Here is a 129,672-nt window from a genome sequence, read left to right on the forward strand (position 1 = left end):
TCGTCCTTTCACCCGTCCCCAGACGCCCCTTCAGCAGTGCCCTCTCCGCTCTCCTGCATCGTTGCCATATACGTGCTAGGATCTCTCTTATCTTAGGAGCTGACCTCATGCCCCTCTTCAGCTGCCACCCCATTTCTCTCCTCCCTTTTCAGCAGAACTCCTTCAAAAACTTTTAGTTCCATCTCCTGTACTCACCTGAGCCCATTCCACCTAGGCTGCCACCCCAGCATGTCACCAAAATTGCTCTTGTCAAGTTCTCTAACAATCCACATGGCTAATTCTCCGTCCTTATCTACTTAATCTTTCACTAGCATCTGGCAGCTGATCTCTCCCTTCTTGAAAACCTGTTTTCTCTTGGTTTCCAGAACACAGCTGATTTTGCTTCCATCTTACTGGCAACTTTTCTTGCATATCCTTTGCTGGCCCTTTCCTGTCGTCCCAAGCTTGGAGTGTGCCAGGTCTCATTCCTTATGCTTTTGTCTCTGCTCACTCTTAGTGATGTCACCATTTTCACACTACCTATTAAATTTACATACCAACTCTAGAATAGTCTCTGAAAGTTCAAAATCACAGTGGATTTCCTTTCACCACGTCTGCCCCTCCTGCATTTATCTCTAAATGGCACCTGTATCCTTTCAGTTGCTCACAACAAAAACCTTAGCCTCAACCTTGACTCTACGTGCCACATGCAGTAAGTCAGCAAATCCTACCAGCTGTGTCTTCAAACTGTGACGTCACATGCTCTCCAACGTTACTCTCCTGGGCCAAATCACCATAGGCTCTATAAAACCCTAGGATATTGCAGTAGCATCTAAACTGGTCTGGAAACCACCCTGGCCCCTGGCCCCACCTGTTAGTCCATGTTCAACACAGCAGCCAGAGTGAATAAGGCATTCTTCCACTTCCAACTCAAGCTTTTGAGCTTGGTAGAACAAAAAAATACAAACTCCTTACAGTGGCTCGTGAGGTCCTACATGACATGAACCTACGTGATGTGAAACCCCACTACTGCCTCCTTGAATTCATCTATTACTTCCCCATGCTCCCTCCACCCCAACCACACCAGTTTCTGCTGTTGCTCAGTCACCCAGTCAGGGGTCTTCTCAGGGCCTTTGCATGGGCTGTTCCATCTGCTTGGAAAACTCCCACATATCTGTATAACTTACACCGTCATCACAATCAGGCCTTTGCTCAAATATTTCCTTCTTAGTGAGGCTTTCCCTGACCACCCTACTCAATGGTGGAAAACTGCCGTCCCTAAGCACATTTCCTATCCCCTTGGCTACTTGTTTGCTTTTTTTTTTTTTTTTTTGCATAGCACTAGACACCAGCATAATGATATACTTTATTTTCTGACACATGACACTAGAACATACGCTCTGTAGTGCAGGGATTCTGTCTTTTTCTTTTTTTAATTGCTGTATCTGCAGAGCCTACAATACCTGATAGTAGGCACCTTAATTTGTTGTATTAATGTTATCCTTTTCCTTATGTATGTACCTGTTGATCTTCTAGCTTTTTTTTTTAATATACCTATGCCTCTTTTTTGTCATAAGCCAAATATCGTGCTTGCCTTGAGCATTTGTGTTCTGTTGTTTTCTCTACCTAGAATACTCTTCCTTCTCTGTGTGCCTTCTCTAGAATTACTTCCCTGCTCTCTCCTCCCATCTCTCCCTTCCTCTCATCTAGATGTGACCTTGATCCACAGCACTGTATCTCTTAAGAACATTTACCTCTTCCTTCTTTATGGGGTTTTGTATGTGTGTAGTTCAGTTACTGGATTGTAGACTCCTTCAGAGCCAAATTCAGGACCCCTTCTCATCTGTTTTTCCTTTATTTCATCAAACTAAAAACAATCAGAGCTGAGTCGCTTGTTCAGCTGCTATACTTAACTTTGTTTATCCTCATTTTCTGGTGGTCAGGGACATCTACAGCAAAATATATTTCACAGTGTGAGACACCCACACAAGATAATGACTTTAAGTATTAAATGAAAGTAACATTAGGGGTGCCTGGGTGGGTCAGTTAAGCATCTGACTCTTGTTCTTGCCTCAGGTCATGATGTCATTCTCATAGTTCATGGGATCAAGCCTGTGTTGAGCTCTGCACTGACAGCGTGGAGCCTGCTTATAATTCTCTCTCCCTCTCTTTCTGCCTCTCTTTCTCTCTCAATATAAATAAACGCTAAAAACAACAACAACAACAACAACAAAACATTAGGGGCACCTGGGTGGTTCAGTCGGTTAAGCGTCCAACTCTTGGTTTTGGCTCAGGTCATGCTCTCACAGTTTGTGAGTTTGAGCCCTACATCGGGCTCTGCACTGATAGTGAAGAACCTGCTTGGGATTCTGTCTCCCCCTCTTTCTCTACCCATCCTCCACTTGCATGCACACACTCTCTCTCTCTCTCTCTCAAAATAAGCAAACATTTTTTAAAAAGTAACATTAGGGGCGCCTAGGTGGCTCAGTTGGGCGTCCAACTTCGGCTCAGGTCATGATCTCGCAGTTTGTGAGTTCAAACCCTATGTCAGACTTTGTGCTGACAGCTTGCTCAGAGCCTGGAGGCTGCTCCAGATTTTGTCTCCCTTTCTCTCTGCCCCTCCCCTGCTCACATTCTGTCTCTGTCTCTCTCATAAATAAACATTAAAAAAATAAAAAAATAAAAAGGTAACATTTAATAGAGAATCAACCAGTGAAAAAATATTTTCCTCATGTTTTTATCCCTATCCTTCTGGTTAAATCAAGGAAAAAGTATCAATACTCATGTTTGTAACATCTAAACACTTCCTCTTCTTTTTTAAACCTAGGCTTCTAGTTCAGAGTCTGGCAGACAACAGTAGCTACTTACTAAAAAAAAGGCTGTTTCATTTTCATTCTATTTGTTTTTAAGGCTGCATCTAAATATGTGATACTATTTTCCATTTACAGAAGTGATAGAAAGTTTCCTCTTAAACTATATTTTGAAATGAAATCACTCAGGAGTGAAATCACTTCTGCCCATGATACGGGTATCTGGAAAGAGTGTCACCCCCCGCCCCCACTCAAAAAAGAAAAGGTGGATAGATGAGAAAGTCATAAATTTTACTGGATCTATCAGAGAGCTGATGTGGCAAAGCAGCCAAATAGCTTGAATTTCAAGGGGTGGGGGGGCGGCGGCGGGGGGAGCGGGGAGGGACAGACCCCTCCAAGGAGAGATCAGACATGCACAGCATGGGAGGAAGAAGTGTTGGCCATTATAAGCAGGTAAGAGGAAATCAACAAAAATCTTAAAGAATTGTTTGAACGGTCATATTTGGGCTAACAAAACAGTACAAAATCCCTGGGAGCCTAAGACACTCAGGGAGCTTGCATGCATTCACAAGCTCTTTCCAGAATCTCCACCAGGTATTCATGAGAAAGACCTGCAGGGAGGGAGAGTGCTGGAGCTCTACAGGGCCTCCTTGGTTTGGAGGCCACAGAAGAGATCTGCTGCTTCTGTAGGAAAGGCCTGAGAGCCTGCCTCCTCCTGCCCAGGCCCCTCCCTCATAAGGAGAAAAAGGCCACTGGGGGAGGAACAGAAAATCATGTCTCCCCAGGGCACAGGTAAAGACCCACTGCTGCTGGGGCACAGTAAGAAAAAGCTTCTACTCTTGGGGGCAGAGGACAAGATTCAGTCCTGAGCCCCAAAAATCTATAGCAACCAATACCATTCAAGTTCTACCACTGCAGGAAGGGCAGGAAACTCTCCCTGACAAGGCCGGCTACAGGCACAAGTCACAGTTTGGCTGTCATAGACAGCAGGGGCAGGAATGTTAAGAAAAAAAATCACTCGTGAGGCCTGGCCACAAAGGACCCACTAAAGACGGAAGTTGAACTGGAACAAAGAACCTCCAACAAATTCTCAACTACCGACCTAGCAAGGAACTAATAACAGCTGCTGGGGGAAAAGCAAGGCCAGAGAGACTCACCACTAAGGTTTGGGTGTGCAGGACAGCTGAACGCTAAGGATAAAATATGAACACTTGAGAAAAGTTCTTCAACCCCATCCTAAAGCACAAAATAATGCTAGAGGATACGAAATCTGTAATGCATGGAAGGCAACCATAGCAACAACAAAACCCAACCCCAGTTCAATTTCTGACTAGATTGACCAAACCCCACACACGTGGCCTGACAGATCTGCCCACTTCCCAGCATCTACCTCAGTCTACTGCTACATAAGCAATGACTGGCATTCAATTAAAAAAAAATTGAGTTACACAAAGAAGTAAGGAAGAAACAACTCATTTTTCACAGACAAAACAATAAGACCATATACAGATATGACCCAGATGTTGGAACTATCAAGGATTCAAACTCTGATTGATATGTTGAAAAAAGTAGTTGAAAATATGGATAATATGTATGGACATGTTTCAGCAGAGAGGTGGAAACTGTAAGAGACAAATTGAAATAAAAAACAGGATCAGAGAGGAAGAATATCTTTTACAGGCTTATCAGTAGAATTGTCATAGCTAAGGAAATAATCAGGAAACTTGGAGATCGGTCAACAGAAATTATCCATATTGAACCGCCTCCTCCTAAAAAGGGAGGAAATAACACCACAGTTTTCAAGAGCTATGGGACAGTATCGCGTGGTCTGATGTGTGTAATTGGAGTCCCGGATAGAGAAGAAACTAGGCAGAAGAGTAAAGAAATGATGTCTAAGAATTTGCCAAACAGCAAACGATAACAAACCATAGGGGCACCTGGCTGGTTCAGTCGTTACAGCACACGACTCTTGATCTCTGGGTTGTGGTTTTGAGCCCCATGCTGGGCATAGAGTTTTCTATACAAAAAAATTGTTTTTAAATCTTAAAAAAAAAAAAAAAAAGATAACAAACCATAAAGAACCTCAGCTAAATCCAAGCACTTTGCCTTACAGGAAAATATACACTTACCATATGATCAAGTAATCCCACTCCTTGGTATTTACAAGTGAAAACCTATGTCCATGCAATAACATGTATGTGAATGTTTATAACGGCTTTATTTATATTCACTGAAATCTGGAACAACTCAGATGACCATCAACTGGCATATGGATTTTTTTTTAACCCACCCGGTACATCCAAGAATCTCAGCAATGAAAAGAACAAATATGGAAGACTCTCAAATACTATATTGGAAGAAAAAGAAATCAGACCCAAAAGGCTATAATAGGACTCCACTTATGATTTTCTGGAAACAGCAAAACTATAGGGACAGAACAGATCAGTGCTTGTCAGGACTGTGTGTGGGGAGAGGGGAATTTACTTGGTCACGAGGAAACTTTTTGGAGTGATGAAACTATTCTATATTTGTAGTGAATATATGTAAAAATTCATAACTATACAACTAAAAGGTAAACTTTTACTGTATGTAAGTTCAACCTGATTTTTTAAAAACTGTGGTGACTTAGGGGCTCCTGGGTGGCTCAGTCGATTAAACATCTGACTTCAGCTCAGGTCATGATCTCACAGCTTGTGGGTTCGAGCCCCGCGTCGGGCTCTGTGCTGACAGCTTGGAGCCTGGAGCCTGCTTTGGATTCTGTGTCTCCTCTCCCTCTCTGCCCCTCCCCTGCTCGTGCTGTGTGTGTGTGTGTCTCTCTCAAAAATGAATAAACATTAAAAAAAAAAAAACAACTGTGGTGACTTGAACATAATAGGTATTTTAATGATACACTGTAAGTGTACAGAATGCTTGAATTCCTAAAATATTGGCAGTGCAGTAATGAGTTGTTCAAAAAACGATGTAACGATGCATGTTGCATAAGACCCTTTAAATTTCAAGAGGGAAAACACTACTGTTGTCTTTGGATTTGTGGCTTCACCATTTATTAGCTACACTACCAGAAGAAGCAAGTTAATTACTGGCTCTAAGCCTCACTCTCCTTTTCTGTAAAACAGGGACAATCACACTTGCCTAGAGGGTAGTGGTTTGCCAGATACAATAAGGATATCCAGCTAAATTTGACTTTCAGATAAACGAGTCATTATTTTAGTATAAATCTATTTGGGACAAATTTATACTAAAATATGGTTTGTTGTTGATCTGAAATTCAACTTTAGACGTTCTGTGTTTTTGCTTGTTAAAACCGGCAACTTTACAGAGTTTATTGTGAGAAATAAGACACTGGCACGTCAAGACGTTCGCCCAACGTTTGGCATAATAAACGCTCCACGGGAGCTAACGCTGTTTGAATCCCATCCCCTCATTCCTTGCTTGTTCCTCTATTCTTTCGCTCAATTTTAAAATAAACCTATTGTACTTCGGCTCTTCTTCCTAAGCACGGACCAACTCAAAGAAAGGACCAGGGAAACCCCACAAGGCCGCCGAATTGTTAAGCGAAGAAATTCCGGGCGACGTCATGACGCACGAGGCCCGCCCCCAAGGGCGCCCAAGACGCAGAAATAAGACGTCAACGGGCCGGGAACCAGCCTCGGGGCCTGACGGGATTGTGGCGGTCCTCTCTCCCAACTCGGAAGCCGCCACTGCCTCCAGACGCTCTCAAGATGGCGACTTCTCTGGGTTCCAACACCTACAACAGGCAGAACTGGGAGGATGCGGTGAGTATGCCTGCCGGAGGAGGACGGAGAGAGGCGGCGAAGCCGGGCCTCTTTGGGGCGGGCAGGGCCGTGGCTGTGGATCGGCCGAAGGAATTCCGGGAAGGAGCCAGCGCTGCGGCCTAGCTCGGCCAAAGCGGGAGGCTGGAGGGCGGCCCTCCTTCGGGCTTGGAGGGAGGGGGCTTAGCCAGGGTCCGGGACCTGCCCCCTTCCCACCCGTGCCCTCTCCTCTCATTTCGAGCTGGTCTTTTTTTCCCGCCGCTTGCCGGAAGTGCAGACAGCGCCCCCTCCCGCGACCGGGCCCGTGCAGAACCTCGGGTTCCTGCCCTACCCTGTCCCCGACCCTCGCTCCTCGCCTCCCCTCCCTCCCCCTTCCCCACGAGTGTGGCTGAGATGGCAGGGTCTTCCGAGCCTGGCTTTCAACCAGATTTCCCACTTTCACCAGGACTTCCCCATTTTGTGCCAGACATGTCTTGGAGAAAACCCATATATTCGAATGGTGAGTAATCGCGTGTGAAACGAGAGTTATTCAGGTTCTGTCATTGTTGTGTTACCTACACGCTGTCCGTGAAATGCTTCTCCTAGCCAAGCCAAAGCAATGATGCTCCTTTACTAACCCAAAGCACAGGACGATTTGCAAAGGACTGTCATGCTTATTCTGTCTTTGGAACTCAGCGGCATTCCTGAGATCCAGGAGTCAAAACAACAGCTAATATTTGTTGAGCATTTATCTAAGAGTGAGATGTATTAACCAGGCAAATACGGTTTATGTTTTTTCGGTATGGCAAGCAAGGAGCAGAGCTTGGTTATAAATTCAGATAGGCTGACCCCAGGGACCTTAGCAAGGAAGGAGGAGAAACTCGGTGTCCTGATTCCTAATCCAATACCTTTTGGCCACTGCACCTTGTAATCTGTTTAGTGTAAGGTAACCCCATCCTTATAAATAAGGGTAAAATCACCAGCAGTTAACGTTTAATAATTAGAATAGGGCTGTGTTGTGATCCGTCTCAGAGATCTTGATTGACTGTATACAGGCTGTCTGCACAGGAGGGTATAGTAGGTACCTCTGACTAAACTTTGTAAAATGGGCTAGCCATAGCTACGTCCTCCATGATTTGGGGACTGTGGACACTATTAGGAATTTTAGTTCTTAAATGAGAACTTGGGAGCCAGAAGTGAGCAGAAGAGTTGTGGCAGTGGAAACATACATATTTACCCAGTATTAGGTCCATAAGATTCTTAAGAGAGTATAATTCATAGCAGGTAGTTAGAATATATATCTGTCATCCCCTGCCCGCCCCCCCCCCCCCCCCGCCCCCCAAAAGAGGTGGTCCCCACACACACATACACACCTCATTAGGATGCCGGGGATCTCCAGACACATTTCTTAGATTGTATTTAGGGAAGGAGCAGACATCCAGATTTTTTCTTTCTGTAACCTGCTGTTTTCTATTTTTTTCTGTTTCAGACCAAAGAAAAGTATGGGAAGGAATGCAAAGTAAGCATGTCTGTTAAAGAGTAATCATTTGATTTGATTTTCCTTTTCTTTTCAATTTGCTGGGCTTTGAGCTTCTCCAGTAAAAGTCAGTGCTTCACAGACTTTCATATATCATTTATGTACTCACTGACTGTTAACTGTTTAGTGTGAGAGGTAAGAAAGTGAGGTCTTTAATGTAAAGGTTCTTAACCTGGCGTCTGTGAATGGGCTTTGAACCCTCAGAGATGGTATACTGAGTGTTGTTGTCTGACCGTGCACATGAGGATTTAAAATTTTTTTTGACATTAATTTATATTTGAGAGACAGAGCACAAGCTGGGGAGGAGCAGAGAGAGAGGAAGACACAGAATCCGAAGTGGGCTCCAGGCTCTGAGCTGTCAGCACAGAGCTTGAGACAGGGCTCAAACTCACGAACTGTGAGATCATGACCTGAGCCGAGGTCAGATGCTTAACCGACTGAGCCACCCAGGAGCTGCCAAGTGAGGATTTTAGCAGAGGAGGAAGGTCATAGCTGTCATAAGATTCTTAAAGGAGTATATGGCATTCCCCACTGTCCCCCCAAAAGATTAAGGGTCATATGTTAATGGTGGTTACCTCTAGTGTGGGGAGGACTTTGACTTTTGAGTATTTCATTTCTGTACTGTGTTAAGTTTTTAACTCCTGGGGATGGGTGTTCTAAATGGAATCGAAATGTCAGATGGTGTTTAGACTACATGATTGCTAAGATCTCTTCTAAACCCTAGAGTCAAGGATCCTTTCTTTAAATCCCCTGTTGTTATTAAATCCCCTAGCTTGATTGGCCAGACCAGCATCAGGGCTCTTATTTTGTTTTCCAGATCTGTGCCAGGCCATTCACAGTATTTCGCTGGTGCCCCGGTGTCCGCATGCGTTTCAAGAAGACTGAAGTGTGCCAAACCTGCAGTAAATTGAAGAATGTCTGTCAGACCTGCCTCTTGGACCTAGAATATGGTATGTTTGCCCTGTCTAACAGATCTAAAACCATGCAGATGCAGGTGCCCTAGATGACAAATTAGTCTTTGTTTCCTACTTCTCACCCCATCTCCAGTTCTGATCCCCCTTTGGAGCGCCTTTTGTGCTCTGCTTTTCCTAGGAAGAGGAGAATCGTGCCAGGCCATCCTAGAGCCCTTCCGGACAAGGGGAGGAACTTAACTTAAGGAAAAGTTGGGAGTTAATCAGGACTGGCCCAAACCTCTCTGTACATCCGTGTAGCCAAAGTGAGGCAAAGGCATTGTTCCTATGGTAGATAATCTCTTTGCCTTGGGCTTCTTTCAAAATCCAAAGCTCTTTCCCACAATCCCTACCAGAAGCATAGGCTAATTATGCTTTAGATTTCTATGTTTTGGGGACTGATGTGCTATAACTGCTCCTATTTTAAAAGTAATTTGGGAGTGATTTTTTTTTTTTTAACTACAAGTGATTTTTTGTTTATGAGAAAAATACTTTTTCAATAAGAGTTTCTACTATACAATAAAATAAAAGGGAAAATATAAGTTTATGTATGTTAAGAAAGTTAGCTGCTAATCAGAGTCCTGATCATATATTGTTTAATATTATTTACTTACATGTTTGTTAAAAGAAGTGTTCTGGTTCTGGAATATAGTGACTCTTACTGACTATGACTATCCAAAGGATCTAGAACACCAGCCTAAAAATAACCCATTTTTTATGTTTATTTAAATAAATCCTGTTCCAATAAAAGCTAGGTACTTCATTAATTACAGGTCAAATCTGACCATAACCAAAGTTTGTTCATCTAAAAGATTTTCTAAAACCTTCATTTCAAATTTCATGACAGCTTAGGAATTTCGACAGTTGCATAGAATACTCTTTGGTAGTTTTGGCCTGATGGTAATAAAGATTTCAAATAAAAATAAAGCCTCTGGGGACGCGTGGGTGGCTCAGTCGGTTGAGCATTGGACTCTTAATTTTAGCTCAGGTCACGGTCTCATGGTTCATGGGATTGAGCCCTGCATGGGAGAGGTTGGGATTTTCCCTCTCCCCTCTCTCTACTCCTCCCCGCTCACGCTCTCTGTCTCTCAAAATAAATAAACATTAAAAAAATAATAAAGCCTCTGATACCTAGAAAGCTGGAGGAGGGAACAACGATGTTGTATTCCATGTGCGTGTTCAATATGGATTTGTTTTAAAATGTATCTTGAGGTTTTTTCCTCCTTTCCTTTGTACCAGGCCTGCCCATCCAGGTTCGGGATGCAGGATTGTCTTTTAAGGATGATATGCCAAAGTCAGATGTCAACAAAGAATACTACACACAAAATATGGAGAGAGAGGTGTGCTGCCACTTTCTTGATGTAATTTTATATTTGGTAGAATCCTAGTGGATTGATACAGTCTGTGTAATTTATCTTTTGAACTTGTCATCCCTCTGTAGATTTCTAACTCTGACGGAACACGGCCAGTTGGCATGTTGGGGAAAGCCACATCCACCAGTGACATGCTACTCAAACTAGCCCGGACCACACCCTACTACAAAAGGAATCGACCCCACATTTGCTCCTTCTGGGTAAAAGGAGAATGTAAGAGAGGAGAGGAGTGTCCATACAGGCAAGAGCTGAATTCCATTTTCATTATTTGCTTTTAGATAATTAGTCATCTAAGAAATGGGAGATGCTAGCTTAAACTATTTCTGCTTTAAAATCTACAAGTTTAGGGGCACCTGGGTGGTTCAGTCGGTTAAGCCTCTGACTTTGGTCATGATCTCACAATTCGTGAGTTTGAGTCCCATGTCGAGCTCTGTGCTGACAGCTCAGAACCTGGAGCCTGCTTTGGATTCTGTGTCTCCCTCTCTCTCTTTGCCCCTCCCCTGCTTGCACACACTCTGTCTCTCTCTCTCAAAAATAAATATTAAAAAAATTTGGGGCGCCTGGGTGGCTCGGTCGGTTGGGCAACTGACTTCACTCGGGTCATGATCTGACAGATTGTGAGTTCGAGCCCCATGTCAGGCTCTGTGCTGATATCTCAGAGCCTGGAGTCTGCTTTGGATTCTGTGTCTCCCTCTCTCTGCCCCTCTCCCACTCACGTTCTGTCTCTGTCCTTCAAAAATAAACATTAAAAAAAATTTTTTTTAATAAATATTTTAAAAATGTGATAAACAAGTTTATGCAATTAGTGTCATATATCTCATGTCTTAGGACTATTAAATTTAGAAGAGCTTGATTAAATTGTTTTTACTTGTAATGGGACTTTTACTCGTAACCAAGCCTTGGGAAACTAAGTTATTTTGCCATATAATACGATGTTGACTCTAAAAGTTTCTGCCTGAGAAGTATGTCATGGTTTAAATCTCAGTGTGTAGTTGAAATCAAAGGAAGGCCAGGCCTCTCGGGTATGTGAGTATGTTTCAGTCAAGACCGCCAAGCGTCTGGATCAGAAGTTCTTGATTGGGTATTGGTTAACCCCACACCCACCAAAAAAAAAAAAAAAAAAATTATCTATACTTTTTTCTGGGGCTGGTCCACAGCCTTAATGAGACTCTCCATGGAATGCAGGACTTCAGGTTCGTTAAGGACCATTGCCCTAGAGAAGGGTAACCATGTTTTGATTACTTTTTGTTTTGAAGCAGAGTGTGCCAAAAGCATTTCTTTATAAGGAAACTCTGTTACCATAGATGGTCATTTAAATGGCTTTTAGGAGGCTGGCAAGTGTTTGTGTGATACAGTAAATCCTTTTGGTGTTAGCTTTGTTGTGTTACTTATGTTTTGGTATGGCCATGGTTTCTAGTTCAGAAGGCATTTCAGGGTACATGTACGTAGCTACTATTGGGTGATAACCTGTAAATTCTTTTCCTTTGTTTTACCTTCCTGTGTTGTTCTGTCTTGAACCATAGGCATGAGAAGCCAACAGATCCGGATGACCCCCTTGCTGATCAGAACATTAAAGACCGATATTATGGGATCAATGACCCTGTGGCAGATAAGCTTCTAAAGCGGGCTTCAACAATGCCTCGTCTGGACCCACCAGAGGACAAGACTATCACCACGCTGTATGTTGGTGGTCTAGGCGATACCATTACTGAGACTGATCTAAGGTTTGTAGATAAAATTTTATGAGCTCTCTGCTTTTAACTGCCCTGAAATACTTTTTTGGGCAAAAACACAGGCAACAGGATAATTCTGTACAAAGTACATTTTTCTTTAGCCTCTCTATAGTTACGCTAATTAGTCATGCTAACAAGAATTTTTATAAACGTGTCCTTTCTCTTGCCAGAATAGTAATGTTCATCAGCAGTGCTTATAGTGCTTACCTGATCCTTCCACGTGATAATAATCACATGAGATTCTATTTGACCTAATAGCCAAATAGGGTCTTTTAAATATGGCACATATCCAAGAATGATTAATTATGTCAAGGAGGGAGAACTTGGCAGTTATAAAACTCTCATGGTTTAAATTGTTGGCTTTTTAAAGAGATTTCTGTTTGCTATGTTTATATTATTCTTGGCTTGTATTTTGCTTGGCCAACGGGACATCTAGACAGATAGTGATGGAAATTACCCCTTCCAATTACCCACTTATCTCCTGTAAGTGTATAACCGGCCCTTGGTAGCCTGTCTCCATTAAACCCGGTCTAAGTGAGCTAGACAGTCCCTACTGCTGGCTGACGCTTTCCCTGCCCCTCCCTTTTGTTTCATTGTTGTTGTTGTTACATAGCCTTAAAAAACTTTTTTAGAGGTGCCTGGGTGGCTCAGTCAGTTAAACGTCTGACTTTAGCTCAGGTCATGATCTCGCGGTTCATGAGTTGGAGCCCCGCATTGGGCTCTGTGCTGACAGCTTGGAGCCTGGATCCTGCTTCGGATTCTGTGTCTCCCTCTCTCTCTGCCCCTCCCCCACTCACACTCTGTCTCTCTGTCTCTCAAAAATAAATGTTTAGAAAGATTAAAAAACGGGGCGCCTGGGTAGCTCAGTCGGTTAAGCGTCTGACTTCAGCTCAGGTCATGATCTCATGGTTTGTGGGTTCAAGCCCCGCGTCGGGCTCTGTGCTGACAGCTCAGAGCCTGGAGCCTGCTTAGGATTCTGTGTCTCCCTCTCTCTCTCTCTGTCCCCCCCTGCTCATGCTCTGTCTCTCTCTGTCTTTCAATAATAAATAAACGTTTAAAAATTTTTTTTTTTTTTTTTTTTTTTTTTTTAATTAAAAAACAAACTTTTTACAATGTTCTTGGCTCATGAGCTGCGGGGCTGAGTTTGCCAGCCCTTTATGGAGGGTTTAGGGTCCCTACAAAACCTGGATACTGGAGCCTCTTTTCCTCCATGGAACAATCCCTGAGATGTTTGTAAACCTTTATTTACTCACTATTTTTCTTATATTCTCTCTCAGTAAGTAGTACCCACAGTAGGGCAGGGTACTGGGGGAATTACCTGCAGGTAGTTAGGCAGATGGCCAGGGGGCCACCTGCCTTGTGTGTGAGTGAGTGCAAGAGTGAATAATCCACTGCAACCTCCTGGGAGTGTCATTAACTCTCCTGTTTCTCTGTCTGTATCCCTTCAGAAATCACTTCTACCAGTTTGGGGAGATCCGGACGATCACCGTCGTACAGAGACAGCAGTGTGCATTCATCCAGTTTGCCACGAGGCAGGCTGCAGAGGTGGCTGCAGAGAAGTCCTTTAATAAGTTGATTGTCAATGGCCGTAGACTCAACGTGAAATGGGGAAGGTGAGAATTGGGCTATTTTACGGTGTCTTTATTGAGATTTTCAAGGAAGCGTTTCATTATCTGGGGGCTAGTATGCTTTTGGTGAATGGGTTTAAGTCAATAGGACCGTTAAAAACAATGTTTCATTCTCTGACACTTCTCTAACACTGTGGACATTGGGAGGATCCTGCTTTGGAAATTTATTCAGGGCTTTGCCGTTGTAATCTACTCCTTTGAAGGTTCTTACCTTTTGTGACCAGCTGTTATAGGCCAAATATAACATCAGGGCAAGAAAGATTGGATTTGAGAGTTTACAAATGCATTAGACCTAGTTTCTGCCCTCTAGGGGCTGGTTGTCCAATGGAGAATAGCTAATTGAAGTTTGAAAGTGATGATTGCATAAGAGAGACTCAAGTGAAATATGCTGAAGGTTCAAAGGGAGAACATGTTTCCAGCTTGGAACTAGGAAGGAGCGCCCCTTGTGGGTGCTTCCTGTGTACTGATTAAGCACTGCGCCAAACACACATAGGTCGCTGCTTCTTGTCCTTAACAGCATTTCCAGCAGAGTTTGAATCCAGGTCTTTCTGGCTTTAAAACATTTGCTTCTGTCTACTCTGCACTGTGGCATTTAGGGGAAAAGAGTATTCTCTGAAAAGGAGGCAAGGAGCAAAGGAACTCTATTTGACTGGGAAACATGAGAAGCAGAGGTGTGAGAGAAGGTGGGACAGAGTGCTGACATTGTGTGTGTGTGTGTGTGTGTGTGTGTGTGTGTGTGTGTGTGTCTGTCGCCCAGGTCCCAAGCAGCCAGAGGAAAAGAAAAAGAGAAGGATGGAACCACAGACTCTGGGATCAAGCTAGAGCCCGTTCCAGGACTGCCAGGAGGTGAGTGCAAACTTCCTGCCTACTGGGTAGCTTGCTGACTTCAAATGCTCACACCGCCCTGCTGTTCCTCAGTGTCAGGAGAGACCCAGGAAGGTCTCTGGCTACACTAGCAACTCTTTTCCCCCAGCAGGAGCCCCGGGCTTAAAGGAGGTAGAAACATTGTTGCACGGTCATCTTCCCTTTGACCGTTGGCTGTTTTCTCTTCTCCAGCTCTTCCGCCTCCTCCTGCAGCCGAAGAAGAAGCCTCTGCCAACTACTTCAACCTACCCCCAAGTGGTCCTCCAGCCGTGGTGAACATAGCCCTGCCGCCACCCCCTGGTATTGCCCCGCCCCCACCCCCAGGTAACATCCATCTTCTTTCTTAGTAAATAGGTCTCATTTAGCCCAGAAAAATCTTTGTGAGAGTCCTGTCTCCACACCTCATTATCGTGGCTAAATCCTCTGAGTTTGCCCCGTAGAGGTCTGCAAGTAAGCCTGATTTGTTAGGATCCCTGATCTTTCATTTTTTTCCCTGGCCTGCCAAGGAGGAGAAGGTTGCCAGTTTTCTAAAGATCTGAGTGTGTATGATCAGAATGGGAGTTACTGGATTATAGTGATCGCTCCTCAGTTTGTCCCCTGTTTGGCTCAAGTTACATTTGACTTTATCTTGGGGTGGCGGGGGCAGTAATAAGCAGTTCCAGGACCAGCACTTTGTGTAGCGCTGCTCTAGAAAATGTCAGTGGCCATCTGAACAGTGTAGGTAAGTCACAAATAGCCGGTTCTCCTGTGGCAGAGTTCCCATACTCTGTAACAAAGTCCTGGTTTCTGAACACCTTCCATTCTAGTATAAAGCATTGAGGTTGGTGGTGACAGAGTCTGGCATCAGCCTGGTTCCTTCCTCACTTCCCAAATCCTGATTGCATCCTGTCTGGTAGGCTTGGTGTGTTAGGCACCAAAGGCTCAGATGACATACTACCAGATCCCTTTGGGTCCTGTGGAGTTTTCTTTTAACCTGGTCTGAGGGGAAAGCTTTCTAAAGCCGAGGAAGTACTACAGGTAGACATGCCTAAGCAAGTGTGTGAACTGACATTTTCTGAAGCCCCTTGTCAATTTGACTTACGGCTAGGTGGTTTTGACCTTAGAAAGATTCACAGGTTTGAAAGGTTGTCCAGGAAACGGCAAGCCTAACAAATTTGTCCTCTCCCATCTGCAGGTTTTGGGCCACACATGTTCCACCCAATGGGACCACCCCCTCCTTTCATGAGGGCTCCAGGACCAATCCACTATCCTTCTCAGGACCCTCAGAGGATGGGAGCTCATGCTGGGAAACACAGCAGTCCCTAGCACACTATCAGCACGCCAGGGCTTTACGGAAGAAAGGGCGCTCAAAAATCCCAGTAAATGAATCTTGGAATAAATATATTTTTTCCTTCCTTTGTAGTTTCCGTGGTAGCTGAATGTGTTCAGATGTGGGCAGTCGGAGAACGACAGCCATGCTTTCCTACACGTGTTCCAAGGATTGATGGACCTCAAATAAGCTGCCATTAACACATCTGGTTACTGCTATAACATTGCTAATAAAACTCAATGCCTGTTCTCCTTACTTGTATGGCGAACAAGCGACTGGGTGAATTGGAATGTCTAACGGAGTTACCATCCCAATTATATGTTCATTTTGTATCTTTTTTGGGGGGGAAAAATTGACCTGCGCTAAGATCTTTTTGACCATTTTTATGTCCATTGGGTACTTTTCCTTTTTATCATCTGAGAAAAGATTACTAGTATTAATCATTGTAGTGGCATGAGTGTGATTTAACACTTCGGAAGTCACGTTCTCAAGGAGACAAGTAGAAGCCAGCACCCAGCACAGCCCAGATCCTTCCTTACCTCTCCTCTCCTCATTTATTACTAAAGGCATCTGGCGGCTAGTTTCACTTCTCTGCCCTGCTAAAACAAGATGAAAACAAAAACCGCTTTCTAGTCCTATCAGTCGGATGGAAACACCGATGTGGAGCTCTGTGTTGTTGAAGAAATCTGGCGTCTGGGATGAAATGATTTTAAAGAGCTTCCCGTAAACCATGTGAACAAACTGTGAAGTGAAAGTGGCAGCGTGCGTCGGGCTGGAAGGCTGTGGCCCGCGGCTGGGACTGTCCTCTAGCATTCACCCTCGTGTGTCTTCAGCGTCTCTCCTCTTAGTCCCCTGCTGCTGGGCAGAGGACTCTGTTTGGTCTTAGAATGTTTGGATATAACTGAATTGTAGACGGCAAGAATAATTTGATGTTGTGTGTTTTTGTTTTTAAAAAATTAAAACGGGTCAATTTTCCAAACGTTGTCATAGGCTTATTTCTAGATTTTTGTGCTTTGTCCTTCGGTAGCTCACCTTGAGGTCAGTAGCAGTTAGAATCAAATTATGTATAAATGTAAGTTTTTGGCTTTAGACTGTTCCGATTTTTATCTCTGTCTCCATTCTAGGATGGGAAAACGGCCCAGGCCTTTTTCGTAAGTGCTTGTGGTTAGTTGTGAGGTTGGAATAAGAATGCACAGAAGGCAATTGGCACGGAGCTGCCGGGAGGTGGTTGAAAAATGGGAGCTTTAAAAAGTCACTGCCATATTATCCAAGTCACTTTAAAGAGAAACAAGCAAAAATTACCCGAAAGTCTATTTTTCCTGAAGCCAATTCCATGTCACTTGGGTAAACTACGTATTTCTGGGATGGACATAACCCACAGGACCCTTTTTTAACTTCTCTGGAGAAAATTGTTTTTTCCTCTAGAGAGCTTCCTCTGGGTTGCTTGCTTTTTTTTACTTTTATTTTTGTTTTTTAAAGATTTCAAAATTAGAAGGACTTAGAAAATTTGATTTAATTTCTAATAATGCCAAATGTGAATCGGTGAGGGTACTTCCAAGTATTTTGACACCGTTTGGGGTAGGGTTTGTTTCTGTTTTGGGCCTACTTTTGAACCTGTAAAAGATTTTTAGCCAATTTGTGAATAAGATGTGGATTGCGTGTAGTGCTTTAATAATGCCAAGTTTGATTATATCTGTACATATATATGTATGTAAATATATGACTCCAATTGTATATTCTTTTCGAGAAGGAGGGGATTCTAAATTTTCTGCACTCTCTGGCTGTGGATATATATTTTTTTGAAAAGCATAATATGCCAGCATAAGTTGAAGTGTAGAAGCGATGCTGTCTTTCTTGAGTAAATCAGAATTAAGAGCAATTGGATTTTGACAAAAACTCTTAGGTACTTAACCAACTCCGTTTCCTTTTCCTCTAGGGCACACAGCTGGGGGTGCACTTGGTGACAAGCAACCTTTGCCATTCCCAGACCAGGTCTGTAGAAACATCTCACCCAATGCCATGAATTCTTTTCCCATCTGGCTAAAGACACAGGAGGATGATCCCTCCTCTGGAGGGAGGAAGATGGCAGAGTCACAATGGAAGGAGCCTGGGTTCCTTATCACTGCTTCGAGGAGGAGAGCATTATGATGGGGGGAATTTTTGTTATAGTGAAGTGTTGAGACCTGGGGATTTATCTGTTACAGCAGCTAGTGTTACTCGAGTAACAGAGATGTAGTTGAATCTCCTCACAAAGAAAAACCCCATTTTTGTTGATAACGAGTAATGGTTTAAACAGACTCGAGCCAGGTGATCTGCATTGAGACCCTCACTTCAGCACCTCCCAGCTGTGTGCCCTTGGGCACATCACTTAACCTCTGTCTCCTGGTCATAATGCCTCCCCTCCCAACCCTTCTCGTTGCCTGTGGTATTTTGGGCTGCTCCCCTCATGGAGGAGGCTCAGAAGGCACTGCATCATGACAACTAAATTAAGGCAGTGACTGCCCATGGGGCAAAGAGTGATGTGACAGATGTTTTAGACAAGTCAGCGAGCCACCACTGTAACCTGAAATAAATGGAAATAGAAGAGTCAAGGATGACACCCCGCCCCCCCCCCCAGGTCCCTGGGTTGGTCAGATGGGTGGAAGGGTGCCTCTTCCTGACCGAGAATGATGGTTAGGGGAGGACAGTGAGGTTGGGATGTAGGGGTAGGAAAATGAGTCCAATGTGGGGGTTGGTAAGTTTAACTGGAAGACCTATGGAACTTCCCAGCCCAAAGGGAATTGGAGCTAAAGAAAGACCCCAAGATTTGGGAGTTGGCAATGAAGTAGCATTTGAAGCTGTGTGTGTGGAGTGAGATCCTGCAGGATAGGGATGTAGAACACTAGTTTTTAAACTTCAGTATTTAAGTTCCTTCAGTGGGTCTACACAAGTTGGTGAGGCAAAGACCACCCTCCAAGAAACACTAATATGAGATGAAATGGTTTTCTAAGATTAGAAGAAGCTACCCTCCTCAGAGATCCTGAAGTCTTTGTATTCTCCCTAACATTTTATTATAAAAATTTTCTAACATACAGAAACGTTGAATTTTACAGTGAGCAGTCACATATCTACTAACCAGATCTACAATTAACATTTGGCCATATTTGCTTCAACACATACCTGTCTATTCATCAATCTGTTTTTTATGCATTTCAGAGTAGACTGAAAACAGCAGCATACTTCACCTTGAAGCACTTAAGCATTTATATAATGAACTTGAGTTCAATATTTGTAGATTTTCTAGGTAAAATTTATACAGATCGAAATGCACATATCTTGAATATGCTACTCGAGAATTTTGACATTGTAGCCATCTATGTGACCCAAATCCCTGTCAAGACGTAGAACATTACTATCATTCCAGAAAAATATCCCCTGTTCTCCCTAGTCAATACCCTGCCCCCATCAATCTCCAGAGGCAACTACTGTTCTGATTTTTTTCACCATAAATTAGTTTTACTTATTTTAGAACTTTACATAAATGGAATCATGCATTGTGAACTCCTTGTATTTGGCTTCTTAACAACATGATGTTTTGGAGGGTCATCCAGGATGTGTATAATTCCTTCTTATTGTTGAGTAGCATTCCACTGTATGATTATACCATCACCTTCCATTGTATGATTATACCATCACTTACCTTCCATTGTATGATTATACCATCACTTACCTATCAACTTTTTGCTATCATGAATTAAAGCTGCTTTGGATATCCTTGTACACTTTTTTTTTTTTCTTGGTGAATATATGTTTTTATTTCTCTTGAAATAAATAGAGTGGACTTCCTGGATCACAATGCTGGTGCCCATTTAGTTTTAAAGGAAACCGTTGGAACTTTTCCCAAGATGGTAGTACCATTTTACATTCCCACCAACAAGAGTTCCAGTTGCTCCAAAACATCACCAAAGTTTCATATAAAAAGTCTTTTGACTTTTAGCCATTCTGATGGGCATATTGTAGTATTTCATTGTGGTTTCAGTTTGCATTTCCTTTTTCAGTAGTTGTTGGTTGTTTATATATCTTCTTTTGTGAAGTGTCTGTTCAAATATTTTGGCCATTCTTACTGGGTGTCTGTCTTTTTATTAACTAGTTATAGGAGTTTTTAAAATATATGTATGTTCTAGATGTTAGTCCTCTGTCAGATATATGTTTGCAAATACTTTCTTCACATTTGTGGCTTGCCTATTCACTTTCCTATTGGAAAGATGATAAGCAATTTTCTTGATGAGCAGAGATTTTTTATTTAATGAAGTCTCATTTATTGTCTAGCATACAAAAATATGTATTAGTTTGCCAAAGCTGCTGTAACAAAGTATTATCAAGTTGGTGGCTGAGCCAACAGAAATTTATTGTCTCACCTTTCTGGAGGTTAGACATCCAAGATCAAGGTGTTGGTAGAGTTGATTCTTTATAAGGCTGTGAGAATGTGTTCCAGGCCCCTCTTCTAGCTTCTGGTGTTTGTTGGCAAGCTTTGGCATTTGTTGGCTTATGGAACTATCACTCCCTGTATCTGCCTCCGTTTTCACATGGTTTTCTCCCTGTGTATACATCTACTGTTTCCAAATTTCTCCCTTTACATAAGGACACCAGTCAGATTGGATTCAAACCCACCCCACTGACTTCATTTCTTCTTTGTTGAAAAGCTTTTCCTTTGTTAGGTCTTTTACGTTTCCGTATACATTCTAAGATCAGTTTGTTAATTTCTACAAAAACATAGGGCTATGATTGGGATTGTGTTGAATTTGTAGATCAATTTGAGAAGAATCGACATCTTAACAGTACTGAGTCTTCCAGTGCAGAGCACGGCACGTGTCCCCATCGCGTGAAGTCTGCTGTAAGTTCTCTCAGCAGTATTTTACATCATCAGCGCACAGGTCTGATGCAATATTTGTTACATTTATCACTAAGAATTTTGCGATTTGCTCCTATTGCAGCTGGAATTTTAAAAAACGTACTTTCTAATGATTTCAGCTAATATATAAAACTGAATTGGTTTTTGTATATCAACCCTGTATCCCGTGACCTTGCTTAACTTCACTCAGTAGTTCTAGTACTTGCTTTATAGATTCCTGTGATGATCTATGTAAGAATAATATCTGCAAATATAGACCAGTTTACTTATTTGTTCCCAATCTTCATGCCTTTTATTTCTTTTTCTTTTCTTTTTTTTTTTTTTTTTTTTTTTACTGAACTGGCTAGCACCTTGAGTAATATATTAAATAGAACTGGTGAGAGTGGACATCTTTATCTTGTTCCCAATACTGAAATACTTCAGCATGTTACCATTAAGTATGATATTAGATGTAGATTTTCTTTTGTAGCTGCCTTTTATCAGACTGAAGAAGTTACCCTCCAAATTCTCTGAGAATTTTCACTGTAAACAGCTGTTGAATTTTGTCAGTCCTTTTTTTATGCCTCGTATGGTTTTCTCTTTCACTATGCTAGTGTGGTGAATTACATTGATTTTTACATCTTTTAGATTAAGTTTGTTTATTTATTTATTTTGAGAGAACAAGCAAGCTAGGGAGGGGCAGAGAGAGAGGGAGAGAATCCTAAGCAGGTTCCGTGCTGCCAGAGTGGAGCCCAACACAGGGCTCGAACCCATGAACCATGCGATCATGACCCGAGCCAAAACCAATTAAGTCACTCAGGCGCCCTGACATTGATCAATTTTTAAATGTTAAAGCAACCTTGAATTTCTGGGATAGACCTAACTTCGTCATAATTTATTTCTTTTAAAAATTTATTTTATTTTTTCTACTCTTACTGAGACACAGTTGGCATTGTATTAGCTTAAGGTGTACAATGTGATTTGATACTTGTATTTATAGCAAAATAATTATCAAAGTCAGTCCAGTTTATATCCATTACCTCACATAGTTACATTTTTTCTTGTGATGAGAACTTTTAAGATCTATTCTCTTAACAACTTTCAAATATGCTATATTGTACCATTAACTATAATCGCCATGCTGTACATTACATCCTTAGAACTTACTTAATTTGTAACAAGAAATTTGTACCTTTTGAGAAAGAATGAAAACCTGCCATTTGCAACAATGTGGATGGAACCGGAGGGTATTATGCTAAGTGAAGTAAGTCAGTCAGAGGAAGAGATATCCTATGTTTTCACTCATACGTGGAATTTGAGAAACTTAACTGAAGACCATGGGGGAAGGGAAGGGGGAAAAATAGTTTCAGAGAGGGAGGCAAGGCATAAGAGGCTCTTAAATACAGAGAACAAACCGAGGGCTGATGGGGGGGAGGCGGGGTAGGGGTGCAGGGGAGGGGAAAATAGGGTGATGGGCATTGAGGAGGGCACTTGTTGGAATGAGCACTGGGTGTTGTATATAAGCTATGAATCATGGGAATCTACTCCTGAGGTCAAGAGCACACTGTATGCACTGTATGTTAGCTAACTTGACAATAAATTATATTTAAAAAAAAGAAAAAGAGATTTGTACCTTTTGACCACCATCACCATTTGAAGCCCTATGACCCAACATAGACATAATGTATCATAACATATATCTATATATGATATCTATCTATCTATCTGTATCTATATAACTACATATAGATATATATCTATATCTATCTGTCTATATACTGTTTTTTTGTGTTTATGTTCATGAGAAGTATCGGTCTTGAGTTTTTTGTAATGTCTTTGTCAAGTTTCTTCTGGCCTTGTAAAATATGTTTGGAAATGTTACCTCTTCCTCTATATTTTCAAAAAGTTTATGTAACATTGCTATTAGTTTTGTCTTAAATATTTGATACAATTCACCAGTGAAACCATCTGGGTCTGGAGTTTTCTTTTGGGGATTTTTTTTCTTTAGTTTTAAAACTTTATTTTGGAATAACTTGAGATTTACCGAACAGGTGCAAAGATGTACAGAGAGTTGTTATTCTTCACCTAGCTTCCCCTAATGTTAATGTCTTACATAGCCGTGGTATCTTTGTCAAAAGCAAGAAATAAACATTCGTATAGTACTATTAACTAGACTAAGTCTTTATCTGAATTTCACCATTTTTCCCTCTAATATCCTTTTTTCTGTTCCAGAATCCAACCCAGTCTACCACATTACAGAAAAGTACTGGTGAGCTATTTTGCAGCCTGTCTCTTGACTTGAATTTGTCTGATGTTTTGTCGTGATTAGCCTGGGGTTATAGATCTGGGGGAAAATATCTCAAGGAGAAGTGCCCTTATCATGTTATATCATTGATGATGTTAACCTTGATTACTCGGTTAAGGTGATGTCTTCCAGGTTTCTCCTTTGTAAATTTACTGTTTTTCCCTTCCTATGCTCTATTTTTTGGAAGCAAGTCAATAAGTCCAATCTATAATCAATAGGATGGGATTTACATTCCACCTCCTGAAGGACAGGTTTCTACATACATTATTTGGAAGTCTTTTGTGGGGAAGAAAGAAGACTTGTCTTTTCTCTCCCCATTTATTTATTTATTCAATAATTTATTGTGGATGCATGGATATTTATTTTTTCTTTGAGTTTATAACTGTTTATTCTGTAGATTGTCTTTTCACCATCTTGATAGTGTCCTTTGATGCATGGAAGTTTTGAATTTTGTGTATTCATTTTATAAAGTGTTTCATAGTAGTTAAAAATAGTGAGTATTCTCTAATTTGGCAGTGCAGTATTCTACATTTTTATTTTATTGTACAAATTTCCTATATTCCCTACTCTGTCTGATAACCAATCAATAATTAAAAGAACTGTGTTAAATCTTCCACTATGACTTTGGTTATATCCTTATGTAAGGATCCTCTTTATCACAATAATGCTCTTTGAAAGTCTCCTTGTCTGATGTCAATATGGCTGGAACACATTTCTTTGGGGTAGTATTTAACTGGTTTATCCTTTTCCATTTCTTTATTTTACTACTGTGTCGTAGTTTTAGGAGTGCTGTTTGTGAAAAGCATAGAGCTGGAATTACTTTTGACTTAAACTGTTATCTTTAAATTGGTGAATTTTACACATTTACATTTATTGTGATAACTGATATATTTGAATGTATTTATACTATCTTATTTCATGTCCCTTTAATTGCTGGTTTGTTTGTTTGTTTGTTTGTTTGTTTTTCATCCTTCCTGCTGTCTATTGAATTGATTTCTCTGCTCACCATTGCTTCTTAGACTCTATACTTTTATTCTGGATCCTTCCTAAAGCATGTTCTTTTGCTCTTTCAGAGGTTAGTGGGAAATTCTCTCACTACTTATTTGTCTAAAAATGAATTTGTTTTGCTCTCACTTCTTGAAGATGTTTTTCTATTATGGCTGTCATTTTAAATAGTCTTTTGTAGGTAACCTAGCTTTTGTGTTGGGTAATTTGTAGGCAATATCAACTTTTTTGAAATTTCTCTGTGACTTTGGAGTTCTGCAGTTTCACTACAATGTTCTTTAAAAATTTTTTTTAAGATTTTATTTTTAAGTAATCTTTACACCCAACATGGGGCTCAAATTCATGACCCTGAGATCAAGAGTCATATACTCTACCAACTGAGCCAACCATGTGCCCCTCACTGCAATGGTTCTTTTTTTTTTTTTTTTTTTTTTTTTGAGAGAGAGAGAGTGGGGAGGGATAAAGGGAAAGAGAGAGAGAATCTTAAGCAGGCTCCATGCCCAGTGCAAAGCTCAACATAGGGCTCGATCCCACGATCATGAGATCATGATGTGAGCCAAAATTAAGAGTTGGATGCTTAATCGACTGGGCCACCCAGGTGCCCCATAATGGTTCTTAAGTGTGGATTTAATATCCTTTCTCATGATAGGGTGAGAATTGTGTGAATTTATGTCCTTTTATCAAATTTGAGAAAACCCCAGCCATTTTAAAACATTCTGGAATTCCTGTCAGTATTGTTGGACATTTTCATTTTGTTCTCCATGTCTTTTAATTTCTCTCTCATACTTTCTAACTCTTTACCTCTCTATGAAGCATTATGGGCACATCTGGTTCACTAATTCTTCCTTCAGTACATCTGATCTACCATTGATTTGTCCATTAACTATTTTTTCTTTTTCTTTTAGAGAGAGAGAGACAGAATGAGTGAGGGAGAGGGGAAGAGAGAGAGAATCTCAAGCCGGCTCCATGCTCAGCACAGAGCCTGATATGGGGCTTGATCTCAACTGTGAGATGATGACCTGAACGGAAATCAAGTGTCAGATGCTCAACCAACTGAGCTACCCATGCACCCTTGCTCATTACCTTTTTAAAAGGAGGGACTGTTTTGGTAAAACCTAACACATGTACAGAAAAAGTACATAAAACACAGACATACAACTAAATATTCTAAAGTGAACACCTATGTAACAATCACCCAAATTGTAGCAGAAATTGCCCAACTGTCCCCAGAAGCATTTTATGTGTCTCTTTCTGATCACCACCCTCTCTTTCATCCCGAAGTTAACACCATCCTGACTTTTACATTAACACCTCCTTGCATCAGCAAACATCTATGTTTGTATCTTCCTTCCTTTGCTTTTGCTATTTTGTTTCCAAGGTGCATCAGTCTCTGGATGTTACCTGTGGCTGCAGCTCACCTACCTTCACAGCTGCAGGATCTAATGGCTGCTTTCCCGACGTTGTGGCTATGCTCCGTCTGTGCCATTTCTATATCGCTGTGCGATTTTATTTATGTAAGGAACAAAACAGCCAAAATCACAGAATTTTATGTGAATGAGCAAAGAATAGGATTTTATATGAAGGGCTTCCTAGGCCCACAAATTACATGAAAGGCTAAATGGCCTGCTTTTTCAGGATCCAAATTTTACTTACTGTTGAATAAAGGTGCAAAATACAGAATAATGCACATAGTATGATCCCATTAAAGACATATTTTTGTACCTATGCATCTATGTACACATCCATGTTTACCGGTTCAAGTAATTCTAGAATTCTACAAGGTCCACACTGTTACCAGTGGTTACCTCCAGTATGTGGGAATCAGGCAGAATGCAGGAGGCTGGGAAAGTCTCTCTGTGCGCATGGGAGGAGCTATGTGGGCAAATCTTTTCACATTTTATTTATTTATTTATTTATTTATTTATTTATTTATTTATTTAAAAAGCTTTCTTTCTTTCTTTCTTTCCTTCTTTCTCTTTCTTTCCTTCTTTCTTTCTCTTCTTTCTTTCTTTCTTTCCTTCTTTCTTTCTCTTTCTTCCTTCCTTCTTCTTTCTTTCTCTTTCTTTCTTATCTTTCTTTTTTAAACAACATCAGTGAAAGTCATATTACCAGAAGAAGAAAGAGTGAGGATTTGCTTTTGGGAGCCGCCGGCTCCGCTAGGCTCTTCTCTCCTGGAGCTGGTGGTGGCCATCACCCTCCAGGACACAACAGAGGCAGACACTTTAATGGTTGGTTTTCAGCTGGTGCAAACATGGCTTTAAACAGCAGCCCCCAAACTCAAGACAACACGTTAATTGCAAGCAAGTCTAATGGGCTGCTGGCCCCTTGAGAATGTGTGGGGTGAAGTAGAAGTCCAGAACAAAATGCAACCACTATCCCATGCACCCTGGGAATTAGCTGGATTTCTCACCTTCTCATCTCCCCAAGAGAGGGAGTCAGGGAAGAGGCAGAAGGAGGCGGGGTGGTGGGGAGTTGGGGGGCAGTGAGGAGGTAATTCATGTCCAGAGGGAGCCCTGCAGTGATCAGAGGCTTTCCTTCAAGCTTAAGCTTTACCGATCCCAATGGTCTCTCGCAGACAACTGCTCAAGCTGCATCTGCTACAAGAACATCTCTTCCAGTCAAAAGCAGGGGCTGCACGGAATCTAAGAATGACTGAGAGCTTCTTAGGTATGTGGCCATCACTGTGCTCGCAACAACCCTACACAGGGCTTCTGGTCTTGCCCTCGTGTTACGGGGGGGAGAGACAGGCCCACCAATGAGAAATGGCTTGTTCAAGTTCACACAGCTAACAGTAGCAGTTCATCTGCTCTGACTACCCAGCGTGCACTTTTTACCTCTAAACCCTAAGGCGGGACACCATGCTTAGATGATTCCAGAGTGAGTGGGCCTTGGCCTGGCCACCCAGTGGAGTGAAAAGGGAGAGCCACTAGAATTAGACAGATTCCCATTTTAGCTCTGTCCCTGAACAAGCCGCTTCTTTTGAGCCTGGATATCCACATCTGTAAAATGGGACCATACCTTTTCCTCAGGGTTGTACTGAAAATAAGAAATAAGACATGTGAAGAGTCTACTACCAGCCCAAGCACGGAGGCACCCAATAAAAAGCAGCCACCAGCACCATCGTCATCATTGTCCTCCCCATCATCACTTGAACTGAGAGGCACTCCTTTCTTTCCTTTTCCGAATGAGCTAGAGCACAGCCCTTGAACTACCCCTGCTGGGAACTAGGACATGATTTACCCTGAGGCTTGCTCAGGATGGTGAGCAGGAGAAAAGAAAGAAGGAGTCCTTATAGGTGCCCCACATTGCACCTGTCTTAGAAGGTGGCCAGAGGCGTGCCCCTTCTTTCCATCCCCGTGGCCACCTGCCTAGTCCAGACCTTGTTCTCTGTAGGCGTCCTGGCTCCCGGCCTCAGTCCTCTCCAATCTTTGCCCCACTTAGCAAGACCCATCACTCCCCAGCTTAAAAACCGCCCCCATCTCCTTAGCAGAGTACGCCCCACGGTGGCCCTCACCCCTCCAACACAGCCCTCTCCTTTCTCCAGAACACCTCCACCTGTGCACAATTCTGCACTTCGCACATGCTGGTCTACTCGGCAGGAATGCCCTCCCCATCACTCCCTCTTCCCGTGACGGCTCTCACTCCTCCTCTGGGGTCCCACTCAAAGTCTCTGAGAAGCGGCCCAGAACCCCACCCCACACCCAGGGGTAGGGACCCCCTCCTCTGCCTCACGGCACTTTATTCCCCAGTTAGTGTGCTGTAGGGAAAATTAACACGATTTACTGCTTTCCAAAGCTGTCTTCCCTACTGTCCTCTCTTCCTCTAGGCCATGGCCTGGGCTTATTCGCCACACACTCTCCCTGGGGCTGGCAGGGTGTCCAGTGCATAGTAGGTAAGTAGCAAATGTTTAGCACATGAATGAAGGCCAACTGCATCTCAATAAAAGGAAAAGCTTTCTAGTTATCAGAGTTATCCACAGGTAAACAGGTGCTAGTGAGCTCCCTGTCACCGGAGGAGTGTAAGCTGGAGTACACGAGCAGGGAGGGGTGGTGGCATGGATGTGAATTCATTGGTGGCTTGGATTCCTAAAGACGCAAACCATGGACGAGTTTCACTGGAGTCTCCTGGGAGTGTTGGTTACTAATAGAGAGTCCCCGACTCAGGAGATTCTGATGCTGCAAGTCTGGGGCAGGCCAGAAATCTGTGTTCAAAACATCGTCCCCAGGAAATTTGGAAGCACACCCTATTTAGGGACTGTCCCCAAGTCTTGGCTCCAAGATGTCACCCGGACACCAAGATAAGGGAATTGAATAGTCAGGCTGGGGCTACAGGTCCTCAGATTCGGGGAGGTTGCGGACCCAGCCCTGGGCCACTCTGTTGAAGCTGGGTCTGAGACGGAGGAGTTCTAAGCCACTGATGAGCTCCGGGACGAAGGGGGTGCCTGCCCTGGGAACATTCTCCCCAACCAGGGGTCCTCCAAAGGGCACCGGGGTCCTGGGGAGAGAACAGCAGCAGAAGAGGTGGGCTGTGTGGGAGAGGGATGGCAGAGCACTGACATGCAGGTCACGATGTGGGGCCCCCTCCGTGCCTCCCTCTGGGCCTCCGTTTCCCCACCTATACCAGGCTTTGTACTGTCTTTAACAGGTTTCTCTGGCTCTGCCCATTCCCCAGTCTCCTTCTAGTGCGGATGGCTTGTTGCTTGGGAATGGGAATGAAATTTTCAAAGCTAGAATTGGCTGGTCCCAGACAAAACTCTAGGTACCCCTTAAGTATTAAGCTCCAGAAGCCAAAAGAGCTGGAATGGGGTTTTCTTTGCCCTGCTCATCTCCCCTTAGAACAGGGGAGAATTAGAGAGGGAAGAGAGGATTAGAAAGAGCACTGAGAAGGGCCCCTGGTTGGCTCAGTTGGTTAAGCAACCGGCTCTTGATTTCAGCTCAGGTCATGATCTCATGGTTTGTGAGTTCGAATCCCAACTGCCGGTGCAGAGCCTGCTTGGAGTTTATAAAGGAGACGCACCATTTGTCACCCATAAGACTGGTAAGAAGAAATAATTTGATAAGGGGGCAAAGTTGATGAGGTGGTGGGGGCAAAGTTTCACTTAGATACTGCTGGTTGGAGGTAAATTGGTGCTGCTCCCTTGGAGGACAACTTGGCAGGATCTTTTTCACCTAAACATGTGCAAACTCTGTCAACCAGCAGTCGCACCTGTGAGCATACGGCTTAGGAAAGCACGTGCACAGACAAACGGATACAAGCAGCGATTGGTGACAAACCAGAAACAGCCCCTATGTCCACGGCAGAGAAATGGACAAGACAAATGTATAGTCACATAGTGGAATACCATACAGCAGCTTAAAAGGCATGAAAAGATCTGTTTGTATTATGTAGATTTCAAAAGCATACTGTTGAGTCAAAAAGGCAAGCAAGTTACATGATGAAATACAAAGTATTAAAATGCCCACTATCCATAAAACAATCCCATCCCCTATCAGAATGTAGCTGCTGGTAGAAAATGATCTGAAAACACACACCAACCTGACAACGGTATTCCATTTGGGAAGGGAACTGGGATTGGAGGATGGTGAACAAAGGGCCCTCTCTTTATTTGTAGTGTGTGTGTGTGTGTGTGTGTGTGTGTGTGTGTGTGTCTTTATTTAAGAGAATATAAGTATTATTTTTAAACTTTTTTCATTTTAAGACAAGTTAAAAAGCATTGCTTGTGTAGTGTTTTCCTCGAAGCCCGGGACCAATGGGAATGGGAGAGTGTTTGCCCCCCAGGGGTAGAAAGGCAGACCGCAGGCCCGGGCCTGGGTTCCAGCCAGTATAGCATTTCTGCCCGGACCACCCCGGCTGTGGCGGCAACAGCCAGGCCCTGTGGGAACAGGCTGGGCAGTTTCCAAGCTGCACAGGCCTCACGATTCGGCCCTTGACTAGAAGCCCAGAGCCCTGGATCCTGAGCACAGCTTGGCCACCAACACTGCTGTTCCCCCCCTTCTTAGCCTCAGTTGGCCCTTCTGTCTCAGACGGAGCCTGGGCTCGGGGCCCCCGAAGGTCCTCCTTCTGCTGATGGGAAGGTGCTTCAGCCTGTCATAGCTGCAGTGTGAGATAGATGGGGCTATGACTCGACTTGGCCAGCCTGGAAGCCGGCACCCGGGACTGAATGTCTGCTGAGGGTTTTAAATAGCTGGGCAGGCAGGAGCTGAGGGCCCCCGGAGGAGGGAGAACACAGTCTCGCCTGGCAGAAACCCCAGAACGTCTGCCAATGGCTCGTGGCTCACACGGTGCCTGTTGGGCACAATTCTTCCTGTAGGGGCCCTCCTGGCTATCAGCTGTTTGAGGGCAAGCACCTCCCTTCTGAGCAGTCTCTTTTCAGTGCTGGTCACCCCCAGTTGTCAGACAGTCTCCGCATGTGGTCTGAGCCAGAAGAGCTGGACCTTGGCCTCCTCGGGTGGACCCTCCCCTTTCTCACTTTAATGCAGCCAAAGCCAGAGGAGCATTTTTCAGAAATAGCATCAGACTGAAGAAGCTGACTGCAGTTGAAATGCATCCCCCAGCCCAAGGCCTTCTTCCAGTGCCAGACTCCTGTCTTGACTCCTATGATTTGTCTTTGGGCCCCTAGGTCAGCACACTAAGTTTATCCCTTTCAGTTCTCCCTAGTAGCTTTTCCAACCATCATTTCAGCCTGTAACTACTACTCCTAATACCAATAGCTACTGTTTATCAACAGCTATTCCTTGCCAGAAACTTTGCCTATGACTTCTCATGCCAGCCTCACAACAAACTTATGAAGAGATTCTGTAATGATGCAGACGGGGAAATGGAGGCTCAGAGAAGTTAAGTCACTTGCCCAAGGTCACACAGCTAAGCAAGGAGTCTGCATTTAAGCCCACGTTGAGGCCCCATGCTCTGAATAGTACAAGCCACTCTTCTGTGGCTCTCACCTCTGCTGTCCAACGTTTCACTGCCATCCCCCACTCTGATAGAGCCTCAAGCCATTTCTAGACCTCTTCCAGACCATTGATGAACATGAGGAAAAGGCTGAGCTGATCTAGGAGTAATGAGATCCAGGGCCCCCACCTAGGGAGGATATCCATCAAAAGGGTGGCACCAGGAGTGCGGGAGAATAAGACCCTGGGCTCTGGAGTCAGACTAACCCAGACTTGGATCCCAGCCCTGCTCCTTGCCTCGTGGCTGTGGGCAGGTTGTCAGTGTTCCTGAGTGGGTCTCTTCACTGGTGACATAGAAAACATTGAGGCACGTCCCCACCCTGTTGCGTGCAGAAACTGAGATGTGTGGCACATTCACCCATTCACTCCCTGTACATTTACTGCGGACCTACTATGTGCTGAGGCAAGAGTTCTACCGAGTTCTAGCAAGAGCTCGATCAACGTGCAAGTGTTCAGATAGAGCTTGGCATGTCCAAGGGCTTGGGAAATGCAGCCACTACTGTGTTGTGCCAGGCACCTGCACCCCCTAGGGACCTCTCCCCAAGCTGCCCACCCATCCTTACTTGTTGAAATTTCGAAACTCGGCAGGGCTGGGGGTGTGACTTCTGCCATCGCTCTGGTAGTCCCGGTAGCTGATGAACTCCTGCCAAGGACAGCGGTAGCCCTTGGGGATGGCCGTGTGGTTGAACTTCTCCGGCGGGACGCCCTTCAGCGGCTGGGCATAGCCTGGAGGTGGAGCAGGGCGTGTGGGAGGCAGGCAGGCTGGGGCACCCGGGGGGCTTTTCTCCCTCTGCCCCCACGCCCGCCCACCTGGTGGATATGGTTGGGGGAGGGAAGTCTGGAGTTGGGATAGAGGAGTGGGAGGGATGTAATGCCAAAGTTGTGCCAGCAAAGGGGACTGAGGCTTCCCCACCCCTGGAAGCAAGGAGGACCGGCATCTCGGGTCAGGGCGTAGACTCTGACCTTGGGGACATTGCTGTGCCTCTCTGGGCTTGTGCTAGATCTGTGGAGGGGCGTGGGGGGTCAGGGAGGTGGACTAGACAGCCCTCTGGGCGCTGTCCCTGCCCCACCCTGGAGCACTGCCACGCTTGGGTCCCCCAGCCCTGGTCCCAGGACCCGGAGCTGAACTCACCTGGCGCCAGGGCGCTGGGGCTGCGGGGGCGCTCCGCAGGGAAGGCTGAGTGCTGGGCCACCTCGGGGCCCCCGGGCGTGGCCCGGAAGATGTGGAGCTCGGAGCTGCAGCTCTGCCCCTCGGGGCCGTTGGCAACCTGGGCACAGGAGTGGGCGCTCAGAGGCCGCAGACTGGCCCGAGCTGCCTGGCTCCTTCCCCCGAACTCCCCCATTCTCCCAGGGCTCCCTCCACGCTCACCTTCCCCTGGGCATGAAGGGGGCCGGCCTCCGCTGTTCCCGCTGTTCCCATCACCTTCCCCTTGGCGCTTCGGTCCACCAGCTGTGGGCACAAATAGACCACAGGGAGGCTCAGTGGGGCAAGGATCCAGGGTTGTCCCAACACCGAAAAAGGGAGGGACGCATAATCTTAGTGCCCACATCCCAGGGATGCGGGGTAGGGGGGATGAGTTAATAGCATAGAACGCTAAACTCGGTGCCAGGGACAGGGAGATGGGCTCTATATGTTAGTTGCTATTCTAATATTGACCCTGGCCAGATAACCTTCCTGAGTCTGTTTCCTTGTCTGTGAGATGGAAACACTGATGATGATAATATCAGCTCACAGGGCCTATGAGCATGAAACGAGATGATACATGTGAAGTGCGTGGCTAGCGCTGTCTCAGGCACCTCGCGAAGGTAGGTGTTTTGTCGTCTTTACTCCTGTGCATCCTGCCACATCGTCCCCTCTCAGTCACCCCCTGTCTAGTCCAGAAATGGAGTGGCGTATGAGTGGAATGCCCCTGAGTGACTGAAACTACCTGCGGACCCTTTGAAGCCTGAGGATAAGCCGTTCTTGTCTCTACCAGCAGACCGTTTTCTGGCCTTTTCCTTCTTCTAGAGGCAGGAAGAGAAGGCGTTCTCTCTCTTAGGTTCTCTCTCCGTTCTCTCTCTCTGTGTTCTCTCTCTGAGGTCAAGCCCGAGTCTCATCTAAATCCTGCTCACTGCCAATTCAGCCCAGAGCACTTTTTGTAGGAGCCAGAGTGCCCTCCTCACCCCACAGCTCGCCTTGCCCGGTCCGCTCTCCGTTTTGCGTCTACGGAGAGGCGCCTAAAGAGGTAACGCTTTTTTCTAGGATCACACGGCAAGTCAGGGAACGTTACAGCCTTTCCAGCTGGAGCTGGAGGGGCTCCCCGGGGGCCAGAGGTCTTCATCTGACTCGCTGCTTGGCTCTAGGCTAACCGAGCCTCAGTTCCCCGGTAAGCACGGTGGGGGCTAACTCACCGCCCTCTGGCTGGCTGGAAATTCAAAGGTGAACCTCTGTACCCGGCGCTGTCTCTTCTGGAAGAGGAGGGATCCTCTGTTGTTGCGTAGCGAGAGCTCCTCCATCATCAAGTCCTGGGGCACGCTCAGCTTCTTGCCCAGGTCCAGCAAAGGGACTGCTCAGAGAGGCCAGAGGGAGCTCTTACCACCAAACCCTCAGGGCACTCGGGGCTGCCAGCCTCCAAGTGACCTCCTCTGAGCAGCTCCAGTACCATGCTGCGGAGTCTTAGCCCGCCTGGGGGGCAGAAATGAGCTCGCAGAGTTTAATGTGCATGTGTTTGACGCTCAGTGAAACTGAGTTCTTCCAGATGTTCTCTGGCCATTTGTATTTTTTCCACGAACGTCCTCGGCAGCTCTTTGCCCACAGTGGTGGGAGCCGTGAGACATGGTCAGATTGTAGATATCTCCTAACGGTAAGCCATGGGTGTGAGCCATGCGAGGGGAGGAGGGGGACTTTCTGGCCTGAGCCACTGGCAGGAAGGCACAGCCGCTCACTGAGGCGGGGAGGGCAGGAGGAGGGTGAGAGGGGGCAAGATCAGGAGTTCAGTGTTAGACGTCTGTTCTTTCAGTTTTAAAATAGCCTTTTATTATTATAAAAATAGCATATATGTGCATTGAAGAAAGTTAGGAAATACAGATATAAAGGGGAAAGAGAAAAATGCCATTTCTATCACCTGGAGATGTCCACTTTTAACACCTTAGTGTGTGTCCGTTCATATCTTTTTTTAAAGACTACCTATTCATGTATGAGTTTTCAGCCAAAATGAAGTCATAGTTATACAAGCTTTGTGACTTGGTTTTATCAGTTGAAGATCTCCACCTGTACACACATGAAAAGATACTCAGCCTCACTCATGATCAGGGGAACACAAATCAAAACCGTAATGAGATATCACCTCACACCTGTCAGAATGGCTCACATGAACAATCCAGGCAACAACAGATGTTGGCGAGGATGCGGAGAGAGAGGATCTCTTTTGCATTGTTAGTGGGAATGCAAGCTGGTGCAGCCACTCTGGAAAACAGGATGGAGGTTCCTCAAAAAACTAAAAAGAGAACTACCCTACGACCCAGCAATTGCGCTACTAGGCATTTATCCAAAGGATACAAAAATGCTGATTCGAAGGGGCACATGCACCCCCATGTTTATAGCAGCACTCTCGACAATAGCCAAAGTATGGAAAGAGTCCTAATGTCCATCAACTAATGAATGGACAAAGAAGATGTGGTATATTGGAATACAATGAAATATTACTCAGCGATCAAAAAGAAAGAAATCTTGCCATTTGCAACGGTGTGGATAGAACTAGAATGTATTATGCTAAACGAAATAGGTCAGAGGGACATAAATATCATGATTTCACTCATATGTGGAATTTAAGAAACACAACAGATGAACATAGGGGAAGGGAAGCAAACATAAGATAAAAACAGAGAGGGAGGCAAACCATAAGAGACCCTTAAATACAGAGAACAAACTGAAGTTGCAGGAGGGGAGGGGGGAGGGGGATGGCTTAAATGGGTGATGGGCATTAAGGAGGGCACTTTTTGGGGTTAGCGTTGGGTGTCACATGTTAGAGATGAGTCACTGGGTTCTACTCCCGAAACCAAGACTGTATGTTAACTAACTTGAATTTAAATAATAGTAAGAGATCTCCACCTGTGCGAGTGAACACATTTTTATTTCATACAATCCCTAATCCATATTTAAGTCCCCTTAATTGCCTGCAGAATTGGGCATATAAGGTTTGAAGAACCTCGACAACACCCAAACGGAGAAGCCGAGGAGGGCACCAGATATGTGAGCCTAGTGCTCACGGGACAAACTGACCTGAGATACACATTGGGGCATCGTGGGCCTACAAACGGTATTTGTCATTGTCTTTGTTGTTTGATGAAGACTATTACATTTACTTCTTTTCTCAAAGTTAGGACGAGTCGTCGTAGCCATGGAGAGGGTTTCCAGGCTATCCTTAATGGTTTCAGAGCCCAACACATACTGTGACACACTTCCCAACAAGGGAAGGCTTTTGGAGGCAAGGAGTGACGGAGTGGTGAGGGCACTGGCAGGAAAGGGATACGGGGGGGGGGGACAGCGTGGCCAGAGTTGTTCATCTCTAAAACCCGATACACGGAGGTTCGTGTTCCAGCTCTATAAATGGTATGTAGAGCCGGAAGGCTGGATGAGATCACTGGGGATGTGAGAATGGGTAAAAAGATCCCAAGCCTGAGTTCCAGGCCTGCCGCTTTCAGACGCAGGAGGTGAGGAACCAGCCACGGAGCCTGGGAAGGGGGGCCCGGTGAAGCAGGAGGAAATCCAGAGTGTGGGGCCCTGGAAACCAAGTGATGAAAGTGTTTCGGGGAAGATGGGTTGATCACGAAGCCACATGCTTCTGCTTAGTGAGGAGGAGGAAGGCCGAATACTGGCTGTTCTCTTTACTGTCATGGGGTTATTATTGGTCACCCTCACAAGAGTAGTTTCAGTTTCCATGGAGTATTTGGGTGTGAAAACCTTATTGGAAAGTGTTACGAGAAAATGGACAGGGGAACATTTTAGCCACACCACGAGCAAGCAATGAACCAAATCTAGGATGTGGGACATTTTATAGGGCAGCTGGCCTGGGTTCCTCAAAGGAGTGAATGACATGGAAAAAAAAAAAAAGAAGACAGGGCCGGAAGGGCGGGGGGGTAGGGTGTAGATTAAAAGAGATTTAAGAGACGCAGCCACCAAATAAACAGTGGTCCTTCTTTGGATGCTCATTAAAACAAACTAGGAAACTGAAGAAAGTTGATGGTGGCACTGGTTATCAAGCCAAAGTTGCTAACAACTTGAGAGAGAGAGACAGAGAGAGAGGGAGAATCTCAAGCAGGCTCTACACTCAGCACAAAGCCCAATGTGGGGCTCAATCCCACCACCCTGGGATCATGACCTGAGCTGAAATCAAGAGTCAGACGCTCAACTAAGGCACCCAGACCCCCCTCTTTTCATTATTTTGGATGCCTCCTGAGCCTGATGAAATGACAGGCTCTTTGGGTTTTGCTTTGGACTCCAGGAATGAAAGGAGGGCCACGGGGATTTGCACTCTCTATTTTTGTGTGTTTGGAAATGAGCTTAATAAAATGTTGAAGACAGCGAGCGAGGAGGGGAGAAAGTATAGACAACAACGTTGAGGAGTTATGCTCTACAGGACCCGAGGCATCTGTAGAGTCAAGAGGTGTCTGTTTTTAAGAGGGAGAAGTACAAGCATGCTTTTTGGCTGATGGGAAATTTTGACAATGCAGTAGAGAGAGGGCAGAATGGAAGAACGTCCTTGGGCAGGAGAGGGGGGCAGGGAGGGTATCTGGTGCCCAACTGGAAGGGGTAGCTTCAGACACATGCACGGAGAGGTCAGCCACCACGTGGGGAAGAAACACAGGGAACGCCAAACAGAGGTTCCCTTTTGGTTCCGTAATTCTCAGTGCAATAGGAAGCAAGGTCATCAGCTGGGAACGAGGATAGGGGAGGAGGCATTGGGAGTTTGGGGAGAGAGGTTGCCAACGTTGTGTAAGAGAATAGTACGGGACGGGGAGACAGGACTGATGTGGCCACCAGGCGGCATCGAGGCCCAGGCAGGTGCTGTGATTCATTCCACTCGATGGGATCCAAACAGCCTTTTTAAAAAAGGAGGCTGATGATTTTTTTCATTCTTTCAGCACATAAAGAGAGCGCACCTTTTACATGTTAGGAACAGAAAGAGATCCATTGTAGGGTAAGAGGGGGAAAAAAGCAAGTTTCAGAAGAATCTGTATTCTAGGATTGCACTCATATTTTAAAAAATAAGTACTATCTGTTTATGCACACATTGAAAAATCTGCATGGAGACGTGCCAAATATTAGTAGTGACTACATACAGGACATAGGAAGAGGAGGGCTGGAAATCACACTAATTTTTAACGGGAAAAGGTACTGCATACTTAAAAGCATGAAAGACTATTTATACCGAAATATATAATAAAAAGTCCCCTGGCATCATACTGTCAAATATTATCCAGATGAATTGACCTCGACAGTAAAAAGAAAAAAAAAAAGAGTTACAGATAAAATCTATTTAAGGAAACAATTCTATTTCTAGGCTTTCATTCTTAGGGAGAAAAGTTGAATAAGCATGCCTGAAGTTATGTATACAAGGATGTTTACGGCAGTGAGGGTTCAGATTGTGAAAACCGGGCATCAGTGTTGTGGGGGTGCTGCCCAGATGTCCTTTATCAGTGGCGCCGTGTCACAACTGGCCCCTTCTGCAGAGAGCTGCCTGGCTGAGCAGAAGTGCTCACGGCCCCCTTGCTGAAGGCAGGGTGAATTCTGTGGACTCTGGGGGCCTTGAGCCCCCACAAGGTCAGACTGAACCTGGGTTACAGATGAGCCCATATCCTGGCTTGGCAATTTCCCCCACCCTATCCCGCTCCCGTCATTTCCCTCCTCCTGAGAGTCCAACCTCAGTAAGTCACTTGCTTGAGAATCTTCAACTCTGTTCCTAAGGGTCCAACCTGAGATGAGCCTTCACGACTGCCAGTAAGGTGTGTGTGTATCAATATGCTGAATATATTACGTGCTGGGTGAGCAGGGGGAGGGGGTGGAGAGAAATCATAGCAGGAGGGAAAGAAGTCTCTGGTACGCTGCTAGTGGAAAAAAAAAAGCAAGCTAAAGAACCCAGCGTATAGTACTTAGCCCACATGTATTTGCGTTTATATAAATACGTTTGTATATGAACGGAAAATGGATTTACACAATTATGCTAACAGTGGTTATCTCCAGATGGTCCCATTACGAGGAACTTTCACTTTCAAAGTCATTCATGTCTGTTTTGTCTGAATATCTTATAAAATGGATGTATTATTTGTACAACCGTGTAGTAAGGAAGAGGGCTCTGGAGACAGAGATCTGGAGTGAAATCTCAGCTCTACTGACTACTACATCCATGATCACCTAGCTCCTCTGAACCTCGGTTTTCTCATCTACAAAACAGGGACAATAATATCTAACTTACAGAGTTGTTGTTTATGTGTATAACATAGAGCATAAAAGCCCTTAGCACTGGATCTGATGCAGAGTAAGTACATAATAATGGTAAGTTTTTCATCATCATCACCTTACAGTGCTGTCTTCTGATGGTGAGACTATGAGATTTTTTTTTCTTTCTTTCTACTTTTCTTTAGTTTCAGAATTGTCTTGCGTTAATACCCTAGCGATAGTCAACAACGTATACATTTCCAGTCTGGCATAAATGATATGTGTCCACATTTGGGGGGGCGGCAACTAATTACTTAGACAAAGGGAAAGATAAAGCATTGCCTGGTTCTTCTAGTTAGAGCATCAACACCTCACCAAGTTGGCATATTTTAGCACTGGAAATCATGAGGTTAAAAAAAAGAAAAACTTGATGCCAACAAAAGGAGGCAAGAACACACAAAACAGGTTAGGACCACTCACATATAAAGTCATACGACATGGTTAGGGGAGCCGGGGTGGCTCAGTTGGTTAAGCGTTTGACTTCAGCTCAGGTCATGATCTCACAGTTTGTGAGTTCGAGCCCTGTGGCGGGCTCTGTGCTGACAGCTCAGAGCCTGGAACCTGTGTCTCCCTCCGTCTGCCCCTCCCCTGCTTGCGCTCTGTCTCCCTGTGTCTCTCAAAAATAAGTAGAACGTTAAAAAAAAAAAAGTCATTTGACATGATTAAATACTTCTTAGAACCCTTCATGGGGCAAAACCGCAGTGCTGTCCATTGGGACAGGGTTTACCGGAGCTCGGTTCACTGTCCACGTGCACCAGGACACTTGCCTGAAAGGTGAATGTGTGGCCCCCCTCCAGGTCCACTGAATCAGAATCCCTGGGGGTAGGGGCTGGGACTCTGCCTTTTGAACCCGCAACACCACTTCACTGTCATTCACACTAAAGCCTGAGAGCTAGGACTTGGCTGAATTCATTTTTTTTTTAAATACTTGAAATGCCCTGACGTAGGCCAAATGAACAGACTCCAGAATTAGGCGGAGAGTTCCAGAAGGGGTCTTCTATGGGGATACACATGTGTTTTAGATGATTTCTTCATTGAGTGAGCTGGCTTTTAAGTGAAATGGTCTGAGTCACCCTGGGGAGCCTGCTCTTGCAGCCTGCCTTACTCTCCCCGCCACCTTGTCTCTTGCCACAGGGGCTCGGTGAGACCCACAGTTACAGGAAGCAAGGGCAAGTGTACGGGGAGCTTGGGGGCCACGGTGAGGCTGGATCTGGGACCAGAGCCCTCAGTGCTCAACTTGGGGCTGAGGTAAGGACTTAGTTGGGCCCAGGGCCCAGTCTAGGGCATTCGGTCTCAGCTCCTGGGTGTGTGGGTGTCAGGGCAAGGCCCCTCCCAATGCTTCGGGAAACTTCCCAGCCCAAGTGGCAGATTCCACAGGCACTCCCTCAGGGCTGGCCTGGAACTCACACCTGTTTGCCCGGGCCTCGGGCCAATAGGCCTGCGTGGCTGCACTTTGGGACCAGGAAAGGATGGGGTCGGAGGAACCCACAAGGGCTGAGTCTACCTTACCTGGTCCAGTGAGGTCCCCCATGGCAGCCATCACGGACCCCTTCTGCTCCTTAGGGATCATCCTGTGGAAGAGAGATGCCTGCAAATGGGCCATGCCTCCTCCATCCACCCCCAGACCTCCTCTTAGTCCCTGCCAGACCTCCTCTCAGTCCCTGGTCCACCCAGCCTCAGCCCTGAACCGCCTTGGTCCACCCTAGTCTCAAGGAAGGGCTGTCTGAGCTGGAAAGGGCTTTGGGGCCTCTGTGTACAGAGGAGGAGACTGAGGTCCAGGGAAGGCAAGGGAGGTGTGAGAGGCCACACAATGTGCTTCACAGGTTGTCAGGGAGGCAGGCACTCTTTCTTTAGGGGCTGATCTCTGGGACATGAGGGGTAGGGGAGGTGGGGGTCTCAGACCACTGTCATCCACTCAGATGAGCTTCTAATCAGAGGCTGAAAGAAGATGGAAGTTTAAGTCAGGGAGAGGGGGGTATGGATGGGTTGTCAGTCTGGGGTCTACAAGGCTGATCCTGTCCTTTTATCCCCAATACTTGGCTCGGAGGCTTGAGGGCACAGGCTGGTCCAAGGAAGCTGAGAGACCCATCGCCCCCCTTCCCTATGCCCCATCCCTCAGCTGACTTACAGGGGGCTCTCTTCTGCCTCACCCCTTCTCTTTTTCCTCCTCCATCCCACCCACCCCCCAATTTGCATCTCATGGCACTTTCCAGGGATCTTGGAGGAGATTTACAAACAAAAAGAGATCTAGAGCCCCAGAGGATCCCTGCAGGCTCCAAGTCCAGATTCCCTGATTTGCCCCCAGGAGAGAAGGCAGAGCCCTTGAGGCCCCTGACAGACTACCCACCCCTGTGCTTTGCTTCCAGGTTTTTCTACACTCCTTCCTTTGGAAAAAAGTCTGCCTCTATCTATATCCCACACCCACACATGGCCCCTGGTCAGTGGGCACTGAACTGGGCAACCTGGAGTCCAATCCGTGCCCCTGACTTCCTCTGTAACTGTGTGCAGGTAGCTCTCCAACTCTGTGCCTCAGTTCCTCTTATGTGCCCTTATTACATAAGGAGGGTGGGCTAGATCATGGGATCCACAGATAGACTTTGGGGCATCCACAAACCCCCCCCCCCTGCTGCTCCATAAACTGTATCAGACATGAGCATGTCTATAGGCTTTTGGGGGGAGGGCCATGAGTTAGGGGAGAGTGCTCTGACCGTGACCACTCAGGAGTCTACAGTGCATGGGTCTGTTTCTTGATAAACACTCCCCTTACAGACAGGCACGGACATTGGGAAGGGCTCTCATCTTACAGACACGGACGCTGCTCCCTTCCACAGCCTAAAGATCTTGAAATGCTGTGCAGAGCCATCACCAATGCCCAACTCGAATCCCAGCCACCCTTCCTCATTCAACCTAAAGTGACCTAGAGCTTAGAATCCCTCTGCTCCCAACTCAGGCACTGAGCTTCCTTGAGGCCCCTGGTTCCCCAGCCCCTCCGCAGGGCCCTTCCTCTGCTTGGGGGCCGGGGCTCATGCTCTCTGCCCACGCCCCGAAGCTCCTCGAGCTCCCCTAAGATCCTGGTACCTGAGAGATGGAACCGAAGTGTGCAGGAGGGAGGGTCAGACCCTCAAGATTAGCACCTCTGTCGGGAAGCTGAGAGCTGAGTAGTCATGTAGGTGTTAGTGGTCCTCGGTCCAGTCTGAGCCGGGTGTGCCCTTGCAGCCGGCTCTGGCCTCAGCTGAGAAGAATCAAGAATCGTTCCTGCCTTGTCGTGGCTCACAGCCTTATTTCGGGCTGCAACAGGATCCAGGGACAGATGCTAAAAGCACCAGGCCCCAGGGAAGACAGGTGCCCCGGCAGCAGGCCCTTGCAGACAGAAGGGCTTGTATACACACACACACACACACACACACACACACACATATGCACACACCAAAGTCACCTGGAAATGCTGAGAGTCAGTTGCCAGTCACCTGAGCTTGCGAATTGTATCCTTAGTGCCTAGAACAGAGCCTGATAGGAATTCAATAGATATTTGTTGAATCAATGAATGGATGGATGGATGCTTGAATGAATGAATTCTCCCCTGGTATCTTTGCTTGACTTGTTCATTTCTTCTTTCCTTTTTTCTTTCCTGACTTTCTTTCCTCCTTCTGCTCCCTCCCTCCCTTCTCTCCCTCCCTCCACCTTCTCACATTCTCTAAGTCTCTCTCTATGGAGTGCAGATAAATATGGCAGGGCTCTGTCCTCAAGGAGCTCAGCCAGGCCCAAGTCAGACCCGTAAACAAGCCTTTGCACTGCATGATGGGAAGTGCTCTGGGAGTACCCAGGGGAGGGTGCCACCAGCTTGGCCTGGGGGTGGAGGGGTGGGGAAGGCGCTTCCCAGAGGAGACATTTGATCTGGGCCTGGAAGGCCAGTGGGAGTTCAGGGGGCAGAGGGGCACGGGCATTGCAGGCGGAGGCCACATTGTGTATAACAGTGTCAGGGGTCCTCAAGCAGAGCCAGAACTTGCCCCCAGCGTTGAGAGATGGGTAGGGTGGGGCAGAGAGATGAGGCGGACAGGTGGGCCAGATCACAGCAGGCTTTTCAAAAGGAAGATGTGCTTTATAAAGGGCTGTTGAAGAATTTGAAGCAGTGGAATGCCGCGGTCAGATTGGCATTTTCCAAATATATCTCTGGCTACCAGGTGGGCAGGGGGCCAGACTGGAGGCGGGAAAATTTTACTGCGCTCAGGTGGGAGATGGGGAGGCTGCACAGGGGTAGGAATAGAGCCCACGGAGAGGAGAAGGACCTGAGGGGTATCTGGGGAATCATCAGGTCCTGCTAAGAGACTGGATGTGGGGAGCGAGGAAAACGCCACTCTGGCTTGAGTGACTCGGAAAGGTAAAAGGGGAACAGATTGGGGTGGGGACAGATGCTCAGCTCAGTTTGGGATAAACTTGATTTGAGGTGTCAGGAATGGGAATCACCAGTAGGATACTGCACCCAGGAGGGGCTCCAGCTGAAGATAAAGATTGGGTCACTTGCAGGGAAAGGTGGGACCAGCAAGGACGTGCTGGGCCCCGGGGTGGCCAGCACCTGTACCCATGTGCTGGGACAGACTGTCCAAGGGTGCGTTTTTTTTTTAAAATGTATTTCTGATAGAGAGAGACAGGGCACAAGTTGGGGAGGGGCAGAGAGAGAAGGAGACACAGAATCTGAAGCGACTCCAGGCTCCGAGCTGTCAGCACAGAGCCTGACGCAGGGCTCGAACTCACAAACCGCGAGATCATGACCTGAGCCAAAGTCGGATGCTTAACTGACTGAGCCACCCAGAGGGTATATTTCTGACACACTCATAGGAAGAAGCCTGGGCTCTGCTGTGGCCCGCAGGAGGTCCACGTTCTGCCCCTTAGGATCCTGCGTCCAGCCTCTGCTGGGAGCTCCTAGAGAGGAAGGAGAGGGATGTTCCCAGGGCAGGCTCGGCCTCACCTGGGAGTGGGGCCACAATCCCCTTCTCTAGACAAAGGACACCCCCCTCAGGTGAGGAGCACTCCAGATAATCTGGGTCTTGAGCTCACTAGGGTTATCTGGACTCACATGGGATCTCTTGTAGGGGCTTCTCCTCCTGCATGGAGCCCCAACCTGCCATGAAGAAACAGCCCCAGAGCACTGGCCCCTGACCCGGCTTGGCCCTGCCTGCTTCAGTGACAGTGTCTTGTGGTGAGGGCCTGGGAAATACCACCCTGAAACATCACCTAGCCCAGCTCATTCTGCACACACAGGGAAGCTGAGGCTGGATAAGGAGTGGCCTTATTCAGGGTCACCCAGCTAGTAGATGACAGGATCAAGATTTCAACCCCGGGACTTCATCTATGGCCTGGAGTTTTTCCATTGTTCCCCATCTCTCTTCATGGCCGCTACTCCCTGAGCTCCCGTCCCACCTGTATCAAACATTCTCATCCACCCAGAGCCCCTTGGACTGTTCCATGGAGAGAAGGGAGGGGCTTTAGACACAGCCGAAAATGACACAGGAGGCAGAAGCATACAGGAAGCATTTATTGAGGGCCAGAGATGAATTCTAAGGAGGCAAGAGGCAGAACACAGGCAGTCTCTAGTGGGTTAGAGAGGATAGGGGCGGGGAGAAGGCAGTGACAGGGAGAGAACAGCCAGGAGAACTGCAGCTTCTCAAGGCTGCCTCCTGCTGGTTCTTTGGGGGAAATGCAGGCAGAAGTGGATTTGCTATGCTTTGGCATCAGCCAGGGGCCCAATAGTGTCTTTTCTCTGAAAGAGGCCCTTAGCCCCAGTCTCCCATGCTACAAGGAACCCTGAAACAGATGGGGACTTTGGTAAATGTGGTCACTCATCATTGACCAAGCAGGAGCACCCTTTTACCTTCCCACTGTCAGGGCCTATGTTCCCAATCCTTAGGCCCTAGGCACCCTCTGGGATCACTCCTTTATTCCAAAGCCCCCCTCCCAACTCTCTCCCACTGTGGCCCAGCTTTCCCTAGCCTCACTTAGGGGTTCCAGGTCTAACATCATCTGATGCGTGGGTAAGTCTACCTCTAACCCCAAATCACACTCGCTCCCTCACCTTTAGCCACATCCTGGTGTCCTTTCACCTGCATCTCTTTGATCCTCAGCCCATTCCAAGCCCCACCCCCCATGCTCCCCTGCTCTTAGTATCCTGAGGCTGAAACTATAGAATTCAGCCACATTTCTCCCATGCCCTGTCCCTCCTGGGGATTGGAATGAGAACCACCAAGGTTTGAGGGTCAGGCCAGGGCCTGCCTGCAGCCAGGCTTCTCGAGGTCACTGGGCATCGGGCACTAGCTAGGCCAGAGTGTAGTGGGAAAGAGATGGGGCAAAGCGGTGCCCATCATCTGGGCAGGATATGCGTACTGGGGCCTAAAACTGAAGCATGCGGTATTTCCTAAGGAGCCAGAAACACAGGCAGACTCTAGTCTAACCCTTCACTCACCCACCCGTTCTCATCTGCCCCCAAATTCTGCCTACCCAATCCTCTGCCGCCAATCTCCTTCCTTTTCTAACACCACGGAATGCATTTCAGGACTGGGAGAGCCCTCAGAGGTCATCTGAGCCAATCCCCTTCCTACTAGAATCTCCTCTATGCATCCTGGCTCCTGCTTGAATACCTCCTATAACAAGGAACTCTTGCCTCCCTCTTTCCAAGTGGGCAACCTCAAACTCAGGGCCATCAGGTAAAACCACAAAAACCACAGGGTAGCAGATAGCTCTGTATCAACTCTTCTCTCCCCAGCTCAGATTTTAGCCCAGAACTTGCCATGGAAGGGCCCAGAAAAGACAGATGGGCTGGAGGCACCTGTAGCATGCCTGGACGCCCAAGTCCTGGGGCTGGGGATAGAAGTCATCCCCTTACAGCTCTCCTCTCTGGCAGCAGGTAAGATGCCCAGGCAGTCTGAGCTGAGGTGGGGAAAGCATGAGAGGGATCTGGGAGGAGGGATCTTCCCATCTCTTGTCTCCAGAGGGGCCCGGCCGGGCACCTTGAGCTGGCCTGGGAGACCTCTCTAAAGGTCACCATGGTAAAAATAGAGCTTGTCTGGGAAGGGATGGAAAACAGCTGCTCCTGCCTGGGACTTGGTGCCAGGGAGGCGGATGGTCAAGCCAGGGCCTGGACAGGGAACTTAGGCCTAGGATCTTCTGAACACACCCCTCGTTTGCCAGACTCCAGAGAGCAGAGGCAGGAAGGGAGGGAGGAATAGGGAGCCCCAGACTGCATGCAGCAAGCCCAGGGGTCCGCATGCACAACACCCTACCTCTTCCAAGGCACGTGTGTGTCTGTGTGTGTGTGCTGATGGGAGGGGAGGGGGAATCTAGACCTGTGAAGATTGCCTTGGCCAAAGGCCCACTAAACAGATGGGAAAGCCCAGGATCGGACAGAGCAAGGGTCTTGCCCAGGGTCACACAATGACTGATTCGAATAAGGGCCAGAACCCAAACTTGGATCACTACCCCAGCCCCAGGCCCAGAGCTCTACTCCCCTGACCTCTTGTCCAAAGAGGCCAGGCCTCCTGGGGATGTGGTGCCAGGAGCTACCAAGCCCCACAACTCTTCTTCTGGCTCAGCCCTCCCGGGGTGGGGATGGAGCGGGAGCGGGGGAGGCTTTAGGTGGTGCAGGAGGCCTCGGAGGGGAGGCTGCCACGCTTGAGCCTCAGGCTGCCAGTCCACCCGCGGGGACAGATGTTGTAGCCGAGGATGCCGGGCGACTTAGCGCCGGAGTCCTCGGAGTCGAGGGACACATCGGAGTCTGTGGGCGAGCGGCGGGAGGGAAAGGGCCTGGGCGGCGCCGGCAACGGGCTCCGGGGGCTGGCACACGGCGAGGGCCCGGCGGACAGCGGGCTCCGCGGGATCGGGGAGAACGTGGCCCCGGGGCCGGCGACGGGGCCGGGCCGGGCGGGCTTCGGCGAGCGCAGGCGCGGCGGCGGCGGCGGTGGCGGCGGTGGCGGCGGCGGCGGCGGCTGCGCCCCGGTCGGGGAAAAGGGCCGCAGGCTCTCGGCTCCCGCCGGCCGCGGGGAGGCGCTCTTGCGCCGGGCCGCGTTGATGATGTTTCGCGCCAGGAGGGCCTGCAGCTGGCGGCTGGGAGGCCGCGCCTCTGTCTCAGGTCGCAGCGGGGACACCGAGCGCTCGCTCCACGAGGGAGACATGGGCGGCGGCGGCGGGAGCGGCGGGGGGCTGCTCATGCTGCTCCCGCGGCCCGGCTCCCACGGCCCCGGGCTCACCCAGCCGTCCAGGCTGCTGGGGGGCCGGGAGGCGCCCGGCGTCCAGGGCGGGGAGGTGGGCAGGCTCTCCCGGCGGTCCTGGGGAGAGAGCAGAGAGGGCGGGGGCAGGCGTTAGTGCTGGGGTTCTCTTGACCGGGGTTTCGGGAGGGACCGAGTCTGGGTTGTCCACTGCACAAAGTCAGGAAGCCAGGCCCCCAAGTCAGGGGAATAGCGCCTGCAGTAAAACGCAGGGGTCCCGGCTCTCAGCCCATGCTGCCTGTCCCTGCGCTCAACGGGGAGGCAGGTGAGCGGTGGTGAAGAACGCTCGCTCTGGAGACAGACCCCTTTACTTACCACTGAATGAACCTGGGCAAGTTATTTCAGCCGCGGAAGCAACTGGAAGCCTTCGGGCTTCGGTTTCCTCCTCTGTAAAATGGGGGTATAATACCAGCACTAGACTTAGGGGGGTTGTTGTGAGGGTTACATGAGATAACTCGTGTAAAAGAATGTTACATGTATTGGAGGATGCCCTGGAGGAGAGGAAGGGCTCAGGAGGTGTTAGTTACCGGAAAGAAATACTGGAAGGATACACCGGAAACTCACCAAAGTGGGTCTCTGTTAGGAAGTGGGGCCACCGGGGTGGGGTACACAGCCACGGGGGTGGGAGTAAAGCTCTCGCGTATTACTTTCTATGTAAGATTAGGTTTCTGAAACATATGGTTGTATTATCTATTTTAAAATGTTAAGACAAAAATACTGATCATTATTAAGGGCTTGGGGAAAGACCCTCTTAGTCCCAACCCCCTTGCCAGGTTGCCATGGTCACCTCCGAAGTTTTCCCTGGATGCCCCGAGCAGGGAGGAAGTTCCCAGTGACAGATGGGGACACCAAAGGGAGTTGGCTCATTCTGCCCTAGACGGCACACTCCCCCGACTGGACTTCTTGTCAGCATGGGGTAGGGAGTGTGCATTTGGTGGGGCCGAGTTGGTGAACATCTCTGAGGTGATAAAGCACGGCTCTGCTATATACTACTGTACCAGTTTCCCACCTATTTAAGGACCTTCCAGCCTACAAGTTTCAGTCTCATCCTGTATCTCTCCTTGGATCCTCACAACATACTGATGAGGTGGCTGGCATTATCACACCCATTGTACAAGGATGAAGATGAAATTCAGAGGTGTAAAAAACTGCCTGCTGTGTTCTGTCCCACCAGGAAATGTGTGGGGGTGACCACCTCCTATCCAAAGGCTACACCATGCTTAGGCGGTCGGAAGCACTGGTTTGGGCTTCGGAATCCATGCCCAGCTTGTATCTGCTAAATCATCCAACTCTTCGATCAGATTGCAGCAGTAAACCAGTCCACTCAGCCTTCAATCCAACCCAGATTCACCAGCAGTCATTCCTCAGAGTCCAGACTTAGCCAGTCCATTCAGTGTCTTCCACTCAATCAAAATCCAGACTCATTCAAAAGATCCAGTCTTTCACCCAATCAGTAACCAGCCACAGCCAAGCCAGTCAGCCTCTCATCCAATCAGAATCCGATTTCTCCCAATCAAAAGGAAGTAATAAACTATGTTTTCTCCATCCAATGCGGCAGCTACTAGATGGGCTGACTCAGAAGGGGGTCCCTTAAACCTAAAGAAAAATGTTGTACAGCCGTCCGAATAGGAGATTTCTCATGGGATAGTAATGCTGGAGGGGCCCTTAGGGACCTCCTGGGGACATCCAAGACCCCAATCATCAACTTGGGAAGTTAAAGCTCAGCGTGGGATCCACCCCTTTCACTCCCAGGGTCAGAGTTGTGTCTATGTGAGCCAGAGACGCTGGGAGCTGTTCTGGCTGTGATATATCCCAGGAAGCTTTCAGTCAGCCCAGCTGTGGGAAGTGGGGCCAGGAGTTCATGATCCCAGCCCATCAACAAGCATCCAGGGCTCTGCAGCCAGGAGAAAGGCGGGCTAGGGCAGGTAGACTTATCACACCTGTCTGAAATCTCTAGGGGTTATGTCTGCCTTTGGTGGCCACAAGGGGAAGGCTTGGGCCAGCAAGTGGCCCTAGGCTGACTTCCCAAGCCTGGGTTGGAATGTGGGGCAGTGGTAAGCAACTCCTCACCATTTGGAAGAAGGCCAGAGCCTGACCTCATCGGAACTGCCATGTCTGGGTACTGACTCTCTGTGCGGGGGGCGGAGGGGGGAGGTGGGGTGCACAATACAAAAAAGCTGTGAGAAATCAGGACTGTTCACTTTCTGACAAAGCTCTCAATGCATTACATAAGCCAGAACTCCCTGGAAATGCACATGGGTGAAGATTCAGAAAGAAGCGCCCACTTAACCCAGCCCCAGCCCCATCGCAGGGCATGTGTGTGGGGTGAAGGCTTGAACAGAGTCGTCAGGAACCATCAGAGACCAAGCAGAGCTAGCTCCCCGATTGCCTTCTGCAATCCTTTCATTGGACGCAAGGCAGACTCAGGCCCAGCCAGAGGTGGGAGGGGTTGTCTAAGGTCACACAAGGAGTCAGGTATAGATCTGGGACTGCAACCCACTTCTGACTCTTGATGGCAGTTTGCTCCTCTCCACCAGGGGCAGAAACTCTGTTTTCAGGAGCTAGGAGGTGACAAATATGGGACATTGCCAGATTAGATAACAGGGAGAGGAGGAGGGGGCCTGAGGGAACCAGAAAGTATATGCTCTGGCTCAAGGCATTTAAATCCCACTTTTAGGGGCTCCTGGGTGGCTCAGTTGGTTAAGTGTCCGACTTCACCTCAGGTCATGATCTTGCAGTTCATGAATTCGAGCCCCACATCGGGCCCTGTGCTGACAGCTCAGAGCCTGGAGCCTGCTTTGGATTCTGTCTCCCTTGCTCTCTGCCCCTCCCCTGCTCAGGCTGTCTCTGTCTGTCTCTCTCTCTCAAAAATCAATAAACATTAAAAAAAAAATTTTTTTTTAATTCCACTGTTAAAGAACTCAAACAAACATGGACTGTAAGGGGCTGTGGGTCTTCCCTATGCTCCACAGCCTTTTTGGCCAAACTCTGAAGGAAGGAGAAAACAGAAGAATGTGATTTCCACAGGACTATGGTTCCCTAAGTGCTGACCCAGGGACGAGAGAGAGGCAGCCCTTGCCTCCAAGCCGGCACACATCTATACACACGGCAGATCCAGACACGCAGCGGATTCAAACAGTACTCGGAGACACGCCACACGGTAACTCGGTCGTCCCACCCCACCTCCCAAGCCAGAATCGGGAAGGAGAGAGTCCTGACCACCAGCCAGGGAGTGCGGAAGAAAGAAAGAAGCAAGACAGATTTGAGGCCGAGTGTATTGAGAACAGGAGAGAAAACAAAGTTGGGGGAAGAGCTCGGCCAGCCTGGCCGCAGGAGCTGCAGGATGGAGGGTGGCCTCTTCCACTGCTGGCCCTGGGGGGGGGGGGGGCGGGTAGAAGGGAGCAGGGGTCCAGGGTAGGGGCTTTGCTCTGTCCTGGGAGGGGCCCGGCACGAAGAAGCTGAGCTCACTTACGACTCCCCCACGCATGCCCCCAAAGTTCTGGGCAGAATGAACTCACTAGGAAGGCACCCCCTGTTCCCATGGAGACGAGCCCAGAGCTCACGAAAACTGCAGGCTCAGCCCAGCATGGGCACCGCCTCCACCACCCCTCACCCCGCTGGGAGCCCAGAAATAGGGCTGGGGAAGAGAAAGTGGGTGGTGCTCGGCCCCCAGCCTTGGGAAGCTTCCACCCAAATTCTGCCTCTTGCGTCTGTATTCTCTCCCTGCCCACAAAGCCTGGTTTGGGGGCTGCATCACATCAAAGGTGTCAGAGGTGGTGAGCATCTCACACTACCTGACTCAGCACCCTCATGATACGGGGAAACTGAGACCCAAAGATACACATGGAATTAATCTGGTAGAATCCAGATCTCTTAAGTGCCGGCCCTATCCTCAAAGCCTTAAGGTCTCTTCCTCTGTCCCACTCAGCTGCTAGGCCCCTGCCCAAGCCCCTGCCATGCTTCTACTGTCTCTAGGTCACCCTGAGCCTGTGCTGTCCCAGCCGAGGCTTCTGATCCCCTGGCTTCCTGAAGCAGCTCGTTCCAGCCACGCCCTCCCCAGGACACCCTTACAGACCTCTCATCTCCAACGGTTCTATGGCAACAGCCCATTCCCTCCCCTTCTCTTTCCAGGGGACTGTCTTATCACTTACAAGGCCTTTCTCTCGAAGCACCAGCCTATCCCCTCAATCCTCAAAGACTGTCACAGCTGGAAGGGCCCTGACTATATAAATAAGAAAACTGAGGCCCAGAAAGGGAAAGTGACTTGGCTAGACTCACATAGTGAAGGGGAGGCTGAGATGGGCCCAGACCCTCCTCTCCAGCCTCTCTCCCTGGGGCCCCTTCCACTGCGCGGAGATAGCTGCTTTTAGCTGGGCAGCTCTCGGCTGCGGTTGAAGCCAAACTAGCCAATGGATACATTGCCCGGGCGGGGAGCAGGGTGGGGTGGGGGGCTCTCTCACTGCACACTCACATCTGCACATCTTCTACAGGGTTCCCCTTCTCTCAGGGATCCCCCGGGACTTCGCACGCCCTAGCACACTGAGGGCCAGCCAGATGGGGTCTGGGATGAACTGCTCTAGCTATCCCCAAAGTGGAGCCAGGTGTTTGGAGAGGGCACGGAGGCGGGTTGAGCAGAGGGGCAGGAAGAAAAGCATCAGACAGCAGTGGCAGGCTAAGTCCTCGTCCAGCAGAAGAACCCACGAGAGGAGAACACGTGGCAGCCGAGGCAAAGCTCTCTGAAGCGGCGGAGAGGAATCGGTGTCCAGAAGGCAGAGATGGAAGAGAGACCTGTGCAGGTAAGAAGCCAGCGACAGGCAGAAAGACGCCGGGAGCTGGGGCAGCTGAGGAGGCAGACCCTTGGCTGGCTGGTTGCACAGAGGCACTGGCAGGCTGTTTGCTCCAGAAGCCTGTGTTAGGGTCCCCTTCTAGGCCATTCCCCAGCAAGACGCTGGCATCCCTAAGGCTCACAAAGGCCAGAGGAAGCCCCCCAGCCTCATTTCGGCCTGCCAAGGGAGTTCTCTCTCCGTGACCCTCCCTGCTATCCGGTATCGGACTGCAGATCCTTCAGACTTGGAGTCTCATGACCCTTGTGGCAGGGAAGGAGCAGCTGCAGCCCAGAGAGGGCTTGCCCAAAGTCACAAAGCTAGCTGGTGGCAGCATCAGCCTTTGAGCCCTGGGTCCCCATCCTCCTGACCCTCAGCTCTGTGCCACTTCCAGCCACATCTGCTCTCCATCCAGCCCTCGGAGAGGGGACCCTGCCAGGCAGTGGGATCCCTGCAGGGTCCGTTACTTGAAGCAGAAGGAAGGCTTCCACACCTGAGCCTCGATCCCAGCATTCCGGGTAGAGAAGGAGGGCCTGGGGGCCTGCTTGGCTCGGGGAGACCACGCCCTGGAGGGCGACACAGGGGAGATATCACTGCTGTAGGTAGGGCTCACGGCCGTGGGCTGGAGGCCATCCTGGCCGGGGGAGGTGTAGAGGCCCGGTGAGGAGCGGGAGGGCCGAGGCAGGGCCGGGGATGCCGGGAGAGCGGCCTTGGGCAGGCTGGGCACCAGGTCCAGGGAGCTCGGCTTGGCGGGCGAGGCGGCTCTCGGAGAGACCTTGACGGGCTCCTTGATGGGTGAGAGGACGAAGAGAGACTGCCGCATCTGGTAGGCCGGCTGCTTGGTGGGCTCGGGGCGCAGGACCCCATTCTCGGGCAGGTAGCCGTGGTAGAGGGAGGCAGGCGGGGTGCGAGCCGGGCTCCGGGAGGCCACCCGGAAGCCACCAGGAGCATTGGTGGAATATTTCCAGGACGAAGGCAGGGACATGGTGGGTGAAGGGCAGCGGGCCAGTTCGGTGTGGCCGGAGGACTCGATGACATACTTCTCCATCCGGGACTGGCGGCGGGCGTAGAGCTCGGCCCCTTTCCCAGAGGCCTCGGACAGGTTCTGGTTGGGTTTGGGCTTCGGCTTGGCCTGGACGCGTGGGGACTTGAGGCACGAGGCCCACTCCGGGAGGACTTCCTCGGCTGCCCCAGGGCTGACCCTGTCCCGGGGTGCGGGCTCCTGCTGGAAGTTGGAGGCCTCGGCCCCCAGGGCAAAGGGCTCCTCCTCCACGCCCGCCTCCCCCTGGTCCCTCTGCCTCCGCTTCTCATCGGCCGTCTGTACCAGATCCAGCAGGTCTGGGTTCGGGGTCACCTTGGGCTTCTCTACGAAGGTGAACATGGACTTCCGGCTGCCCCTGCGGGCCATGGACTCCTCCAAAATGCCCGTCTTGCTGGCCGGAGCTGCCTGGCCCTTCAGGTGAGAAGGCTTGGGGTCAGAGCTGGGGTAGAGGGCAGAGTAGGATGGGGGAGACCTGCCCCGGGAAGCCAGGGGAGCCGTGGACAAGGTTTCGGCGTAGGTGGGGGGTGGGGTGAAGTTCCCCAAGGGGCGTCTCTCCAAGGCAGGGCTGCGCTGTGCCACGGGCCTCCTCTCCACCATGGGGCTGTGGGACATCACATGTCTCTGTGGCCGAGGGCTCCTATCTACCACGCTTGGGGGCTGGGGAGCCCGGGCCTTCTCCCCGAGATGTCGTCTCTCTACCATGGGGCTCCGTTCCACCTGGCTGGTGCTCCCTGGAGCCTGGATCCCGAAGGGCCTGGCGGTCCTGTTGACCACCGACGGGGGCTTGGCCAGTGTGAAGTGGACCTCACTGTATAGCTTGGTGGGCGTGGGCGTGGCTGCCCATCCAGACGGCTCAGGTTCCGCTGACACCTCTGGGACGCCCGGCTGCACATCGATGAGCAGGCAGCTGGACGCGAAATCTGGGGCTGGGATCCCAGAGCTGGAGACGGGAGTAGTTTCTCTGGAGAAGGTGTTGGTGCTGGTAGGTGGAGCTGACACCTTATCGATGAGGAGGGTGCTGGATTTGACCTCCGCAGCCGGCTCGGGGGGCTGCCCGCTGGCACACGGGGTGCTGGGTTTGGAATCTGACACCGTGCCATTGGGAGGGGGCTGGCTTTCTGAGGGCTGCTGGCTCTGCGGGGCGACAGTGGCCGGGGGGTTCTGGTTGACGTCTGCGTGGTCTGCGTCTGGCAGGCTGTGGTTGCTGTTAGAGGCTGGCGTGATAAGGGTGGTGCTGAGTGAGGAAACGTTTTGGTTGACGTCTACAGCTGGGCTGTGGGCCTCAGCCGCGGGCGGGCTTGGCGGGGTCTGCTGGGTTTCTCGGTTCTGGGACAGGTGCAGTCCATTGGCTGTCAGCAGGGCCGCGTTCTCCTTCAAGTAAACCACCAGCGGTACCTCCTCCTCCTCGCTGGCCACCTTCTCCAGGTGCCGCAGCAAGCTGGCTTTCTCTGAGCACCCCTCCATGCTGTGAGCGGGGACCCCTGTGTCAGGGCTCTGGCGGTCGCTGTTCCTTGGAGGGCCTGGCTCAGGGGGTGAGGTGGGACTCAGGCCGAGCCCCGAGGCGTAGCCCGCAGGGCCGGCAGGGGCCACTCTGAGGGACTCCTGGCTGGGCTTCCGTTCCCGTTCCCGTTCCCGTTCCCTCGGGCCGGGGTTCTCCAAGGTGAACTGGTTCACTCTCTGCCGGCGCCTGTTGAAGAGCTGGACGCCTCGGGAGTTGGAGCTGGGCGGGGTGGTCAGCTGTGCCGCGATCTGCTGGCTCCGGGCCTTGGCCTCTTTCAGATCTTTCTCAGTGAGGCTGGTGCTGTGGGCCAATGCTGTCGAGAGGGACAGAGGTCCAGTTAGCAAATGGGAATGCAGAACCACGGGAGCAGAGACAGACAGACAGATGGCCACCATGCCCCTCCTACAGATGCTCTTTTCCTCTGGGATTTGCTCTTTACTCACTAGTCCCTGGAATCCCCTCTCCTCAGAAAGATCCCTGACCCAACAACCATCATGGCCCAACTCAAAGGCCACCTACCTGTGGGAAAACCTCCCCTGACTACCCTTTCAGGGTGAACCGGCCCCTTCTTTGGCTTCTCCCTGAAGGTTATTGATACTGTACTTTATTAAATTCTGCAAGAACACCTCACCCTAGCAGGAGAGGCCACACTACATCCCTGACCCATTCTCTACCACCCTCTCCACTCACTGGGCTCGGCCCTGCTGGCATTCTTTCAATTCCTTGGAAATGCCAAGGTCGTTCCTGCCCCGGGACCTTTGCACTTGCTCTTTTCTCTGCTTGGAATGATCTTATCCCAGATGGAATACCATGTCGGTTCCTTCTTGCCATGCAGGACTCACCTGAATGTTCCCTCTCTGGAGGGGTTTTCCTCTCTAATCAACTCTCCCCTCCCCTATCCTACCCCTTTGTCTCATTTCCTTCATGGCATTCACCATCATTTGCGATTATCTTCTTTACACATTTCCTGGTTTATCATCAGTCTCCCCACCTAGAACATCGGCTCTCAGGGGGCTATGTATGACCTTGCTTGACCTGGTCATCATTCTATCCCTGGCCCCTACAATAGTGCCTGGCATAAAGCGGGCACTCGGTAGGTATTACTGAATGCATGAATGAACCCCCAGGACATTTTCTATGTGCCTGTCTTAGGGGCCTTTACACTTTCACGGCATAGTCATTTGCTAACACTAACACTTCCTCTTTTTAGAATAGGTAATACACTCACATGGGCTGAAAACTGAGAAAAACAAAAAAGCGTGCGGTAAAAAAATGTCCCTCCACCCCCGAGCATCCACACCACAAATCAGGTAACCACGGTTACTAGTTTCTTCTTATAGAGTTTCTTCCCATTTTTATTCCCATAATCATTTTAAAGTTCTCATATTTTAATATCATAAAAGTAATACATTGGGCTAATTTCAGCAGCAACCGTACTGGAACGTTGCATTAGTCTATTCTGTCCTCATAAGAACACTAGGAGACCAACATTACTTGCCCGTTTTACGGAAGTGGAAAATGAGGTCCAGAGGCTGTGTACGTAACTCACGCACAGTCACACAGCAGAGTGGCCAAGCGAAAGTCAGCACCGGTTCCCTCTGGGCTCACAACCCATGCTCAAGATGCCTGCTCGTCCCCAAAGTTCCCTTTGGCACCTTGTAGGGTGCCACTACAGGAGACAGAGTCAGTGGGGGGACAGGTTCAGTCTAAGATTGGAGTCTGGGGCCCGAGGTCGGTGATCAGGCTGGGGTCAAACCCTGTTAATCTGTAAGTTCACTGTAGGCAACCATTTCTCTTCCAATCCCCAGAGCCCAGGTGGCACACCATTGGTGCTCAATTTATGCTTATTGAACAGAGAATGAACAGATGGACCAATGGGAAGATGGATGAGATAGCCTGTGGCCAAGGTTACCAGCTCAGTCAGTGGCTGGGAAAATTCCTCCCTCCGTCATCCTCCCCCAGCCCTCCCTACTGTGGGAAGCTAATTAGTTCTTGAGGAATCTGACCCTACCCTCCCTCCTACCATGCCCTCATTAGCACTGGCCATGACATGCTGAATGGGTCTCCAGGGACAGTCTTTCTAGGCATCCTGCCAGCGAGGCTCAGAATTCACGGACTCCCAGAGCTGCAGGGGCCCTTCCAGAGGAGCTATTTGACCACCACCCCCATTGTAGAGGTGAGGAAACTGAGGTCCAGAGAGTGATGACACAGAGTAGAGCTCACACTAGGGTCAACAAAGACGTCCACGTGGAGCAGCATAGCCGAAGAGGTTCTCTGGCCCCAACCTCCTCCTTCCCACCACCTCCCATCAGGATCTGGCTCCCACCCACACACACCTGTGCCCACCGGTCCAGAACAACCTGCCCCATGTGTCCCTGACGCTTGCCCCCTTCTGGTAGGGCTCCTCTCCTGCCTGGATCACCCCATCCATGAAAGATGAGGGATTTGCAGGTTGGGCCAGGCCGCTGCCGTGGGTGCGGGGGGTCGTAGGCAGGGGCGAGTCAGCCACGCAGCGGGGCCTTGAGAGGCTTCGTGGCTCACGCAATGTTTGTCTCCTCTGCCCTGCTTAGCAACCAGGACTCCTGGCCCAAGTCCGGGCTCTGCCATTTGTTACTTGTGAGACCTTGGCAAGTTACCACACCTCTCGGAGCCTGCTTCCTTGACTGAGAAGAAGTGATAAGAGCACTGACGTTAGGGCCGGGAGGCTGCGGTGAGGTCACGAATGCCAGCACTGCTCGCTGCCATCAGGCCCAGTGGACAGGGCAAGAGGGCTCATGCTCCCTGGGAGAAACTGCTCGTTGGTGACCCTTCTCTACTCCCTGGAGGGGTCAGAGCTTTTTCTAGCAAAGGAGACTCACTCCACAGATCGGGATCCTGAGAGGGAATGTGACTCTCTCAAGGTCACACAGCAGGGCATTCCAGAGTTATGGAGAGGGAGGGATTATTGTCCCAAATCACGGGACCTTGGAATCTCAAAGATGGCGGTCACTAGGTCCAACTGCCCACATAATTCCTGTGTCCCCAAAACCATGCCCCTGAGTTACAAGTCTCTGTTTACATACTCAACCGACAAGGAGCTCAGTACCCTAAAGAGGTGCCTTCTACTCATTAGTGCTCCTTACATTAGCTCCCGACCTCTGGACACGGTCTGTCCCCTACTGCCACAGATTTTTCTTTCCAACCTGTCCTGCAGAGTCACAGATACAAATCATATCCCCCTGGGGTATGGTCAGGATAAACACCTGTGTAGCCCCAACAATGTTTCTTCCGCCACAATTGCTAATGTTGATTCTACATATTATTTAATTTCCACAACAACGCTATGGAAGCGCGAACTATTATTATCCGCCTTTTAGTGATGAGAAAACCAGGGCTCAGAGAGGGAAAGTGAGTTGCCCAAGGTCACAAAGCCAGAAAGTAGTGGAGCTGGTTCATCCCCCGCTCTGCAAGACTCCAGACAGCACCAGGCTTTCTGGCTAACGGGTTCCCACAGTGTGAGGCTCACGGAAAGTGCTTCATTGTTTGAATAATCCAGACCTCCCAATGTCCCTGCACTTTCCTGTTTTTCTTTTTACTTCTCTGCTTCCATCCTATCCCCCGACTGGTTCTGAAGGCCGCCATGGGTTTAGAAAATGCTCAAATGTGAGAGCATGAAGGGCCCTTGGGGATAAGCTGGCCTGGGAGGCTTCTCGAGAGGCTTCGAGAAGAGTGGGCCTCGGGCCAGGACCTGGTCTGCTGACCCCCGGGCTGGGCTTGGAACCTCCCCCGCCCCGCGCTGCTGTTCTGGGACAAGAGGAGGGCAGCAGAAAAGGCCAAGGGGTGAGAGAGTCCAGCCTCCAAGGAAGCTCCCGTACCCCCACCCCCAGCCCGCAGTGACTCCACGGAAAAGGAATCCGGCAGGAGGCTTGGGCAAGACCCTGCCAGCAATCCAGATGATTTCTGCCACCCTGTGCAAACCACGCTGAGAGAAGGGGGCTGGGCCAACCCCAGAGTCCCCCACTTGCAGGGCGCCAGGGAAGGCAGGTCCATGCAACATTCCCCAGACGCAGGAATTGTTGCCCCCGGCCAAGCCCCAGCCAGCCAGGTGCAAGACGGTGCTCCCTGGTGCTAGAGAAGCAGGAGGTAGCCAAGGGCCATAGGGGGCAGGTATCTCGCTGAGCCCCCCATCTGCCTGGCTGCAGCCTGTTCCTGTGCCAGCCATACACCCCCTCTTCTCAGGTTGGGGTGCTGGCCCTTGAAAGACCTACCCTGGACATTGGATCGGGAGCTCTGAAGACAGGCCTTCAGGAGAGGAAGGAGTGAGGGTAGATACAAGGAAGAGCTGCCCGGGGTCAGGAGAACTGGCTCCAACAGGGGTAACTCCCTAAGTGTGTTGGGGGACAAGAAGCCCCAAGTACAGCCGTCAGAATAAGGGCTACAGTGGCTGCTGCGATCAGGCAGCCCTCACTGTAGCCCGGGGGGTCGTGCCACACACTTTACACACATTACCCTATTCAGTTCTCCCCCCAAACTCCGAGAGGTAAGCACTAACAGGCTCCCCAATTTGCTGATGAAACTGGAGCTCAGAGAGACCTGTCGAAGGCCATACAACTTGCAAGTAGCAGGGCTCGGATCTTTCCAACCAAAACTGGTTGCAGAGTCTCATTTCTTAACCGTTCCGCCTTTCAGCCCCAGACTTTGGGTCCAGTGCTCTTGGATAATGGTCTGCAGAGCCGCCTGTTTCCTCATGTCATGATCGATGTCCCCAGGAGTGCCCTCTCCCCTCTCAGCTGCCTAGAACAACCCATGCATCCTCTCCCTTCTGCCTGTCAGGAGAAGAGCTGAGAAAACTCATTCTTACTAAGGTAGAAATGACTGCTAGGAGATGAAAGTCCAGGGGAGTGGAAACAGCATGGTATTGGGAGTCAGGAGACCCAAGTTCCAGTTGTGCTCAGGCAGGGATAAGCCCTTTCTCCCACCCCTGTCACTTCTATAGGTAGTTGCCTGGTCTGCTGACCACCAGGCCTGTCTGGACCTAGGATCTGAAGGAAAGAGGTGGGGCAAGGGAAGGGAGGCCAGAGCAGAAGGTCAGGACAGGGAGAGAATTCAAGGAAATGCTTCTTCACACGGCTGCCGTCAATGGGAGTATCCAGGCCCCAAGCAGGGTGGAGTGGGACAGGGAGCCAGAGGTGGGAATAGAGACTGGCTGGAGGCAGCCCATTGTGGACGCCCGGGAGTCTTGGCACAGGGACAGGTAAACAGGCTGGGTAAACTGCCCCCCTGCTGGGGTCAGGAAGGAACCAATGGCTGGCTGCACAACCTCTGGCTCAGCTGGGGGCAGGAAGATGAACTGGGCCTGAGTAATGGCCTGACCGCCTTGCCAGCCCCTGCCCCATATCCTCCGGGCTGAAAGGAGGAAATGACACAGCCTCCATTCCCTAGGGAGTTCTCCATCCACGCCAAAGTCCCAGTGAGTGCAACCTGACTGAATTGTGGCAGACTGCCAGCCCTCCTCTCAGGAGGAGAATAATTCATACTAAGGTGAGGAGGACTGCCAGGACATGGGAGATGCATAAGAACAGGGATGGGAGTCCCAGACCTAGCTCCAGCCTTGCCACTGACAGGCTGGCAGAAGTCTTCACATGCCTCTTCTCTCGATGCCCAGAGGGGAACTGAGACCAGAGAGGGATGCCATATGCCCTAAGTCACACACCCCAAACCACAAAGGCACCTCCGAGTGCTCATCTTACTCACTCCAGCTGGGTCCTCTCTGCAGCCCAGCTTCCCCCTGGATGCTGAGCCGGCCTCGGTTCTCAAAGCCTCCGGGAAAGGCAGCCAATTGCCTTGCTGACAAAGAGAGGAAAATCCCACATCGAAGGCAACGGAGAAGCTGGATGTGACTTCTCTCCTCCACAGATGACTCAGCCCAGCTCTTTATCAGGAAAACTGATTTTGCAACAGCTTTTTAAATGGCCTCTCCGCCCCCAATCTCTCCTCCGCCAATCTACCCGCCCCATGCTGCCAGATTCATCTTCCTCTGCCTGGCTTCACTCACTTCTCTCTCCTGCCCCCCCAGGATGTGGAGGGTCAAACAGCAAGTCTTCATCCTGGCATTCAGGGCCCCCGACACCAGAGCCTGCCTGAAATCTTGCTAACCTGCTATCTGTGCCCTCAGCAACGGCCAGAGAAAATCCAATGGCCCGTGCTTCTCATGCCCACCCTGTGAGTTCCTGCCTCCCCTGTGTGGTTTGCGCCGACCCCTCTACAGGAACTCTTCTCTGTCTCACATCCTTTGTACACGCCCCAGCCTTCCCACCTAACTGGAATGCCACCCCTTCCTCCAAAAAGCCTCCCCTGACCCACCAATGTATTATATGCACCGCTTAATAACCTCATCACTTTGCATATTATTCATAGGAGTGAGAATTACCTTTCAGGGCGTGCTCACCACACGCCAGGTCCTTGCTTCATTTACAGCAACCCTCATCCCATGTTAGAGAAGAAACCGGCTCAGAGGGGTGAAGTGACCTGTTCAAGGAGGCGCAGCTAGGCAGTGGCACAATCAGAATTCAAACAGGGTGGCCCAGCGCCCAGTCCAGGGCCTACCACGTGGGTCACATTGCCTCCTCCCTCCCAGTGTCTTGCTTTGCAGCAATCACAGTCTAGGTTTATTCCACCCCCCATCTCCCCCCCCACCCCACCCCCTCACCTCCTGAGACTGCAAGAGTCTCCGGGGCAGGGCAGGGCCTCAACTGCTTCACTTTTGTATTCCCCCCTTGTTCCCCGTACTTTCCATGAGTGCTGGCAGAATAATGACAAAGTCAATGGGGATGACAATAGCCAACGTGTGAGGAGCACCAGATGCTGCTGAGCTAAGGGTTTAACATATATTTTCTCATTGAACCTTCACAGCAACTCAGAGGGGAGGCTCCCTAACCTCTGTTGAGGAAAATGAGAGCCGCAAAATCAGAGAACTCACCCCCGGTCTCCTAGCCAGCAAGGGGCAGGCAGAGCTGAGTTGGAGCTGGGAGTCTGATTCCAAGCCCGGGCCCCTCCTTGTGAAGAGCTCTGCCTACAAAGCACACTCATTTCCCCCACCCACGGTTCCAGGCCCAGCCCTGCTGCCACTTCCTCCAGGAAGCCCTCACCAATCCATCCAGACTCCTAGATCAGTGCTCCACCTCTGCTCAAGATGGCCTGGGGGCCTCAGAGCAGAAGGGGGTCAGAAGAAGCAATAGGTTGAGAAAGCTCAGGAACCCAGGCCCAGAGGAAGCAGGCCCGGCCCAACTCCTGATATCTCCCTGTTGGAAATGGGCTGGGATCAGGCAGGGCTGGTGGCTGGGTTGGGGGGGAACCTAAGAAGAGGGCTCTCAAGTGGGCATGGGCCTCAGCTGGCAGCTATCCCCTTAGGCTACGGGCACTGCTCATTGCTGGACTTCTGCTGTGGGGTCCTCTGCCGAGGACTGGGAGCCGCCACCTCTCTCCTGCCTGCTCCACTGGACTAAACACTCATCTACAATTCGAGTTTTAGGGACTCAGAAATGGTGACCCAGAGAGAGTCAGGTTCAGCCCCAGGTGCACAGCAAACTGGAAGGGGCTGGTTCACAGAGAACCAAGCTCAGACTCAGGCTCCCACCTCCCAGTCCAGCCCTGGTAAGCCAGGCCTGCCCGGCCTCCATCATCCTGGCCCTGGGAGCCTTAGGAGTACAGAAAGGACTGCCACACCCTGTCCTTCCAGAGAAAATGTTTACTCCAGGAAACAAAAGGTAGTGAGCTGGGGGCGGGGGTGGATGGAGATGGTTTCCCCTAAATTGCCTCTGCCAGGGGTGTGGTGGGCCTAGGCCATCTCTGGGTCTCCAGCACCCAGCCCAGGGCCTAGCACGCTGGGTCTTGCATCGAGATGCAGCCCTTTCTCTTGGCCCTGTAGCAAGCCGGGGCTGGCGAGGCCTCCATCCTGTCTGGAGGCCCCCAGGCTCAGCAGAGGCTGCCGCTTGGGAGGGGTTCAGTAAGTGTTGAGGAAATAAGTGACTGAAGGATGATCCCTCCCACAGCCCAAATCACCTTCCCAGTTCGCCCCACCATTCATCCTGGGAGACAGCCTCTAGATCTCAGATTCATCTAGACTCTAGATCATAGATCTAGAAGATCCTGGAAGACCTTCTTGGATCCTGGAAGAAGAGAGGAGAGAAGGAAGGAGGGAGGGAGCCACACCTCTGGGGGCAAAGAGGGAGATGAAACCTCAAATCACAGTGTTAGACCTAAGAGCACAATATTCCATTAAGTGCTGAGAGAACACAGAACCTAGAAGAGAGATTAATTAGGATGAAGGAATCCGGGAAGGCTTCCCGGAGGAGGTGGCATATGCCCTCCATCTTGAAAGATGGAGCTGTGGGGGCATTCCAAGCAACGGGCCAGCCCAGCAGAGGCTGGAAGGCTCAACACCACCCCCACCCCACGCCCCTCCACCACCCCTACCCCAAGTCAAGACCAGATGGAAAGGAAGAGGGATGGTCCCAGGAGAGTTCCTCGGAACTGTGTATATTACAGGGCGCATGCCCGGGACGGGAGGCACCGCGCCACTTGCCCCGGGGGCCTCCGGGTGGGTTACATAACCGCCCTCCGCCGGGGCCTCGGAATCGGCCTGGGACCCTTCTCCGCCTCCGAGTCCTCAGCCATCTGTCTGGGCCGCTTCCCTCTTACAGAAGAGGCCGCTGCAGCGAAAGTGAAGGCCAGCGCCCTGTGGTAAATTCCCCACATTCCTTCCTCACAGAAAAATAAATAGCCCGGGAGAAGGAACGCAGGAGGAATGATAATGACGGCAGGGCTCGGTGGTGGAGACACAGAGCGGGGTAAACAGAGAAAGGAGCCGGAGCGCCCCGCAGAGCTCCCCAGCCTCGGGGGACCTCTGCCTGTCCCCTGGAGGCCGCCTGTCCGTCTCCTGTCTACCTGTCCCCCGGAGGCTGCCGGTCCCCAGAGGCGTGCTCATCCGCCTCCCCTGGCGGCTCACTGGGCTGTGCCAACGCTCTCGGTTCCCAGGCTCGCTCACACCTGCCAAAGAAGGCTCTGGGAATCCCTGGGTCAGGGCAGGTGACAGCTGAGGGCAAGCTTGTCAGGACAGGGCTCCCCTGGCTTTTATCACTCAGGCTGCTGTCTACTGGGCACTTCTTACGTTCCAGGTATTCAGTTTTAGTATCATCCTTATGTTGGTATGTTGTTTTATTTTCTCTTTGCAAGCTGTGGCCTGGGGGTGCGGTTGAACCCATTTGACAGATGAGGAAACAGGCTCAGAAAGGTTTTGGGGAATCGCCAAGGTTGTCTGGCCAGCGAGTGCTGTGAGGCCTGGGCTCCTGCCTCTCACTCCCACATCCGTTCAGCCCGCCTGCCCTTCCCAGAAAGCCCTCCTCTACCAAGTCCAGCCAGAGGTGCGGCCTGTGCGCCTCCCACGCCCTGTGCGGCAAGGCGTCCCGTACCACTGGCAGGCTACTTTTAGTAAGTCACCTCACCTCTCTGGGTCGCAGCTTCCTCATCAGGAAAACAGGGATGATGAGATCTGCTTTGCAGAGTCGCTGCTGAGTACGTGAGCTACAGCAGTGTGATTCCTACAGTATAAACCACTGTGCACACCTGAGGGGGATTTAACGTCAGCCTTTTGCACAATCCACCTGTGCATGACTCTGTTGGGCTCAGGCTCTGTCTGTCTCTCTCTTGTCCTCCCTTCTCCAGCCCTCTCTGGGTCTGGTCTTGCTATTCTGCTCGCAGTCAGACACAGCCCAACTTGCCCTCACCCTCACTCCCCCTCCGCCCCCAGCATCCTGTCTGCAAGGGCACCCCAGCGTCAATCTCTAGCTAATGTGCTGTGGCAGAGAGAACCAGGTTTGAAGCCCACGTTTGCCTCTTGCTAGATGTAAGTGTCCAGGCCGCCCTGGAGTGGCCCCCGATCCAAGAGTCCTACAAGGGAAGGTGCAGCCAAGGCTGCTCCCACCTCTCCGTGCACAGCCCCACAGCCTGGAGGGCACTGTGGCCCTGGGTGTGCTGGAGGCTGCTGACCCTGCCATGCCCCCTATGCCATTCACCAATTACCAGGCCGGTCTGGCTCCCCTCCAGCAGGAGGATTCTGCTGCCAGAGGAGAGGCTAGATCACCCAGCGCTGCCCTCCCCTCATCCGTCCCTCAAACTACAAAGGCAGTTTAGAGGCAAGTCTAGTCCAGAAGACTGGAGGCCAGGAGGTTTGGTATCTGTCCTGTCACAATTTGGGTGAGATGCTGGACTAGTTCCTGACCTTCTTTGGGCTTCAGTTTGTCTGTGTGTTCCAAGAAGGGACTGGACTGGAACAGTGATTCCTAGAGAACGGTGCCCCTATACCTCCAGTGGCAGCAAAAGGATCTAAACAGTACCCTGATAATCTGAAATCTTAAGAGTTATGTAAATTTCACATGTGTATTGGCAGAGGGGTATAATGAACACGTCAGCCCTGTGAAAGGCGTATTACTGCTTAGGGAGAGGTAAAAGCAGATATTTCAGTAATGAAAGCTAGACAATTTAAAGGAAATAAGTATAGGTGGTGCATGGACTCATTCATTCAACAGATATTTACTGCACGCCAACTAAGGGCCAGGCACTGTTCACAGCCAGGAAGAGTAACAGAGATCCCTGCTTGCATTCTGGTAGGGGAGCAAGATAATAAATATATGAGTAACTATACGAGTAAGTCAGAAGGTAAATGTTATGGAAAGAAATAAAGCAGGGATAAGACATCAGCCGACTGCATGGGGTGGGGAGTGGTCTGCAAAGGTAAATAGAGTGACGGAAGTCACTGAGAAGTCACGCCTGAGTAAAGAAGAGAAGAAGGTGAGGGAGTGAGGCACGTGCCTGTCTAGGAAGAGAGAGCAGGCAGAGGCAACAGCTGGTGTTAAGGTCCCGAGGCAGGCTCGCACCTGGCAGGCTTGAGGACGGTGCATCTAATGGGGAGGTGGGGCACGGATGGAGAAACCAAGCTCTCTAATGGCCCTTCTACCGCCGCCCTTCAGGGTCTCAGGGATCCCCCTGCATTGCAGCCATTTGTGCACACACGTGCACGCACACCCTGCAACGCACGCATTCTCAATAGCTTCTTCATGCTGGCCAAAGCCTAGACTGCAGCCGTACCTCCTCCTGCTTGCTTCACACCTGCACTACAGGGGGCAAAGTGTGCGCAGGCTCGCCTGCACACCTACACACAGGGCGGGCAGAACCTGCCCATGACCTGCAAGCACTTGTAGTCATGCGGGTGAGAGGCACAGGTCCTCAGGTGGCAGGCTGGCACGGATCCACACGCAGCAGGCATACGCCTCGTGGGAGGGCCCATGCATTTCTCTCCCACCAGCCCGCCGGGTGTCCAGGTGACTGAGCTCTCAGACAACCCCTGCCCAGAGGGCACGTGCTGCTGTAGAATGTGAAGTGCACTGCTGGTGGGTCACATTCTCTTCTCCAGGCTCTCTGCAACTCGGCCATGGTTTCCTCTTTCTAGGGGTACATTAAAATCTACCACCTGATACTCAAATGTGCCAGTGGATTTTGTCACTCCGAAGAATGTCGCCCTTTCTCCCCATACTGCAATTAAATGGACAAGCCATGTAAAATGCCTCGGGGAGCACTGTAAATGCCACCAGCTGCTTCCAGCACCATCGCCTGTCACAATCCTGGTCCCTGGCTTCATCCTTTGAGGTTGCTTGGGGCGGCGGGGAGGGGCAGCTGAAGGGTAGGAAGAAGGGGCCAGACTGGGAGCCGGAGGTCTGGCTTTCAGTTTCAGTCTGGTCTCCAACCCATCATGAGGCCTCGAGCACATCTCCTCTCTGGCCCAGATCAGAAACCCGTAAGTGGTATAGGATCCCTCGGGAGGTGTATCCCAAATGCACACTCCTGGGCTCCACCCCAGACCCAGACCACAGATTATCCACATTAACAGTCCCCCTGAGGGGTTCTGAAGCAAGCCACGTTGGGGACCCACTGGGCCTGTGATTTTATAAACATGTGTGTGGAAGTGAATTGACATATGGGGAAATGCTTGGAACACAGTTGGGTACCTAGCAAGACCCCATAATGTCAACAAAAAATGCACTTAAGAAAATATATTTATTTACGGAATCATACGCCATCCCTTGAACACGCACCCTTTTAAAGTTCTACCAGCACCTTCGCATTCTCCAGAGACAGAGGCAGAGCAGGAATTGTTACACTATTTTATAGATTAGGCACCTGAGGCAGAGAGAGACCAAGGGGCCTGGCCAGGATCTCCCAGAATGCAGGTCTTCAGTTCCCAGACACAGACCTTGGCTCAGTCTCATGAGATGTGCCACCCTGGGGCCTTATCCCTCATCCCCGATGGTTCTGATGTCCGGCCCACAATGCACCTGTCCTTCCACTGCAGGTTTACGAAAACTCTGGACACACATGACTTCTCACGGTTCACTGAGAACAGGACAGCCTCAGATAGTTGAGTTCCTTAACTAGCCATAGTGTTCCTCTCACTGGGCAGGGCAGTGGCTTTCCAAAGCCGTAACGTTACATGCTACCATTTGACCTGGTGTGGTCCTTCTCTTCCCGTCAGCCTGAGTTCAAACCCCAGTTGAGCAGATCACTACTTTGAGCAAGTCTTATAAATGCTGTGCCCAGTCTCCTCCTTTGTAAAGGGGTCTCCTAATTCCTACCCTGCAGGGTGACTGTGAGGGCTAGGTCTCCTATGTGCTAAGCACCTGATTTCAGGCCTGGCACAGAGGCTCCGGTGATGACACAGCACCATTAACTCACAGGCTAAAGTGTGAGTTGCTGGAGGCAGAGACTCTGCCTCATTCGCCAGGGTGCCCTCAGCTACTGCGTGTAATACGTGCTCAGTAAATACGTGCTGAATGAATGTAGAGATGATATCTCCAAAGCAACTCAGTCCTCGTCCCAGCTTACCATTCTATTTCCTGACCCATCTCCCAGCCTGGAGGCTGAAGGCACTGAGCAGGAATGGTCAGAGACAGAAGGGATGGGTTATGGGTCGTGGGAAGTGCCCCCCCTTCTGCCAAGGCAGTGACAACAAGCGGCATCCGGGGAGGGCGGTGTTCTTGGAGCCCTGAATGTAATCCTGTTGACTCAGAGGCATAAATAATGCACTAGCATGTTCTCTCCTCACTACCCTGTCATGCTAAGAATAGCAGCAGCTACCCTTTCAGGAATTCCACAGGGAAGAGAACAGGACACCAAGATGGGGACGAGAAGGGAAAGACGTCACTAGGCTGTGGATGGTCAAGTGCCCTCCTTCCAAGCCCACCTTCTCAAATTCATAAGACAAAGGACCCTGGAGGTAAGAGTGGAAAAGGCTCTTAGAGGCACCTGGTCAGGGGCTCTCCAGGGACAAGGAACAAGCACCACCCCCACCCTCTTCCTGGTCTCTTTTCCTCCTCCCTTCTGATGCCCATCCTAATACGCCCAGGCCTCAACCACCCCTCCACACTCCTCCCCTCCCTATTCATGTGAATAAATATAGAGTGGGTGGTTCCTCTCTTATGGGTGGTTTCCTATGTAAAACTTCAGAGAGAAAAGAAGATTCTATAACTTTTAATTTAAAAAAAATTAAAAAATATTTTTAACTTTTATCTATTTTTGAGAGAGAGAGAGACAGAGCACGAGCAGGGGAGGGTCAGAAAGAGAGGGAGACACAGAATCTGAAGCAGGCTCCAGGCCCTGAGCTGTCAGCACCAAGCCCAACACAGGGCTTGAACTCACGGACCATGCATGAGATCACGACCTGAGCCAAAGTCGGACACTTAACTGACTGAGCCACCCGAGCGCCCCTAATTAAAAAATTTTTTTAAGTTTAAAAGTGACTGACCTAGAACAGTGCCTCTCAAACTTTAATATACATTTAATATAATTGCTCAGGGATGTGGTTCAAATGCAGATTCAGATTCAGGAGGTCTAGAGTGAGGCCTGAGAGTCTGCATTTCTAAGAAGCTTCCGAGTGGTGCTGATATTGCATCCATGGGCTGTACCTCGAGCACAGAAAACTAGAGTATTTCCCTATGATACAGACGGAGAAGCTGAGGCCCAGAGAGCAGCAGGGGTGTGCCCAAGAGCATACAGCAGAACTGGTCTCAGAACACAGGCCACCTGACTCCTAGGGTTTGGCCCTGAGGGGCTTTGGGGTTGGAAGGTGATGCTTGGTGTGGGGCAGGGGACAGACAGCAGTGACAGGCAGTCCAGGGGCAGGCCTCCATTCAGCCACGAGCCAGACCTCCTTGGGTCCGCGGGCTCCCACAGGAGTAAAAGGAAACAAGAATTATCCTGAACAGAGGCACTCAGCTGGAGTGAGTAGCTAAGACCCTGCTCTCAGCAACCTGCATCTGGGCCCTGATGGGCCACCAGAACCTCGTGGAAGGCACGATGCATCAGGCAGCCATTAAACTGAGAGGATGAGCTGGCCTGATGAGCACTGTGCGTTCAGTTGTTGGGTAAAGCAGCTGGCGGAGTGCTGAAGGCCCCCAGGGCGGCTCTGCCAGGGTGCAGACCCACGGGAAAGGAGCCAGAAGGCAAGACCAGCCTCCCAGACCAGCACTGGGAACCACTCCTCCTTCCCAGGATGGGCCTCGGACCCCTTGGCAGGCTCCAGGCCCTGCATGATCAGCCCCGCTGCCCCTGCACCCACACGCCTCAGCAGCGCTCCTCCTTTGCCCCCCATTGCCTCCCTGCCATACACTCAGGGCGGCGTGCTGGCCCTCCTTCAAGTGCTCAGACAGGGCCCAAGCACTTCCTCACCCCAGGGCTTTGGCAGTGGCTGCTGCTTCTGCCTAGAGCCCTTTCGTCCTTACCCTCTCTGTTGTCCCTTTCTGGCCACACTTATCCTTCAGGTCTGTTTACGGGTCTCAGGGAGGGCTGCCCGCCCTGGGAGGCTGCATTCCTCTGCCTGTCCTCCAAACTCTCATTACATCTGTAATTCCATTGTATCTTTGAAGCGTCAGTCTGCCCTGACTGATGGTGGTTAGCAGCCCTGAGGGCAGGGACCTTGGCTGTCATTGCTCCGCTCAGTCCCTGCCTCTGTGTGTAGGCCACAGCTGGGGCTCAATAAACATTTGTTGACGGGATGAGGAAATAAATGGATGAAAACACTGCTCACGTCACTACTGCAAAGCCTCCCACCTCCGTGGTTTCTGGCCCTGCTCACCCTGAAGAAGTTGTACAGGACTGGGGTTGGCAAGATCATCTGCCTCTAGTCCTGTGCTCTGCCACTCTCCAGCTGAGGGGGCCTCACAGGTCATATCACTCTCCGAGGCCGGTGGGTCTCTCTCTAGCGCTCTTTTTGGGTCTAAATGGGCGATGGCATCTGGCAAAGGCTTTGGAAACTATAAAGAGCTCTAATTGGTAGCATTACTCTGTCTGTGTTTGAGGCCCAGAGAGGGAAAGAGCCCCACTCAAGGCCACACAGCCAGTGTGGTGACACCAGACCCCACAGGCACAGCTTAAAGCCAACAGCTAAGCTTCAAGCCCACCCAGACTCAGTGAGAGCACCATCTGCCTGGAGGCTGGGCAGGGGTGGAGGAGGGAGAGCATTCAGCCTCAGGCCCAGAGCCAGGGTGGGGTGGGCGGAGCCCCCAGCGGGAGCCCTGAGTGGGGCCTGGCAGCTGGGCATGGGGGAGCCAACTGGCACAGGCTGGGTGGTGGCATGCTTGTTCCCCATGCGCGTGACAGTCTATTTTTTAATCGGCACCCTCCCCCTCCCCATCCCCCAACTCCATGTGCCCTCCCAAAGGGCCCCATATCAGGAATCGTGTCCTGGCTGAGCCACCTTGGGGATCAGTGGGAAGGTCCCCAAGTCCCATCTCCTCTTGGAGCCCACAGGTACTAAGCATCCCAGAAGGCAGGACAGGAGGGCTCGGGAGGAAGAGTACCTCCTACTCGTGTGACCTCTGGCTGGTCCCTGGATTGTCTGACCTCAGTTTCCCCCATCTGTATAGTGATGGGAGGCATGCCAGACTCCACAGGAGTTCACTACAACGCAAGCTCTTGGGATTCACTCGAGCTCCATGACACTGATGATGCCCATTCGTCAGGTTCTGGCAGAGCCTCCGTGCCCACAGCCCTCCCAGGGTACACTTGATCCTCCCTGACCTACTCCCAGGGTAGGAGGGCAGGTGGGGAGAACAGAGGCTCAGCTGGCTCAAGGGCCAACCTCAGAACCCCAGACCCTAGACCTCAGGATCCTCCTTCCAGAACCTGAGGGACAGAGATGAGGAAGATCAAAGAGGAATGCTGTGTGTTCTTAAGCAGGTGGCCTGGCCTCTCTGAGCCTCTGGCACTCCATCTAAAACAGGAAAGATTGTGTTGTGCAGAAGTTGAGTTCCCAGGATTTGGAGCCAAACTGCCTGGGTTTGAATCTGGCCACTCACCAGCTGTGTGACCTTGGGAAGCCCACTTAACCTCTCTGTGCCTTAGTTTCCCATCTGTAAAATGTTGATAATAATAGTATTTACTTCACGGAGTTGTTGACATGTAAGGAACTTAGAATGTCCTTGGCACATAGTAAGTAACCATAAATAGTAACCAGTTTTCAAGAACTTTGGTTTTTATCTGTCGAACATTCTTAGTCTCCAAGAGATTTTATTCCAGAAGATTAGGCATAAGAGTCTCAAGTCAGCTTACTCTCCTGTCTGTGAGGCTCATCCAGCCCGCCCCTTCCTAGTCCCTCCTGTTGGCCCCATGTTTTCGGTGTCTGCTGAGCTCTTTCACCCCCATGATCCCCTCGCATCCTTCCTACCCCATTTCATAGCAGCTCAGAACCCAAGCCTGAGCCCCAGAGGAAACAAGTGATTTGTCCAAGACCACCAGCCAGTCAGCTAAGACTGGAGGTTCAAGTATTTGTTCCTGAAGTGCGGTCCAGGCCCTTTTCCACTGTGCTGTGCCCGTCCTCCCGCCATCAAAACCTGTTCCTGGCCAAACATCAAAAATTTATACTGAGATGTGAGTCTTGAGCTAGAGTCTGTCTCCTCAAAGGCTTGCTAGTTTAACAGAGATCAAAACATGACCATACTATTTAATAAGTAATACTTATCTTTTTTTTAAAGCATTTACCATCATTTAATTTCAAAACAGTAAAGACAGGGCTTATTATTTTTTCTATTTACCGATGTGGAAACAAAAGCCCAGAGAGGTTATATAATAGGGTTAAGACCTCTCAGCCAGTCGGGAGGAGAACCCAGGGGTCTAGCCACCATATCCGTGTATCAGCCATGCAGGAAGCAGGTCACATAGGAGTAGACTGAACTTTGTTTCACCTGCCGCAGCCCTGGGAAGCTGGACAGGGGAGGGCAGGGGAGGGGAGTCACAGTCCTATAAGACACTGCCTCACCAAGTGGAAAAGATGAAGCTAGGAGGCAGGAATTTCAGGCAGTGGCCAGTTGGTAAAGATTTCATTCTGGAGAGAGAGGGCTTTTGTAAGCCTCTGGAATTACAGGGCCTGGAGGCCGTCCCCACATTGATTCCCCCCTCTGGCCACACTGGGTAGCGATTGAGCCCCAGTATCTAGGGACAGTTCACAAAGGACTATGAGCTCACACATACACAGGCCTAACTCAGCAGAGCCCAGCCACTCCTCTGACCAGAGCACAGGCCTGTGGCTCCTTTGGGTCTGCAGCCTGAAGCCGTGAGGGATGAAGGCATTTGCATAACCTAGAGCCAATGGCCACCCCACCTCCACCCCAGCTCCTCGTGTAAACCATTTACTGTCCTTTGAAATACCCTTCCTTCCAACCAAATCCCTCCCGTATCTCTAGACCCAAGTTTTGGAGGTACCTCCTCCATGAAGCCAGCCATGACTGCTCCTTCAAATAATACTCAGGTCTCTACTCCAATGGAGTGAGGGAGGCCTTCCCTAGCCACCAACACAAAGTAGCCCCTCCAACTGTTTTCTATCTTAGCAGGATGGGTTAAAATAAATAAATAAAAATTATATATATATATATATATATACACACACACACACACACACACACACACACACCACTTTTATCTACCTGAAAATACCTTATTTATTTCTTTGCTGTTCTTTTTCTTGTCTATCTCCCCAGTTAAAACGCAAGCTCCTTGAGGGCAAGGACCTGTCTTGTTCACTATTGTAACCCTGGTGCCTAAGAACCCACCCCATCTCATTGCTATCCAGGGACACTGAGGTCTCCATAAAGAGCAAGGGATTCACGCAAGGTCACACAGCCAGCAAGCGAGCAGCAGAGATCAGCTTAACACCCAGGTCCCTGCCCTGCAGCCCAGGGCACTTGGCCATCCCCACCCCCACCCCAGTTGACCCTCTGCTGGCCTATCTTGTCACTGCCTCCACATGACAATGGGGGCCAGAGCCTGCAAATCCTCCGCCTGTCCACTTCCCTGGGGGCCTGCAGTTCCCCCAGCTAGGCAGCCCTGCCTGCTTCCCCCCTTGGTCCCTCCCTTCCTGGCATCAACAGCTCTGATGAGCTCATGTCTGGAAGCCTGGGAGCTGCCCTGAAGGAAAAGGTGCCTCCCAGGCCAGGCCCCTGGGCCTGCAGGTGTATACAGCTCCCTGGGATGGCAGTGCTGGCAGGTGGAGGGAGTGTGCTGACCCAGGCCCAGTCCACCTCCCAGAGCTGAAAGTAGGCTCAGGGTGACAAGTGTCAACCACGGACACAAGGCACGGGGTGACAAGGACATATAGAAAAGTTTCCTCCTGCACTCCTCCCATTTTTCCAGATGCTCCTCTGCCCCTCGCCCCTCCCCTATCAAGGAGCTGCTCTGTCCCAAGAAAAGGGGGCTCTGCTGCCTTCTACTCACAGTACTACCCTGGGCAGATCTTGTCCCCTCCGCAGCCTCAGTCCCTCCAACTCTATAATGGGGAGGTTAGATCAAGTGCTGACCCAAGAGGCTAGGGCTCGGTTGAGCCGCAGGCACCTGAATGCCACAGGATTTTTTTTCTTTTTTTCACCTTAGGGGAAGGGCAATAGCTAACAAGAGATGGAAGGGGTTAAAGGCCTTATTTTAACCATTAAAGCTGATTCCAATCACAGCTTAATTTAGGTGCCAGCTTAATTTGGGGAGGCGGGGGGGGGGGGGGGCTAGCCACCCTGCAGGCCACCCTGAAAACAGTGGGAGCCAGGGTAGCACAGCAGCAAAACACTTGCCTTTTGGAAGTTCTCTGAATATCAAAATAGAGTGATTCTAGTCCGTTCCCCTTGTACAGATGGGGAAACTGAGGACCAGAGAGGAGGAAGAACCAAACCAAGATCTCATATAGAGACAGAGGCAGGGGACCCCACTCCAAAAGGCATTTTCGAACTCCCTTGAGAAGTCCCATCCCACTGCTTGAGGTAATATGGTGGTTGGTTTGTGGCTCCGTCCCGCAGCACAGGATGGGGGCAGACCTGGGGTTGGTGACAGGCTGGTGGGCACCAGCACGACTTCCAGTCCCTGACCCCAGCATACCCTAGTCCCTCTGATCAGTGTCTAGCCTCACCCTACACCCTGCAACATGACAGGGATGAGGCACCCTCCGACTGCCCCTCCACCCAGCAGGGTCACCGCTGTCTCTAATGCAGCTGTCCCCTCAGGGGTCACTCTGTCCACCCTCTCACCGCAGAGAGGACAGGGACTCGCCTCCAGAACACACAGCAAGTTGGTTTATTCCAGTGCCACTTGTCAGTCAGGGTAGGGTGGGGGGTGGGGTGGTCTGGTGCTCTCCTGCTCACTCTTGTCCCTTGTAGACAACCCAGACATGGAACACAGGGGGCCCTTGTCCCAATCTAGGGTAAGCCCATAAACTGGGGTGGGGGCAGGGAGCAAGGGAGACCCTTCCCTCCCCCCCCAGAGTCTTCAAAGAGGTCTTGTCAGGGCCCGGTTGGAGCCCCTGATCCACAGTGCAGTGGTTAGGAAGGAACCCCGCCCTCCACTCACTTCACCTCCATGGTCTCTCACCTTGGCAAACTGGGGAATGGTCGGGGTGTTGTGAGAATCTGCTGTAGAGCCCTTAGGACAGTTCCTCCTCTGCCCCCAGGCGCTCAGGAAGGGCCTCGATTTCCCCAGGGGGTCCTGCCGGTGGTCCCCGCGGCGGGAAGGTCCCGCGTCCCCGCAAGCCTCGCCCTCTCGGCCAGAGCACTGCGCCGCCGCCCCGCCCGCGGGAAGTGGGACGCGAAGCCAGCACACGCCGTTCTGCTACCCCACGGGCGCCCATGTTGGTCAACCCGGCCCGAGCCCAGCCCGCCTTTCCCAGAGTCGGCTAGGGGCGCAGACCCCTCGGTCTGGTGCCCACCCGTCGGCCCGCGCTGCCCCGGCCCCCGATGTGCTTGCGGGTTGGGGCTCGAGGGCCGGAGCCCCAGCGCAGCCCCGGTAAGTAGCTTCACCGCGTCGGGGCGTCCTCCCGCTCCGGGGCTGCTCGAGAGCTTCGGGATTTCTCCAGCGCCCCCTCCCACCCCGCCCCACGGTACAGATGGGGAAACTGAGGTCCGGAGTGTAGCAGCGACTCAGCCAAGGTCACCCTGTGCGCGGGGGACCGGAGCCCAAATGTGCCACCTCCACCTGGGCGGCACAGGGAACAGCACAGGTGGGAAGGGGCGAGGCCCGCTCGGCACCTGCACCCCCGCCCCGCCAGCGCCCCTCACTCACCTCCAGCCTCCGCACGCAGTCCCCGAGCTCACCGGCGCCGTCGCCTCCGCGCACCTGGCTGCGTCCGTCAGTGCGCCCCGCCCCGAGCCCCCCGCCGCCCCCGCCCCGCGCCGGGCGCCCCTTCCGCGTCGCCGCCGCCGCCGCCGCCACCTCCCAGCGGGCTTCTCGGGGACCCAGAGCTGGGAGCCCGGAGCCGGGAGGGCTGGGCCGGCGGGCGAGCGGCGCTCCTGCCGCCCGCTCCCCGGGGCCCTAGCGCCGCCCCGCCCGCCGCCCCGCCCCGCCCCGCCCCGCCCCGCCCCCGGAGGTGCGACTCCCTCCCCCGCGGGCTCGGCCCCGGGATCCTGGCGGTCTCCCTTTTCGCCCGCTTTCCTTCCCTGTGCTACACTCTGCTGCCTTGTTGTGTCTCTGTTTCCTCCTCCTTTTTTTGTATCTCCAGGTCGGTCCCTAGACCCCTCTGCTTTCATTTCACCCAGTTCTTTCTGTCTCTCCATCCATTTCAGCTCCCTCTCTTCTCCCCCCACCCCATCCCTCCAACCACCCCTCTTTTAAATCTTGGTGATTCCGGCCCCATAACTGACACCACTCCCACCTCTCCAGCCCCTTTCCTTTCAGATCCAGATGCGGTGCCCCTCAGGCCCATCTTCGCTCCCCCTTCTTAGCCCTGGTGATTAGAATAACTGTCTACCTTAGTAGGACTTAGGCAAACGGGGACTGAGGAAGGTCGTCACCTCCCCGCTGGCCTGGGGCCATCCCCTGACTTCACTGGTAGGTAGGTCAGCAATAGGGATGCTGTGTGGCTCCTGAACTTTGGTTCCCCATCTTTTTATTGAACTAAATGCCATTCAGACTGAGCTCAGCAGAGCCCCATGACAGTGGTCAGTGTGCATCAGAATGGGGGGGGGGGGGGTAGGAGGGGGGAGATGCTGTTAAAAGCGGAGATTCCCACATTCTAGCACATCCTCCCAGTGGTGAAGAGGCAGTGGGCTTGGAAACAGTACTGATAACAAGCACCCTTCACACTCCCACCAATTTTGAAACAAAAGTAACTGCACTTGGAAAAATGTTGGCCTGGGTTTTCACCAAAGTTTCCTGGGGTTCCAAGTACCCCACCCCTTCAACCAGGGTGGTTCCACTTTCATTTGTCTTTCATATACAAGGTTCTGTGTTTAGACTCCTGCTAGAGGAAGTTAGCCATGGACTCATGTAAGCCCACCCCACCCCACCCCACCAGAGGTTCTGTGAAACACTAAGCTGCAGGTGGCCTGGCTTTGGGACATCCTCTGTCCCCAGTGGGTGGGCTCAGAGTGCGGGAGGTCAGGTGACAGAGAGGCAAACCCTGTCTGGCTGCTCCCATCTCTCTTCACTGGTTGGCCTCATGGTCTGCAGAGAATTCCTCTGCCCCCACGGCTGCTCTTGTGCTGGGGCCACCACAAGTGGAGGTGGGAAACATGGAGAGAGAGGGTCCTGGGGACTGGCAAGGTATTGCCTGCCTTGTAAGCCCATGTGCTAGAAAAGTGGCTATAGTCCAGCCTGTGGAAAACCAGGAAACAAACTGTGTGGGTGAGAGAGAGAGAGAGAGAGAGAGAGAAAGGGAGCGAGGGAGGGAGGAGAGAAGCTAGAATTACTGTGTGGGTGGGTATGAAAGAGAAAGAGATGGGGAAGAGGAAGGAGGACAGAAAGTGGTTCAGTCTGTACGTAGGTGTTTGACGGTGGGTGTGCAAGAGTGGATATGCCTACAGGAGAGAATGTGTGCATGCAGGAGAGATTTTAAAGTGTGGGTATGTGAGCAAAAGAAAATGGAGAGAAGAACATGCTTTTGACCTGTATCTGAGGAAAGGAATATGTGTACTGGTATGTTTTCAGGCGGGACTGTAGCTGTGTATGCAAATCTGATACATGTCATGTGTCACAGGTGAAAGGTAGGCATGCCTGAGTGAGGGGTGTGCATGTGTGTGCTCATGTATACCCCATGCGTGGATAGGTAGGTGTCTGAGGGCACGTACATGCATGCGTGTGCAGATATGTGATTATATACACATGCGTATCTGCATAAGAACATGGTATGCATATGTCTGTGTATGCACCCATGGGGGTGTGAACATGTGTGTGGGTGCACGGGTGAGGTATATGTGACCCTGTGAGCCTGCACCATTGCCCTCCTATTATGGTCACTATGGAGTGTGGGATTGAGAGGGGGTGTGGATGGCATCCTGCCCAGCCTCCTGCTCTTTCTACCTTCTCTCGCACAGGCCTAAAGAGCAGGGATCCTGTCTTTGGCCCAGTAACCACTGTCAGCTCTTACCATGACCGGGGGTTCCTCTGCCTCAACCATAGAAACATGGTCGGGGCAAGGTGCATCTGACAAGCCAGATCCACACCTTCATCCCCACCTTAGAGGCTCGGAGCAGTGTCCATTCGAGTGGGAAAGGCCCCCAAGCCCTCTAGATGGCCTGGGCCCCCAATGACAAATGGCCTGGAGAGGGGGGAAGGCAGCTCTCCCAAAGCCACAGACGAAGGAGACGCTGGATCAACAGTGGGTCCCAGGTCTCCCTAAGTGTATCCAAGGGGGAGGGAACGTGGCTTGGCAGAATCCCCCACCATCCTCCAGAGCCTGAACAACCTTTTTCCAGCCCTAGGTGGGTGGAAGAACACAGCCTGCTGCCTTGTTTCCATGGAGACAAGGCAGCACAGAAGGTGGTTGAAAGCATGGGCCTAGACCTCCTGGGGTTCAAATCTCCGCTCCTCCACCCACAGGCCTGAGACTCTGACAAGTCACTTAAAGTCATTGTGCCTTAGTTTCCTCATCTGTGAGGCAGAGATAAGAAAGGCGTGAACTTCCTAGGGGTGTTTAGAGGGTGAAATGAAGTGACCCATACAAAGCAATTAGCACAGCGTGTGGCAGCTGAACTGGGGGGGGGGGGGGGGGCGGGGCGGCAAAAGCCCTGAGTTCTAGCTCTAGCTTCGCAGCAACTTACTGCGTGACCTGGGGCAAGTCTGTTACCATCTCTGGGCTTCAGAGTCTCCTCAGGATTATCTACACAATCATCTCCGTGAGCCCTGCCAGTGTTGACCAGCTGAGACTTTGCGGTGAGGACGGCGGCCGTAGCTCAGGGCTGTCTTGGTGAGCCGTGGACCAACTACCACCGGCAGAAGCCCAGCCGTGAGCCTTACACACTTGCCTTCTCATATCTATTCTCTCACGTTGGCAGCAGCTGACGGCAGGAGACTTGAGCCACAGGCTGCTACCCCCATCATCTCTCTGCACCCCCTGCTCCCCTAGCCTGCCAAGGACGCCGTTCTGCCCTGCCCAGCTGGTACTCAGGCTTTAGAGCAATGGCACCACGTACCCACCCACCCCAAGTGGTGGGTGCCCAAGGCCGAAGATGCCATGACCCATACTTAAAGCTGCCAGGGAGCACTCAAGGGAGGCAGGTATAATTGCGGAAGGACGGGTGTAATTGTCTGAAGATGCTTATATTATAATCCTTTGGCGGTACCGGGAGGAAGCTTTAAAAGGAAGCCCTAATCCACTAATAACCTGGCAGCCCCACAGGCCTCTTCCCTCCGGATCTCCAGGCAGAGAGAAGGGACTCTAGCCACTCCCTTTCCCGAGGGAGCAGAAAGGCCAGTGTGGGCTCTGACGCACGACCACCCGGATTTCTCCTCTCCTGCGAGACCCAGATTCCTTCCTGCTCGCACCCGTGAGAAGACTTCCCCGAGACATCCTCCTGAGGTCACTCCTGCGCCCTCTGTCCCCAGAAACTGTCAGGACAGAACTGGAGACCATCTGGCTGGACGTCAGAGAAAGAAATGAACAGGACTGTGAGGAAGAAGACCGTGATCATAGTCTCAGCTCCAACACTGACTGTGTGACTTTGGGCAAGGGACTTGGGTCGCTGAGCTTCAGCTGTGTCACCTGTAAAAGGGGCAGAGTGATACCTGCCTTGAAAGACTATACCTATACAGTAAGATCGACGAGAATGAGATACTAAGAAATGACCTAGCTCTGTGTGAGAGGCCAACAGGATTCATTAAATGCGGCCCCTCTCCTCCCTTCACCCATGGTCTCTTCCACTCCAGGATGTCAGCAGACAGCACACTCCCCTTGTAAATCCAGAATACAGCGATGGCTAAGAACAAAGTCCCATATTCAAAAAACTCCGTGGTTGAATCATGGCATAGCGGCTTACTAGCCAGGAGTCTTAGATAAGTCACAAGGCACCTACGTGCTTTGAACCTCGACCTTCTCATCTGTGTAATGGAGATAATCATAGTGTGTCCCTCATGGGGATTACTGTGAGGTTGTGTGAAGTGATGTATATAAAGCTCTTAGCACAGTGGGCTTAGCACATAAGGGCTTAACAAATAGTAGCTGTTATACTGTGGAGTTGAGGATTATTTTAATTATTATTAACATCTGTCACGGGATCACCTAACATTTCCAAAACACTACCCCAGTCTAAGATCACTGAAACCTCATAATGGCTCTGTGAGGTAGAGAGGCCCCTATTTTTGTTTTATTTTCACATAAAAATTGCAACTCTCTAAGGGGGAGCGATTTGCTGGGGTTTGGCTGGTTTGTATCAGGTCCAGAACCAGTACCCATGTCTCCTGACCCTCAGCCGTGGTCTGTAAGAGGAAAAGGAGGAGGTCCTGGGGCTTTCAGGCTCTAGGGGACCTGAGTTTGGGCTACTCTGGTGTGAGGGCCCACCTCCAAGTTTAGGGCTGCTGGGCGCTCCTGGGGTCCTCCTTCTTCTTGCCCTAGATGCATCGAAGACATCTCCTGGATCCCGCCCAGCTTTCTGTGTGACCCAAGCATGGGAGAGTTGGCGGGGTGTGGGGTGGGGATGGCCATGGGGGGTGATCAGAGCCTGGAGAGAATTATTTCAGAAAAGAGAGTGGGCGGGATGGCTGGCGCAATGCCAACCAGGGCGGTAGCAATGCCTGCAGAGAAATGAGGTGTTCCTTCAGCTTCCTGACGCATTAGCCCTCCCAGGCCTGTGTCCCCCACACGCCCTGTGCCCCCAGGATCTGCTGGCAGCAGCTGCCTTCTGAGCAAGCATGGCCTGGCTCACGTCCTCTCCATCTGGACCCACTTCAGTGTTTCCATGGGCCCAGGCAATGGAGGTGATTCAGTGCGGGTTTCCCTGTCCCGCCCTGCTCTGCTGTCTCCTGACTCCTGCAGCCTATAGGAAAATTATCTCCCTCCCTCCCTTCCTTCATCCCCCTCTTCCTTCCTTCCCTTCCTCCCTTCTCTTCCTTCCTTCCTTCCTTCCTTCCTTCCCTCTTCCCTCCTTCCTTCCCTTCCCTCCTTCCTTCCCTCCTTCCTTCCTTTCCTCCCTCCTTCCCTTCCTTCCTTCCCTCTTTCCTTCCTTCCTTCCTTCCCTCCTTCCTTCCTTTCCTCCCTCCTTCCTTCCTTTCCTCCCTCCTTCCCTTCCTTCCTTCCCTCTTTCCTTCCTTCCTTCCTTCCCTCTTTCCTTCCTTCCTTCCTTCCTTCCTTCCTTCCTTCCTTCCTTCTTTCCTTCCCTTCCTTCCTTCCTTCCTTCCTTCCTTCCTTCCTTCCTTCCTTCCCTTCCCTCCTTCCTTCCCTTCCCTCCTTCCTTCCTTTCCTCCCTCCTTCCCTTCCTTCCTTCCTCCTTCCTTCCCTTCCTTCCTTCTCGTCCTTCCTTCCTTCCTTCCTTCTTTCCTTCCCTTCCTTCCTTCCTTCCTTCCTTCCTTCCTTCCCTCCTTCCTTCCCTTCCCTCCTTCCTTCCCTCCTTCCTTCCTTTCCTCCCTCCTTCCCTTCCTTCCTTCTCGTCCTTCCTTCGTTCTCTTCCTTCCTTCCTTCCTTCCTTCCTTCCTTCCTTCCTTCCTTCCTTCCCCTCTTCCTTCCCTACCCCTCTCCTGTCTTTCTTCCCTCCTTCTACGTTCCTTTTTTCCTTTGTTCCTTCTCTTTCTCCATTTGTTTATTCACTCCTTCCTTCCATCCAGTGAATACTGAGCTCTTCCCTATACACTGTCCTTGGGTCCTCACTTCAGCCCAAGTGACACGGGTCCTGCTTTTGTCATCTCTAACAGATGGGAAACTGGAGCCTGGGTGAGGAATGTGGGCCCAGCTCAGTCACCAATATGCCGAGAGACCTGGAGCAGTCTCTTCCTCACTCCGGGCCTCAGTTTTTCCATCTGTAAAATTAGGAGGTCAGCTTGGATCAAAGGCTTCAGTCTGTACCTCAGAAACCCCATGAGGGCAGCAACCATGTCTGCTTTGCCCGGTGCTGTGTCCCCAGCACCCTCAAGTAGCCGGCACACTCAATATGTTCAATGAGAGGCAGTCCTGCCCCTTCATTGCCTGGAATCCAAGGCCATTTGTTGCCACGAACGATTAAGGGCAGACAGAGTGAGGGATGGACTTTCGTGTAACCAAGCATGATATCAGGGCTTTCTTTCCCTGCCTTCTCCCGTGCCCCCCTTGGCAGAGAAAAGAGTGGGCATAGATGTGGCACGGAATCCCAGTCTCCCCTGTCTCCCCACAGTCTGTGGGACTGTGACAGACTGTTATGGATCATGGGAAGATATGGTCAGGAGACCTGTGGGGTCCCCAGTGGGCTCTGGCAGTCCAGGGGAAAAGGGACGTGAGCTTACCTGGTTTCTGGGCAACCCTGGGCCCCGCGCTGGGGCTGGGGCCGGGGCTGGTTGTCATCACCAGCTGAGCCTTCACCGCGTTCCCGTCCTGGCCGGCCTTGTTATCATGCTGGGACCCCCCTTGTGCTTCTCTGGAGTGTCTGGGTGCCTGGATGCCCAGGGCCTTGGGCAGCTCTGGTGCCCCCTGGGTGGCCCTGCAGGCAGGGCTGTCCCCATTCCTGCTGGCCACCCTGTCCTCATCCAAGTTCGTGAGCCCTGCCTCTCCCTGAAGGCCCTCCTCACCGCTGCTCTCCTCAGCCTCCAAGGCCAGACACCTGTAGCTCCCATCAGGGATCTGGAAGGTGCAGGGAGTGGGCCTGTCTTCGCTGGGTCCCAGGGGGGCAGGTGGGAGGTGGGGACCCAGCATGGTGCTGCCTCTCCTTAGAGACGCACAGAAGTGGGGGCCAGGCCGGCCACCTGTGCGGGCGCGCGTCTTTGCTCCTCTCCAGGGGTCTCTTCTGGCTCTCTGCAGCTTTCTTTTCTTCAGCCAACTCACAGAGCTGCGGCAAGGTCCAACTGTGGGGCCCTCCTGGGCTGGGTCGGGTGGTGGACCCCCAAGCCCTCTTCTCAACCTGTGTCTGGTCTGTGAGGCTCTCTTTCAAGATGATCTATCTGCACGGGGAGAAAAGAAACAGCAGATGAGACCGTATGCTGGGTGTTCTGGGCTGAATTTCTGAGACTTGTCCACCTTAAGGTGGCCCTGAGAACTGGCTGGGGTTTGGAGGTACAGGTCTCACACACCCACAGCCAAGTCCCAAGCTTCAGTCATTCGACATCCCAGATGTTCACCATATCCTTATGCCACCGGACACTTTATTTGCTTACTATTTTCCACAAATCAACTTTAAATAACTTAACTTCTGTCACTTTAGACTTATCTTAAGCCATAATCGCAGGAAAACCACAAGTATGTCACGCTAAGTCATTTCCCCCCCAAGACCCATTAAATAAATATCTAGTTATTTAAAAATACTTAACTGGGCACCGCCTAGAAAACATTCTCTCACATGCCAGAAAAGGTACATACACCACAGGAATCACAGGAACCGTGGGGCGGAGGACCCAAGACTGGGGCCAGGGGGCCACGGAAGAGGCTGTGTGCACCAAGGGGGACGGGCCAGCAACGTGCTTGTGTGCCCAGGCTTTGAGCTAGAACCCCAGCTCGGCCACCTGCCTAGCTGCCCTCTCTGAACCTCAGCTTCCCTGTCTGCAAAATAGGCACTGTACCATCCCCATGGAGGACTAAGTGAGAAAATACGTGCAGAGGACTCAGTATGGTTTTCGAGACGTGTTGGCTATTCTTTGACTTCGCAAAAACGTCTTGAGCTTTTATTGCCAGACACCATACAATGGGGGATAAAGAAGATATGGTATTCTGATTTCTGAAGCCTTAAAATCTGGTGGGGGGAGTGGTGAATGATAACAAGAACCATAATAATAACAGTAGGATTATTTATAAATGTTAACAGTGATGATGGCTTCGGAGAGAGGGCATGTGGGATGCGGAGAGGGGTGCGTGGGAGAGGAACCTGGGCGGGGAGAACTGGCTGGGCTGGGAGGCAGATGGAGAGTGGGTGTGGAGGAAGAGGGAGGAGCCTAGGCGCAACCAAGTTTGTTGTTGCTCTGGTGACGGGGGGGGGGGGGGGGGGGGGGGTGATTTCGTTAATAGAGATCAGGAGTCCATGTCCCAGGAAGGGCAGGTAGAGCTTAAGATGGCCAGTGGCCACGTACACTGGGAAGAAACCCTGGGATTTATAGATCTTGGTTAACAGATTCCACCTCCGCTTAGCGGTGTGAACTCGGGCAAGTGTGCATACTCCGAATCCCACTCGTCCTATTGCAAAATGGGGAGAGAAGAACCCCCCGCCTAACACACACATACACACACACTCACAAACACACACACCCTGGCTGGCCCATGGATAGTGAGAACCCTGAGTTGTGAAAGTGTGGACACTGGTGACCTCGGGGCTTACACTGACCTTACCTGCTGTGGTACTTGACCTGGAGGTCATGCCTCCACCCCCAGGCACCCCTACCCCCCCCCCCACCACCACTGAGACCAGCAGGCTGGGTTAAGGCCTTGGCTTCTTGGTTGGAGCTGTGCCAGGAGAGTGTGGTAGGTAAGAGGCAAGATAAGCACATTACCGGGCCCTGGGGCAAACCAGTGCCAACTAGGGAAAGGCCAACAAGCATCAGGATCGGAAAGATAACAGGCACCTGTTATAGCAGCCGCAGCGGAAGGGAAATCAACACAAAGAAGCTAGCCTTCTGCCCAGAGAAGAATGGGCACTCACAGTATTTGAACACCTATGCCATGCTGGGCCATTTGCTCAGGTTGTGGAGATAAATCATCACCACCACCCCTTGAGAGGGGTACTGTTGTCTCCTTTCAGAAGTGAGGAAATTGAGGCTCAGATAGCAAAGTGACTTCTGCCTAAGTCACACAGCTAGTAAGTGACAGGGCTCCATCTGTCCCCAGCTCTGACACCTTGACCGTGATGGTGGACACAAAGAGAAGAGATGGCTCCAGGGCCCTTCCCTCTCCATGCTTTTTTCGAACTCACCAGCTGCTGCCAGATTTCCGCCACTAGAGAGTCACAGAATCCTAGAATCTCACGAAGAGCCAGTAGAATTCTGAAAAGGCCTAACTAAAAGGCCACGCGACCTTGGGCAGATGCCTTTTGTACTCTGGAGTCCGTTTGCCCAAAGGCACAGTGGCAGGGTTGAGCCACATGATGCTGGAGGGTCCATCCAACGTTGGCATTGCAGGATGCCATGATTCTAGGCCCTTGGAGCCCCCCTCCCCCGTCACCACCGCCACCCACACCATCACAGAGCCAGATGGCAACAGGCAGGAGTGGGTGTGGGGGGCAGGGCTCTCCCTGACACGCCACAGGGGCCTCGCCTCGCTCTATCTCTGCTTCTGTTTTGCTGTATTTGACGGTGGCCACGGTTTCCAGGAAAGAAGAGAGAGGCGGAAGAGTTAACTTTCCGCCACCCACACAAATATTTTTGGCCAGCGTTGTCTTCACGCTGCCAAGCCAGGAGGGAGGGGTTGGCAGGAGCACTCCAATTCAAGGCTCCCTCCTGAGGAGGGAGGACTCCCAACCCAGCTGGGGGGCCTGGGCAGGCCCCTTGCGGCCTGAGCCCTGGAACACCCACTGAGCTCAGGAGGCCAGGGCAGGGGCAGGGTGGTCAGGACCCACAGCAGTAAGGGCAGCTGCTGCTTACCGAGCATCCGCTAGTGTGTGGCCAAGCCTTTTACCTAACACTCCTGGGGGGCGGCTGTGTGAGCGCTGTCTCCAGATGAGGAAACTGAGGCAAGAAGAGGTAAATTCCAAATCCAGAGGCACACGGGTGGTGAGTGGTAGAGCAGGGTGTGAATTCAGCTGCTGGGTCCTGTGCTCTCACCCTCTGCTCTCAGTGGCTGCCAACTTAACTCTGGAACCCCTGCAGGGGGCCTGTCTGTGTGGGCACATCTCCAAACGTGGGCAGGAGAGAGCCAGTTCCAACCTTGGCAGAAATATGGGGTGGGGGGGTCCTCTAATGCCAGCTCCCTCAAATCCACATCCCTCATCTGGCCACAGGCTCTAAGGGCACGGAGGCTCGGCAGGCAGGGCCAACGCAGAAGGCAGCAAACCTATTGTCCTCTTCTCCGAAAGGGCAACTTTCCCAGGGCTGGGAAGGACTCACCCAGGTCCTACGGCAGGTCAGATGCAAGTCTTGTACTAGGACCCAGGCATCCAGGCACCTGCCTCCAGCTAAGCCCTGCTCCACCCCAAGGGGTCAATTTCCTTCCTCCCTCCCCTGACCTCCAGGAGTCCAAACAGGGTACCGAGCTGAGCTGAGCATCAGATGCTCTATGGTCCCCGTGCATACAGATCTGAGGGGCTGCCGAGACCTCCTGAGAGTGGGCCCAGGGAACGTGGCCTTGGGAACCTCATGTTCTTCCTGCTGTTCCCTGTGTGATGAGGGAAGGACACTGGCGTTTTGGGATCAGATCGGATTCAAATTCTGACTCCAGCATTCGGTGGCCGCCTGACCCTGGGCGGGTCTCTTCATATTTCTGAGCTTCAGTTTTCCCAGCTGCAGAATGGGTTCAAATAGGGCCTATGTCCAAAGGTTGTTGTAGGGATTAGTTGGAAAACATAGGCTGATTCCTTCACTCAGCAGGGAATGGAGGAGCACTGCTGTCTTCTCACCTGCTGGGCTCTGGGGATGATGGACAGCCAGGCGAGTATGCAGCACTGGCCTCCCCTGACTCCCCGACTGCAGTGCCCACAGCCTGCTTTGTGGCTGCAGGGGAAGGTAGAGGGAGTGAGGGGTGCGGAGGATCCGTACATTCCAGGGGTCAGAGCATGGAGAGTCAGTTTTGACTGTCCCAGTGATTTAGTGAGTCATGTTGGGGAAATCAGAGGAGCTGATTCTATAGTGGGGACATGGAAGCAGCAGAGAGGGGAGGAGCAGCCCAGGAAGACTAGACCCTCATTCCTCTGAAGGCCTTTTTGCCCCGGAAGTCTCCACACCTGGGCTCCCCACCTGTAGTCTTTTCCTGTCTCCACCCTCTATTGGGTCTAGTCCATTCTTCTAAAGCCCAGCTTTGAATGTCTTGCTCACTTGCTCAAGGACCCTCCATGGCCCCCCATTGCTCACAGAACTTAAAAAAGAAACAACAATTGCAAACAAAGGGAAATGCAGATTCAGAGGCAGATCTCATGATTCTTGGCTGAGGGGAAGGAAGGAGGGCTTCCTGGGGATGATGACGCTTCAGTTGGATTTGAAGGACCTTGATAGGAAGTGCTTGGCATTCTGATGGATGGAAGAAACCATCCATCCATCAAGGCCCAGTGAAGGCAAGAAGGCAGGACGATTTGGGGATGAATCTGGAGAAATATGTGGGCCTGGAGAGGCTGAGGCTAGGTTACGTGTGGCAGGGCAGAGGGAGGTAAGGCTGTAAGACCAAAGTGTGACAGGCTTCACTTGCCTGGACTCTCTCCTCCTGGCTTGAGAGGTGATGTAGAGGGCGGCCCTATGGGACTAGGGGAGCTACTGCAAGGCCGAGTTCTTGGGGTGGGGCTGGGAGGAGAGGATGGGCGGCTGGAACAAGGGCTGGCGTGCAGGGATTCCTGCCAGAGGAACATTTTGGAGCAGTTTCCTCAACACCTGGCACTGCGCCAGGCACATAACAACAAAGATAATAGTTGATGTTTATGACGTGTTTACTATATCAGGTGCTGTTCCAGACACTTAGTGTGCAGTAACTCATCCCCTCCTCATCACAACCCTATAAGGAAGGTGCTATTATTATCCCCATTTTACAGATAGGGAAGCTGGGCCTACGTGACTTGCCAAGCTCACACAGCTAGTAAGTGGATGAGTCAGGGTCCATCTCCTGATAGTCTAGCCCCAGATATCACTCTTATCCATAAGGCTGTACTGCCTCAATAGTGTAATTAATACTGAATGAATGAATGAATGAATGAGAAGGAAGGAAGGATGGGAGGGAGAGAGGGAGGATATTATCTCCAACATCTGGTACATTGCCTGGCACAGAGTAGCCACTCAATAAATATTTATCAAAATAATGAGTGCAAGGTGACCAAGGCATTAGCTTTACGTGTAGCCTAGGGGCACAAATGGACTTCTCCTGGGGAAAGGAGTAAGTCAGATCTGGTGCAAAGGGCTCATCTGCCTACCCCACCCCTGCCCAATAGCACCTCAGCATCAGGAGTAGTTTGGGGGGTAGTGTCTGGCCCATCCAGAGCTGAGTTCCCCCATCACTAGGAAGAGATCTTCTGTTGTCCTCAAGAATCTGAGCTGAGAGTATGTTCCCGTCTTAGTGCTTCTCTCCAAGGAGGGGATGGGAGCCAAGGTGGGGGGTTTCTTCCTTATGGTTCCAAAGGGGGAATCCCAAGCCCCCCAACCTCTAGAACAGCTGGGCATGAGGAAGCCCAGCATTCATGATTATCTTGCTTTATCATGATTATCATGATTATCTTCTTGGAAGAGTCACTTCCTTCCAGTGGGGCCTCAGTTTCCCCAGCTGAAAAGGCCTTGGGCAGAGTGGTGGTGGGGGTATTCACAGGCAAGATTGAAACTATCCCTGAATTCACCCTGGACTTGCCCCGTCCCGTCATTTTCCAGTGATTGAAGTCAGCTCCAGAGAGATATGCAAGTAGTGGCCACACATTACTGACTGACCCCTCCTTCCAGTGCTGCAGGACAGATTGACCAATCCTGGCCTCCTTCCTGCCTGCCTCAGCCTCCAGCTATCACTGCCCTGGCTGCCCAGCCTGCTGTGACCTCTCTTCCTTCCTCCCTACATCTCTTCTCTCCTCTGTTCCCGTCCACCTCCTGGGGCAGATGGAGCCAGGGTCCAGTGGGCATCACGTGAAGCTGGGCAGGGCGGGGGGAGTTCAAGAGGCGTCAGGAAACGATCGCTTGGCAGGAGGTGAGGGGCTGGGAAGAGGTCCCCAAGCTGGGCTCGCTGGGTGTTCTCAGGAGAGATGAGTGTCAGCCAGGCCTCAGTGCAGCCTCACAATAACTGGGCCAGTCACATTGTCTCCCTGAATTTCAGTTGCCTTCTTGGGAGAATGGCTACTCAGTCATTCATTTATTCATTCATTCATTCGACACGTACTCACTGAATGCCAGCTATGTGCCAGCGGCTATTTTAAGCACGGGTGGTACACAGTGAACAAAAAAGAAAAAAACCCTGCCCACGTGAAGCTCACATGTTAGTTGGGGTGGATGGATGATAAATAAATAAGAAAGTATGTCAGATGGTGATAAGTACAATGGAAAAATAATTAAGCAGGAAAGAGAACCAGGGACTGCGGTGTATTATTAGGACAGAGAAAACAGTGATATTAATGTGAAAAACCTTGACAGATGCCATTCTGTGTTTTTATGGCATATGTATTTCAAGTTTGCAATTACGTTAAATTCTCATATGCAATTATAAATACATAAAATCAACATTAGGTGGCAAACTCGGGAACGTAAGCCTGCAAACCTCTGGGAGATTTATTTCTTATGCTGATATTCTGATTGTGCAATTGTTCATTTCATCTTATGAACACATCTGCCGTTTAGGGTTGAGTATTTTTATAATCCTGGATATACAAATATGATTTTGCATATTAGCATTATCTCTTTGAAAAACATTGTTTTCCAAATTCATTAAACTGAGAGTATCTCCTCGGTGTAAAACACCTGCTATGCAATGAACTTGAGGATTATAATGATGATGTTACAATGTTGTGAAGATGAAGTCAGGTGATGTGCATAAGTACTTGATGAGATGCAGCTATTGTTAGAATTATTTTTGGCAAGGGGTGACTGGGGATATAATCAGAATAAAAGCTACCATTTATTGAATATTGACTATGTGCTGGGCACTGAGCTCATACATTATAGCAATTGTGATCTTATTTATTCCCCATAAAAACTACCTACTAGCGGTAGGCAGCAGGTACCTACTACTATTCCCATTTAACAGATGGGGAAATAGAGGCCGGGAGTATGAGTCTACCCATGATTCCAGAGCAGGAAAACAACAAGCCAGGACTTGAGGGTGCCTGGGGCCTGAGCTGGCCATCTGGGGGTTCTCTGAGGGTCAGTGCAAAGAACCCTTCATACTGGCCATGGCTCTGCCATGCCTTCTGTGACCTGCGCCACATGTCTCCACTCCCAGGCCTTGAGGACCCACAACCGGACAAGTACAGGGCTGGGCTTGGGGTCTCCAAGTGCCCTTCCAGCTCTGGATCACCCATGACTCGCAGCACCCAGGATGCTGGAGGATTCGAGCCCGTTCCAAATGGACTTGCCAAATCTAGCCTGCTCACAAAATCAGCCAAGTCCCATGCACGTCACATCTATTTCTGCCCTGCTGGGTTTATAAATATGTGGGCCAGGGAACCAGCTTCGGCAGAACCGGAGAGACTGAAGTCATGGCTATAAATACAGGGCCAAGGCTTTCTGGGGTCAGGTGGGGGATGCCGCAGGGTCAAGGCCAGCCTGAAAAACCACACCCCAGAGGTCCTACATGCAGTTCTGTCTCCTGGAAACCCAAGAGAATGGCGGCCCCAGGAGCAGGGACTTGCTCAAGGCCACAGGGGCAGTGAGAGTCAACGGTGGGCTTGGAGCACGGGTCTCCCGGCTCTGAGTAGAGGCTGTTCCTCATGCCACCTACCATCCACGCTCATAAGTGCCCCCTCACCCCGCCCTGAGGGGTCACCTGGGAGAGCCCAGTTTGCACAAACACATGATATTATAATTTAAGTTTATAAAATAAGCTTCTACTGGGGCGCCTGGATGGCTCAGTTGGTTGGACGTCCGGCTCTTGGTTTCGGCTCAGGTCATGACCCCGCGGTTCGTGGGTTCGAGCACCACGTCAGGCTCTGCGTTGGCAGCGTGGAGCCTGCCTGGGATTGTCTATCTGTCTCTCAAAATAAATAAACTTAAAAAAATAAATTAAGCTTCTACGAACAACATACTGCTTTTTATCTGTGGGATGTATTGGGGTTCTTAAATTTTTCATTTGAGAAAGTTCTATGACTAAAAATTGAGGAAATTACTAACGATACCTACCTCCCCCTCGATGGGACCCTTCCCCATGCAGACAGGGGGCCCAGCCACGTGCTGAAGCCTGCCATCCTGACCCAACAGTCACCTGTGTGAATTTCTTCCCAAGTCTGCACTCAGAGATATCACTTTGATAGCTCAAAATTGGCCATGGTGGGAGTTGTTACACCATAGAGATGGGCGGGTGCTACAGATCAGGCTCCCCTCCCCTCCGCCATCTCCCCCACCCCGGCCACCCCCCACCCCCACTCCAGAGAGCCAGTTGTTAAACATTTAGCAGCACACTACTGGTTAAGACCATAGCTGGTGAATCCCTACTATGCCTGTTTCCTGGCTGGCTGAACTTGGGGGGCCAGTTATCTTACCACTGCGAGCCTCCATTTTTCCACCTGTAAAGTGGGAGCCATAACCACACCTGCATCATACCTACCATGGAGGCTAAATGAGCTTGTACCCCTAAGGGTTAGCACAGCGGTTTCCAAACTTGTCTGCGCGGTAGAACCCCCGAGGATTTTTTACACACACCAAAGGCCCAGCCGTACCCCAGGCCAGTTCAATTACAACCTATGGAGGTAGGCACCAATTTACTATTTTGAAGCTTCCCAGGTGATTCCAATATGCAGTCAGGGCTGGGAACCACTGGCTCACATTGCCTGCCTCTTTGTATGTACTTAGCAGCTATCCAGGAACCAAGAGAGAGAAGGGAGCAGTGATGGGGGCGTTTGTTTGTTTGTTTGTTTGTTCTATTTAAAGGCCCAGTCTGCCTAAAGTGTGCAGGAGATGCTGTTTCCAGGGACCATGGAAGGAGGGCCTTTGCCCTCTCCCTTCCAGATGTGCTCTTGGACCCCCCACACGCTCCACAGCAGAGGGGCACAAGCCTATAAACCCCAAGGGGGCCTCACTTCATTTGGTACTTAGCTGGCCAGCCAGGAGATAGGCAGGCCTCAGCCGGGCCTCTCCCACCCTTCCTAGAGACAGGCTGGCTTTTCTCAACCCACAGGCCAAGGATCCACGAAGCTTGGCCTAGCCTGGGAGACAGCAAGCTGCTGGCTTGAAAGACTCAGATTAAGAATAGAGCTATAAGAGCCAATGCCAAGGGCTTGGGGCCTCAGCCCAGCTTTTCCATGGACCACCACCAACGAAAATCAGTGGCAAAAATAATCATAATAGTGGCCAATATGTATTGGATTCTTCCTATGCACTAGGATGTACCACATAAGCACCTTGACAGACAGTCTGATCCAGGGGACGCTAGCCGCATGCGTTACTTGCACTTGAGATGTGGCAAGGTCAGATTGAGATGTACTGTGAATAAAGGATAGCATCGGATTTCAAAACTTTCGTCCCCGAAGAAGAATGTAAAATGTCTCACTGATAACTTTTTAAAGATTTATTACATGTTAGGACGATGCTATCTTGGTTTTAAATAAATGTGTTATTAAAATAAATTCCACGAAGTTTTTTTTTTCCCCACCTGCTTCTTTTTACTTGTTTAGGGTGGCTGCTAGGCAATTTGAAACGACATATGTACTCGCGTTATTTCAATAAACGGGGCTGGCATAGAGGTCAGGAGGGCATACTGCCTAGGGCCACAGTCCTGGGCTTCACATTCTATTCTGTATTCTGCCACTTACCAGCTGTGAGACCTTAGGCAAGTACTATAACTCTGTGCCTTGGTTTCCTCATCTGTCAAATTAGGATAATAATAGTACCTACCTCTTTTTTTTTTTTTTAATTTTTTAAGTTTTATTTATTTATTTTTGAGAGAGAGACAGAGAGAGTGGGGGAGGGGCAGAGAGAGGGATAGAGAGAGTCCCAAGCAGGCTCTGTGCTGTCGAGCCTGACGCGGGGCTCGAACTCATACACCATGAGATCATGACCTGAGCCGAAACCAAGAGTCGGACTCTTAACCGACTGAGCCACCCAGGCACCCCAATAGTACCTACCTCTTACACTTTGGTGTGGATTCAGTGTCTTGGTACAGAGAAAGCACCCATGAAAAATCAGCTATCAGGGGACCATGTGGCACACAGCTAAATGATTTCCTTGGATTATCTCATGCCACCGTAGGGGCTGAGCTCCCTGTCACTGGCAGTGAACAGAGCCTGGGAGACTCCTTGGCAGGCTGCTCTAGAGGTAGTCAGGAAATTGAATGTGGGTCAGGGAGGCATTGGATGAAGTGGTCTTTGAAGATGGCTTCCAGCACTGACACTGCTCTGTGCTGCTGTCTGTCCCTTGCTTAGTGTTTTCCATTCATCTCTTCTCCACCATATCCTTTTCATTCAACCCAACTGAATTTTCATTCAACCCAGCGGAATATAATGAGCCACCAGGCATATAGGTGCCACCAGGGGCCAGCCGGACACTGGGGGGTGTGGGGGGGAAACCAAGGTAAGCAGATGGGGCTCCTGCCTTCAAGCAGTCCAGCATGGGCAAGAGGACATGAGGCAGTGGCTTGGATATTTATAACACAAGGTAGGAGGGGACAAGGGCTGTGAGCAGTTATCTAGCCTCTTTAAGCCTCAATTTTCCATCTGTAAAATGGAGCCAATGACAGACCCACCTCCTAGGACTTGTGAGGATTACATGAAATCATATGGGAGAAGCACTTAGCACCATACCAGGCACAGGGACAAGTCCAGGAAGTGTTGGTCATCGTTCTGGTCCCACAAGCGCTGGCACGGTGTCAGCTTTGCTCGCTGCCATTCATTCAAGCATTCATTCAGCAAGCAGTTTTTAAACATGTGCTGTGAGCCAGGGCTGCTCTGGGAGCTGGGAGTACAGCGGGGACAAGTCTCCTGGACTTGGAAATGCTGAGGGCAGGGCATGGCAGGACACACGACAAAGTAGTAGTTGAATAAATAAGCCAGGTAATTGCAGATCATGGAAAGCACTCTGTAAGGGATAGAGGGACGAGGCACGCTCCCTGCTCTAGTGCAGGAGCTATCATCCCTAGGACCTACTGTAATGCCTGGCACCTAGTAGGTGCTCACTAAATGCATGTAGCACAGATCTCAAATGACAGACACGATAGGGTGTGGGAAAGGGGTGGACTGGTTCTGCCTGGAAACTTTCTCTGATGGGGGTGGGGGGTGGGGAATCAGATTGTCAGTTCATCAGCGACCTGGCGGTACAGGGAGGTGGGCACCTAGGGTTGGAGACCTGGGTTCAAGCTAAAGTTATGATCTGCCATCTCCTGTGAGCCACTGACTTCAGGCAAGCTGTTTCTCCTCTCTTGCCTCAGTTTACCCCTCTGTAAAGTGAAGAGGTTGAACAAGACACTTGCCAAGAGTTCCTTCAACTCTGGTAAGTCTGTGGATCTATCTTACTAAGATTCTGTGTCTTGGGGGCGCCTGGGTGGCTCATTCCGTTAAAGGCCTGACTCTTCATTTTGGCTCAGGTCATGATCTCGCGACTCGTGAGATCGAGCCCCGCACCAGGCTCTGAGCTGACAGTGCGGAGCCTGCTTGGGATTCTCTGTCTCCCTCTCTCTCTGCCCCTCTCCCACCCACTCAATTTCTCTCTCTCTCTTTCACACATAAATAAACATTTAAAAAAGAAAAAGATTCTGTGTCTTGATCCTGGAGGGCAGGGGGTGGGGGAGGGGTTGAGGCTGTGAAGCATGGAGAGACCTGGCTGAGGGAGTGTGCCCAGGCCTCCCTGGGGACCCCTCAACTTCAGCCCACCTGTGGAAGGAGCCAAAGGCAGGAGACACTGGTACGCATTGGCCGAATAGTGGGACTGGGAGAGGGCTAAAGCCCCCATCGGATTCTTGAATTGCCTTTCCCTCAGGGCCCTGAGCCTCAGCTTGTTCACTTCTGGTATCGGGGGCCTCCCTTTCCCCAGGGACGGCTCATTCAGTCTTTCTTGAGCACCCCTTTTCTACAGAGGTGACATCTTCCTTCTAGTAGCCCCTCCACCCCGCCCCACGGATCTCAGCCCCATCGTCTTGAGTATGACAGAACAAGTTCAGCCCTGTTTTCTATCCCTTCCCTCAAGCTAAATCAGTCCCTTCACACTATTCCACACAGGACAGAGTTTTCTGACCCCCCCCCCCGCCCCCCCCATCCTGTGCACCCTCCTCTACTGTCAGTCCGGTCTGTCAGACTCTCCGAAGGGAACGGACCCCAATATTCCAGGAAAACCAAAGCAGCACAAACCATGGCAAGCCCATCACCACCTCCACTTCGGATAGTCTATCATGATCAGTGCAGCCTGGCATCAAACTGGCCCTTTCGCCCTCTTTCAACAGCAGTATCTCTGCTGGGTCGTACTGTCCCCAGGGATCCCAGAGACCTCTTCCACTGTCATACCACATCTCCTGCATCCTGTACCTGTGCTGTGGGCATTTCAAGCCCAGGGGAGGACTCCGATGTGTATTTCGGTTAGTTTGACCCTCTGTGGAAAGGATTCTCAGGGAGGGGTGGAGTCAAGATACAAGAAAATCATAGTCACCACCGACGCCTCCCCCCACCCCGTCCGGCACATACACGCACATACAGGATGAAATAAAATAATGGACGGGAAACGTGTTTTGTCAACAGGTATCCAAAGCTATCATTAAGGAAACTCAGAACACACTGAGGCAAGGGCTGGCGGGCTGAACAAGCGTGAGGTGTGGGGCACTGGAATCCCAGGGCTAGAGAGAGGATGGAGGTCCAGTCTTAGGGGTTGGGGCGGGTGGGGGAAGGGGAGCTTGGGCAGAAGGTGCTGAAGGAGGAGGCTGGGGGTGCCGAGTCTAACGCTGCTAACGCTGCGGACGCGATTCTTTGTCCGTCTCCGACCCCCCGCCTCTCCTCTCCGCTGACGCCTTGGCTCGCACACATGGAGGCATCCCAGCCCTGCTGCCTCTGCGCTCTGTTGCCAAGGGCAGGACGCTTCCCTTCCCTGGGCCTGAGGAAAGGGCAGCCTCGGGGTGCTGCTTCACACGGCAGGCACGGTGGGGGTGAAAGTGCTGAACGCGGTGCCTGGAGCAGAGCCACAGCCCAGTGCCCCCCCCGGCGACAGCGTGGGGCAGCGCTTGGCCGATGGGCCCTGTTCTCCGGGGACCTGCTTTGGCGGGGGAGGGGGGAGGGGGCAGCGGTGGACAAACTGCGTGACGTTGGCTGAGTTACTTTGCCTCTCTGAGACTGGTTTCCCATATGCAAACCAGGGCTAATTACGGCGCCCACCTCATCCGGCTGCTGTGTGGATTAAACCAGTTCATGTAAGTAAAGGGCTTCGAGCTCAACAGTAAGTACCCGGTAAGTGTTATTGTGGTTGCAGTGAAGGGCTGAGCCAGGGGTTCTAGAAACCCTCCAGCTCAGCACCTGCCCTCCGGCCGGAGCTGCCGCACCATGTGCGTGCGTGTGTGTATATGTCTGTCTTGTGTGTGTGTGTGTGTGTGTGTGTGTGTGCATATCTATCTGTGTGTGTATCTGTGCATGTGTGCGTCTGCGTGTGTCTGCATGTGTGTATCTGCGTGTGTCTGTGTGTGTGTGTGGGTGCGCACGCGTGTGGGGCGGCTGTTGGAGTCTGTGCAGTGCTGCTGGGAGTGGCCTAGGAGGTGGCTCCGCCAGACCAAACAACCCCAGTGCTTCAAGCTCCAGGCTTTTCTCTGACTCTGTTTGCTTTCTTTCTCTCCTTTCCGGTTCCCCTTTAACTGGTTCCTGCTTCCAGTGAGCAGAGCCGGAGGGAGGCCCTGGCAGGGTAGGTACTGGGCCCTCCCCTCCCCCTCCGCAGGAGGTTTTCTAGATCCTGCTTCCCTGCCACAGCCCCACACAGGCCCCTTTCCTGTCTGAGCCTCAGTTTCCCGGTTCCCTCCTGTAGGAAGCCGCCCTACTCTCCTGCTGGCAATGCCAACGGAAAGCACTGTTACCAACCCACCCACTGCCCGGGACTGGGGCCCAGGGTTCCTCCAGGAGGTGGTTTTGGGAGATCTGAAACCAGCCCCCAGAGAGGAGCCTTCCTGAGGCTCCCTAAGATTCTGACCACCTGGCCTTACTACCTATAAGGGCTGTGACCCCACCGAGGGACCAGAAGGACTATTTGGGAGCATTTGAGGGGCAAGGGACCCTGAGGCCAGCCATGCCCGGGCCTCAGGCCTCTAGGGTTCCATTCAGCCAGGTGAGTATCCACTGAACACTTACTACCCGCCAGGTTGGCTCACTTGACCCCCACCAACACCCCACGAAGTAAGTGCGATCCCTGCCCCAGTTTTACAGATGAGGAAACTGACAGACGAGTTAAGTGGTCAGCTTGAAGTTACAGGGCCAGTAGGAGCAGGGCCGGGCCTGGAGACCAAGGCTGGGAAAGAGTTAGCACTCTCCCCTCATCTCAGGGCAATCGCTCTCGGTCTCGTCCTCCCCCTCGTGAAGTGGTGATGACACCCTGCTCTTAAGTCAGCAGAGTCACTGCCAGGCCCGACACCTTTGAGCTACCACTTATTGGGTGCAGTGTGTGCCGTGGCTTCTGTCCCATCGTCTCAGGCGTCTTCATGACAACCCATTTTACAGATCAGGAAAGTAGAGCTGAGAGAGGTGCAGTAACCCGGTGAGGTCCCATAGTCGCAGCAAGAAGGAAGCACAGGTCCACCTGACTGCTTTTCTTCCTTCTCTTTTTTCCTAACCCCACAGCAAGCTCCAGCTTTCCTTTGCCTGAAGTCGATATCGTCACCGGTAGACCTGTGTGTGACTCTACGGGGAACGTGCTATCCCTCCACGTTCTGCCTCTAGCAAACCCAGGAAAGGAAAATCAAGGTGAAATCTAAGGAAGGGGGCGCCCAGGGCATCACTGTGGCTGGGTTTAACTCGAATCCTCTGCCTTCATTGGAACCCACCGTTTAGCACAACAAGGGTTACATACGTAAGTGGACCCTGGTCGTATGAAAAGTTCCATCTGCTAAATGGGAATGTTTCTTTAGGAAGGGGTTGCTCCTTAAAGCCCATTCCTCCCAACTAAGCAATGCCAACGCCCACTCTCTGCTCAGGCAGACCTCTCTATGACGATGCCCAGAAAGCTGGCCAGTGTAGCATAAAGCAGTCCTCTGTTTGCCCTTGGCCTTGGGTGTAGCCTCTAGCAGTTCCGTAGGACGCACAAGGCCGCTGAAGGCCAATTGAAATGTGATAAGTTCTGTAAGCAGGGACTGTGCCCCTGACCCTGGCCAGCTGCTTCTCCAGGATTTGAAACAGCTGGTCTAGGCCGCAAGGGAACCTGGTCCCAAGGACGGTGGCTAACTCCATGTGGCCCACCCCTGCTCCAAGAAGCCCAAGCCCAAAACTCTCAAGGTCCTCCCCACACCCTGGAAAGCACGCCTCTAGAGGAACAAGAACCTTCTAGAGGTAGAAGGATGTTGCTCCCTCCTCGGACAGAGCTAGATAATTACTGCAGCCTCGCTAAGAACAATGCCTCCAGAGCCTGGTGTGGACACTGAAGCCTTGGGGGGGGGGGGGGGGGGGACAAGGAGCTTACCCTGGGCTCCTTCCTCTTCACCTGCTGCCTCCCCAAGAAGGGCTCTTGATTTGCAACCCCCCCCCCCACCCTCCCACCCAAGGAGGCTGCTCACATCCTTGAGCCAATGTGTGGTGCCCTCTGCCTGTTGCAGGATGAGACAAGCAACACAGTCTCAGAAGCCCCACCCCTGCATCCTCCCGGTGCGCCCCTCCCAGGGGGTGGTCCTGGGTTGGCACATTAAACACAGCCAAGTAGCCAGGGAGCCAAGGCTGAATGGCAGGAAAGGCTGAAGCCAGGGTGGCCCCTCGCCTACCCGCCCAACCCAGCGATTCAAAGCAAGGCTGAGGCCGGATAAAGCACTTGAAAATGTCAGTCAGGGAACAATCTCTTTCCCAAACTCCCTGCCTTTGACCTTGGGCACCCAGCCCTGACCTTGGGATGGGCTGATCTTTTTCTCAGCTCTGCCGACTCCATCCCCAGTCCCTTCACACACACACACGCATGCACGCACGCACAAGCACGCACTGTGACAACTGGACTTTTTGCTGTAATCACAGAATTACAGAACTGCTCATTTGCGGGGGCCAAAAAATGGTTTATAAGCAGACCACACTGGGTCCCAGACAGCCGGAACCCACATTCTTCTGAGCATTTAAAATGGTAAAAGCGTCAAGAAAGCCTGTGGCCAAAATGGATGGGACCCCAGGGACCCTCTGGCAGTCCCCAGCCTTCATTCATTTGAGCAGTTTATAACTTTCATCTAATGTATCTTTATGTATTTTTCCCTAATGTAGGTGAAAATAACACACAAGCCTGGTCAAAATGAAGATTACTAGTCCACGTGGCCCCATCTCACCAGCTCCCAGGGTGGCACATACCGCTTTGGGAAATACTACCTTGGCCCAAACTTGCCATTGTAGAGATGGGGAAAACTGAGGCCCAGAGAAGGGAGGAGACCTGTCCGACATCCACAGCAAGTTGGTGGCAGGGCCACCACCAGATTCCAGAGCCCTGCTCCCAGAGAGTCTCACTCCTTAGGGAGAGAAGACCCCGGACTCAGGTCACTGAGACCCCCAGGTGCCCCTGTTTGCCAGAGAATCGGAGTGCAGGCTCCAGCCTTTTCTCCAAGGCCTCGCCCTTGTCCCAGTTATCCTCTGACCCCTCCTGGAGCTGACAGCCCCCAAGCCGCCTCCCTGACGGTATGGGAAAGCTGGCCTTTTCCTTGGGATTGGTTTCCTTATCTTCCATGGCAACAGTGAAGATGCCTTGCTCCTGGGCATGAGCGCTCTGAAAAAAGATGACCACAGATATGGGAGAGGGGGCTGTTAGCTCCTTGCTCCGTGCCTCAGCCTTTCTCTCTGGGAAATAGGTACAGGTTTGCGGGTGTGAGAAGGCTGAGCTGGGCTAGAGGGAAAGGAGCGAAGGAGGACGGTAGCCACGGGGGTGTCCCCGCATGGAAGGACCGGCACCAACTCAGCTGGGGTGTCTCCTCACCCCCCGAAGACCCTCCTGGAAGGCAGCCAGCAGGCTCCCAGGCTCAGGGAGATAGGTAGAAGTCTGCCCAGGCTTCTGGCCACAGGAGGCCAAGAGGGAGGCCAATCTAGCCCTGTGAACAGGGCCACCACTGACCTGCAGACACTCTCACGCACACACACTCATCCACACGACACGCACACACACACAGCTCAGACATTCACGCGCGGTTTTTGACGCACTCTCATTTGCGCAGATGCAAATGACCCCAACCCTTCCTACCCCCCACTCACCCTGGGCACACAGCGGGGCCAGCCTGCCTCTTTCCTCCCCCCCAGTCCCAAGCCCCAGGCCTGGCGGCGTCTCTGTCCCGCTGCCTGGGAGACACATGTGGTTTCAGTTAGCAGCAGAACGGGCATTTCCGTCCCAGACAGCCGGGCCCTGCCAGGGCCCCAGCCCCACAGGCGCCCCCAAGAAGGACCACTTCGACCCCCACTCCTCCACTGGCCACACCAGCGACCCCAGAGGGCCCTCTCCCCAGGAAGACCCTGTTTTCCTCTCCCAAGGTCTCCCCCTCACCTGGAACCAGAATCCGCACCCACTCGTTCAGGGACCAGCTATGCCCGGGGCCTCCGGCCACGACTGCCAGCCTGCCTCCTCGCTCTCGCTCTGTCTCAGAGCAGAGGCTGAGCTGGATGGAAGGAGGGCAGGGTGTCAGGGGGGCGGGCGGGAGGGAGGGGAGGGGGCGTGTGGAAATGAAACTTTAATAACAGAGCCCCTTTTGTTTCCGAGCATATGGGATATTTCATACATACTGAAGACATTAGCCGTCTATATTTTTAAGGGCTCCGGCTAAAGGATGAATAAATACAGCCCATATTCCACTCTGCAAACACGCACATGCAGAGTGCTCGCTTCTGGAGCATTTCAAAACCCAAAGAGAAAGCCCCCAGTGACACCGGACACTTAAAAATAAATATGTTTCCAAAACCTCCAGCTCGCCTTGCCCCTCTTACAGCCACCTGGAGGCCGTGGGGCTCCTTTCCTCCTGTCACCCTCCCCGCATCCTCTCTACCTTCTACTTGGGAGTAGGGAAGCAAGGCCCTGGAATCCCGCCTCCATCCTGGTTCTCTTTCCCAGGACCCCCTAGCCCCCCGCCCACCAACCCCCAGCAGGATCCCAGTGTGTCAGAGTTCCAAAAAAGCTTGGAAATCTTTGTCCTTTTCGTTTCAGAGAAAGGGCACCAAGGCCCAGAAAGGGGCAGAGACTTGCCTGAGGTCACACAGCAAATCAGGATCTTGAGCCAAGGGGCAGTGCCTTCTTCTTTCAATGGAAGGGATCCCCAGCTTCCCCACCTCAGGCTGGGGGTGGGGAGACCCCAGTGCCCCAGAGGGAGGGCCAAGGTATGGGCTGGGAGAGTGCCCGCCTGCCTTTCCCACTGGAGTGCTGTTCTGGGCAACCCCCCCTCCCCAACTCTGGGCACTCATCCAGAGGAGACGTCAGCAGGGCTGGGAACTGGGCCGGCCCCAGGAAATCCCCTTCAGGCCGGCAGATCCCAACAGGCCTGGAGGCCTCAGGTGAGGGAGACTCCCTCCCTGACAGCTCGGCTCCCAGTCCCTTGTGCCCTCCATCTGTTCTCCCGGAGGAAAAACAGGAGCCAGGCCTTGGCCAGAAATCACATGGCAAGATGACAGCCGAGTGGAAAATTGAACCGGGTCTTCAGACCCTGTGCTTGTTGGCATGCTTTGCTGGTGAGCTCTTCCCCAGCTCCCCCTACTCAGGGCCCCTTCCTCCTGGGCTGCAGCACCCCCACTGATGTTTATTCACCCTCAGCGGTGGCCTCTGCTCCCCACTCCTGTGAGAGTTCACCAACGGTCTCACCATCCGTTTAGCTGAGCAATCTACACATAGCAAGTGCCCAGAATAAATGTGGATGATGGATCATGATGACACTGACAGTTTATGTGATGCTCTGAGGCCCGCGCCAGGCATGGGGGCTCTGACAGTTACTGTGAGACAAGTTTCCTCCCTCCCAGGGCTTGTGGAAGAGAAAGAGCATCCCCTGTGGCAGACAGCTCCACATTCAGGGGAAACTGAGGCCCAGGGAGGTTCGGATGCTTCTCCAGGCCACACTAGTGGTAAGTAATGGGGCTGGGCCTCCAACCAGGATTCCCTGACTCCAGAGTCAGTGTTTAGAACCCTCTAGGGGCTCACTCATCGCCTGAACCCCACCCTGGCCCCAAGACTGTGCAGTGCTATGTTGTCCTTGAATGTCTCTGCATTTAATAAGAATCGGCAGGCAGAGCACCCTCAAACCCTCCATGGGAATGGAGAATTGACGCAGGAGCTGGTGGCCTGGGGTTTTGGCCTCACTGTGCCACTAACAGCTAAGTGAGGTCCCTTCTTTAAGGACACAGCTTTTCTCCGCTGTAAAGTGGAGATAACCATTTCACTGAATTATGAAGATCACATGATATAAAGGATGTGAAGGGCGGGGGGGGGGGGGGGCTTTGCCAAGTACGTGGTGATTTTCCCGTCTGGAATTTCGTGCTGTGGATAGGTCCTGGCATTAAATGCTGTCTGGGTTCCAGCGGGCCCCGACTGGCCTCCTTGCCAGCCGGTGGCCCTCACCATAACGTGCATTAGCGCCCAGAGTCAGCTTCCTGAAGAAGGCCTTGTATCTTGCCATCTCTCCCACCCACAGTGACCCCACAGCAGCTCCCCCATTGCCCCAAGGCAGCCAGGGAGTTAGAGGTGCATTCAAGACCCCTGGGAACCTGGTCCCCACCTGAGCCTCCCCACTCTTTCCCAGCCCAGACCCTCCACCCATGTCAGCCCGGCATCCTCAGGCCTCGGGAAGCTTTCCTGCCCCCGAGTGATCCAAACTAGCACTACCCTCACTTCTATCATTAGCTTACTCATGAGAAGGGCCTGCGAGCTTTGGTGACACTCAGAGGACTTTTCAGAAGGGAAGCTTCATGTGAGTTCTAGGCTGGGTTCTGCAAGGGAGGAAGGTTTCCAGGTAAGTGAGAGGTTATTGTCTTAATGCTAATTATTTCACAAGATAATAATGAAGCGGCCATTCATGGAGCACTTTACTCTGTGCCAGGCACCGTGTGCTCCGTGCGTTGCCTGCTCGTTCCTGACAACCGGACAACGTTTTGAGGCTGGTGGGGAGGCTAAAGTCTCTGCCTGAAGCCCCCCACCTGTCCATGGCAGAGCTGGTATTCAAGCGTGGCCTGCCCAGCTCCAGCTCATGCTCTTAACTGGCTTGTTTTCTATCCCCATCGACAGGGTGAGCCCTTGGGGGAGTGAGATTTGGCCTCGGACTTTTCATTCTCCGCAGAGCAGAGCTAAGCTCAGCGCTTTGTTCTTAATTGGCATCAGGGAATAGTTGCCGGATTGAGATTCCGGTGAGATTCAGTGATGGAAGGAGGCAAGGCGTGGGTGTGTGTGCGTGCGTGCACCGTTTCCTCAGACTGGCGAGCCCAGCCTAGTTCCTGTGGAGCCATGACCATGGTGGGTCACCTGGCGGGCAGTAGGCACTCTGAGTCGCGATTCCACTGCCGATAAGCATGACTCACTCTGTTTCCAATCCTTTTGACAATCTGGTGGCTCCCGGCTCCCAGGAGGTTACTGTAGTATTGATAGGCACAGCACGCCGAAGCCAGATCTCTTGGGCTGGGTGACCCTCCTGTGTATGTGGATGGTGAGGGGGAGGGAGGCTCAACATACAGGAAAACAGTTCTTTAGCGACGGGCTCAGCATAAGAGGTTTTAAATGCAGACTTGAAGAAATAGGAAACTCCGAAGCCACTGCCCCCCACTTACCAACTTAGCAGAAGCCACAGAAGACGGCAGGGATCACCTTAATTTCCCAAGGAGGGATTCCTAAGACACAGCACTCTACCCCCAACCCTCACTACTGCAACCTTGCAAGTAAGCACCAGCCTTTACCATCTAGGCTCCCTGCTAGGGATTGGAAGGTAAAGAAAAGCCATAAGGGTTACCTCCCTTAAAGATTCCATGGCTGGACATTTAGCCAGACCACTTGGTCTAAAATTCAAACACCATCTTTCTTCACCCTCTAGCCTTTATATGCTGATTCAGGTCTTGAATGGATAGGGAGCCTGAGACAGAGCAGGAGGTGATACCCCTTCTGGATCCCCAACCCCCTGTTCATCAGGACACCGCCCCCCCCCCCACCCTGGCCCTGTCCCTCCAGCAGCCCCAGGAGGACACCCAGGCTGTGAGAAGGGTGGACGATACATCCAGGAACCCTCATCTCTGGGAGAACAACCTTCACCAGGGCCCCCTCTGACACATGAGCCGTCCTGATCAGATCACCGGTAATTGAGTTGCTTTGGGGGGTAAATTCCATCCAGATGTGCAGGGCGGGGTAGACTTCCTGAGCAGAGCAGGGGCGGGGTACTGATACATGGGGGCCATGAAGCCAATGTGCCAAGCACCCAGGAGGCCTGGGTTAGAACATCATCTTGTGAACAATACAGCAGTAGAATTTTAGTGTCAGAATATGAGTCCAAACCACGCCCCCCCCCCCTTAGCGGGTAGTTGGGGAAACTGAGGCCTGGAGAGCCTAGAGAGCAGAAGAGACTGGTCCATCAGTGACTAGTTGGTCCCAGATCTCCTGTCTGGTCAGATCTCTTAAGTCTGGGAGTTTTTAGATGGAAGGAGGTAGGGCAGCCTTTTCCCTAGAGTTTCCCATCAGTCCTTAGATTAGGAGGTCAGCACCCAGGGTGCTGACGGAGTAGGGAATCTTCAGATGGGGAAAACTCTAATCACCTCCATCTTAAACCCCCCAACCAGAGAGAGTTCTGTGTTCCATTTGCAGGGATTGGGGGGGTGGGGAGCTTGGAGGGAGAAGGCTCCAGTGACAAACCCATAAATAACATGCACCACCCCACGCCGCACCCTGCCTGGTCCTCGCTGGTGGTGGGAGAGCCTGTGGCCTGGCCCTCTTTTCCCAGGGGAAGCCCCTCCACACTTCTCTCCTTTGACCTCCTCTGGGCTACATACCTTCCTGGCTCCTTTGGGCTGGCTTACTGGAAGGCAGGAAGAGGCCAGCCAGCCGGGTGGGTTGGCGGTAGAGGGGGTTGGGGGGGGCATGAGAACTTGGAGAGAATGAGAGGAAACGAGGGGGGGGGAGTGGGCTGGGGGGGGAGATTAAGAAGGGAATTTTTTTCCTCCTGCCTCATGTTTTGGCTGCCTTAGTGTGAGCATGTCTAGGCGCCTTATCTCAAAGGCCAGCATAGTCTGCACGAGAAAGAAAATAGTGTCTGCAGCGGGAAAAATTACATCTTGATAAAATATCCCTTTGGCGTGGCATTGTGGGTCTCTTATCAGCAGGCGGCTGGACCCCACATACCTCTTGTCTGACTGTCTCCAGGCCCCTAGCCCCCTCTTCTTCTTCCCCCTCCCTGGCCCTCTACCCTGTTGCTTCCTCAGCAAATGGCCTGTGCTGAAACTGTGGGGGAAGTCAGGAGACCCAAGTTCTAGTCCATCTCTGCCACTGATGCTGTGTGACTGGGCCAGATACCTTCATCTCTCTGGGCCTCTGTTTCCCCTTAGTAAAGGGCAGGGAGAGAGGGGTGGACTAGATGGTTTCTAAAGAGCCTTCCATCATGAACACTTTGTGACACTGACATCCTCATTCTTTGTGGTTCTATGTGTTACGAAAATTCCCAACCTCCACCTGAACGCCATCATGCTAAATGTCTCTGATATAAAAAAAAAAAAGTGCAGGGGCGCCTGGGTGGCTCAGTCGGTTAAGTCTCCAACTTCAGGTCAGGTCATGATTTCACTGTTCGTGAGTTCAAGCCCCTGCATTGGGCTCTGTGCTGACAGCCCAGAGCCTGGAGTCTGCTTCGGATTCTGTGTCTCCCTCTCTCTCTGCCCCTCCCCCGCTCGCACCCTGTCTCTCTCTCTCTCTCTCTCTCTCTCTCTCTCTCAAAAATAAATAAACATTAAAAAAATTTTTTTAGGGGCGCCTGGGTGGCGCAGTCGGTTAAGCGTCCGACTTCAGCCAGGTCACGATCTCGTGGTCCGTGAGTTCGAGCCCCGCGTCGGGCTCTGGGCTGATGGCTCAGAGCCTGGAGCCTGTTTCCGATTCTGTGTCTCCCTCTCTCTCTGCCCCTCCCCCGTTCAGGCTCTGTCTCTCTCTGTCCCAAAAATAAATAAACGTTGAAAAAAAAAATTTAAAAAAAAAATTTTTTTTTAATGTAAATCCCTTTCATTTCCATTAGCCATGGGAAGCTCTTGCCTGAGCTTGTGCCACTGAGAAGGGGGTCCTGTGGCCTGTGCCTCTGAGAAGGAGGGGTCCCTCTCAACTCTACCTGAGAAGTCCAAGGAGGGCACAAGTCTTTCTGGGTTTTTTTGTTTTGTTTTGTTTTGTTTTTATATACAATTTTTTCCCACAAAATACTTCGTACATAGAAATCCATGTGGAAAACAGGTAAGGGAAGCAATCGTGCCTGGTCTGACCTGTGCCCTCATTCCCTGCACCCCGAGAGGGTACAAACCGCCAGGGTGGCAGACGGAGGTCTGGACACCGCCACAGGAGACTGGCTCAGCCGCCTCCTCACTGTGTGAACTTGCAGGACCCCTTCCTCTCTCTGAGCCTCCATTTGATCATCTGAAAAAAATTGGAGGGGTAGAGCTCACCACATCCACCTCACTAACCACCAGGTAGTTAAGAGATAAACTAAGCAGGAAATAGGACAGTGCTCTGTAAACTCTCAGAGCTTCTTATTGTTGAGAACTTGGGAGTCTCAGAGACCAGGAGGGCTCAGGGAGACCATTTATCCAGGTCCTTCCTCACAAGGCTGGGGAAACTGAGGCCAAGAGAGATGGGCAGGGACTTGGCCAAGGTCACGCAGTGAGATAGCAGCAGAAACAGGGACCAGAGGGGAGGGCCCGGGAGGTGGCAGGACGTCCGCCTTCTCTGACCATCTGCCATCTGTGAGGAAGGCCTCTCCGAAGGCCAGGGGGCGGACTTGTTGGTTTTTGGAGACCTTGCCCAGCTTGAATATTCAGTATGAGCCCTCTGAGCTTTCCCCCTCACTCAGCCTCCCGGCCCTGAAGGGCAGGGCCAGGAGAAAGCCCCTTTGTGTAGCAGCCAGGCCCCAGCTCTGACTCGAGTTTTTGTTTCCTAAAGACCTTCTCCCTGGCAGAGAAGCCCCATTTGCACCCCCAACCCCGCCCAGCCAGCCTCCCCCACTGCCTTCTACACCAGCCTCAGGCCATGAGCCTTGGCCTGCTCGCAGGACTCCACAGAGCACCTCTGTCCTCTGGCCGTCCGGGTGGCAGGGTGTGGGCTGACACACGTGTGAAAGTCTGCAGGATGGAGTGACACAAGGCCAGGGCCAGCTCAACTGTGCGGGGGGCGGGGGGGGGGGGACACCTCCTTCCTCCCATCAAGGATGGCCCCTCCCCCATATGGGACCTCACGGATCACCTTGTGTTGTCCTGCTTTGTCATTCCAGAGCCACATACTGCCAGAGCGGGCAGGCCCCTTAGGCCACGATTGGCACACAGGCAGTTCCCAGACTGCCATTGTGTTTGTCCACTACGCTGCCCGTTTTCCCCGCTGACCCCACACCCTGCCTAACACCCTTCCCTCAGGGAACTCCAACGGCCAGGGCACCAATCACTCAGAACAGGCACAAGGGGTTTTACCCATAAGAATAGATCAAGTCACTTGCAGTGCATAAAGCAGAGCTAAGGCCCAGGAAGGAGAGGGGGCTTGCCTAAAGCCGCACAGTGGATTAGGTGCTGAGCAGGGAACAGAGCCCCGTGCCCCCAGATCTCCCTGCAGTTCCGCAAGAAAGACACTCCCCTGCCACCCTGGTGCTAGCCTCATCTCCATTCCCAGCATTCTCCACGCACAACCTCTTCCTAAGGATAGTACATAAGTAGGACCACCCCAAGCAACAACCCTGTCCAGCCCTAAGACGTGCCCCTGCAAGTGAGGAAGTCAGAAGTCAAGCCTTAAGAGGTATAGTTCAGAGAGCTGGGTCTGAGTAGACTCCAGCGGGCTACCCTCATGACTCACGGATCTCTGAAGGACTGTCCTGGGGCAGAGGTGAGACTTTGTTCAGAGGGCCGAAGTGAATCTACAGAGACTAAGCGGGAAGGCAGATTTCTGTTCAGGCTAAGGAAGGGCTTTCTGACGGTCAATACCACCTAACTATGGAGAGAGATGCCTTAAGAGGTAGTGAGCACCCTGTCACTGGAGAAGTGCAAGTAAGTTTTAGATCTCCCCGTGGGGTGGGCAGGAGCTGGGGGAGGTGTTGGAGGAGATGCCCTCAAAAGCTCTTTTGTGTCCTAAGTAGGTGTGATTTGAGCAAACACATACAGCCACTCATGCTCACAAGCCACATTTCTTCAAACACATGCCCCTCTGTCCCCTAAGAGCAGGGTTGACTGCATCCCTGCGGGGTGTCCTCTGTCCCTCAAGTCCTGGGGTCAGTGGGGGAAGGGTGCGGCCCTGCACTCACTGGTCCCTGACTAGGACCCAAACCCCACACCTCTCTCTTCCTCATGGAGCTGTTCAGAATTTCACTCAAGTGCACAGCCACCTTCAAATCCCCACACTACTTTGCTGTTGCCTGCTCTAATTCCACCTTGAATCAGGACAGGTTTTCTCCAGATTATTTTTGGTGGCATAAGGATACTGCATGGAAATATCTAATCTCTTAGCAGTGAGGAAGTTATTCCGTTAAAAACTGTCTTCCATTCATCAAGGAGAGAATGGAATTTAGCAAATAAAATACAGGATTCCCAGTTAAATTTGAATTTCATTTTTTTTCTGGTATAAGTATAGCCTATGCAACATTTAGGATACACTTATACTAAAAATATTATTCATTGTTTATCTGAAATTCAAATTTAACTGGGCATCTAGCATTTTTTTCAGACATTTTCTCCTCTACTCAAGGAGGCAGTCTTAGCTGGATGCTAGCCTGTCTTCCTGTCGCATTTGCTAAACTCATTTGTTTGTTTTTATCAGAGAGAGAGCAAGTCTCAGGCTAGCTAGAATTGAACGACATTGTTTTTGTTTTATTTAATACGGTTGCTCTGCATGGCAAGTGCTAGAAGTCTTCCATTTACAGTAGCAATATACAGTTCCTTTTCAAAGAAACGTATTCAAGTTTTAAAAAGGAGTCAATTTAAAGAAAAATGTCGTATGAGTAAAATCACAGGCTAAACACAGATATGACACAAAACCAAGGTAGAACCCAGGGGACTATCTGAGAAGGTGCTTCCCCCCTTCCCCACCTGTGAGTTCCTAGGACACACAGGCGCCCTGACTTGACTCCTTCTTGACTTGGTCCCCCTGGCCCCTGGCCCCTGGCCCCGAGAATTATCCAGCCTCCAGGGCAGGCCCTCGGGAGATGTGGGAGCTCAGTGGAGGGGGCATGTGTTGCAATTCTGAGGGAGAGGTTTTAGCCTGTCCTCCATCACTGAGGTCCCCTGAGCCCCTTTATATAAAACAGCCTCCCCAGCCTGGGCTCAACTTCAGAGAGGTCGTTTCGGCGGAGGCAGCCGCCAGGGACTTCTCAATGTGTTTCCAAGTCAAATCCAAAGCTTTTCAGCTTTGCCAGAAAACCAACCCCCCTTCCCCACCCTGGCTGCCTCCGGAGTCAGGGCTACAGGGCCATGTCCTCCCAGACAGTTCTCCCCTGTCTCCTCTTGAGCCTCCTGGTCCAGACCTCATCAGTGCCCCCACCCTAAGCCTGGCACCCTGTTTCCATCCGTCCTCACACCCTCCTTGGAATCTGAGGTGGGGGTTTAGGGGAGGAGCAGAGAAGGATCTCATTCCCTGGAGGCAGCGATGGCCCCAGCCCCTCCTTGAAGCCTGACTAGACAGGGGTGGGGTCTTGGATTAGCAGGGTTACTCCACACCAGCCCCCTCTGCTTAGAAACCCCTTTCCCACTCCTTGGTTGTCACCATCGTCAACAACAACCATGGTAGGAGGATTCTTTTTGAGTCTCCGTATCAGGCACTATGCTAAGTCCTTTCAGGAATCTTCTCAGTTCCCTTCACAAGGACTCTCTGAGGTTGGAATTGTCATCATCTTGTTTTACCGAGGAAAAAGTTGAAGCTCAGAGGTGTTAAGTAACTTGACCAAGGTCACACAGCTCAAAGGGACAGATCCCAGGATCTGAGCCCCAACAAGGTGACACAGATACCACACTGCCCCTCCGGCCTCAGTTATGGGGTGTCGGCACCAGGAGGGTTCTAGGAAATAAGAGGGGGGTGGGGGGATGGTGGGGGGATGGGGGACTGAGAGACCAACAAGCAAAGGCTGCCAGGTTCTGCTCGATCACAGTAGAAATCCCCTTCATGGCCTCCCCCCCTTGTCTGGACACCATCTGAGAGGGAGCACTTCACCAATTTGTTGTGTGGCCTGGGGTGGCCCCTTGGCCTCTCTGGGCCCCTGAATCCCCTTCTGGGCTCTATCACAGGGGCCTTGGTCTCTCCACCCACTCCACCCCCACCCCACCCCAGGAGCCTGGGGTCCCAGCAGGAGTGGAGCTGGGGGAGCACATGAGGTAGGGAAGGCCTGGGGACCATCGCAGCTTGACTCCCCTCTTGATCCTCAGCAAAGATGCTTCTCCCCGAGGCGGAGGCAGAATCGGCCCAGACATCAAAGGGCCTGCACGGCTGGCGCTTTGATGGGAGTCTTGTAAAGTAATAGGAAACATGAGGATGACACTGTGCCCCGGCCCAAAGCACAAGACTTGGAGAAATGAAAAGAAGAAACTCTTGGCAGCCTTCTGCACGGGTTTTGGCTGAACTCGGGCCCCTCACAGCTGCCGACAGCCTGTCCTCTCCCCACTAGGCTGCTTGTGGCCGCCGTGGGGGATGCGGGTCCTGTGCAGGGCTGTGGGCCTGGGAACGTCTCCCCACGGCAAAGGAACACATCCAGTGGGGCCCCTTCCTCCCAAGTTCCTCGAGGCGCTGCAGGGAGCCACTGAGCCCGGAGCTCACAGGGGCTCCAAGGGAATGCACACTTGAAGATCCTTTAAGATCTTAAAGGCCCCCCTGGGGCACCTGGGTGGCTTAGTCTGTTGAGCGTCTGCTCGGGTCATGATCTCACGGTTCATGAGTTCGAACCCCGCATTGGGCTCCTTGCTGACGGCTCTGAGCCTGGAACCTGCTTCCGATTCGGTGTCTCCCTCTCTCTCTCTGCCCCTCCCCTGCTCACACTCTGTCTCTCTCTCTCTCTCTTTCTCTCTCAAAAACAAATAAACATTAAAAAAAATTTTTTTTAAACGGCTCCCTCGACCTTGAGACCTTGTGGCTCATAATCAGATACCTTGCTCATTCCGCCCCCTACCTCAGGAACCACTGACCAGATGCTGGAAGCCTGTCATCCCCTGATCAAAACTTGCAGGGGGCAGTTTGGTGATGTCTGCTGAGTGCCAAGAGCTTGTACCCTTAGGCCCAGTGATACCACCGCTAGGAACCTATCCAGTGGGTACCAGTCCATGTGCCCACAAGTGGATATGCACAAGAATATATTCATCCCGGGATGGTTTGTGGAACCAAAAGCCTCAACAAAATTGTCCCTAGTAGGGGCTGGGGAACAAAGGGCAGAGTGGTCGCACAGTGGAGCAGCACACGGCAGTAAAATCCATGCGAGGAAATGACCCGAATGGGTACGTTGCAGCAGAATGGTGTGTGTGATGTGCTTCCGCTGTGTCAAAAGGAGGGATGGATACATTGAATAAATATAGCCTAGAATATTGCTTCAAAGATACAAAAGGCCCCGCGGTCGGGGTCACTTCTGGGGGAGGGGAAGGGAAACTTAGATTTTACTGAGCATTTGGTGGTACTCTTTCCTTTTTTTTTTTTTTTTTTACAATGAGCGTGCAACATGAATTTTTTAGTGTCAAAAAAAAAAAAAAAATGTGAAAGCCTTAACAACAGCCAAAAAAGTTTCTCTCCTTTCTAGAGGATAAAGTCCAAAGGCTTCAGCCTGGCTTTATGGCCCCAGGAGTCCCTGTGACTGCCACCCTGGCCTCCTCTTCTGTCCTTTGCCCCCTTCCTGCTCCCCACCCCATACCTCTGCCACCGGGTCTATCTCTTGTTTCTGTTACACACACACACACACACACACACACACACACACCAGAATCCCTTCCTCTTCTGACTGCACAGCCCTGTGTCTGGGGCCTGAGAGTACACTTAATGCCTGCTTTCTTCCAGGGCAGAAAGCCCCCTTCCTAGACAACACGTACAATCCCTTTTCCTCAAGGTTGGGACCGACAGCCCAAGGCTGACTCTGGTGGGGGTTTCTCCCCAACTAAACACATCTTTCCTCAGCTTCGGGGGCTGGGCTTACAGGGGTCCAGGTCGGTGAAGAACTTCCACACAAGGCATGTGGAGCCAGAAACCCACCGAGGGGCCCCACAGCCCCCTCCCTGAGAGTGCAAAAGCACGCACTGAGATACAGCTGATGGCCAGGCCAGCTCAAAGGGACATGGAGGCTGGTCTTGCCCCTCCAGATCTGGAGCCTCAAGTGCCCTCTGCCCCAGGGGCCTGGCATCCGCTCCGAGAGCTCCACTGGGCTTTCGGAAAGGTGTGGGGGGAGGGTATCTGTACCCAGGTCTGGCCAAGCCCAGGGAGGCTGGTCTTCCCAAGAATGCAAAGAAAACCCTAGATTTTGTAACCTTTTCTTCTAAAGAGGAAACAGAGAAGCCCATTGACTTGTCCCAGGTTACACAGAGACTGCGGAAGCGACAGGACTGGAACCTGGGACTTTGACCCCTTTCCCAGAGGCTCTTTTGCACAATGGTCAGAAAACAGGGACTTGGGGTCACCTAACTGGTGATCTTGGGCAAACCTACTTCACTTTTCTGAATCTGTCTGCTCATCTCTTATCACAGGGAGTTGAGTTCTGTAATTTCTCCTTCTAATTTTGATGCTGAGCCGTTTTACTCCAAGTGTATAATGCAGTTTTTAAAAGTATCGGACTTTAGCAACCTGGAGTTTCATGATTATTAATATTCTTAGAGTCTAACATCCCAAACTTCTGCCCACCTATGCTTTCGTTCATGTATCTGTCCCTCTACCCATCCATTCATCGACTCACCATCCAGCAGCCATTCGTTAACACGTCCTTCCACACATTCACCCTTCTGCTCACCTATCCATGCACACACACACACACACACACACACACACACACCTGCCCACGTACCCATTTGTTCAACAAATAGCTCTTGTGTTTTTACTATATGCCAGAGCCTGTGGACATTCTGATGACCATGAATCACTCACCTCCTGCCCTCTCAGAGCTTACAGCTAGAAGGGGCACAATATCCATCAAATAATCCCACAAATGAGAACATAATTACAAACTCTGCTAGGAAAAGCCCCAGTTCTAGAAGTGCTATTCCAAAGGAGTTTGACCGCACCTCCGGTGTGTGGTGGGGGCCAGAGGGCAGATATACCAGGGCAGCTTCCCCAAGGAGAGGCCGCTTGAGCCGAGACCCAAAGGAGGAGGAGTCGGTTAACCAGAAATCACGGTGGGAAGTGAAGGGTTGTGGGTTAGAAGGTTCCTGACTTAATCACCCACTGGCTCTATCATAGTGCAGTGGGTTCTAACTCCTATGATTTGGGGATCTGACCGAGCACATCACAGCGCTGGGCTCAGCTGCCCCGCCCACCCTAGAGAGAAACGAATGGCGGAAGTAGCGTTCCCCTTCTCCCTTCTCCACTTTCCAGCCTCTGCCCAGGACTCACCTCTGCCAGCCTGGCACGCTGGCCTGCAGCTGCCCCGGACACCGGGAAGCCTGATGCCAGTGGGTCCCGAGGAGCTTTGGAGCCTGGTTCCTGCACCTGACCTGGCAGTGTCCCTCTCCAAGGGGTGGCACAGTCACTAGGGGCCTCTTGGCTCCTCCTTCCATGGCACCTGGTTAATGACACCAGGGAGAACTTTGCCCAGCTCAGGGCTTCCTGTGGTTTCTCTGGGGCCAACGCCGCACAGTCCCCAGGAGCACTCCACACCAAGGTCGAGGGCCAGGCTCATCTCTTAGTTCCTCCTTCAAGAAAGGATCTGAGGTCAAGAGCTTGCTGGGCTCCCCTCAGATTGATCTGTCTGTCCCCTTGTGAGCTAGGGCTCAAGGGTACCTTGACTTCAAGCTGGGCCTACTTCCCAGGATGCTCCCCTCTCTCCTCCCATCCTTTATTTTTTTATGGTTTATTTTTATGTTTTACTTTACATCCAAGTTAGTTGGCATGTAGTGGGGAAAAAAGATTTCAGGGGTAGATTCCAGTGATTCATCGCCTGTGTATAACACCCAGTGCTCATCCCAACAAGTGTCTTCCTCAGTGCCCCTTGCCCATTTAGCCATCCCCCTCCTCCCATTCTTTTAAAAGCCTGCTCAAATCCCAGCTTGCCAAAGCCTTCACGTGTCGGGTGCCACAGCCCCTTCATCACCCAAGGCAGTGCAGACTCATGAGAGAGCTTGAACTTTGGAGAATCATGCCTGGGTTTGAGTTCTGACCAGCTGTGAGTCTTGGTTCCCTTGCCTGTTAAAAGGGGGAAAGATGGTAATGATAATACCTGCCTTATTGGGTTATCAGGAGGAGTAAATAAGAGAAGGCATATAAAATGCCTGGTGCCATTGTTGCTACAGTTAGGGTTCAGACTGCTCTGAGCTCCTGCCACGTATACAGAGCACAGCACCATTAGTCCTCCCAGTGGGCTTGTCTCCCCAAGAAAAGCCGTGGCCTTGGCGTGGGAGACGTGGCTGTTAAGTCTGATTCTGCCGCCCACTCCTCGTGTGACCTTGAGCGAGCCCGTCCTCTGGGCCTCATACGACCGACTGGCTGAGCTGTCGTCAGTCCCTGGAGGATGGAACCCGGGCTGCTCTCCCTGCTCTATAGCCCAGTGTTGACCTCGGGGCCAGGCACAGGTAAGTAAGTCCTCAAGGCTGGCTTGAGTGGGCAAGGAATGAGATCGAAGGGAGATGAAGCCGGGACGGGGGAGGAGGGTAAAGGGAGGAAGGGAGGGTGCCGCTGCCCTTGTAGTTCAGAAACGCAGGTCTGGGGGAAGCTCTGGTTCTACGTGGGAAGCCAAGAAGGTGGTTTACAGACTGGGTTTACTGTGTCTCCAGCTGCTGGAGTCTGGACAAGCCTGGTCTGTTCGACTGTGTACCAAGGGCTGGGTGAGACTTGGAGGCACTCATGCGGCAAGCGCTCCCCCGGCCAGGCCACCGGCAGCCTGGGCGGGAAGGCAGCCTGCAGGGAGCTGGGGTGGGTCAGGGTGCATCCAGTGGCGGGGAGGGGGGCTGCCACTGTGTGCCGAGGGCGGGGCTCCTCCACTCCCCACCTCTGTGACCTTAGGCAGGTGACCTACTCCCCCTCCTCTGTGCGGTGGAGCTAATGATCGTGCCCGCTACTGGGGGCATTAAATGATGCGCGGGAAGTGTCCACCACATAGGAAATGCTCAATGAATGTATTATTAAAATCACTGTTATCCTGTTGTTACTACGGTATATCTGAGTGTGAGGCAGAGGAGCGTAGGCTTCAGTTTGCATGTGTGTGTTTGTGAAAGGGAAGAGAATGCTGGAATGTTGTCCCGAGTAGCTGATGTGTGGGTTTGCGTGTGAAGTTGGATGAGAGTGCGTACACGTGAACGTCGTGAAAGCTGCCGGTTCCATGCAGTTCAAGGGATTCTTGGGTTCCAGGAACCCTTGAGAGGTCACCTCTAAGTCCATTCCCCTCCCCTCGACACTTCTCCAAGAGTCACCCCTCAGGCTGCATTGTCACACCTCCTTCTCCCCAGGGACCAAGGAGGCGGGTCCTCTAAGACCCCAGCCGCGGCTGTCTGGCGGTAAGCAGACCCATCACTGCACAGCACTGTGCCTGTGGTAAGTGCTCAGGAGTGACGTCCTGCCTTTGTGCCTGCCACAGTCCCTACACGAAGTCACGGAAGTCCCTGCCGGCCAGGTGGGATTACAGAAGAGGGTGCTGTCATCCACGGACCATATGCACTGGAGAGAACTGTGATACGGGGTCCTCCCAGTTCGCAGGTGGGCAAAGTGAGGACCAGACAGGACTTAGCCAAGTTCTCCTCAGTTCCAGTCCAGGACGTCCCCACTCCTTGGTGTCCTTTAGAGAACATTAGGGAAAGATGTGTCCCTGGGCCGGCAGTGACAGCCAAGTGTCCCCGTAGGTACCACCACCTTCCTCCAAAGGTGGGGCCAGGCCAGGGTGGACGTGGAAGGCAGCCTCCAGCATGAAACCCATGAGCTGAGTTGGGGGAACGAGGGCTCACGCGTGCAAATTAAATGGGTCCAGGCTTTCAGAAGGTCAGTTTGATTGTATGTCCCTCAAAGCCCCCACAGGACATATTCTTCAACCAACTGAGTTTAATTCTTGGAATTCATCCTAAGGAAATAAACTACATGCGAACAAAGGTGTAGGTACAGAGAGACTCAGTGCGACCCTGTCCATTTGAGAGAAATTCTGGAAATTTCCCCAAAGCCAACGACATGAGGCAGCTGCATAATGAAAAGGCAGCCGCAAGGTCGATGTGGATCCACATTTCTGAACGTGGGCAGATGTTCACAGCGTGCTGCTGAGTGGAGGAAGGCAGGTTGCAGAGCTAGACGTGTGTGATGAGCCCACTTATTGAAAAATATGCATACATAAATATTTATATCCACAGACACAGAATATAAATAAAGAAGAATTTGCACCGTGTTAGCAGTTAATAATCATACATGGTGAATCTTGGGGGGAATGTTTAGTTCTCTTTTATTGTTGCTCCTTATGTATTTTTTTCCTGTTTTAATTATTATGTATTTAATTTTTTTTTTAACGTGTATTTATTTTTGAGACAGAGAGAGACAGAGCATGAACGGGGGAGGGGCAGAGAGAGAGAGGGAGACACAGAATCTGAAACAGGCTCCAGGCTCTGAGCTGTCAGCACAGAGCCCGACGCGGGGCTCGGACTCACGGACCGCGAGATCATGACCTGAGCTGAAGTCGGCCGCTCAACCGACCGAGCCACCCAGGCGCCCCAATTATTATGTATTTAAAACCAAAATCATTAGAAGGCCAGAGACGATGGTGTGCCCTTTGCTACAATCATGGTTCTTGAGGGGAGCACGTGAGGCAATAAACCCTGGATGGATCTTAGCACCTGCTGATGGAACACCACCTTCCTACCCAGAATCTGCCTTCAGACCCACTCCTCAAACCACAAATCCAGGGGCCTCACCCGGATCGCCCCACCCTGTGGAGGGCCCAGGCCCAGGTCACACCTCTGCCTGTGGCTTTGGCCAGAACATCCCAAGAACCTTGGGCAGGTGGGACATTTTCCTCTTTGGAGCTTAAAGCTCTTTTTTGGCAGCTGCATGCCTCACCCAGCAAGACAGGGTGGGTGAGGACCACCATCCCCAATTCTGAACAGAGTCAAGGCCCAGGGAGACGCGGCCACTGGCCAAAGGTCAACAGCAGAACCAAAGCCACCTGAGCCCAGCTGCTGAGGAAAAGGAGGCAGAGGCTCAACATCTGGGCGGCTGCCCCCTGGCCCACTGCCGGTCTTCCCTGCCCCCATCCCAGCTCCGCAAAGGCCAGGAACATCTGGCTGCTGGCCTCATTCCAGGAGGGGTGAGTGGCGGCTGAGGGGCCTCCTTCCGCCAGGCCCTGCTGCTGTGGTGCAAGGCACATCAATCAAGGCTGCAGGGCTGGCTGGTGCTAGGAGGGAAGCCGATTCCTTCCCCACCCCCTCCCCAGACATTCCTGCGTAATGGAATCTCCTTTCCTGTCTATTTATTACCAACCCACAGAGCTCCGCCAAGCTCAGTCTGCAGATTCAAACCCCACCGGCCCTGACTTTTCCTGGGAGAAGGGGTTCCCCAGGGGCTACCTGGGAGGAGCACCAGACCCTAACCCTCACTGGTATGTCCCACCCTGTTCTTCCCGCCCTGCCCGTGCATTTGCTCAAGGGGCCAGATCTGAGCTAAGCAATTCACACATTTTATGTGTCCTGACCGGAGACGAGCACTTTCTCACCATCTTCATGTTAACAAATGAAAAAACTCAGGCTCAGAGAAGTTAACTCACTTGCTCAGAATGACACAGCAAGTCAGAGTCTGCCTGATTTCCAAACCCAAGCTCATTCCTTGCTTTTCTTGCTGAAAATCCTGTTCTTTCTCCATTGAATGGTCTTGGCAGCCTTGTTGAAAATCGGTTGACCACAGAGATGTGGATTTAATTCTGGACTCTCAGTTCTATTCCATTGATCTAAATGGCTAGCCCTATGCTGGTACCATATTGTCTTGCTTAGTGTTGCTCTGCAGTGAGTTTTGCAATTGGGAAATGTGACTCCTCCTACTTTATTCTCCTTTTTCAGGATCATTCTGGCTATTCTGGATCCCTTGAAGTTCCATATGAACTCTGGAATTAGCTTATCCGTTTGTGCAAAGAAGTCAGCTGGGGTTTTGATGGAGATTGTATGGACTCTGTAGATCAGTTTGGAGAGTATTGCCATCTTAGTAATATTAGTGGAATCTTCCAATTTATGAGTATCTGATATTTTTCCATTTATTTAGAGCTTCTTCAGTCTCTTCCAACAATGTTTTCTACTTTTCAGAGACAACTTTTGCACTTATTTTGATAAATTTATTTGTATGCATTTTGTTCTTTTTGAAACGACTGTGAAAGAATTGTTTTCTTAATTTCAGTTTTGGATTGCTCGTCGCAAATGTACCAAAGCACAACAGATTCTGGCATATTGCTCTTGTATACTGCAACCTTGATGAACTCATTTATTAGGTCTAATAGTTCGTTAATGAGTTCCTTAGGGTTTTCCATGTACAGGATCATGTCACCTGTAAATAAAGATTAGTTTTACTTCCCTCTGTCCAATCCAGATTTCTTTTTGATTTTTTTTCCCTCTTGCTTTGTAATTCTGACTACAATCTCCATTACAATGTTGAGGGAAGAAGCCAGAGCAGACACCCTTGTCTTGGCCCTTCTCTTCTTCCTGTCCTACATCTCGCCCCTTCCTTTCCCCTGCTTCCTTTTCTTCACCTTCTAACCCAAACAGTGGGTGAGGGTAGGGGCTATCAGGAGAGAATACACACACACACACACACACACACACACACACACACACACACAAGGTAAGTGGCAAGAATCCCATGAGAAAGAAGAAAATCAACATATTGGACAACTGAAAGCTCAAGGAGGAATACATCAGGAACCCCACTATATAACAGAGGGAATTGAAGCTCAGAAAAAAGATGAAACAACTAACATTTATCATATACCTACTATGTTCCAGATACCCAGGGTACACAGATGAATCAGACAATGAAGGCTCAAAGCTGGAATTCAACCTGAGATCAAAATTCAAGGAGACACACACTTATCTTATAACGAGGAAAAACATAAAAGGACCTGTTTACTGTCACAGGAAAACCTCTTTCAGTTTCTAGAAAGTAGCAGGCTAAGAGCTGTCACAAGAGCAGCGGGATAAAGACTCTGATTCCGGTTGGGCCCCTGCTCCTTTGCTACGGCAATAGGATCTTGGGTGCACAATGAGCATCCCTGTGACTTAGTTTACCCTTCTGTAGAACGGGGAGAATTCTGGTAGCTACTTCAGAGGGCTGTTGTGAGGATTAAAGTAGTTAATATGTGAAGTGTTTAGTAGAGGCATGTAATGAAGCTATGTGACTGGTTGCTCTTCTGTGTGTTTGACACCCACAGACACCAGCCTAGTTGTGTGGGAAGCTGGGGGGTGGGCGATGAAGCTGCCCATGCTGGGGTCTTGGGAATGGACTTGTCCTTGGTGCTTGGATCCCTCTGAGTCATGGAAGAAACGGACATGACTTCTGTTCCATGGTGTTTGCTAAGGGCTTACTATGTCCAGGCCCACTGCTGGGGACTTCTCAAAGATGACAATAATGGTTATTATTCTTTAAATTTTTTTTTTTCAACGTTTATTTATTTTTGGGACAGAGAGAGACAGAGCATGAACGGGGGAGGGGCAGAGAGAGAGGGAGACACAGAATCGGAAACAGGCTCCAGGCTCTGAGCCATCAGCCCAGAGCCTGATGCGGGGCTCGAACTCACAGACCGCAAGATCGTGACCTGGCTGAAGTCGGACGCTTAACCGACTGCGCCACCCAGGCGCCCCAATGGTTATTATTCTTATTGTAGCTTACTATATGTATCAATCAGGGCTCAGCCAGAGTACCACAATCAGTAGGAGGAACACACTAAGACATTTATTGCAAGCAATTGGCTTACACAATGGTAGGGGCTGGTTAGCAAGTTGGAAATCTGTATGGGATGGCTAACTTTATGTCAATTTATCTGGGCCCTGGAGTGCCTAGATACCTGGCCAAACATTATTCTGGGAACTTCCCTGAGGATGTTTTTGAATGAGATTAACATTTGTATCCGTAGGCTAAGTAAAGCAGATTCCCCTCCCTAATGCGGGTGGGTCTCATCTAAGCAGTTGAAGGGCTTGAAGAACAAAAAGGCAGACCGTCCTAGATGTAAGGGAGAATTCTTTCTGCCTGAATGTCTTTGAGCTGAGACATTGGCTTCTTCCTGCCATTGGACTTGAACTGAAACATTAGCTGTCCTGGACCTCAGGCCTTGGAACTACACCATCAGCTTGCCACCACACCACATATATACATAATCAATAGAATGTGTGTATACATACACACAAATACATTCCCTTGGTTCTGTTTTTCTGGAGAACCCTACCTCATACAGCTGTCAGGCCCAGGTGGAATCTCTTCTTCAGGGACACATAGGCTCTGCTCTGAAGGCCTTCTGCCTGATTCAGTTAAGGCCCATCCAGATCATCTAGGATAATCTCCCTCACCAAACGTCAACCAGTTATGGACTACAGTTACACCTATAAGATACCTTCCCAGCAACAGCTAGGTTCGTGCCTGACTGGATAGCTGGGCACTGTAGCCTGGCCAAGCTGGCATACTAAATGGACCAACACAGCATGGGCCAAATGGGATGCCAAGCCCATGGCCACGTGTCAGCTAATTGGTTTCTCTAACAGTCCCATGAGGAAGATTTTTTTTTTTTAACTTTTTTTCTAGAAGAAAGTGACTGGCCCGAGGTCACACCGTGGCGAGGGAAGGAGCTGACGTTTGAACCCAGGTTGCCCCCCCACCCCACCACACATGCTGTTCACCACCCCCGGGTCCTGCATCCCTACCCGATCCTCCTCAGCCCTCACACAGCCAGCCCCCTGTGGTAGATTCTCCCCTCTGCTTTAGAAGCAGGTGGAGGCTCACAGAGGGCCGGTGGGCATCCTGGTCGCTCAGCCAGGAAGTGGAGAGCTGTTTCACATCCGCTCAGATTCCCCTCCTCACAACAGCCATCTTCTCGCCTCCCCTTACCTCAGCTGTCCGCCCCCAAAGGAAACCGCGGACCCTCTTTTCCTTTTTAACTTTATTGATTTATTTTTTATGTTTACTTATTTTTGAGAGAGACAGAGCGCGAGCGGGGGAGGGGCAGAGAGAGAGGGAGACACAGAATCTGAAGCAGGCTCCAGGCTCTGAGCTGTCAGCACAGAGCCTGACGCGGGGCTCGAACTCACGGACGGTGAGATCATGACCTGAGCTGAAGTCGGACGCTTACCCGACTGACCCACCCGGGTGCCCCAAAATGCTGACCTTCTGCACCTGAATGCCCTGTGTCTCATGGACACCCTCTTCCTCCTGGCTTCAGCATTGTGCTGTGTAAGGAGGGGCAGGGCTCTTTTGGATTGGACATTGGAGGGCCTGCATGCCTTGGAGCACAGGGTGGGGCCCAGGGATGCCTGTCTCCAGGGAGCTCCTATTCTGGGGCTAGTCCCACCCTTGGGGATGTCCCAGGGCCATCCTGTGGGAGACACCCAGCCAGGACCACAGGCCCTCAAAGTATCTCTGTCACCAGCCTCAGGCTGGACAAGGCCTGAGTTGCCCAGTAGAACGTGCTTTCCTCGGGAAACCAGAGCGTCTTCTGAGACACCAGGCCCCCGAAGGGTCCTGGCTTAGCCAAGACTGTGGTCAGTGCTGGCCATAGTCTGGCCTGCACACCCCTTCCTGTGGGGGCCTCAGTGCCAGGGAGGCGGCCCTGCGAACAATGCCCTGCTCTGTTCCTGGCGTGGGAGGGGATGGTTAGTTTAGCCGCACCTCACCCCAGCAGGGGATCCAATGCTCCCCTGCTCACCTCCACTAACTGGAGCCTTCAGGCCCCGGAGGAAACACAGACACCCCACACCTAGCACCCTCCCAACTCCCAGACAGGCCACGACTCAGAGGTCAGGAGTTAGAGCCAAAATGCCTTTAGGGGTCCTAGGTCCCACGATCTAGGGATGGCATCTCAGCAGAGCCAGCCATGGCCACCCAAAACCCCACCCCAACCAATGTGGCTCCAACTTTGCTCAGACCCTTTGGTCAGGCCACAGGCCTCATCTGGTGAATGAGAAGGGCTCAGAGAGGCTAAGCAGCTGCCTCTGCAGCTAGGAAGCAGCAGAAATGGAACTCAGACCCAGGTCTGTGAGTCTCCAGAGCCTGTGGTCTTAATCACTGCACCAAACTGTCCTTTCGAAATCCTGAAGTGACCATGGGTCCTAGGGCGCGGGGTACCCTGCACAGACCTCAGCAGGCGGACACACACATGCACATACACACACGCGCACACACACGCACACCTTCCTTAGCGCCCAACCCTGCCAAAGAGAGTCTTGGAAAGCCTCGGGGCCCAGTCCCCCACCGCTCACACGGAGGGGGCCTCTGAGCCTCCCAAGTCCCCAGTCTGGGTCCAGGAGTCAGGGTCCCCTTGGTGGCTACACAGGTGGAGGAGGAGGTCAGTCCTGCCCTGGAGCTCCCCTCAGCCCTGCAGGCCTGCAGGTCAGCTGGACCTCCTCCCCCAATCCTCCCAGGGCCCACAGGCCCCGGGCCAGGCTTGGCTTCCGGAGCTGCCGCCACCTTGGCCGGCTACACCACACATGGTTTCAATCAGCAGCCTGCGGGATGAATGGTGCCTTGTGAGAGCTCCACGGGGCTCACCTCGCACACAACAGCCAGGTGGGGCACCCTCGGGGAGGCAGGAGTGCGAGGGGACGTCAGGTGGGGGACGAGCCGGGGGTGCAGGACAGCACAGAGGGAGGAGCCAGGTCCTTGTGGTCAGACGGGGTGAGGTCCCAGCCTGGCCACCCACAACTCGCCAGACATCTCTAGGCCTCGGCTCAGGTCTCCGGGTAAAGGGGAGCAACGAGCCCCATCAGGGGGTTGTGAGCATTCAGGGAGATGATGCCCAGCACGCCGTGAGGGGCTGGCACACAGTAGGCGCTCTGTACCTGGCGTCCCACCTGTCAGGGAACCGGGAGCAGGAGGCTCACAAACTCGATTTAATGGGGAAGGGAGAGGAGGCGACTTCATTTGTGAAGGGGGGGGGGAGGCTGCCATCAGCTGCTTCCGCCAGCCGCCTCCACACGGCCAAGGGGCCTCCCACAGGGAGCTCTAGAAGCAGGCCCCAGGTCCGTGAAGGGGGGAGACGCCGCACCCCAGCCCTGTTGGAGAGGAGAGGTTGAGGGTAGCCAGCACAAGTCATAAGTAATGTTTACTGAGTACTGAGTGGAGGCTGCCCTCCGTGCCTCCTTCTGTGGATGTTTCCATTTTACACACAATAAAACTATGACTCAGAAGGGGAAGGTGACCAGGCTACAGCCACACAGCTGGCGAGACGCGGAGCTGGGATGTGAGACCGTGCGATGGGTGGCCGGCACGGGGCACCCCCACTCCCACCAACGGAGATGAGAGCTCATTTTCTGAGGGTCTCTCGTGGACAGGGCGGGTGGGGGCCGTGCTTCCCGGCGTCCCCGCTCAGCCTCTTTTCCCGTCCACAGAGCTTCCAGTGACCCAGTCTGGGGTGCGCAACGACCCACGTCCTCTGCCCTGCCTCCCGCCCACCACCAGGCACAGTCCGGTGCAGAGTGGAGGCCTCTGGGCATCTGAGAATAGAGAGGTGGGAGGGAGGCAGGGGCAAAAAACCCTCATCATGTTTCTTTGCGCTGAACCGGTATGCGGGTCCTGTCAGCACTGGGATAACAGGCAGACCCCTTACCCCGTGGACAGGGCCCCGTGGACCCCACAAAAGCCTCAAGCTTCATCACCCCTCCTTCCTCACCACCCTGCCGCCTCCACTCTCCAGGCTAAGACCCTTTGGATGCTGGCAGCCCGTGGCTATCCAGCCCTCTCCTCCAGGCTTTGCCCAGGATTTCACCTGCCTGGAACCCTCTCCTGCCCAACCCTGGCTAGCCAGTCCCCCAAATCCCAGCCAACCGAGCACTCTGTACACGAGGATGCCCGATCTGCCTCACCGGGCTCCAGGGCATCCCCTCAGGTGTTTCTGGGAGCAGAGCCCTGGGTGCTTGTGGACCTCCTCTGGGATTGGCCCCAAATTCAGAATCTAATCTAGATCTGCAGGGGAAGGAAATGAATCTCCTCTGTTGGAGATGGGATGCCACCTTTTCAGACTGGTTTTCTCTTATCCTTTTCTTTTATTTATTATTTTGAGAGAGAGTCAGGGAGAGAGAGAGTACATGCACAAGTTGGGGAGGGGCAGAGAGAGAGGGAGGGAGAGAGAGAGACTCCCAAGCAGGCTCTGCAGGGCTGAGCCTGATGCAGGGCTGGAACCACAAACTGCGAGATCATGACCTGACTTGAGCCAAAGTCAGATGCTCAACCCACTGAGCCACCCAGGCGCCCCTCTTATTCCTTTTCTGACTCAGCCATCTATGGAGTCAAGCGGGCTGCCCTCCTGTGGAGACAAGGGGGTCATTCGCTGAGCAGTTGATCTCTAGCTCTCAGCCCTTTAGTGGTTCCCTGCGCTCCACTGAGAAACCATTTCTGGAGCACAGTTAAAAAAATTTTTTTTTTTTCAACGTTTATTTATTTTTGGGACAGAGAGAGACAGAGCATGAACGGGGGAGGGGCAGAGAGAGAGGGAGACACAGAATCGGAAACAGGCTCCAGGCTCCGAGCCATCAGCCCAGAGCCCGACTCGGGGCTCGAAATCACGGACCGCGAGATCGTGACCTGGCTGAAGTCGGACGCTTAACCGACTGCGCCACCCAGGCGCCCCTGGAGCACAGTTTAAAGAGCAAGACTTTCCTGCTGCTTTCTGTATAGACAGAATATCCATCTCAAGTAGCACCAGCTCAGCCAGGAGCTGGGTGTGCACAGCTCACCGGGTGCCCCCTGGCCACCCTGACGCCCTTGCCCTCTGGTGTGATGGGTCAGTAAGGGCCATTAGAGAAAGCAGCCTTGTAGAAATAACTAGGGACAGTCTTCAAGGGTTAAGCCGCATAAATATTCAGCGTGGCTTTGTTTATGGTACTAAAAATCTAACACAATGCATATATTCAACCATCAAATAAAGTATGGTACACTCACAAACTGAACCCCATAAGGAGGAATTTTTAATGACACCAGAAGATCGTCATAATTTATCACTAAGAGAAAAAAACAGCAGATTATAAAACATTAATGTGGGAAGAGGGAAACCAGCCTCTGGGCAGATATGTAAAAGCAGCGGGGGAGGGGGGCACCTGGGTGGCTCAGTTGGGTGAGCATCTGACTCTTGATTTCGGCTCAGGTCACAATCTCAGGGTTTGTGAGTTTGAGCTCCGCATTGGGCTCGGCACTGGCAGTGTGGAGCCTCCTTGGGATTCTCTGTCTCCTGCTGTCTCTGCCCCTCCTCCACTCGCTCACTCTCTCTCAAAAATAAGTAAACATTAAAAAAAGAAGAAGAAGTAGGGTTGTAGGCTAGGAGTATAGACTTGGAAGCTAGAAAGCCTGGGTCCAAGGGCAGACTTGGCCACACTAGAGCCAGGAGACAATGGACAAGTCTCCAAACCTAAACGCTAGACTTGCATCATCTATCAAATAGGAAGGACTCTCTGGTCCTGTGACGTCTCAGGCACTTAGCATAGTGAGACTAGCACAGACCAAGCATCCAATAAACATTGCAGCTTTTATGATTGTATACACCAAAATGTGGGCAGTACTTGCTGTGTGGAGTGATTTCAATTGTCTTAGGATTGGCTGATTTGTATTTTTAAAACTTTCTGAAACAAATGTGAATTCCTTGTATTAATTTCAAAAATAGAAACAAGCACGACCCGCACAAGGAAGCAGCTGGTTTCCCACCAGCGTGTTGCTGAGGACGTCACTCCCGACGATGCACCGATGAAATTTTTCTGGGAGAAACTGATCTGCTTTTGGTGTCAGGTTTCCCTGAACACCACGGCTGCCTGGAAGCTTCGAGCCACAGCAGGGTGCCTAACCTCAATGTCCAGTGAGGGGGGGATCATTGAAATCCACTACGACCCAGCGATACAGCGATACAGCGTGTGGAGGACAATGTGTGAAGGAGTCCCACCAAAGAGTTAGAAGTGTGACCCCAGCGACCAGACCAAGAGGGACACATGCTTCAGATTCTGTTTACTTCCCTGGTGCTTGCAATTCTTTCAAACAATCTCGTATCACAGTAAAAAATGGAAATGACATGATCGGCTACAGTAGAGAAACGCTTAATAACACGTAAAAATGTGGACAACTTGTTACGGTTAAGAAGAGGTTTGAGAAACAGAATGTCAGTGTTTTCTCATTTCTACAAAAACAACTTTACACGTCCGACAGAAGGGCAAAGTCCTGAAACGTGAACTGTGGTTTTCCCGAGTGGTGGGACACATTTTCATTTTCTCATTTGTCTGTATGTTTTCAATTTTCCACAATTGACATCTATAACTTTAGTGATTAAAAAAAAAAAAAGGGTACTTTCTTAAAAGGAAAGATTTGGCCCAAGATTTGGCCCGAATTTGTAGCCTTTGTCTTGCCTCCACTTTCTCCCCTCCCCCACAGGCCTGTTTTCTCACCTGATTTTAATTGGCGCCATCGTGCTGTCCTTTCCGTGTCCCTGAAAAAGGCCCGAAATCCTTGTGGGAGCAAGGCGAGGCAGAAGCCAGGGCCCAGGTCCAGCCCTCTGCTCCCCATCAGTGGTCCCCCGGCACCCCACGCCGCCTCCTGGAGTACTGTTCTAATTAGCGGGGACGCTAAGCAGACCCAAAGGCGGAACTATAAACACCAGAGGCAAAGACTCATAAACAGCTGGGTAACTGACTCCAGCTTGTGCAGATGGGCCTGGCCCTCCTTCACACTAACGGCTGGGTGGGGGCTGGGCTAGCCATTGAGGACGTGCCTCCGCCTCCCCTCCTTAGACCACAAGCTGCTATGAGCCAGACAGTTAGAATATTGGTGCGTCAGTCTTAGGTGAGCTTATATCCACATGGGCAGGGGGTTTGAGGACCAAGGATCTTCAAGGTCCCCTGAGCCCCATTACCTGCCCCAGGGCCTCAACTTACCTATCTGTAAAATGGGGAAGAGAGGAACTAAGAGACTAAATGGGCCTTCTTAGCTCTACCACATCATGCCTAAATGTATCTACTGGAACTAAATGCCTATGATATACCTAACTGTAATATAATAAAAATATATACCATGTGATAATATAAACATATGCTACAATAAAATTATCTGCACTGTAACCTAAACATCATATTATATATTATTGCATCATACTCTTCAATCTTGTATTTCTGTTTTTTTTTAATGACCATCTACGGATATCTGTGATCAGAGAGTATAGAGAGGCAAGCCAGGAAGACTTCCTGTATGAAGAGAGATTTAAGGGCTGTGGATTTGACAGGCAGGAAAAACAAGCCTCCAAAAAAGTCATAATGGAGGGGAAGGGAGAGTCTTGAAAGAGAAGAGATTTACGGTACTTTTGCGACATCATCTGGGGCAGGGATGGATCCATGCCTATCTCCTACCCTAGAAGCACACAGCCTGGGGCTGTAGAGAGCAGGAAGAAAATACGCAGGATGGAAATGACCAAGACTTGCTGGTTGTGAGAAATAAGCCCACCGCCCCAATCAATGGGGGGACACGGAGCCTCGGAGCACAGTGAAGCGAGGCTTTAATGAACGCTCCTTTAAGAGCGGGTGTCTGACGAAGAAGCACACTCGGCAGTTACAGCAGGCAATTTATCTCCTAGCGTGCAAGTCCCTCCCCTGATCCCTCATTGGCTGAGCACTACAGAGGTTACAGCCTTACCGGAAGTGGCTTATGCCCATGTAAGGCAACAAGTAGTCTGATTGGAACAAATGAACATTCCATGAGGTGATGCGAAGACTTCAGTTCTTTGGTGCATGCTCATTGCAAAGCCTGCAAAAAATAACCCCTCGAAATGGAGAGGGGAAGAAGAACCAGGAAATGAAGTGTCTAAGGCTTTGGGACTCCATTGTGTGTGTGTGTGTGTGTGTGTGTGTGTGTGTGTGTGATCGGCTGCGGGCGGGGGCGGGGGGGGGGCGTTCATACATATTTCCAATAGGTCGTAAACCTATTGGTAATCAGCACAGTTTTTATTTGGTATTTCTGAAAATGAATCATCTCACTTCTCACACCGGCCTCGGATGACACAACAGAACCCCAGGGGAACTTGGTAGAGCACAGATTCCTGGCCCCTTCCCAGAGTTCCTGAATCAGAATCTGGAGCAGCAGGGCCAGGTGTTTGAATTTCAGGAACCGCTCGGTTGATGCTGAGGCAGGAAGTGTCCCTGTCTGGCACAGGTGGATGTTTGGGAACCCACGGTCCAGAGTTCCTAGTGGCTGGGGACCGAATGTGGGGTAGAGGTAGATTCTACCCTGCTCCGTGCCTGAGCTTGCACAATAGAGCCCCGTGGGCTTCAGGCTGTGGGGCCTCACAGACCAACGACTCCAGCTGTGTGATCCTGGCAGAGCTACTTAACCTTCCTGAACCTCAGATTCCTCATCTATATGATGGGGATGATGCTAATACTTACCTCTGAGGGCTGTTGCGAGGGTTAAAAGAGGTAGTCCTTAACAAGCAGAGGGCCTGCCTGACACACTGAGAAATGCTTTGTAGTATTCACATAATTTATTGATGTTATTATTTATAATATTATTACCCCACCTCCTTAACCACCAGCCCAGCCTTCGGTGGAGACATTCCCACACTCTAGCTGTGAGAAGCTGGGGTGAGACTGCCCCTAGGTGGACACAGTCTAGACTGCACCGGATAAACCACCCACTAGAGGGTGAGTCAAACTACAAACTCCATTTCTCCCCCCTTATTTGTAAGTACTTCGGCGTGAACTTCTTGAGAAAAATTACAGACTCTTAACAATAATTAAAATTAGGAAATTTAATACTGATACAATACTACTATCCAATCCACACAGTTCATGTTCACGTTTTGCCACTTGTCCCTATAGGGTCCTTTATAGCTAATTGTTTCCTGGTCTGGGGCCCCTCCAGGGTCACCCATGACATGCGATTGCCAGGTGTCTTTAGTTTCCTTTCATTCTGAACCATTTCTCAGCCTTTATCTTTCACGACCATGACATTTTTAGAGGTCAGGCCAGTTATTTTGCAAATGTCTCTCAACAGAGATGTATCTGCTGGCTAGATCCGTGTTATGCTTTTGTCAGAAATCTCACAGGTGTTCAGCTGCCTCCGTCTCATACCGTGTCGGGTTGTCCAGGACTGCTGATGTGGGCTCTAACCCCCCCATATGTTAGCATGTGGGCGCTGGGCTCCGAGGGCCAGAGACTGTCGGCAAGTCTCACAGCTGGTCAGGATCCTCCGCTCAGGATCTTGATGGGTGCTCAGGATAGCTGTGGCAAAGCGAGAACTTCCCCCCACTGCCTGGGGCTCTGATGGGGGCCGAATGGCGAACTGCTGGGTCAAGGCCAGCTGTGTGGCCTTCATGGCATCATCCTTACAAGCCCCCTTTCTATGAACCCATTTTCATTCCAAAAATGATACACAAATATCCTATCTTTATATTTTTAATTTCTTTATTTTGAGAGGGCAAAAGAGCATGTGCACACGGAAAGGGAAAAGAGAGGGAGAGAGAGAGAATCCCAAGCAGGCTCCAGTCCCAGGAAAAATATACACTATGTAGCATTCTTTCCAAAAATGGTCACACTATAGGCCAGTCTCATAGAAATTTTCCTGGCAGGACTTGAAGACGGAGCTAATTATTTTCAACTGCATCATCACGTTCCAGCCTGTGGCGACACTAGGCTACTTAGCTGATCCCCTGTGGATGGACACCTAGGTTGTTTCCAGTATTTTACGATTATGAAACACACTGCTCTATGCACACGACCCAGGGCTTCACTGAGGGAAATGCCTACTTTGGGGAGCCTAGACTGTATCAGATTCCCTGGACTCCTCCTCAATTAGGGGAGGAGAGTCTAATATGCCTTTATTCACCCAACCTATTGGAAATGCAGAATCTTGAGGGGTGCCTGGGTGGCTCCATTGGCTGAGTGTCCAACTCATGATTTCAGCTCAGGTCATGATCCCAGGGTCATGGGATCGAGCCCTGCATTGGGCTCCGTGCTGAGCATGGAGCCTGCTTAAGATTCTCTCTCTCTCTCTCTCTCTCTTTCTCTCTCTCTCTCTCTCTCTCTCCCTCTGCCCCTCTCCCCAACTCATGCTCTCTCTCCATATATATAAAATGAAAAAAATAAATAATAAAGAAATGCAGCATCTTGGGACCTCTGAGAGCAGCTGGGTTGGATTTTCACAATGTGTTTCAAGGAATTTTAGGGTTCCAAGATAGTATAGGGGAGGAA

At 51.3% G+C, this 129,672-nt stretch overlaps 3 protein-coding genes and 1 long non-coding RNA gene across 8 annotated transcripts; 2 read left to right on the forward strand and 2 right to left on the reverse strand.

Annotated features, from left to right (window-relative positions):
• Window positions 1-6,393: 6,393 nt before the first annotated feature.
• Window positions 6,394-16,914, forward strand: RBM22 (RNA binding motif protein 22). Of its 2 annotated transcripts, none has more exons than XM_045437104.1 (11): window positions 6,394-6,565; window positions 7,008-7,061; window positions 8,031-8,060; window positions 8,896-9,028; window positions 10,268-10,368; window positions 10,470-10,642; window positions 11,925-12,125; window positions 13,583-13,747; window positions 14,520-14,608; window positions 14,819-14,950; window positions 15,801-16,914. In XM_045437104.1, the coding sequence occupies exons 1-11, from the start codon at window positions 6,512-6,514 to the stop codon at window positions 15,929-15,931; spliced, it is 1,263 nt and encodes a 420-aa protein (XP_045293060.1). In that variant the 5' UTR covers window positions 6,394-6,511; the 3' UTR covers window positions 15,932-16,914. The 2 variants fall into 2 exon arrangements, with proteins under 2 accessions (XP_045293060.1, XP_045293067.1); XM_045437111.1 differs by having other exon boundaries at window positions 6,426-6,565; window positions 16,029-16,914.
• A 9,410-nt stretch (window positions 16,915-26,324) lies between these two features.
• Window positions 26,325-42,199, reverse strand: MYOZ3 (myozenin 3). Its single transcript, XM_045437127.1, has 8 exons — window positions 41,976-42,199; window positions 41,618-41,771; window positions 40,049-40,110; window positions 33,454-33,608; window positions 32,432-32,512; window positions 32,195-32,330; window positions 31,626-31,788; window positions 26,325-28,609 (listed from the first exon to the last, which is right to left on the reverse strand). Exons 3-8 carry the CDS (start codon window positions 40,107-40,109, stop codon window positions 28,441-28,443), a joined length of 765 nt encoding a protein of 254 aa, XP_045293083.1. The 5' UTR covers window position 40,110; window positions 41,618-41,771; window positions 41,976-42,199; the 3' UTR covers window positions 26,325-28,440.
• Window positions 42,200-44,057: 1,858 nt separating this feature from the next.
• On the reverse strand, window positions 44,058-112,816 carry SYNPO (synaptopodin). 4 transcript variants are annotated; one of them, XM_045437114.1, is made up of 4 exons: window positions 112,706-112,816; window positions 81,401-82,051; window positions 52,111-54,473; window positions 44,058-46,854 (listed from the first exon to the last, which is right to left on the reverse strand). In XM_045437114.1, the coding sequence occupies exons 2-4, from the start codon at window positions 81,804-81,806 to the stop codon at window positions 46,162-46,164; spliced, it is 3,462 nt and encodes a 1,153-aa protein (XP_045293070.1). In that variant the 5' UTR covers window positions 81,807-82,051; window positions 112,706-112,816; the 3' UTR covers window positions 44,058-46,161. The 4 variants fall into 4 exon arrangements, with proteins under 4 accessions (XP_045293070.1, XP_045293072.1, XP_045293077.1 ...); XM_045437116.1 differs by lacking the exon at window positions 112,706-112,816 and adding an exon at window positions 99,512-99,619; XM_045437121.1 differs by lacking the exons at window positions 81,401-82,051; window positions 112,706-112,816 and adding an exon at window positions 59,894-60,073.
• On the forward strand, window positions 95,236-96,912 carry LOC123576185. The gene is made up of 3 exons (XR_006701212.1): window positions 95,236-95,716; window positions 96,022-96,133; window positions 96,643-96,912. It is a non-coding gene; the product is annotated as an uncharacterized LOC123576185 (long non-coding RNA).
• Window positions 112,817-129,672: the final 16,856 nt, after the last annotated feature.

Source organism: Leopardus geoffroyi, chromosome A1 (assembly GCF_018350155.1).
Source record: "Leopardus geoffroyi isolate Oge1 chromosome A1, O.geoffroyi_Oge1_pat1.0, whole genome shotgun sequence".
Lineage (NCBI taxonomy): Eukaryota > Metazoa > Chordata > Mammalia > Carnivora > Felidae > Leopardus > Leopardus geoffroyi.

Coding starts and splice junctions, on each gene's coding strand:
- MYOZ3 (XM_045437127.1), bottom strand. CDS start 40,109: ATGATCCCTAAGGAGCAGAAGGGGTCCGTGATGGCTGCCATGGGGGAC. Junction 33,609..40,048: donor GGGGGACCTCACTGGACCAG/GTAAGGTAGACT, acceptor CTCTCTGAGCAG/TCCCTTTGCTGGACCTGGGC. Junction 32,513..33,453: donor TTCCAGCCAGCCAGAGGGCG/GTGAGTTAGCCC, acceptor TTGTGCCCACAG/CTGGTGGACCGAAGCGCCAA.
- SYNPO (XM_045437114.1), bottom strand. CDS start 81,806: ATGCTGGGTCCCCACCTCCCACCTGCCCCCCTGGGACCCAGCGAAGAC. Junction 54,474..81,400: donor CAGGGTTGCCCAGAAACCAG/GTAAGCTCACGT, acceptor CCCTCTCGACAG/CATTGGCCCACAGCACCAGC. Junction 46,855..52,110: donor ATGCTGGGATCGAGGCTCAG/GTGTGGAAGCCT, acceptor CTCTCTCCCCAG/GACCGCCGGGAGAGCCTGCC.
- RBM22 (XM_045437104.1), top strand. CDS start 6,512: ATGGCGACTTCTCTGGGTTCCAACACCTACAACAGGCAGAACTGGGAG. Junction 10,643..11,924: donor GGAGAGGAGTGTCCATACAG/GCAAGAGCTGAA, acceptor CTTGAACCATAG/GCATGAGAAGCCAACAGATC. Junction 14,951..15,800: donor TGCCCCGCCCCCACCCCCAG/GTAACATCCATC, acceptor TCCCATCTGCAG/GTTTTGGGCCACACATGTTC.